This window comes from Vanacampus margaritifer, chromosome 7 (assembly GCF_051991255.1).
Source record: "Vanacampus margaritifer isolate UIUO_Vmar chromosome 7, RoL_Vmar_1.0, whole genome shotgun sequence".
NCBI classification, from domain to species: Eukaryota; Metazoa; Chordata; class Actinopteri; order Syngnathiformes; family Syngnathidae; genus Vanacampus; species Vanacampus margaritifer.
In genome coordinates this window covers 12,056,272-12,166,824 of record NC_135438.1, presented here as the reverse complement: position 1 = coordinate 12,166,824, position 110,553 = coordinate 12,056,272, and the positions used below count along the sequence as shown (strand labels likewise).

The following is a 110,553-nucleotide window of genomic DNA, read 5'->3' as shown; positions in this document are numbered from 1 at the left end:
ACTCAAACTGTATTGGGCAATTACATCCTGATGGCAGTTTGATGGTAACAGTGAGTCTAGGTTTGTGGTTGCGGGATTTTTCTAGCTGGGTGCACCCTTACAAAGATGGTTGTTCGTGTGTGTGTGTGTGTGTGTATGGACTGGGTGGCGTCTCATTGAATCGCCTCCCCGTCCTGTGGGGAGTAGCACTTCCTCCGCAGGCTTCAGAAATAACCAACAGACAGTTTTATTGTGTAGGAAACAAGCCTGCTGTCACTCAAAAACCCTAGTTTTGTTGTTGTTGTATTATTCGAAGCTACTTAAAGGGGAAGTCAACCTTAAACATTTCTTGACAACAATTCGTTATACGTGACATGACAATAATATTACATTAGTGGAATATGAGTTACGCAGCAAAATTCTGTCGTTTTTATCCATCTCAGGGGGGTGGCCATTTTGCTACTTGCTGTCACTGAAGATGACATCACAGTTTCTCGGGGCTCAGGCAACGACCACATCTCACCTGGTTTCTGAAGCTAAGCTGTGATTGGTTGCTATCTGAGACCTGAGCAATTGTGATGTCATTTTCACTCGACATAAAGTGGCAAAATGGCCGCCTTCTGAGATTAATACTGCTGGATTACTGCTTAACTCATATTCCACTAGCGCAATGTTAACCAGAATATCATATTTAGACTAGTGGGGCTACATAGAACATATTTTTTTTTTGGTGGGGGAAGGGTGACTTCCCCTTTAAGAAAGATTGTGATGTAACTTATGTAAGCCAACACAAACACAGAGTACAGACGCTCCCCAACTTACGAACGAGTTACGTTCCGAGCGATCGTTCGTAAGGTGAATTTGTTCGTAAGTTGCTTCAGTGCTATATTTTGTATTATAATTTATGTTTAAAGAGAATACGTACAGTACTGTACTACGTATGTTAGAGAGAGAGAGCGAGAGACACACACAGTATGTACATGTACGTAATAAGATAAATAAAATGAAGTTTAACTTACTTTTGGAAGATGTACTCGATGCTTAAGGATTTGATGGAGGAGGAGGAGGGTTTTATATCATGAGAGGTTCTTCGTCGTCGCTGGAATGGGCTTCAAAAGTTACTTCCTCCTCCGTAACTTCAATGTAGGAAGAAGTTGAGGGTCGCGGAGAAGAAGATGAGGGTTGATGAGTATCTTCCTTGGAGGATTTACTAGAAACTGGCCGAAAGAAGCGATCTAACTACGATTGCACAGTTTTCTTCTTTTTTCATCATAAATGATGCGGTAGCACTGTATGGCATCGTTCAATTGATTTGCAACCTTTGTGCAGCGTTCAATATTTGGGTCTCGAAGAGTGCGATGGCTTTATCTATGAGCGACAGGCGTTTCTTCTTCTTCCTCCTCCTCCTCGACACGTTGCTGAGCCTCCAATGCTGGGTGAGCTCTCGCAGCGCCAAGCGTCGGTATTAGCGGCGGAAAGAAGCACTACAGTACTCGGAAAAAGGCGCGCAATACAAAATCTAACTTACAGCATCTCTTTCCGAACATTTTTTGACATGCGCGCAGACATGTTCGTATGTACCGTTGTTCGTAACACGAATGTTCGTAAGTAGGGGAGCGTCTGTATTCGGTTTTCATCCAACTCATGGGGCGGCCATTTTGTCTTGTACTCCCAACTTGTCAACTGAAATGGATATCAGTGTTAACGGTGCTGAAGGGTTCACGCTAGCTTGGTAACGACCGTCATAACTCACCTGTTTTCTGGGTTTGGTCATGTGATGTTTGTAAAATGGCCGCCCCCTGAGATGGATAAAAACAGGTGGATTTTTCTGATTTAAATCATATTCCACAAACACACAATATTAATCCCAATACCGTGTTTAGACTAATAAGCATAATTACTGTATTTGTACTATTTATACACAATAAGGCTCCAGATATCGGTCACAGGAAACCAGGGAGCTTATGAAGAGTCAAATCTCATGTTCATAGACCCATCGGGATAGTGAAACACACGCACACACACAAAGAGACCCCCCACCCTCCTTCCTGGCTAGTTACAGATGTGAATAAGTGACAAGTGGAGTCCTGGTTACACCCTGGCTCTGAGGAAGGGTGGAGAAAAAAAAAGAGAGACATTCTGTGGACGCTGGATGTGCTGACAGGACGCAGGCGGTCACGCCCAAACTGTGGCGCCTGACCTTCCCCGACAAACAGTAACACCCTGACACACACACACACAACTGTGTGTACAACCTCATCCTTCCCTGTGGCCATTTGTGTGTGTGTGTGTGTGACTCAGCAAGATCACTACAATGTGCTTGCGTGTCCACCTCTGGGCCACATGCTTAACGTTTGCCGCCATGACAATGGCCGCCATGTGTCTGTGTGGAAGTTCACAATAGGGAAAAACATGATTAACGCCATAGAAATACTCATGTTATGTAAGTTTTTCATAAATATTATCTTGACCTACAAAACTGGCATGTCACAGAGATGTGAGAGTCTGGAGAGCAAATTCTCCTCAAGTGATGCAACAGGAGCCAAAATGTCTGCAGTTTTTACAGTAAATTCTATTTATTGGCTTAGGCAAAAAACAATAAAATAAAAAAATGAGCTGCATCCTTCTTGCAAGTGCACGTGTTAATGTGTCGTGCTGAAAGTCACATGACATTGCTCAATGGTTAAGAGATGGCCTCGTTGTCGTTTTATCTCACACAGCAGCAACGACTTTGAACTCACACCAACCTTTCTCGATGCTTAATTTCCGATTACAGTTTCACGACGTACAAAAGTTGCCACATTGCAGTCAATCTGGTTGTCAATGATTCCCAACCACTGTGCCACAGCACTTAAGTGTGGACATAATCCAATTTCACCTAATTGCTTCGGAAATCGACATTTATTTACTATGAATAATGAACCTTTGTTCATCTATCAATGCCAGCTGCATGTAGGGACAGGTGGAACAATGAAATGCTTTTCCACTAGATAACAGATGGTACAATTAACCTGTGTATCAGCTTGTTGCTATTCCGACCAGGAAATAACTTTTTGTTCAGTTAAACAGGCTCAGATTTCACATTGAGCACACCTAGAAGTGAACTAAATTTGCCCTCAAATTCTCAAACTATTCTCCACACTCTGACCTTCCGACTTCATCATATATTTCCAAAGCTTTCATTTGAATTCTTGCAGGTGAAATGATTATTGCCGCTGTGACATGCATGTCAACCAGGAAACGTTAAAGGGGCGAGTTCACGTTCTCATATTATGTCAGTCAAAAAGACGAAGCACGCTGATTACACATGTAGCTGTATTCCAACGGCACGTGTGCATCAATGAATCTTACGCAAGGACAACATGTTAACTTAACAGTTCGGGCATGTGAGACATTGCAACTTCTGGCAAGTATGAAGAAACACGCATTTACGCAGCCGTGGTGAAACGCCCTGGGTGACACGCACACACGCACATTTCCCTGCCAAGACTTAACATTTCTTTTCATCATCACCTTTAGGCCAACATCAATCATGCATCCAAGATGAAATATGTTAACACATTTGTCATGTGTAACCCACAAAAGACAATTTTCATGTGCTGTGCATTCAGTACCAACTAACTTAAATTCACCAAAAAAAAAGCTGGGTCAAAAATAACTCCATTTGGGTCAAGAATGGACCGACAACTATTTAACCCAAAAAGTTGGGTCAAATTAAATGAATAACTCATATAAAGCATCCCGTTTTTGGGGGGTTGTTTTGTGTGGGTTGTCCATTTGACACAAGTTTTTGGGTTAATTGAATAACTGGATTGAATTGGGTCAAAAAGTTAGGGCAAATTAAATAAATAACCCACAAAGCAACCCCATTCTTTGGGTTGTTTATTCCATAAAACCTTTTGGGGGTTGTTTTGTAGGTTATTCATTTGACACATCTTTTTAGGTTAATTGAATAAACCGATCCAACATTTTGAGTGATTTTATCCATAAAGTTGGGTGAAATTCAATGAACAACCCACAAGGCCTGTTTTGTGGCTTATCAATTTTATCCAACTTTTTGCGTTAATCGGATTACCCGATTAAATTGGGTCAAAAAGTTGGGTCAAATTAAACGAATAACCCACAAAGCAACCCAATTCTTTGGGTTATTTAATCCACAAAGCAACCATTTTTTTGGGGTCGGAAATGAAACAACTTAAAAATAATAATAATAATAATTTGTTTGGTATTTTACCCAAAAGCTGGGTCAAATTAAATGAATAACCCACAAGGCAACCTAATTATATGCGGGTTTTTTTTTCATTTGACCCAATCTTTTGGGTCAATCGAATAACCCAACATTTGGGTAAAGCCAGTCTCTTTTTTGACACATTTTGGGTTATTTTTTTACCCAGCTGTTTTTACAGTGTAGCTACACAGATAACAAAATTGTTGGCACACTTTAGTTGGAAAATAAAGATAGCCAAACACCTCTCATGGATAATTAATAATATTTTTTTTACAGAAGAATACATTCTAATTGTGGTCCAACAGAACCAATAAAAATAAAAATGAAGCCGGCCTCGATGAAAATGTTGTGCAAAGAATAACAACAACCTGACGTATTCAACCTTGAAGAGAATTGCAGAAAAATGCATGTTTCGTCTTAGCAAGACATTTTGCAGTTATACGCTGGAGTTTTGGGAGGCCCCTATTCCGATCATAGTTCATTGAGGGGTCCACAAAGGAATGCTTACATGAGTTTGATCTGGAAGAACTTGACCCACCAAACCAGAAGAGTGCGCCTCAGTAGTGAGCCGTCAGAACCAGGAAGGCCGTCTTTCTTAGAAGTTTTGATTTTTTGTGTGTTTATTGCTTTCTGTTTGGATGTTGGTTCTGTGTCATGTTTTTGAGTTGAGGATTATGATGATGTTTGAAATGATGACAACAATAATGACAATGTTCAGTTGTTTGGTTGGTTTTAAGCCTGTTTGTTTTTTTTCTTCTTTGTGTCTAAAATACATGCTTTTTTGTGAACTTGTGGGATCCATGGAATGAATAAAAAGGAAGAAAAAAAAAGATCTTCGTCATGGCTAAAACGAAGTCTAGTGATTAGCCATTAGTCCTGCCTCTCTCCAAATGTAAGAACAACATTTGAGAGCTGAGACAAGGGCTTGATTTTTATGATTTTTGAAGCTTTTTGAATTTTTGGCAATGTTGTTAACACAGTCAAATTCAGAAGACATTTATTTTCACTTTATGAAAATAATATATATATATATTTTTTGTGAGGCTTATGAGCAGCTGCGGCTGTTTTGAAAATGTATCTAGAAATCAAATTGAGTTGAGCGTTACCCTCAAATTCGAACAATGCCAGTTGTATTGTATTCTCTTGCTGGTTGAGTTGTGCGACAAACTTAACAGAGACAACTTGCTCTGACATGTTTTTTTTTTTCTTTGGACCCCACCCTTCAACCACGAGGAATTCCTGGAAACAAGTACACGTTTGTTCTTTAAATGCTCTGCGTCATACAGTTATATATTCAATGATGATATGAAGTAAATGCTGTTTAGTGACTCGGCGTGTTTAGACAAGAGGGACACAAACACCATCTTTAAGCATGTGCGACACCTGTGAGAGCATCTGACACACAAGCACAAAGGAAACTGCTTTCAGATGTGTTGAAATGATATGGAATATATTTAAGTATAGACTGGCAGTAATAACCACTTAAAATAAAACAAAACAGGTGCATGGGATAAAATACGTTTACAGTGTAACTCCAACTGATTATTGCAACCAGTGCACTAACACACTTGCATACATGGCTTGAAGCTGCATGTCTGGTGGAAGGAATACAGTGTCACCAATACAGTAAAGGTTCATATTCAAGAGGTCATAAAAAGCTTCTTTTTCTTTTTTTAAAAAAAGTATTTGACTGGAAGGCACCTCTACAGACTTTTGTTCTTCTTGTAACACAAATACAATATGAAATGCATAAGCTACCCTCATTTAGCTTGTGCCTTTCTGAACTTTCCAAAGTTTTACTAGTGAAATTCATTTCCTCAGTCATACGCACAATCTTTGTGAACAAATCGCTGCACGGTGTGCTGGCTTTGTGTAGCCCGCCTCAGACACAAGTACAAGTGCTAAGTGCCATCTTTGGGACAGGCTGGTCAAAACACATGCTTGCTTATCACACAAGGTGTTTGGAAAAAAATTCTCTTGTCGCTGTGTTTTAATTAAACAGCTGAAACAAAAGGACACAAGAATCAAGTCTCCCCTTGCCCATTGACTACCTTCTCCACGAGAGGCACGTGTTGGTGCGACGACTCCAAAGTCCGATCATCCTGACCTGCTTGTGTACCCAGCGCTGCGACTTGGGCTGCGTGGAATTCCACATCGGCCGGGGGGAGTCCGTGGCCATCAGCAGTCGTTGGTATGCCCAGGCTGGTGAGCAGCTTGTGGAGACGCGTGGCCGTGCTGGCCAAATGCTGCTTCTCCAGCTCCAAAGAAGAAACCTGCTCCTTGAGCTTGCTCTCCGACTGCGCCAGAGCAGCCAATCGACTCTCAAGGTTGCACACCCGAGCGTACGACACCTGGGCGGGAAAAAAGGGGGAATGGAGGTTACTAAACAGTACATTTTACTACAGTATATATATTTGGTCCGAGTCTAAACAGAGAAAACTTTTATACTCGGAACTTCGGAAGAGAGTAAAATATTAAAAAACAAAACACTGAAGAGTTGAAGAGTCAGGTGGAATCCTCCTACATTCATTTTTGGTCTCCTTCTGGACACACCAGCAATATATGCACTAACAATAAGTTACCAGTGTTTCCCACACCATGTTAATATTTGGGCGGTCCACCCAAGTAAACTACCCAAGAAGTTTGCAAGAAAATTTCATATTAAAAAAACAAAAAAACGTGTCACCACCGGATATACCGTACATAACATTAGATATGACAGTCTTATTTTATTTATATTATTTTTAATTCTAATACAAAATAAGTGCAAAAAATATTGTGTCACTGAGTAATGTGTTAACAATTTTTAGTCGGAAATTTCACTAGAATGCACGATATGAAGTGAGAAAAAAACCTAACCCTAAAACAACCCACCACCGCACCCCCCAAACCTCAATGTCTGAGTCCACCCACCCAAGTATATTTTAAATCTGTGGGAAACACTGACAGCTCAAGTGGTAGAGTGGCTGTTTTCCATGCTGAAGGTTGTGGGATCGTTCCTCAAACCTTAAGTGTTTTTGTTGTTGTTGTTTTTTTAAAAGTATTTTACTCTCTTCCAAGTGTAAAGTTTACTCTGTTTAGAGTGGGACTGAATATAGGCTTTTTTAGAGTAAAATTTTCTCCACGAAATTTACTGTGTACCGTTTTGTCAAAGTAAAATAAAAAATGCATTAATCATGTTAAATATGAAAGAAAAATGTTACATAAATCAGCAAATTTACTCTTTGCACATTGCACAGCGAGTAAAATGAAAAATGTACTCTCAAATTTTAGGGGCAAAAATGGACAGTCTGGAGCAATTGCACATAATACGACCTCAAAATTCTACTTTTTAGGAAAGTTCTACATCAATAGTTTATTGACAATGTAGGAAATGAAAGATGCAGACAGGCGCAAACCTAACAGTAGAGAAACGCTAAATGAATATTCTCTGTATGGACCTGCAGCTCCTCGAGTAGATCAAGGTTCTGCTGCCTCAGACTCTGATTGGTCCGCTCCAGTTGTGCAGCGCGCTGGTGTTGGTTGAGGGTCGGGGGCGTGTCCAGGAGCTCATCCTGCAAGACGTGGTACTCCACGTCATACGCCTGAAGCTGCTTGGACAGATCCATCTCACAAACCTGCAATCAGGCACAACATTGTTTGAGAGGTTGTGTGGACTGCTAATGTTAGCTGCTGGTGATGACAATTTCGCGTACCGCAGCTTTTTTTTCTAACAGTGTATGCTGACGATAGTTTGACCCCAATACTGTTAATTTAAATTTACTTTAATAAACAAATCAGAGGTCAGACAGCATTCAAGAATATACTGTGATTGACTTTTAGGGTTCCACGATTATTTCAAAAGCTTTTCTTGAGCTACTTTGTCACTCTAGCGCCATATTTGAAACTCACTTTCTGTATAGTGTGTGAGGAAATGTGAGTCACACATCAGGCTACCTATAGTCAACGTGACATAACCAGATGGTTCTGGGGGGAAATTACCTGCAAGCTACTGCATGACTCACTTGCCACTTCATTCAAACTATAAAGTCAATGCATACTTCCGGAGCTACCTGATAACATGTTTGACTCATACAAAGGTACAAATTACCATCACACTAAGTATTAGTCAAAATAATGACACAAGGGGGAAAAATCATGGCTAAGGGAGTATCTGATGAGTCAGTCAAGACTTTCTGTGTTTTTCTAGCTCCCTTCACCACTAATGTCAATGCAGGAGACTAAATGATCTCCACCCATCAGCAGCTCACATCATCATCATCATTACAAGGCACAAAGGGCAGCTCTTGCTTGGCGTTTTATCATGATGTAATGTTGCTGGCAAGAAATGTGAAATCACACCTGTGAATTGAACCACAGGGAGTGCAAGCAGTTCTTCAGTAAATTTAACACAAAAGAAAAATGCACACCCATTTACATCCCCCAATAGGCGAACATTGAATTTCATTATTTCCAAACAAGTATTTCCGTGCACAGGAAATAAAATACATAAAAGGAGGTTTGACCAGGTCAAAAGTAGGGCTGGGCGATATAGCCCAAAATTCACTGCATCCCTTCACAGTAACGGTATATATCGCGATATAGAATTAAGTGTATCATTTTTATTAAATTTTTCATAAATGATTTGCTTACTGGTTTATATAGTCCTTTGTAATAAAATAGTGCAAACAAAAAATATTGTTAATACTTTAAATGAAAATGGTACAACTGGCTTAGAGCAAGTATTCACTTGAAGATGACGTGGCCATTGTAAACAGCACAAGTCTAAGTTTTATATAACACAAAGATTCTGAAATAGTTGCATATAGTGATGGAAATGGAAAATGAAGCTTCAGGAACCACCTGTGATTGTTTTGTTTTTTACTCTTATTTGTTACGCTGAGCGCAAGCTGTACGCAAGGCCAGGACGCAGATATGACGACGTCATGAACATGCGCTATGCCAGGACATCATCAACATGCGCTACCGCGGTATGAAGATAGAGTCAAAATCGCTACCTTCGGCAAAAATGTATACATTTTATTGAATTAGAGCTGGGCAATAAATCAAATTAATTTGATATATCATCATTTAAAAAATTGAATTGTCGAACATTTTCTAAATCGTGAAATAGAATTTTGTCTTTTGGATTATTAAAAGCTGTTGTTTTTATGTCGTTTACAATAGCTAGCAGCTACTTTTTTTTTTTTAAATATCAGACACCGCACTAAACATATTTGTCACAGCTCGTCTTGTCACCTTTGCCCTCGTCTCACTCTGAGTTGGCTGTGACCAAATTGGCATACATGACTCAAAACAGAAGGAGTATTTTAAAAACAATAAGAGTGTAACTGAGGTTCTGAACACCTGATTCTAAAGTCTTAAAGTCGTTGTCTAATGTTATTAATTTATGATAGATGGATGATTAAAAACGTTATATAGTGTCTATTATCTCCACATTTTAATTTTCACAGAAAAATAAAACATTCAAAATGAAATGAGAAGCCATGCAGTTAAACATGAGTTAGGGTATGTTTGAACTAACATTCATGATTAACCCAACAAAACCTTTTAAACAGCCGTTAAAACCGTAGGTGTCCCAATTATAGTTGTTTTTTTCCCCCTTAAGATGTTTCCCATGAGAACCCGCTCATCAGTGTCAACACATCTGGCCGAAATATTAGCTTTTGGCCCTGGAGTGATTTCCTGGCCCCGGGCGTTAAAAGGCAGTACTGCCACACCCAGACAGGCTCGATGTAAGTAAGGTGTGCTTATTTACCTGAAGCAAGAAATTCAACCAAGAAAATGGAAAAAGAAAAGTGCTTTTCCCACTATTTCTGACCTCCTTCGGGTCTGTTAAATTTGACCAATAAAGCAAAGAAGTGCATGTTCTACAAAAAGCAGCCTGTCCACGGATGGGTGGAAGTGGCTTTGAGGCCACAGCAAGTTCAAACAAGCCTGCGCCGAGCAGGGAAGAGACGAAGCGCAGCTCTCACAGCTGAGCGACCACACCAAGTGCTCGCACTTGAAAGTTGAGCCACCGCTGTCAACACGGCCGTTCCTTCTCCCGTAAACACTCATACTTCATGCACAGGAGGCACTCGTCACTACGGTAACCAAGAAATTGGAGGAGAAGCTTGTGGCAGCGTCCTCCACACACAAGTGCTTCTTCACTTCAGCCAAAATATTTTAAGCTTTTTTTGCTAGCTGCTGCAGACACTCAGTTGTTAACAAATTCATCAACAGCTAAATAATTGCTCAATGACGTGAGTGGAGAAACGCTGAAAGAGTTAGGTGATTGCTTTCACCGCTCTCACCTGATTGATGGTTTTCTCCATCTGCACCAGACCCAGTTTGGGCAGTGTGGTCTTAATGAAGTCCACAATGGACTCCAGGCTGTCATGTTGCAAGATCAGAGGCTTGTGGCTCCCCAGGAGACTCAGGGCCACCTTGAAGATGACTTCTGGCCCCTGGAGGAACAACATGTCTAACAAAAGGAAAGAAAACACAAAATGTCAACACGTGACCGTACTTGCAAAACATGGGCTGACTGGAGACAAATAAGTTAATTTTCAAACAATGGATTCATTGGCGTCAACTTGTTTTAGCACAGATGAAAACTTGTGGCATGATATGGTTAGCCAGAGCAGGTGTGTGAATGCATGCTTTGAATGTATGAGGGTGTGGTGAGGGTTATATGAGAACATACAACAATTTAAAAGAAATGGGAGTGGAGGCATCGAGCCCAATATACAAAACCAACGCACACACATGCACGCACACACACAAATACACAGTCACGCTGAGATGAGCCCTTGGAGACACAAAGTCTCGTTCAGTAACTCAGCACCATGTAAGACGTCGGGCGTGAAAAAATTTGAGATGAAGTAACAAGGGAGAGTACAAACAAGACACACGAGTGTGGGTGTCAACATGTCATGCCGTTTACATGCATTAAAAAAAAGACCACATGAAAAAAACACCGGGTTGCAAATGACCTACAGTTGAATAATTTAATCGTTTGATGACTTAGCATCGCAAAACAGTATGGGATAGATTTAATTCAGTGTTTTCCATTTATCTTGAATCAATATATAAATTGAAGGACTGAGGGAGGGAGACATGAAAAACAGGCTGGATAGTGGCTCTCGAGGACCGAACTTGGCCACCCCTGGTCTAAAGAATGTGAACATTTTTCCTTTCTTATTAAACCCCCTGGGCGGCATAGTGGATGACTGGTTAGCACGTCCGCCTTCCAGTGCAGAGGACGTGAGATCAAGTCCGGGCCTCTACCTCCCTGGGTGGAGTTTGCATGTTCTCCACGAGCTTGCGTGGGTTTTCTCCGGGTACTCCGGTTTCCTCCCACATTCCAAAGACATGCTTGGCAGGTTAATTGAACACGCCAAAACATTTTCCACAGGTGTGATTGTGAGTGTGGATGGTTGTTTATCTCTGTGTGTCCTGCGATTGGCTGGCAACCAGTTCAGGGTGTACCCCGCCTACTGCCTGAAGCCAGCTGGGAAAGGCTCCAGCGCCCCCCGTGACCCTTGTGAGGTCAAGCGGTTAAGAAAATGAATGGATGGATGGATTAAACCCCCTGTATAATACACCCCTTGACTATTTTTTTTTAATTTATTTAAAGGGAGGTATTCAGGGGATTTGACAGTATACGGTATGTGTGTCAGAAATATTTTTCAAAAAATTTGATTTGATACCAATACCATATAAACCAAATAAACACTAAAAAAAAACAACAACTGTGCACTCGCATCCACACCTATAGACAATTTAGAGACTTCAAAGAATCTAACATGCATGTTTTTGGGAGCGTGAGGAAGAAGCACCCAGAACACCGCACCCCAACCCCCAGCAAACTCCACACATGAGGACCTGAGCCAATATTCAAAGTTTCAAACCTCGGACATCTTAATGGTGAAGATGAATAAATCTTACCAAAGACTCTGGCCACGAATCCGAGGGGGAAGTGCGAGGCGAAGGCGGTGAGGAACCACGGAGTGGCGTACAGGCTGGGCCCGATCTCCTGTTCTTCCAGGTGGCTGTAGAGATCCCGGTGATAGTCATGGAGCAGACGTGACAACTGGTACATCTGAATCTTGTGGGAAGGACACATAAAATACAGGTTGAACGCATTTCTGTAGCTTTACTGAGATACTTTTGTTTAGCAAACTTTTAGGAATGGTTGTTGTAAGATACGGAAAGTAATGAAACAGGGGTGAACAGTAATAAAAATTCAGAGTAGGTGATAGATAATTTGTAATTTATTATAATTTTAAGAACATTGTTAAATTATTAACACATCTGAGAGTGCCGAGCCATACTGACAATAAAATGAAGTGACACAGCTCTCTGGCATTTGACAAGTGTTCCTATGTTGTTGCTAGCTTTTCTAAGCAACACACGTAAGTTATTGTGTGGCTTTACCTTATAATTTTTTTTTAAAATTCATAACTGACTACCATAATCCCTGTAATTTTTGCAACAGAATGGGATAAATAGACTTTCCTCACAATGACCTGATCACCACAACGGCTTGATGAGTGTGAGCTAATAGTTGTAGACTGTGACCCGCAGTCACATCTTTTGCGCAATTGAATCATTACAAATACTCAATTGATCCAATAATCCCTTAATTATAGAAAAAATAAGTAGGGATTGCCGGTGCATTTTACCTGCAGGATAATCATATCAGGCCTGTACTGTTTGCGGAGGCCGACATCATACATGAGAAATTTGAGCATGTTGAAGGCGTCTTCTTCCCCCATGTGTAACAGCAAAACTCCAGCAATGAAGGACAAGCCCTGGCAGTATCCAACCTATAGGAACAATGAGATAAATGTGGTATTTATGCAGTTATTAGGGGGAAAAGTTGCTGATTCTGTTAAGAGTACAAAAGCCATTCGACACCTCAGGGTCCAGCAGCGAGTAGGCCTTGAGGATATTATACAGAGACAGTTGTCCTGCCCCCAGCTGGGCTTGGAAATAGGGATGAGTGGGAAATGTGCGACCTGAGAGACGAGACAAAAGTCATCTAATAACACTTATGCTGCAAGACATTGTTTGTTACATCAATGAGCAAAAATGTGAACATTGTTTCACCTAATTTATATCTAAGACCGAATCAGATACCTTTGGGTGTGTACATGCATCACTTCCGCTAAACTAAAAATACTCAAGGATGCCCGACTTTTAACTTTGCGTGTTTCCACAGCATCATGCTTACAAACATGTTCATGAAAACACGCGCACGGATGTGGCTTTGTGCGGTGTGCATGCCCCTCCTTCAAAAGGCAGTTGACGTGACATGTCTCTTTTGAAAAAAAAAAAAGACAACATAATGAGGAGTGAGGAGTGCTAAAAGTCATCCCGAGGTGCATGTGCTGATAATTGGCAGGTGTGTGCGGTTTGCGGCTGAGGACTTCTCCGCTTACAATGAAACACGGCAAAACTTCGGCAAAGACAATGGCAACCGTGTGAGCGTGTATGTGCGGAATGTGCTGTGGGGTTTTTGCTTTGCTTATGCCGCGACTCCCTCCCTTGCCTGAAGGAAAAGCGTTTGTATTGTGCATCTGAGGTGTGTGAGGGAGGGCTGCACTTTCAGTCATAAATTGTACATCTTCCTCATGTCACCTTGCTTCCTATTAGTTCTATGTTTTGAATGTATTCACCATATACAACTATTTTGTAACAATAACATTATCATAATCACCATCTGATATTGAGTCATATGTGCTAGCGGGAACTGTTGCGATGTTTACTGGCAATTAAAGTACAAAAACAATACAAGGCGTGCAGTGTGTGTAAGTGTAGGTGTGGAAGTATATTGGGTGGGGCGCATACCACCACACTTGTGTGGCTTTGGGGTGGAAAGTGTGAAAGGTGGAGCGCCTTAAAACACAATAGCATTAATCAAAGACGTTGACGTGAATATGTGAAAACTATAACATGATGTACAATATAATTATAATAATACTGATCTAATGTAAACATTCACCCTTTACAAACTGTATCCTCAATATTAAATATTGTTAAAGTAATTGCTTTGTTGTCAATTAAAGGCACGTTTATTATCTCGTTTTGTGTGTTATCAGGAGAACCTGATGCTTAAGTCATTTCAAGTACATATAGAACCTCAAAACCTCAGTTTTCATATGCCATAGCCTTTTTTTTTTTAATCATGATTCAGTTCTCAATCACTTTTTGTCAGAATTGTGTCCCAGTTTTCATACATTCCACTTAGTTTTCAAACAAAACCCTCCCCAAAACTAAACGCATGTTTCAGTTATTCATTTCTTGGAATTAATGCACCGTTACATTTGCTCAGGACTCAGTCTGCTTACGTTGCTTGTTGAGTGAGCATCATCCCACATGTTCAGCCAATGCATTTTAAAAATTGTTTGGAAAGTATTCAATTTAGGGCAAGGCGTAATCTACAACGCAAGCGATGACTTGGGCAACATTGGCGCATCCTTTCAAAAGTTCAGGGCCTCAAAATACAAAAAGTCAAAATACAAAAAATGTCAAACGTTCAGGGCTTCAAAATACAAACGGTTATAGAAAGTGTGATAATATACTCGAGTGCTTTTATTTTGAAGGTCTGACTTTTGACATGTGTTGTGCCAATTAGAGCTGTGCAATACTTTTTGATTTTGGTATCGATCAAAACTGGTGCCAATATTGCCGATACCAAGTACTTGTTGTTTCATATAATATTATGGTATTTTAAATCATTTTATTAGACTTTCTTGATAGGTTCTTAAACATGCCGTGATATAATATCCTCAACGGAAACATACCTGGGCTGTTCTTTAAATTTGCAATGTAGTAATAATCTTCATATTCTAAGCCCCTGTCACTCTTCTGCACTCAAAGAAACGTCAGCCACCGAAGTTCCTCTAGTCTTGTCACATTACATAAAAGATACTTACATGTTGTGCTCAAACGAAGCATAATATGACTCATTGTCATTTTATGTCATCCACTGTAAAAATAATTATTTGTTGCCGCCAGTGCTGCCCACCGCTGTCATTGGCAGGCCGGCAGTCCCAATGTTGCCCCAACTGTCCCGACTGTTGCCGAACAGACCATTAGAGTTGTTGCTGTTATTGCATAGAGTTGTTAATAAACGCTTGTTTTGTGGAATACGCCTTGCCATCTATTGGACCACTTTTTACGCAATACCACGAAGTTACAAGTGCCAGCCATTTGATAGAGAAAATAAAAAACATGATACAATTCAAGAAATAATTAAAAACGAAGGATGAAAAGGCCCCCCTTGTCTTGACTATAAAATGTATTTTTGTTAATATTTTTGGGTGTCTCCAACTGATTTATTGTCTAATTATTTCCCATAATAAAAATTGCTTTGATTTTCGTATGATTCTGTTTTAGTCAGACTATGTGGAACAGACTAATCGCGAAAACTGATGTTCCATTTGCATTACCCAAATCTATGAGGATGGCGTGCTGTTGCGTGGTGAGCTGTTTGAGCAACTCCTTGTATGGCGTGTCATTGGTCGGTGGCCGAGAGGGGACCGTCTGCTTGAGCAGGTACTGTTCAGAGAGGAACTTCCAGATCTCTCCTCGATGTTGCTTTGGCACCCCTGCAGGCAGGAGAACAAGAGTTGGATTGAAAGTTGCTTTTGGTGGAGACCATGTCAACAGCTTCTGCCTCTCTCAAAAAAAAAATACCCGATGTCAGTTTGATTGCTTGAGTTGGAGTTTTGAGAAAAATTATGAATTGAAAGGACGTTGTGTTTTCCCCATAACAATATAAAAAGACTCCTTCAGACATATTTTGAATATCCACACTTTTCCCTCTCCATTTATTCTCTTAGAGAATTTTGTAAATCAATTGGTCAAAAAACAGCGACAAAATACATTTCCTCTATCCTATAGAAATAATTGTTACAATTTGTTGTACGGTGCTGTACAACCAGGATTCAGTAATACAAGTAAGTAGCAAACGAAGGACTCCCCTTTCTTCGTACAAAACATGCCTGCTAGACAAAGGGGGGAAAAAAACAAGTAGGTCAAAGGGGAAAAACGAACGGGGTAAACTCAGATTCCTTTGCAGCACTGGGGGGAAAGGGCCAAAGCTGATAAGGCGAGAAGCTGTAGTACACAGTTCCAGTCAGGAGCATTTTACATTAAGCTTTGGTCAATATTTACAGATAGCGGCAAAGCTAGCACTGATATACAAAGGCAAACACACCTTGTGCGACCGACAAATGTATGGTTTCGTGGTCAAATTTGACCTTTGCCTTTCCAGGAGTTCCCAGCATCTTCTCCCAGACCAACGTGACCTCCTTTAGACAAGGAGTGATTTCCTCGTAGTCCAGCTTGAGACGCTTGTTCTGCAAATCACTCTCAGAAGCTGCAAACATCAACACACAAAACAAAAAAACACATCAGTCATGTGACTTGGCAGGAACCATCTGCCTCTGTGATGTGGGATGTACAAAAAATGTAAATCCAAATTGCTGTACAGATGCTCCCCTACTTACGAACATTCGAGTTGCGAACAACGGTACATACAAACATTTCTGCGCGTACAGTATGTCGAAAAATGTTTGGAAAGAAATGCTGTAAGTTAGATTTTGTATTGCGTGTAGTGCTTCTTTCCGCCGCTAATACCGACAATTGGCGCTGTGAGAGCTCATTGGAGGCTGAGCAACGTGGCGAGGAGGAGGAGGAAGAAAACGCCGGTCCGCATGAAGCAGGAAATAACTTTTGAAGCCGATTCCAGCGACGACGAAGAATCTCTCATGATATAAAATCCTCTTCTTCCTCCTCCTCCATGATCTCCTTAAGCATCGAGTACATCTTCCAAAAGTAAGTTAAACTTCATTTTATTTATCTTATTACGTACATGTACATACTGTGTGTGTGTGTGTCTCGCTCTCTCTCTCTAACATACGTAGTACAGTACAGTACTGTACGTATTCTATCCATTTTATTAAGTTTTTTTCAGTACAAACCAATGCAGGTTACTTGTACAAGCCTTAAACATACTTATATAAACCTTCAATATACTTATATAGGCTTTAAACATAAATTATAATACAAAATATAACACTGAAGCAACTTACTAACAAATTCACCTTACGAACGATCGTCCGGAACGTAACTCGTTCGTAAGGTGGGGAGCGTCTGTATGTCCAAACACAAAAGGCAAATAGAAAATATTATTTTGCTGATTGTTGGTCCTAACCTCGAAATGTCGTAACAGGAGTACATCAGTTGTCTTTAGCTTTGGTCCACTCAGTGACAGAAAATAAACTTCATCAAACGCATTATACTGTAATGTTAATTACTTCCACATAGTCACAACTCGGAAGAAAAAAAAAATATCAGAAAATATTAGAGGAAAGTTTTGCTAATAACACTAACATAGAAATGACATCTGAAGCAAGATAAGGAGTATGTTTTTCCTACCACCAATGACCCTTTATTCACTGTAGGGCTATTTTAAAAACAAACACAACTCTTACAACATCCTGCAGTGGGAATTCAACATAGACCACAGGCATAAAAAGAAGATAATCAATCATATCCCAATATGCACCAGGCCACAGCTTGACTGTGGAGTTTTTCGGGCAAGTTGCCTTTGCAATCACTGGCTGGACTATCTATCACACTTAGAGAGAAAAAAACAAAAACAAATGGACAGCTTGTAAGTTTCCGTTAACAGCCAAGATCAAAGAAGGTGAAGGCACACCCAGAGGGCCTAATCTGTTCCTGTTTTTGACAACACCCTTCCTCTGGCTGCCTCCCCAATCTCTTAACTCACAGCCCCATTCTTCTCTTGTCGTTGTCATGTTGAAACTCAACTGGCTTCTCTTGCTCAAAGTCTATTCGTCTTGTCTGTCAATTGCGTTCCCGCTCTCCTTTTCTCCATCCGTGGTCTTCGCTGTGTGGCCAGCTGCAACTCGGCAGATGTGCTAAAAATGACTTCATCACTACAGGGCAGAAGAGGAGCGAAAGAGGCCACAGCCTAATCCAAAATACCTTCAGAACCCCCCAGGGAAAAGCAGGGATTATTAGGTGTTATTCAGCAACCAAAGTGATTACAAGAGTTAACTTGCACCCAAAAAAATTGGCAAAAAAATAATATTGATGTCATTGGGATAGGGTTACACTCCAGCTGTAACGATCTTAATGTGGATGACAATGTTCAACTGTGACATCGTGAAATTACAGTATATAGTTCTAAAACTCTTGAAATGTGAGCTTTACTTGTCATAATTAGGTGGGGTCAAAATTAAAGCGTTCATTTTGGAGATTAAGTTAGTTAAAGCATTAAGGGAAATTAACTAAAATAACTTTAAGACCAGACTTTTTTGTGACAGTATGACATTTGTGACATTGATTTGGTGGTGTGTTTTGAAATTTTTCAAATTTAAAGCATGTGCTCAATAAAGATAGGTGAAAAAAAAAAAAGTTCAAGTCCATAAGGAAATGCTCACTGTGCTATGGCCCAGTTCATGGTCAAACTCAGCACATCCCTATCGCCTCTTATACCAGAGCTGCCTTTCTCTGGAAAACTCCTCCCTTGATAAGACGCAAAAAGCACTGTTGACACTACACCCATTACACAATTAGATTGACAACTGAATGCAACATTTCTAGGGGTGTGCATCAATCTACAAGACGATTCGATACGAGCCTCGATTTATGATGCAAGGATATAATGATTTTACGGTTGTAGCTTTTTTTCAGGTTTATTAATATGCACCCTGTAAAAGCTTTTCAAAAACCATCCAAGTTCATTAAATTCAAAGAAACTAATCATCAGCAACGTCAATAAGTATCTTGATAGAGCACATGGAGTGCGATAAGACTCTAGGATGCAACAATTTTAAAACAATTCACTTCGGCTCGTCAAATCCAAACCAATTTTCAGATTCAAATACGTTTTTCTTACACTCTTATTATTATTTCCATTATTCCCTATGTGGGGAAATACAAACAAATTAGAAGTCAACCAGCTTCCCCAAACGGTTTGTTTTCAACTTTAAATTCTCAACTGTACTTTAGTGGTTCCGATGTCTGTCGCTGGAATTAAATATTATTCCACAGACTAATATGTGGTGGAAACATGGTTAGAAGACAGCGACAGGGAGCCAAGTTCCACGCAGACACACAACTGCCATAGAGGCAATTACCCAACATAACAGAAGGAAAAAACACAACTAAACAAGTTGTGTTTGGCGTGTTAGAGATAAGAAAAGGCCAAACAAAATTGTGGTCAAAGATCAGATTTGATTTTCTTACATCACTCTCACTTGTCCCACATATAATAACACCTTGCTGAGTAGGCAATAAGGAAGTCAGGGCGTGACACTTACTGTAACTGTGTGTTATACAAGCCAACTAGGTCAAGAAATGGGTGAGGCATTTAGCGCACCCTTGGAAGTGCTAAGCACCAAACAAGCATATAAAAAAACCCATCTATTTCTCTATAAGGTGTTTATTTACGGTGAGTTTAAATGGTTAACAAAAGAAAGAAAAAAAAACACAAATGCACAGTTAATCACCAATCGTACAAACATCTAAAAAATGCAGACTGATTAGACCTTTGTTACATATAACACAACATTATAAAGACTGCTGTATGAACTTGTGTGCACAAATATATGGCGGGAACATGTTTTGTCTGTATACAGTCAAAAGGGTGGAAGGCAAATGCAACCCCCCTCCCCCGACACCACTTCATTCGTTCGACTCACCCTGTAGTTTCTGGTTCTCTCGTTCCATCCTTTGCAGGAGAATTTGTTGCAGGATGGCTGTCCTCCATAATTCCCTCAGCTCCTCTTTGCTTCTTCGGGTTCGGGCTTCCGGAAGCGCTTTCTTGGGCAAGTCCACACTTCCTGCACAGATACCTTGGTCCACACACGACCGACCCCCATCTAGACTGTCTCCGCGGTCTGAAAGGCACAAGATTTTACGGCATGAGACAGGACCAGAAAACAATTCAACTCGAAAAAATTTTGGTGTTTGCTGCAGGAATGACCAGGGAAAAGTTAGATTTTTGACCAATAAAAAAGTGCTAATTGCAAATACACTTTCCACATGGTCAGACTTCACAGATACACATTTATTTACATACACTGTCAGTTAATACAGTGGAAGCTGAAAGTTGAATGTCCCTCGAACTATGTGGAGTTAAACCAACTTTTCCAGAAATTTATAGCTCCTAAATCAAAATCTCATCATGATTTACAACATCACACGTGATCATGTGTGCTATGGTTTTTAGGATAGCAAAAAGGAAACGTGTGATGAACTACAGAAGCCAAAATGGAACTTAATGAAGTAAATTTCATAAAATCGAAATAGTTTATACAGTAATTTTTGGACTACAAGGCGCACCTGACTATAAGCTGCAGGGTTGAATGCAAGAAAAAAAAAGAAAAGGCGGTTTGTAGTCCAGAAATTACTGGATTACGGGTAATCGAAATAATTTATTTTAGAATTTATCATTATTATAATAAATAATTAATTAATGTATTACTTTATATAATCAGAATAAACTTCTAAATCAAATCAAATCGGAACTGAAATATCAATATTGGACACAATAATAACGCATTTTGCCAAGCAGATGCTACCATAAATAGAATTAAGAGGAGAACATAATGGCTAACCACCAGCGTTGAAATGACAAAAGGAACTTGTCAACAATTGCTCTCCATTTTGTGTATGTCAGGATTAATAGTTTTATTCTAGAAAACTTATTTCAAATAGCAGTTAATTTATCTAATCCTATGATTAACAGTTACATATTATTAATAAAGACATCCTGTGCAGTAAGTAAATGTTTAATGATGACAGTTGATTAAAATAATTCACTTTTGTATTATTTCCTAGAGGAAAAATTGTTTTGAAATTAGAATAACCTGCATTTATCCTCCATTGTTTGTACATACACTAGTATACAATTTTAACTACTCGCTGCAAGAAAAAGTGATCATGAAAATAGTGATTTACAGATTTGAGTAATGATAAAAACATAAAATAAAAATACAACAGTAACAAATGAGCAGACATACTAATAACAATATTGTCTAAGAATGTCTAGACACTTTAAGAGAAACAAGAAGACAAACAATACCAACAGTATATATGTGTGGTGAAAGACACAAAAAAAATTCATTATGACAGCCCAAGTCTAATATAAGTTCTCCTTTCATACTCAAACCCTTTTCTCTCTCAACCCTTTGGGACGCTCAAGCAAAAATAAAAAATAAAGCTAAACATAGATATGTATATTTTGACACAGATGGGCGCAACACTAAGAATAAAAAAAAAAATGTTGTGAGACTCCACCCTAAAGTACAGGGTGGAACCCAAGCCTCAAAATACCCTGTGTTGTCTGGAAGAAGGACATCCCGTGACAGTTAGCCGGATGACACTTCACCTACATATAGTGTACATCAACACAATACTAATGATAACAATGCTGTTCTTTGTGTCACAGGGTGACGTTGATGTATACCGTCTGTCAGGGTCAGGGATGCTTTCAAAGATGTGCTTGAAACATTCAACATAATCACTAAACAAACAGAAGGCTCTTAACACGCGTGCACATTTGTCAGACAAGCACAGACTGCTGCACCACTTAGCAGTGTGTGTGTCACAGTGCACGCACGCACACACACAAACGACTGTCTTCACAAGACACAGATTCCCAAGATTTTGCCACTTGCTGTCGACTGAAGATGACATCACTGTTGCTCAGGGCTCAGGTAAAGACCAATCACAGCTCACCTGCTGTCATTTTCTGTCGCAAAATGGCCGCCTTCTGCTACTGATAAAAAATTGCTGGATTTTGCTGCTTAAATGATATTCCACTGCACTGCAACACAATATTAACCACAAAACTATTGAGACTCGTGGGGCTGCATAGAACATATTGCCAATAAAAAAATTTTTTAGGTCGACTTCCTCTTTAAGTTTATGATCGGTTAGGGTAACCATCTGCATGCTTTCAAATCTGAAATTTTGAAGTGATGTGTTGATCCTAAATCTAATATGATGGACACAACCTTGAATAAACAGTCCGACTTATAACTTCATCTTTATGTACAAACACACACGCACAGCATGCAAAGTGGGTCAACAAGGCCGGCGCTTTTCTTTTGGCGCTGTCTATATGGACAGTCAACACGACCTTGAGACACCGCCGCCCTCCCTAACACACAAATACAGTGACACACCCATGAGCTCATCTACTGTATGTATGCACACGCGAAAATAAATACACACCCAATCCAAGCAGTTGATACAAACTCCATTACATTGAAGATTTTTCCACCTTCACACGCATTTTTCCACACAAAAAAAAGACTGTGGGGCATATACTATACTAATATGAAATTCCACAGGTGTACTTTTCAGGACAATGAAATGACCCCCTCTTTAAATGCTGTGTTGAGGCAATGTCATGGCCAAAGGTTTTGAGAATGACACAAATATTAATTTTCACAAAATCTACTATCTCATTTTTGATTATGGCAATTTGAATGTACTAAATAATGTTATGCACAGTGATCAGATGAACTGAAATTATTTGCCAAGTTCATACTTGCCATTTATCGGATCATCAGCAACTTCAAGGAGAGAGGTTCAATTGCTGTGAAGAAGGCTTCGGGGTGCCCAAGAAAGTCCAGCCAGGACTATTTCTTAAGTGCATTCAGTGAGGTGAAGAAGGGCAGCAAAGAAGCCAATTCTCTCCAAGAAAAACATCAGGGACAGACTGATATTCTGCAAAAGATGCAGGGATTGGTCTGCTGAGGACTGGGGTAAAGTAATTTTTTCTGATGAATCCCCTTTTCGATTGTTTGGGGCATCTGGAAAAAAAAGGCAAGCGCTGCCATCCGTCCTGTTTCATGCCAACAGTAAAGCATCCTGAGACCATTCATGTGTGGGGTTGCTTCTCAGCCAAGGGAATGGGATCACTCACAATTTTGCCTAAAACACAGCCATGAATAAAGAATGGTACTAAAACCTCTTTGGAGAGCAACTTTTCCCAACCATCCATAAACAGTTTGGTGACAAACAATTCCATAAGGCAAAAGTGATAACAATGTGGGTCAAATAGAAAAACATCAACATTTCGGGTCCATGGCTAGGAAACTCCCCAAACCTTAATCCCATTGAGAACTTGTGGTCAATTCTCAAGAGGCGGGTGGACAAACAAAAACCAACAAATTCTGACAAACTCCAAGCATTGATTATGCAAGAATGGGCTGCCACCAGTCAGGATGTGGCCCAGAAGTTAATTGACAGCATACCAGGGCAAATATTGACACTTTGCATATATTGAATTTAATTGTCAATAAAAAGGCTTTGACACTTGCTGTAATTATATTTCGGTATATCATAGTAACATCTAACAAAAAGATCTAAAAACACTGAAGCAGCAAAGCTTGTGAAAACCAATACTTTGTGTCATTCTCAAAACTTTTGGCCATGACTATACTGTACAAGCTGTTCCAGCGGCGCATGTAGAAAATAAAATACAGGCATACAAGTCAGACGAGCCCCAAGCTGACCAGGTTGTTCACAAAGAAATCAACAAGCAGGTGAAATGTGGTGATTCTTTCTTTCTCTTTGTTCTTTTGTTAAGAACTCAACTTATCAGTAAAGTTTACAACCTAGAGAAATGGTTTATTAATTAGCCTTTTTTTTTTTAACACAGCAGGAAATAATAATGTCCGTTATGTTCATGACAATATGCAAGCAATCTGTACTGGCTGTGACAATTATAAAATATAGACGACATCATCTCACAACAAGGAGGACAAAACTACTTTACTCCCCTTCCTCTCCTCCTACTGCATGTCAACATCATTTCAGATGAAAGAGTGACACAACATGGAAAGACTCTGTTACTGCATCGGTTGAAGGATTACTGTATATGCTTTGTAGTGCTTTGAAGCGATTAAAAAATGTCATTGTTATAATAATCATGTCTGCTGTGTCATGAAATTGTCCAGTTCCTTTGTAGGCAGTGCCCTGTCAAAGAAAACAGCTTTCACAGGGAACTGATGTCTCGGACAGCCCTTGTAGCAATTGCATCATTTAACCTACTTATTAAAACATGGCTTGCTGGTGATAGATGAAATGACTTGTTAACGTGGAACTTTATTTCATTCCACATTTGCTCAGGATTCTTACCATTGACATCTGTGTTTTTCTGCGGGGTTGCCACTCGCAGGAAGATCTGCTGCCTCCAGGAGTGTCGGTGACTGCGCAGAGGGCTTTCCCCAACTTCACAGTCTGCACTTGATACATAAAAGGCTGCTACATCTCTAAAAACAAGGTGACATGATGGCCTGCTGTGAAAATACACATACTGTACATGTACCAAACAATGTATGGAGGCCTACTGCACGAAGCATGGAACTTCACACGTACATGATATTTGATATACATGTGTACCTGCTCTTTGTTTCTGGGCAGTCGTTTTCTTCGACAGGGGCCAGAAATTTCAAAAAATTAGGAACAGAGGATGAGGAGTGGAGTCGAGCACGCAGTCCACCCAGAGGACTGATGTAGACGGTATGAGTGGAAGCGGATGAAAAGAAAGACACAGGTCCCGTTCACACACAGGCACATTGCAATAAGAATGTTGTAGTCGCTGTTCAGTGGAAACCTCGTATATCTAAATATTAAGGCCATGCGTCTCTCCAATAAAAGATGATTCGATACGGGTCTTGATATATGGGGTGTGATACGATTCATCGATGGTTTGATTTCAATTATGATTCGATTCGGTACCGCTCAGGTTTTTAGTTGCTCTCATTTTACATACATATCAATTAACTTGTCCAGTAATGTAAATGTGGAATTCCTTTAAAGATAAATCCCTCCAATAAAACAGGATTCCATGCACACGTAGCTGCTGAATCAAAACCGAAGTTCTGGTTTATAGTCAGGTGCGCCTTATAGGCCGGAAATCACTGTAAAGCAATTTGCTTGTCTGGGGCTCAGCTTGACCACAGACTTTGGTGGGCATGACTGGCAATGGCGGCGACGTGTCTATAACATTCTAATCAATGACAGCAAATTAAAAGTAGTGGTTTTGGAGATGTGAGGATTCCACCCAAAAGCGAGGTTATGCTTAGTAGAATGTTGCATTTTGGTTTGATAATAGTGAAAAGAACATATTTTTTAATGTTTTAAGATGCCAGCGGATGCAAATCCTCTAACCAATTTGTGCAATTCTCTGTGTGAACTGGGCCTCACATGAACATACAGAAAATGAGTAAAGAAGAAGGCATGAAAAATGTTGCATAAAAGCGCAGAAATTCACACTGTATGCAACAGTGCGAGCGAAAGCAGCACAACGTTCTCACCGTCTTTTACTGAGCCTGGCTCCAGTTGAAGGTGAGGAAGGAGGGAGCAGAGGAGAGGAGGATGAAGAGCAGTTAGGAACGGGAGGAAGGACGGTGTTGGATGGAACACGTCTGAGAAGGTGTGCAAATGTGGAGGGTCAAAAATCAGAAGAAGTCAAAGACAGTACAGACGCTCCCCTACTTACAAACATTCGAGTTACGAACAACGGTACATACGAACATGTCTGCGCGCATGTCAAAAAATGTTCGGAAAGAGATGCTGTAAGTTAGATTTTGTATTGCGCGCCTTTTTCCGAGTACTGTAGTGCTTCTTTCCGCCGCTAATACCGACGCTTGGCGCTGTGAGAGCTCACCCAGGCTCAGCAACGTGTCGAGGAGGAGGAGGAAGAAACGCCTGTCCCCATGAAGAAGCCATCGCACTCTTCGAGCAGCAAGACCCAAATATTGAACGTTGCACAAAGGTTGCAAATCAATTGAATGATGCCATACAGTGCTACCGCATCATTTATGATGAAAAAAGAAGAAAACTGTGCAATCGTCGTTAGATCGCTTCTTTCGGCCAGTTTCTAGTAAATCCTCCAAGGAAGATACTCATCAACCCTCATCTTCTTCTCCTCAACCCTCAACTTCTTCCTACATTGAAGTTACGGAGGAGGAAGTAACTTTTGAAGCCCATTCCAGCGACGACGAAGAACCTCTCATGATATAAAATCCTCCTCTTCCTCCTCTCCTTAAGCATCGAGTACATCTTCCAAAAGTAAGTTAAACTTCATTTTATTTATCTTATTACGTACATGTACATACTGTGTGTGTCTCTCGCTCTCTCTCTCTAACATACGTAGTACAGTACTGTACGTATTTTCTTTAAACATAAATTATAATACAAAATATAGCACTGAAGCAACTTACGAACAAATTCATCTTACGAACGATCGCTCGGAACGTAACTCGTTCGTAAGTAGGGGAGCGCCTGTACACAGCAACTTGGGTGAACACTGACTAAAGGGAGAGAAGGAAGTCAAGGAAAAGATTACGAGCATTTAACGCTTAATGTGGTTTCCATATTCTTAGTATTTAAATTTTGCATTTTAGGTGTTTTTGTTGAATCTTGCCAAATGTATTTCATGTCACCAAATTGACTTGTAATTCTCCCAACAGCCTACAGATAACATATTTTGGAATTGCCACATATAGCTTTCCATGTACTTGAAAGCCTGCATTTTGAATGACTGGTTGCTTAGTGATCCAAGTTTTCCTTTTTGCGTACTATAATTTTTTTATGACAGAGGGAAAGTGCGTTGTGTTGATGAATAGTGCAAAAACAACAGAAGAGTGTGCATTTCAAACACAGAAAAACAACCCACATTATCACATTTCAACATTCTTGTCAATGTGAAAGGGGATATGAAAAGCCTTGTCTCCTTGTTGTCACCTGAGGGACACTACTAGCAACTATGCTGCGACAAAACAGTATCCAGCAAATGCACAAATAATCCTAATTCCTCCTGCCACCCACAGGTGACAAAAAAGGATTGTGTGTTTCTTACTTGCTCTGGTGTGGCGTGTCAGTGCTGACAGAGTAGTGTCGTAAAAGCTTGGGTTTTGAAGCGGCCGCGGGGTCCTGCTGTGGCGTATAGGTTAAAGTGCGTGCCGGGGAATCGTCTGCTGAGGAGGGCGTAGGGGGGTGGCTGAAGGTGCTGGCGCGTCTACGGAAGCCCTGCGGCTGACCGTCTGCTGGTCGAGAGGAGGAGTGGGAGGAAGACGGGGAGGCAAAGGGGTCAAGCTGCTTCAGGTCTCCTGTTGAGTTGTGGCACCTGAGGAGGAAGAAGAGGCTATTAATGTGAATTTGTTGAAGTTTACAGTATGATAAGCACTCTGTTAGTGGAATTAAAGAAGGTTCTGGTATCACGTGTCCCATACATGAGGCCTTTTTGGGTGGTGGCCCATGTGTAGTCATGATATAATACAGTTAAGTTTCAATTATTTCATATTTAGCATCATTGTATTATTTAAGCAAATATGACTTCTATGTAGTAGATACTTTTGCATGCCATTATTTAATTTATTTATCTATTTACAGTACAAAAACTAAGTGAATATTTAACATTTGAAATGAAGCCATTTCTTAAGCCCGTCTCTCATTGAGCGGCGCAGAATTACAAGGGCGTGCGCATGCAGCAAGCGTTGGTATTTCGTCAGGTATCGTTCAAGATTGCAAAATGTTGCCAGACATTCGCAAACCATTTTTACGCTCGCAAAGAAATGTTGACAATTTGATTATGTTCAAAATTTGATGACGCGCAACAACCCCCCCCACCAAAAACAAAACATGTTCAGCGTTATAAAAACATCAATGACTGACTAATTTAAGTAGATAAAACTCAAGTTTCTCAATATTAAATAATAAAAAGTAATAATGTGTTGATTTCTCATATTTATGAAATCTGTACTGGCCTGCTCAGGGCAATGTCAGTAAACTTCAGGAGGACAGACACTGCCACATAGTTAATAGTTAACATTGCTAATGTAGAACCCTGTCAGACAAAAATTCACAACTCACTCAAGCTTTTTTCTCATCAGTTTGCACTATTCGCCACTAGGTGTAAGCAAAACCTTCTGTGCAAATGTTACTGTATGTCACGGCGTAGATTACTTAAAAAAGTATTTGCAAAGCACTGCAAAATTACCAGTAAAAGTAGGAAAACAGAATACATTCATGTAATCTAGAGAAACCAATATCATCTTGAAATATGTTTTAATTTAAATCACATTCAACTAGCCCTTACTCTCTGAGTAAAGGCAAGGCTGGTCATACTTTTATTAATATTTGAGAAGCCGCTACATTGACACCTTAACTCATTCACCCCCAGACATTCTCACTGAAGCAACCCCCTTCACTCCCGGCTGTTTTACTGGATTTTGACTGATTTTGCAAGGCCCACAGAATTTTGTGTTCTACTGTTATAAAAACATGGAATCTACCAAAAGAAAGATTAGAGTCTCTTTTTTTCCTCCGGAAAAAAGTACATTTCTATCTATTGCCGTTTTTGCAGCAATTAGCATTAAATATAACTACTTTTCATCATTATTCACATATCTATTTAGAATTGTGAGTAAATTAGCTTTTTTTCAACATGGCCTTGGTTGATCTCCTTTGCTCTGCTGCCACCTGCTGGCCGTTTGTGTAATTACCATTTCTTCAATCATTCTCTGCAGTTGAGAGGCTGCATTAAAGCCTTCTGTATGCTCTAGCATGAAAAAACCCCATTAAAAACATATAAATACATCTTTGGGACACTTAAAACATTTAAAATAGAGCATATTTATACGTTTTTGGGCGCAAGTGAGTTAAGTATGAACAGGTTAGAAGCTGTATAAAAGTGAGCATCGCTTCATTCAGATGTGTTTACCTGAGCGGGCTGGTGGGTCGCAATTGGGAGGTGTTAGCGAGGGGGCCATCAGAGCCGGTCTGGTCCTGGCTATTGACAGTCGAAATGGAGGATACACTATGGCTTCTTTCACTGTTGCCCCTCTGAGCAACGGCCTTGTTGCTTCCCTGCCAAGACAGTCAAAGTTTGAATGTCACTACCTATCTACTTGTATGGTGTAAAAATACAATGCTACTATCAAACGAGTCTAGTTAAAAGTATGCTCTTACCTTCCATATACCCTCTAAAGACTCAGTTAGCGAGCGTTTCGCTCGGCTCTTAAACTGTTCAAGACGCTGTCGACTGCTACTTTGCTGCTGCGCCTCAACTGGAGGGGCCGCCGCTGCCTTCTCCTCCTCATTCTAAATATGCACACAGAACAGCAGTGAACAGATGTAAGTAAATGCGACAGCCATGCATTTGTAGACTTTTAGCACAATCAAATGATAACTAAAAAAAATAAAATACAAAAATGAATTACCAGTTTAGTGTCCTTTGGCAGAATGTGATGATGAATCCTCTGCCTCTCCTCATACAAATTCCTCAAAGATGCCATTGTAAGCTCATTTTCTTCCTGTTCACTCTTAGGACGAGACCTCTACATATCAGAAGAAATTATATGGTTGTAAGTATGAATGTGTTGAACTTGAAGCCTTTTTATTCTCCTTCTTTCTGTGGAAGTTTTCAGTAGTTTTTGATCAATTTTGTTTGATTTAAAATACTTAATGTAATGGCCAAAACCAAATTTGAATAGTTAGAAAGAATAGAATAGAAAGAAATTTGTTACATTACTACGGAAGCGTATTGCATTTACTTGGAAAAAAAAGAAGTCATTTTTTTCTAACAAATTTTGGGGGGAGCTTTGTTTTTTTTCTGTTTTATTGAATTTTTTTTTTCTGTTTAAAAAAAATCCTTCGTTTTTCAGAATATTTTTTTCAGAGTAATTTTCCCCTGTTTTATAAAATAATTATTTTTCTGTTTTTCTGAATATTTTTCTCTCTCCAGTTTTTCTGAATTTTTTTTTTTAAAGGGGTTTTCCCTCAGAGATTAGAGAACAAACACAATACAGTATACACAATAATTCCTTTATTGAGAGCCAGTAAGTAAACATGACCATCTTATTGCATATGGAGGTATGCGGGAAAGTGTCAGCTTCCGCTATTAGCGAGTCTGCAACAAGTCACTTGGAGTTCAGAGGTAAAAAATAAAATAAAAATACAAATACTCCGAAAAACAGAACACCAGCTTTGTTTTTCGGAATAATTTTATTTTTTTCAGCCTGTTTTTCTGAATATTTTTTTGACATAAAAAAAATTCAGTAAAACAGATTTTTTTTAACAGAAAAAAAAAAAAAAAAAAAACTCAAAACAAAGCTCCCCCGAAAAATTTGTCAGAAAAACAGGAGTTGTTTTTTTCCCCAAGTGAATGTAATACGCTTCCATACATTACTGCTTTGACAAATAGTTTTTTTTAATTTTTGTCAGGGTTTCCAGAATTATGCACAGCAGTGTTGCAGTGCAGCAAAATCACCACCAGATGTCAGGCAAAGTTTCCACACTGCCAGGCCATCACACATCGAAAGCTTTTATCACAGTACTTGCTGGTGCTTTGACTTAACTTACGAGTTTAATTTGTTGTGTGACCACATTAGTAACAAAAATTACTCATATCTCAAATCAACTTTCCTCTTTGAACTGATGTAAATGTCATGAATCCATTCCATCCTCTTCCCAAAAATATTGTTTTAAACATGTATGTAATGAAGATTTTTTTTTTTATTATCTGTACTTTAAAATTTAAATATAAAATAAACGCAAAGAAAAGAGAATGTAAATAAATGACTGGCTTTATGACGTATTATTAGGCTGAAAGTCAAACATCGGTTGTAGCAGTTGGGTCTAAATTACCATTGTGCTCTCAAAGACTGCAGCTTGATCCTGGTTGTCCAGAGTAGCCATGTGTCTCTGAAGCTCTAGTTTGGTTTTAGACGCATTAAGTCCTAAGGAGACATCCAGAATAAAGAATGTCAGTCGATTTGTGCCTAATGAGAAGTTGAATGACAAATCATGCAAAAGGTGACAATTTACTGTCAGGAATGAATGGCAAATTGTTTTTCCCTTACCTTCGATTCTCTCGCACAGCTTGTGGAGCTGCAGCATGGGACAGCTGTCACACTGTTGGCTCTGGCTCTTCGCATTCTGCTGCACAGCTGCTACGGAGAACGCCTGCTTCAAGGTCAGCATGATCTCGTCCACCTACAAGAACAAAACGCAAGCTTTGTTTCGAGACGTACAGTTGCTGAAGATACGGTCGGTATGCAACCTTTGAAATGGCATCCTTTCATGCAAAATAAATGAATGTAAAATGAATGCTCCAGGTAAAAAAACACTGCTAAGAAAATACAATCATCATAATTTCCATGGTCAGAGAGGTATTTAATAACATTTTTTTGTGTCGCCAAAGATGGCATAATCTAGTCAGAACCTCATAAAATATTAATGTGCAAAGGTGCCCAGTGAAGTGGCTTTTAATTTAATCACACACACATATTATTTACGTTTAATGATGTCAATTTGAACATTCTCCACATGGAAATTGCCTCTTAGGTCACATGAAAATTGGAAAACTGGGGTTGGTGAAAGACTTTGGTTGGTAACCCGGTGGGTAGTAGGTAATGTCTGGTTGGTGCTGGATTTCACTTTTCTTTCTTTTCTTTGATCCTTCCTCAGGTCTCCTGACAACCTCACGACTCTAGCTGGATTCTGAAGTATTCGGTTTAGGTGAACGGTATGGGATTTTTAATAGGTTTTAGGTGAACTAATGAGTACACACTCACACACATACAAAATTAAAAAAAATGAAAAAGAGGGAGAGCAATGATGATGACACGTCGAATCGGTAAATTTACCGAATGAACAATACTGAGCTCTCTCAAGAATTTTTTTTTTTCCCCACAACTCTATTTTCAGTGTTTTTCTGACCATTATTTTTGTTAACCTGGTGTCGGTGCATGTGACCGTGGTCTCAATCCAATACCCGGGACATTTTAATTTACGCAACATTCCATTCAGCTGACTCAGGGGAAAAACTTGTGAGTGCATAGAAAAACCCCATCTTACCAGAGACTCATCCGTACACTGAAAGATATAGCAAACAAAGTGGCAGCTTCCTCTTTCCACGGTCTCCCTGCAAATAAAGCCAAAGTGGTCCACATGGCGAATACCCTAGAAAGAGATCATCAGGACTGTGAGTGACACTGGACAGGGTTTACATAATACATTATGTAGAAAAAAAACAAAAGGTACATACCTGTGAGCAGAAAGAGATTTCACGGAAACTCTTTTCGATGGCGACCTTCTTAGTGTCTGGACTAACCAAAAAGATCTGTGACCTGCCCACCTACAGGAAGATCATACTTTTAAATGCCATGCATATTACATAAAATAAAAAAAAATACACTTACATAAATCAGTTACATCAAATATTTCGGGTTGAAATTAGAATTTATGGGCCCTAGGTCACATGCCATATTCTCAAAAACTAGTAGTGAATCACAAAATAAGAAGAGCTCAGAGTACACTGATAACACGGAATCTTGCTCAAAGGGACGAACAAGGCCATTGCATTAGGTCCGATTAATGACTACATGACAAATACGATTAAAAACCATCAAACGTGTTAAATGGCAGTTTCATTTCTTCTCTGCCCAGATAGTTCCGCTCCAGGGAATGTCCCCCATTCAAAACATAATTACAACACGAGTCACTATCACTGCTGGGCCTCAAGAGGCCATTTGGTGGTTTGCAATGAGCGAGTGATCTCATGTCTGCGAGTCTTCGGAATCAGAAGTTATTCTTGTCTGGGGTTCCCCTTCACTGCTCTGCTCTAGCTGGAACCAAGCAGAAGCCATGGATTGAACGGGTCTTCACAGGAAAGGGAACAAAGGTGAGGTAATGATATCGCCACAATGAGGTCACTGTCTCCATCCTGGAACAGGAGACTAGAGGAATGCTATGTTGACGTCTGCTGAGGTGGATGGCAGAATTTCCTGCGTCACTGGTGACCATTTCCTGTGTGACAGATCAACAGGAAATCTTGTGCTGGCAAAGGTCAAATGAAGGTCAGTGTGCCCCGGCTCGGGTTCAGCAGCAGTCAGCATTAATACAGTCATGCCAGTATCTGTCTTTTGTCCTTTCCCACTTTTGTTCACTGCATACCTTAGGCATGACGAGCTTCACTTATTTCTTCTTTACATGCACCATATACAAAATTAATCATCACAAATGCTAAAATACTATGACACAATCGATGTACAATTTTGACCAAACAAACGTATGTGTGTAGATGACTCCACCGGGCATTATTTAATTGATAAATTGTACAACACAGCAATCAGGTTTAAAAAATAATATCAGATGAAATTCAAAATCAACTGTTAACTGTTTAATTTTATTAGATAAATAAGGAAACATGTCTGCCCCAACTATGAATCCAGTGCTTTTACTATCGAATATTTTTAGAATCGATTACTGTTTATTAACCAGCGATTGGTGTTTATTATAGGGATGCATGATAATATCGGCAATTATCGATCAATTTGACATGCATCACTAGCCTAGTGCTAATGCTAAAAGCGAAGAGGGGATCCCATTCAAATGCTAACAGGTAGTTAGCAACAACTTCGGGAGTGTTGTTTTTTTTGTTTTTTTTTCAAATAACAAATATTCACACACAGAATTGATTAAACACAGAAGATAATCAATCTTCTTTTATGAAGGACTACAGAAATCAGTGAACAATTATTGTTGATATGCTGAAATCAGAGGATTTGAACAATTTTAAATTTAAAAAATGGCTCCAAACGATTACTCAATTATTAAAATAGTTGTCGGTTAATCTTCACAACTCTAATCCAATGCATTAAAAATGGGTTATTACATCTAAACCGCCTAATCAAAATATGCATTGGAGCCACCCAGATTCCATGTTGCATGACGAGCGTGAGTTCTAGAAGGCTCGTAATGAATATTTTTCAGGATGTTACCATACCATAAACAACATGGTCCTGTTTTCCCGCAGGCTGGTTGGCTGCACCCCAGGTGAGAGAGTGAGTGCATCCGTAGTGTTGGCGTGAGAGATCTCTGGTGAGAGTCCATTCTCATCCAGGGCCTGCAGTGATGGGAAGCTTGGGTCCCGTTTGAACAGCAGCGGGCGTTTTCCGTTGGTGGGGCTCCCAGTAGCACCGTTACCGAAAGTGGGACTCCCCTGTCCGTTAGACTGGAAGGCTAACGCCCTCTTCAGTCCACCGACTAACCCCCCGGCGGCATTTACCGCTCTTTTAGTGGTTCCTGAGCTCTGAGCTAACTGGCTGAACTTCTCAATGCATTCGTCAATGAGTGCAGGGGGGGCCTTCTTGTGAGCAACAGTCACACGGCCGCAAAAGAGCACCTCAAATTTTTTGGCAAAGGCTGCTGGGGACAGGGCAAGGCTGTTCGCCACAGAACCTGCTGTGGGAAGAGAAGAAAAGGTGATCTGCGTTTCCAATGGCTTGGTGTCTCCAGGGTCTGCCAAAGGCTTGTTGGGGATGGTGAGGGTGTCATCATTGCGTGCAGAGCTTTTGCCAGCTTGCCTGAGCGTACTGATGATCTCGGGGACCTGAAACACACAAACGTGCACTATGAATGGTTGTGATAGACGGATATGGTTTCTTCAAGGCCAATACCAATACCAATTATTAGCAGTCCGATAACCAATATTTCAAGACGATATTTATTTGCAGTAATAGCAAAAATATGAGCATCAAAATAATAATAATAATAAAAAAACATATGTTGTGGTAAAAGTCCATAATTGCGACTCAAAATAAGTCGAGTTTAGCAGCTCTGTTGAAACTTTTTTTTTTTTGCCTACCCCCATTCCTTACCCTAACATAACCCAATTCAAACCTAAACTCTAAAACCAAGTTTTGACCCTCAAAAAGAGGTCTGAACTTGTGGGGACCACCAAAATGTCCCCATAATTTCAAGTTGGTCCCCACAATGGTAGTTAAACCTGGAAAAGCACGCGTGTACGGGCCCCACAATGTAGCAAAGACAAAAGCACCAACACACAAATGTACGTGCGTGACTTTATATCTAAAAAACAAAGTTTTTAGATATAAAAACAATCAACCATCAGATGTGTGTATTGAAAACCCTCCTTTTCACAAATAACAGAAATCCTTTGTCTCTGTGAAGGTGAAGTCTAGCCTAAAACACACATGTTCAAATGTCATATGTCACGAAGGCCTTAATGATAACAACAACACAAGTCACACGGAAACCTTTGATCGTCACATGCCTGCGCAAGCCCGACCTTGCATTATTGCACCATCAGGGAAGGGAAGTTGATTTGATTGAGTCACATGAGTGATGTCATTAATGTCAGGTACATGAGCAGCAACTACAACTGCTGACTTCTTTCCTGCCAGATCCTGCTGCGTGTCATCTGGGCAGGGACGTTTATGCAGCTGTGTCCAGAACAATAGCCTTCCCGATATGGCGCTACTTTTGTTTTCTCTGCTTTGCTTCTGAATATTAAGTGTTGTGTTTGTTGATGCTTGCAGGTCCTGTGCCTTTGAGTTGCCTTGTATATGACATGCGCGATGGAAATAAACTCGCCTTGCTTTTGTTTTCTCATTAAGATAGTATTATTATCCAAACGCCTCAAGTAAAACAGACGGTGTGGACCGAAAAAGGAATGGGGCCGTCTTTCAGTTTTAGGTTTTAAAATTCTATGTTCACTGCCCACACTTTGTAGATATTAACACAACATGTTTCTTACCTCGATTCTGCTTGTTTTGAAATCATCCTGGCATAAGATTACTTATCTGTCGTCCGAAAACAAACTTTGCGTGATTGACGTTTTCCAATCTCTATTTCTACACTGCCTTAAAAGATATAGAAAGGTCATATCGAAAAATGTGCATTGGTTTGTAATGTTAAGACGTCTAGATGATTTCGGTACTTGCTCTCTACACCCAAAAAAAATGTGCTGAAGTTCTTGACTACTTGAACTGACACAAAGGGTGCTATCAGCTACTTCTTATCATGAAAAAGCGTATCTAGTCAGCATTAGACCAACCCCGCACATTCGTTTTGAGACGAAAGCTCAAAGATAAGCCCAACAGTAATCTGTTTTGTCAGCAGTATCTACGTTTAAAAAATCTTGATTTCAAACTGGACTATTTCCCCACCAATGTGAGAATGACTGCACCTGTGCAAACATATATACTCTACAATGATGAGTCTTGCTGCAACACACTAGACTTTGATAGTTTGCCATAATGTCCGAGAAAGGTTTACATTTGGATATATTTATGACAACATTCTTTTATAAATAACGTAAAAAGCACGTTTTGCTCAAGCAACCAAAACATTTATGAGTTTTAGGTAGAGTTTATTTTTATTATTATTTTTACTTTTTCTGGAGAAGAAAAAAAAGTTTTAGGTAGAGTTTATTATCTAGTAGTGTTTATTCTTGGGCGCACAGGCAAAATATGGTAAATAACTTTCATTGTTGTTTTTGTTTTTTGTTTTTAAACATGATTGTCCTGCACTAAAAAAAAAAAAATCATTATTGGGTGTCAGTGACTGAAACCACACTAAGATGCTAGTTTAAAAAACTTTAGCCTGACTCAAACCAAAACAAATTTATCATAGTCATACCAACACAAATTAAAAAAAAATAATAATACTAATATTCCATAGCACAGCTCCACCTATGGCTATGAAGGCCGGACATACTAGCCAACAGACCAAAAACATTTTTTAAAACCAGAATAAATAAAAGAGGGTGAAGACAGAATACTTCACTCTCAAAGGGCCACCTTGGCTAGAAGCTCAACCAATAATGTCCGTGAAGGGGGAAGCAGTGGCAGGAAGTCAGCTGGACACAGCCTGAGTGTGTCCAGCCACAGTCATGAGCGCTCACAGAGGACCAATACTGAAAAAGCATACAGTCTTCTCACGGAGCCGGCGTTAAATAGAGCTACTGTAGTTGTGACCTCAAAAAGAGGGAACTTACATAAATACCACCATAGCAAAAGAGAAGCTGCAAATCTGGCCGACAAACAACAAACGTTTCAGTGTTTGACAAAGTGTGAGGATACCGATGACAAAGTGTGAGGATACCGAAAAACAGGGCTTCCTCAACTTTTTTCAGCTCAACACCCAAATTCAAGTTTGGTTCCTGAAACACAGAATTCCATAAATATATCTTGTATTGCCTTAACATACATGGTCAGAGTGTCCCAAAAATCATGATGCTGTTACGCTGCCTAAGAAACAAAAAAAGGAAAAAAATATTACATAAATTAAAAGCAAGATTTTGAGGTGGCCACATTTATCATAAAAATAAAATAATAAATATAATACAATAATGTGAAACATTATGCGCACTTACTGTGGATGAGTCCAAAAGATTACATCATCCACTAACAAGGTTACAGAATTACATGACAATTCAGTAAGTTATACTGCATGTGAAGTACAATTGCCAATAATACCATTTTCAAATGTAACAACAACAAAAAATGCCAAGAAGCAACTGTGGGAATAAAACCCAGCATTTGAAACTTGCCCAAAGGCATTTTGTCTGGCTTCCCGAATCCTCACAAGTCGGCATATTGCCCCACTTGTGTACATACCTCCCTACAGTCATGTGCCTTATGGAGCACAGCCAAAGCCCACACCGGCTCAAAGTTCGGCAGGCACATAGCAGACGGGAGAGCAAGAGAGAAATATGAGATCAGGAAACATCCTTGAAATGCTTGGCAAGTGGAGACCAAATACACCGACATCATTATTTCGATGAAGGAGCCAGTTTAAAGCCGGATAAAGAAGGCATTCTAATACCTCAAAAGTGGTGCAATGTGTTGGCAACTTGGCATGGAAGTCGAAGCTCTCTGTCAAGTCCAAATCAACTCTTCAAGAAGAAGAAGAAGCTCAAGACCAGAAAGGCTCAGTGATAAACACGGTGTCCTCATCCACCGATGATGACCATTCAACAACAGTACATTTATAATTCGGCACGGATGTAAAAACAGAACGGTGCTGCGAGCTACCTTTTACAACAGTTCATGGAATGCCAACGCTAACTTCAAAATAAAATCTTCCCAAACACAGGGCCTTGGCACGCTTTTAACTCATTCACTGCCATTGACGGCTATAGACGTCATAAATTCATTCGAACTATTTCTATTAGTCTAAAAAAAAATGTCCCCACTTTTGTTAACAAGGGTATGAAAACCTAGAAAAAATGATTGTACATTTAGAACAGATATAAAATTTGTGATTAATTGTGAGTTAACTATTGAAGTCATGCAATTAATTTCAATTAAAAAATGTAATCGCCTGAAAATGTTTATATCTGTTCTAAATGTACAATAAAAAATGTTTTCTAGGTTTTCATACTCTTGTTAACAAAAGTGAGAAAAAATATTAAATAGAAATAGTTCTAATGAATTTTTGACGTCTATAGCCGTCAATGGCAGTGAATGAGTTAATTTGAAGTTGTTTGTGGCTGTGCACGGTGGCTCATCGTCATGACTGGAAGTTGCAGCCCAGTTAAAGTTTAAACTGCCATCAACATCAAATCATCTTCATTCTGAAATCATATCCAATCACTAATTAAGGATGCTGAAAAAACAAATTAATTTCCCGTACGCTGACATTGTACAATGCAGCGCCCGTTCCCCAGCATTAGCAGCTAATGACTAGCAGATAGCCGCTAAGTAGGCTAACAAGAGCCTTCTCACTATTTTTCAATGGCAGTTTAATTAATTTAATTTAAATAAGGGAAATGTGTTTGTTTATTTTTTGTGTTCATAATTGTTCTTTAACCAAGGCCGAAAACAACAACAAAACTTTTATATTCTCCAAATACTCAATTATTTGATACAATTTTCAGTAGGCAAGCAAAAAAACAAAATGTTGTAATTAGAAAAAGGTCAGTGGCACTAAAATGTTTGGGCACTGTTGTCTTTATAGAAAATAACATATTTTTTGTTGGAATGTCAGTAGTAAATATTTTTCATCATTTTGTAATTGATTTATTTCTTTGGCACATTAGTAATAATCTGTGCAAACGCAATGGCTTGATATTAGTGAGAATAGTACACATAGCCATTCATAGCCATGAATGCAATTGTACAGTATGAAGACGCTAAATGTTAAATAATAAATGTATTCCATCGTATACATTACAATGTGATCTAACGCATTGCCTATACAGTTAATAAATGACGACAGCATTTTTAGCCTGGATTACTAACATTATTTTCTAATATTCTCTAATCTCGTTTTACCAAATTGAAGGTCGACTGGCACCAGGAATCAATTAAGTGGGATGGTTATACGGGTTCTCCAGTGAAAGCTTGACCCAAGTGACTAAAGAAGTGCACAGTGAAATGCTGGCATCTGCACAATGTCTCTAGAGCTGATATCACCATGAATCATTCATGGGTTCATTCTTGCATTTGTTTTTTTCACAGTGGATTTTCACTTGAACAGACTGAAAAGACATGAAAGATTTCCTATTTATTTTCTTCCTAAACTTTGTTTATAAGTATCAATATGTTTTCGTACCTCCACTAACAGTTTGTTTTATCTTGTCCAACTGAAAAGATGAGCTTGTAAACTTGTGTTCCCTTGTGGTTTGGTTTCTTCTCCAAGCAAATCAAAATATGTCAAAAGAAACCATCGGATTGTTGCTGAATGGCTTTCCCACCAGAACCAAACCACAGAAAAAGTTTGTTTGGAACCTAATGGGTTTGCTGGGTCTCTCTCTGAGGTTACTAGCTGCAGTACCTATGGCACATAAAGCGGTGCAGTCAAACCTAATTATTTGCTATCGTTCGGGACCCAGCCCTGAAACGAATAATGAAGAATTCCACGTAATGGAAAACCTCCCAATTTTTTTTTTACAATTGCCTATATTAATATTTTTACCCCCCACCCCTTTTTTTTTTTATCTCCGTGGATGACGACGTGATATACAGAAAGTTAATAGGGAGGGGTCAAGTCCAACAAAATACATACAGTATTAAGATTATGGGGAACTGTGTGTGGAAAAAAACAGTGACAGCATGTCATGGAGGAACTTGAAACAAGAAGCATGGATGTAGGATCACGCAGGATGACAGCAACAGATTCAGAGAAGCAGGATATTCCCCCGTGGCATTTTACGTGTGTGTGTGTGTGTGTGAGTATGTGTGTGCGTTTTAAATATGACCACTTATTAGTAGAAGAGGGATACTATTTTGTGAGTGTTTTTTTGTTGTTGTAGTTAACAACACGGGTATTGGAAATAATTAACATGAAAAATAATTGCTTTATATTGTTCTTAAGTAAATTTAAAAGCTTTTTCACGATTTAATTTAAAGAGTTGAATCAGTTTCACTACACACACACACGTATGGTGTTACCAAGTTAACATCGCCAAGTGTTGATAAGTATGCTATCATGCTAATATTCAAAATAACATTCGGTGGCCAATATTACCCGCCAGGTGGTGATCATTCCGTAGTCACGCCACAAAATTGTGTAATGTGTGTAGTTCACGTTTAAGCATAAAACGACGTCATACAAGTCAAAACTGCGACAATTTGCCACTCAACGAGCACAGGCGGTTCGGCTACTGTTAGCCTAAACAGTCCACTTCGCCCTCTCCCATAAAGTTAAGCAAAAACTTCCCAGAGCTTCACTTACATCTTTGGATCCCTGCTTGGGGTTGAACAGGTTGAATCGCTGGAGTCGTGCTTTCATCCCATCCGCCATAAACCTGGCATACACGGCAACTGTTGTTAAATAGCTCAAAGGCAAAAAAGCCCCGCTCCAATATTATTTCATTGCAAAGTTGATCTGGCTCCCAAACTCTAAGGAGCCGGAGATTGCGCATCAAGCTAACCAAAAAGTGTCGGCACAACATCCGTTTTTTACCTTTCAAAGTAAGGTCATTCAGTAGATTTTATACATTCTTCCTCACACATGACTCGGGTAATATTATTTGTTTTGTACATAAAGCAGGATTCCTTCCGTCTTCAGTGCTGGTAACACGAAACATATTCATGCGGCTAGATCCGCCAATAAGAGGAAAGACCCGCACTCAAATCTCACTCCTCTGAGGTTCACCAGTAGACGGTTGCCGGCAGACAAATTAGACCGCTACACTCGGAATGAATGTAAAACATTTCCTGTGGAGAACACACCCAATCGGGAGAACAAACCCTTTGGGATGTACAGCATTGCAACTGAACAACAACTTGCAGTTACATTATGTCCAACTAGTTTGAACGTTTTCTTTTTTTCACACTTAGGCTTTTTTTTTGGATCGAGGTGGTTGTTCAGGTTTGATTTGTCGTAATAATTAAAAATTTTGTTTTAACGATAATCGACTAAATTTAACGTTGCATCACCGAATCGACTTTTATGAGAGCTGCAGACCACACGTGGCACACAAGATATACATCAGTTCGGTGTTGCTGCTGATTTGTTTTTTCTTTGAATTTAATTAACTAGCATAGTTTTGCTTTGGATAGCTTTTACAAGTTGCAATTTGTTGCATTTTAATAAATATGACAAAAGCTACAGCCATATCATAGCGAATTGAATTGTAAACCCACTGAATCAAACCGAATCATTACAGCCCTGAATTGTATCGTGCCTCATGTGTGGAATGATGCATACAGTACTCATATTTAATAGATTTCATAAATTTAATCGCATTTACCATTTTGGAATTGGAGTATATGCGGAGTACCTCCATGTGGAGTTCCATAGGTGTCTGTTCTTGGAGCCCCCCCTTTTCCAATTTTTGTATTAAAAACAGTTCTGTGATCTTCACCTTGAGTAGCACGAATCTGTGCTCAATCCAGCCTTACTGAATTGAGTTGGCATCAGTTCTACACATGCTTTCTTATAGGTTTTCTTCAGCCTTCTCACCCCCCCCCCCCCCCCAACCACGTTAAATCTTGCATAATGCAGTTAGTAAACTTTTTTTTTATTAGGCTATTGTCACGCAAAACATAAACAATGCAAATGCATGTTTAAAAAAAAAAATGAAATAAATTTGTTTGTGAGATTAATATTAGCTGTGCAACTGGAAACTAATGAAAGAACAGATCCCAGCAAACAAACGGGTAATAGTGACACCTAGTGGTTACTTTAATGGTATTTTAAAAATCTGTAAACACACACACACGGATGCAATGGCAGTAATGGGCACAAGGTAAAATATGATCATCACCATAAAATAGCAAATTAAATTTAAAGACGCCCTATGGAAGAAAAAGAATATTGAATCGCTACTGCCACGTGTGGCCGAAAAATAAAATTGCACACTCCCTTCTTCACTTGCACGCTGCACGCACTCGTATGAGCACAACTATACTACTGAAAACCGATGCATGAAATCATAATTCAAACAATTCACCTGGGGTTTGTTTACTAGTGGTGCAAACTACAGATCGCTTGAACTTATGCCACCTACAAGTACGTATGACATCACGCTGAAAAGGTCTTTTGGAGGTCGCAGGATCGGAGCCCTCTTTTGGTTTGTTATTTCCTGTAGAGAATACGTTTACAGGTCCAAGTGTGTGCACATTTTTTTTTTGTTCCTTGTTGCTGTTGCTTAAATTTTAGGTAAGAGTTCAAAGCCTAACAGCTGCGTCCAATGGCCGCATAAATCTGTGTGTGCATGTGACCAAAACCAAAGTCAGTGTGACAGAGTTGAGCGACAGGTGGTCAGCCCTCCCCACCTTCCCCCTCCACACACCCACACAGGCACACACTAACAAACTCTACAACAACAAACATCACTAAAAATGGCCAGAGGAAATAATCACCATAGTAACATAGTTGTACATCCTGCTCGGTACAAAGGGTTCTGAGCTCGCGTTAAACGCACAATAATCACTGCAGAGTGAACAACAGACAAAAATCAAAACAATATGCAGTTTGTATTAAAATTGTATATCAGGCTATATCCAATAGTATAAATACCACATATTCCTTTACTACGAAGTAGCGGGTATAGTGACACCATACATAAGCGGTAATTAAAATTTCTGTTGTCGCTAACCATTTTCTATAGCATTTACTTGGCGGACACGGAAAACTGGTCGTCAGTCAAATGCAGGGAAGATAGACAAACAACCATTCACACCTTTTGGCAGATTTAGAATCTTCAGTTAACCTCAGAAGCATGTTTTTGGAATGTGCAAGGAAACAGCAGTATCGAGAGAAATCCCGCGCATATATACTAAAAGGGAGGGCTCTGAGGACAAACACCTGTGGAACACCACATTGGAGGTACTCCGCATACAATGGAAGTACTGTAATCCGAATAAATATAATATTTTTATTAAATATTTTAAGTCAACCCCCAAAAAGTTTTTTGACAATAATATGTCCTATGCAGCCCCACTGGTCTAAATATGGTATTCTGGTTAATATGGCGTTTGGTGGAATATGAGTAAAGCAGCAAAATCCAGCTGTTTTTATCCATCTCAGGGGGCGGCCATTTTGCCACTTGCTGTCGACTGAAGATGACATCAATGTCGCTCAGGTCTCAGGTAACAACCAATCACAGCTCAGGTTTAGAAAACAGGTGGCTGTGATTGGTCGTTGCCTGAGCCCCGAGCAACTGTGGTGTCATCTTCAGTCGACAACAAGTGGCAAAATGGCCGCCCCCTGAGATGAATAAAAATGGCTGGATTTTGCTAAATTTGCTTCATAACTCTTATTCCACAAATGTAATATTAATCAATTGACTTCCACTTTAAACCCAAGATGAATATCCACACTTTAGTCACATATTATTTCAAATATTGTGTTGGTGTAGTCAGTTTTGGCATAGCAGAGATGAAGGCATTCCAAAGTAAGAAACACATTCCTATTCTAGGGACACTGTTTATGTATACACACTGACATGTATTTACATGTCCACGCAAGGTCATATTCATGCTGGCTGCTACCTCTTTGTTACGTGTCATACATGTTAACTAAATGAGGACAAGCGGTTTAGAAAATGGATGGATAAGAGCTTTCACTAAATTTTCTGAACTCCTCTAAATAGAAAAATTGTCAAGCAATAACAAGATCAATTGTTTGTTAACTTGAGCAAGAGCTTTGGTGGCAACTTGTGACATTACAGAAAGAGCACAAAGGACATCAGGTAAGTTTTTCCACAAATAAAAATAAACATTAGCCAGTGATTTAGTGACTATATATACGGACACCTACACACACATTTACCTTGGTGCTATCCTGGCACTTGAACACGTAGCAGGCACAGCGTGGAGCATCCCTGAGCAGGCATCCAAAGCTGCTGGGCTCCTGGCTGTTGTGAATGAGCTTGGTCACCTGGTGGGGTCGGCACTCAAACAGCACCGTGTGCGTTAGGGGGTCCCAGAGCAGCCCATCGGCCCGCACGCAAACACAGCGCACCCACGACGGCGACACGCATAGCGACACCGACGGGCCGGGTTCCTGTGACCTGCTGATGTCGGCCACCACCCAGGGAAGCATCGCCATGGTGGTCATACGGTGGACCGGGAGAGAGCCGATTAATGTCAGCTTGTACTGCACCTCCTCCACCTCCACTGCCTCGTCCATCATATCGCCACAAGTAGACCCAGATGACATTGATGGACTGTGATCAAAAGATGAACGAATCGACTTCACTTCAAAATAAAGTCCCTCCATGGCTCTTCCTGGGAAACACAATATGGGAAATTTTGACTTTAAAGGAGATATCCATCCATCACATTGTTGTAGAAAGCGATTTTCAAATCACAAAGGCTGCCTTTTGGAGAGGGGAAAACTCTTGTTACTCACAGGGGCCCCAACCTGCTTGGAGCACCCGGAAAATTCCTCCCCCTCACCCCAAGATAGACGCCCGTAACAGTATTTAGAAGTGCAAGGGGTTGATAGGTGATCATTCAGAGAGGGTTGTGCTCAAATGACCACCTGGTGTTGTTTGCACTTACACCGTGACAAGGGTACCACACATGGCAGCAATACTACCGGGATCATATTTTATAAAGCAATCTTCTCTTCAACATTGACAAAACGTGGCAGATCGAATCTACAATTCCGTCATAAATTGACTCAGAGAAGCAACCACTCTATGAAATCATTAGGCAGCATCAGAGTCAGGATGCCCACTTGAACACGTACGCAGCTTTACAACAACACAGCAAAATGATGCTATTAGTACAGTTGTAATACCGTTAAGTTATAGTGGGTCATTTTACGCACGACTTTACGCACCGAAACATCGCCTAGCTATAACCTTTTAAACAACATCGAAACAACTCATTGGAAATTCTCCCATCATTTATTTCTCTGATCCCCTTACTTGTTTAGTTTTGAAGCGGAACCAAGAACCACAGGTCCAGTGAAGAGATTCCACGGAATTCGTGACGCCCGCCCGGTGGACACCACCACACAAATGAAGCAGGAGAGAGGGAGAGAGTGGGGTTGGTGTTTCGTGGTGATTAGTTGGGAGTTAAATTTAGAAGAGAGGATCCTCTCTGCCTCTCCATGAACCACCAGGCCGACACATGACGAGTGCGTGGAGCATGCGTGCACAATACCGAGGGCACGCCCACCTTTAACCACGTCAAGTGTATACAGTAAAGTTCACTAGCTAGCTACCATATACAGGTACTATGTACAGACACTACTTCCGGGTTGGTTAGGGAAATTTAGGACACTTCGGCTTCAATAAACACATTTAAGTCATTACTAAATACGTCGGTTTATTTATTTTTTTAGACAAATCATTATTCTGTTGTATGAATAGCAACAGGTGGATAAACAGGTTAATTGAGCTTCCTGCCATCCACGAGTTGCGCAATCTATCACTATACAGTACATTGATTGCTGTCAAAGATGAATACATCCACATTATTTGTAGTCAACAATCAAACCGATTCAGTGAAATTGTATAATTTATCACTGTGAAATAATTATGCCGTTTATTGGATATTGTCAATAAATACCAGTACAAAGATTGTAAATGCGTTAAAGAAAGCAAAAAATAAATTGGGATCAATGGAATACAGTGTTTATTATTACCACCGTACTCAAAGGAAACAAGAATGAATATCTGTTCACGTGAAAGGAGTCCCAGCAACTTCACGGTAAATTAAAGTAACTGAAAATGTACTGTGCATATCAGGACAATTCAAAAAATAAAATTAAAATCTTTTAAGATAACTTTGCTTTAGATACAATTTACGACATATGGAATATTGTTCTGTGTTACTAGTTTCCACTGGTCCTCTGGTCAGCATGCAAATTGAAATTAAGACATAACAACAATGTGTTTTAACGCATCAGTTCTATTCTGGTTTTGGTTGCAGTTTGTTCTTCTCTGGCTCAAAGAAGTTTTCAACGATGGCATCAACCAGTTGGTCTAGTTCCTTCTTCAGATGCTCCAAATCACTGTCAACAGAAGGGACCATTATGTCAGAATGAGCACGTTTCTCTGACTTTAAATTGGTGAGATTGTGATTTTTGTACCTGTTACCAGGGGCTGCACACAGCTCAGTGTAATATTTGATTTTGGGTTCAGTGCCGCTGGTTCTCATGGTGGCCACGCCCCCGTTGGAGAAGGTGAACGTGATCATCTGAATGGAACGGGAGGTGGGAAGAATCTGGGGACCAGACAACGTGCCTTTTTGAATAAGAAAGGCATTTTATTTATTTGGTGTAGTGCAATTCGATTTTTCAAAAGTAAATTATTTGCCTTGGCTAATTAAAGGTTGGGATACACAGGTGTGTACAATTCAGTAGCCAGTGTAACCGTCTACAAAGATTTGAGTTAATTTATTGTTCTGACATCGTACTGTAGAACAGCAAGCAGACTCTTGATTTTGTTTTCACATTTAGCTGCATTTTTTCTTTTTCAGGGAAAAATAAATAAAGGTTGGCACGTACAGCCTTGTTATCGTGCTGGTTGCTATCGTAGCCGGTGGTCAGGTCGCGGACAGCAGTGATGGAGAAGGGACCACATTTGCTCGGGTAGGAGTCCTTGCCGCCGCTGTAGTTGCGCAGACGCTCAAACAAGCTGCGGATCACATCCTGGTCATGGCAGATGAAGTAGGAGTTCTTACTGAGGTGGTAGCCATACCTGTGAGGAGGGCGGGGTGCAGAGAGAGATAGGGAGATAGAGAGAGATGCACTTTACGTTTCAGTACCTCAAAAATGTTAATCCAGAGGTACACTTTAACTCAAGAGAAAGTTGCAAACAATTCAGTGTGTATTAAGAGTGTAATTATTGGCAAAAATAAATAAATAAACGCTGCTTGGTTGTCATTTTGAACTGTGGATTAATCCACTTCAGCCGGTAATGTGCATTGCAAAATCAACAGTCAAAGTTCGTCCAGATTTTTACATAAATTTTTCATTTTTATGGAAATTTTTTTAGTCTTCTTGTGAAGCTATTCTGGCAGCAGTGCGCAGTTCTTGAGAGAGCTAATTTTCAATGTAAGGCCCGACCAATTAATCGACCGCCGATTATAATCAGCCGATTACTGGCCTTCAAACATCGGCCAAAACAATTGGCCAACTGGCCAATTATTTTTCCCTTAAAGCATTATTGAAAGAAAACTAAAGTTTCAGACACTGCGAAAGTACCCTGAATGCACCATTTTGCTTGCATAGCATTAGCAACTAGCAAGTGTGTAGCATAAAGTTATTCTAGTTATTCTGGTTGTCCCTAAGCATCCTTTAAGCTGTTTTATGACACCGCAATAGGAGTTAACTGTAAAACTAAACACACGACGTTAAGAATTACATCCACTGTATATTTAAATACAAAACATGCTTCGCTTTTAAAACATCGCTAGCCTAGAGCTAATGCTAAAAGTGTAGGGGCGAAGTTAGCATGACGTCGGGAGTGTTTTTCCTTCAAAAAACGAATATCCACACACAAATCTTGTGGGAACACATACCCACAGTTGAGATAACACTACGAAAAAGGCACAAATTCTTCCCAATGTGTGAAAAACAAGTTAATTTAATAGAATTCAATCGCAACTTTCTTCTGTACTCACTTTATGTATGTATGCCATGGATGCACGGCACCACACTGCCCCTAAGAGGCCAAACCGCACATGAACAGACACTATTTGTTCTTAATGTTTTTTCAGTGGCTATTATTTTACTTTGTTCTATTCTTATTTCACGTCCTAATTGTTTTAATTTGTCATTGCCCTGTCAAGTTGATATTTCAAGGATTCAAAGAATTTCTTTTCTCAAAAGTCAAGGATGCAAACATCCAAGGATTTTTTTTTTTGTCTGAAAACATTTCCACTTGACATGGCATGAAATACAATCCCTGAGGTCCCAGGTTAGCCCAGTAATTCCCAAAATTTGTGGAAATAACACAAGATAAAAATATATAAAAGATAAGGTTAATGCTTTACAACAGTTGTAAGTTATGACTTCATTATTGACACATAAATCTATACAATAACCTTATGTATACTTCAAAAATCTTTTACAAGGTCATACTACGGACTTGTCATTCAAAGCAGAGAATCTTAATAGCGAAGGTTTGTGCATAAGTGACACCCATTGAAAGGGAATTGGGTGGGGGGTAATGTTATGCATTGTATGTATATTTTTAAATAATCTGCAAATCAATCGGTAATCAGAATTTTTTCTGCCAAAAATCGGTATTTGTATTGGCCTAAAAAAAAAAAAAAAAGTATACCGGTCGGCCCCTAATTCAAAGTGTGACTTTCTTACTCTTCATAGATGACTGTGAGCTGCTGGGAAAGACTCTTGTGTTTAGCGGCCAGGTAGGAAACCATTTCTCCAGCTATTGCAGCAGCGCTCACCCCATCTTTGTCCAACACTGAGGGACTGCACATGTACCCTGCAACACACACATACACAATGAGCAATGCAATTCGATGACTGCTGCTGCTTTGAGATCCAACACAATACGCAGGATAAAGAAATGTGCTGGTATAGACGCATTCAGTCTGATCAAGTGCTGAAAGTCATTATGTTGGTATAAAGACAACAGATGACCCATCCGTTGTCTATACTGCTAATCTTGTTTAGGGTCATGGGGGAGCTCAAACTTATTGCTGTAAATGAGAATTTTATTATTTTTTGGTGTATAGTAATTGACTTGATTGACTGTTAAAAAATATCAGAGGAATTCCCAATTCAAATGTGATCATGTCTTGTGAGAGGTTGGCAGAAATTCAACAGGAAGTTGTGCTAAATGTAAATCACATGCAGACTTGTGAGGCCACAAATAAAATGACCTTGTGACATCAGGAGGATAATTAGAATTACTGTAATTGAATGCTACAAAGACTTCCCCTCTATTACATCGTTAACATAATAGGATAATTGCCAAAGTCATTTTTTAGCTTACTGTTGCAATATCAATATAAAATACCAATGTGAGTGTCAGTCATCCAGATTCCATGTCATAGTAACCCGCTAGAGTATAATCGGGGCAAATGGACTCCTCCCCCTTGTTCACTTTGTTACGCTTTCTCTAGTTTGGCAATTATGACGTTAGGCTACCGGGATTTGTGTGTGTGCTTACCGATGGCTTCCTCAAAGGCAAACAGAACAGTCTTGCCTCGATCCAAAAGGTCCCGTGCTCTATTTCCCATCCATTTGAATCCTGTCAGTGTTTCCTATAATTGAATCAGTATTTCTAGTACATGGCAAAAAAAAAAGCCACTTTTCAGCTGCGTATGTGTCACCTCAAAGTGGAAGCCTTCCTTGACAGCAATGGCACGTAGAATCTTGGACGAGACGGTGCTGGCCAACATGTAGACGTTTTTCACAGCACCGTCATCGGGGGTTTGCTCTTTCCAGCAGTGGAACATCCACCAGCCCAGTAACGCTCCCAGCTCATTACCGCTCAACACTCGCCACTGGCCACTGGCAGACAGCAAGAAGACAATATACAGTGCCAGAGAAAAATAGATTACCATTGTGACATGTCTACTCTCCCACATAGTATTAAACAGAAAACAAAAAAAATATATAAACACCTCTCCTGCCTCTCAGCGACAGCCAGCCGATCAGCATCCGGGTCATTGGCCAGCACCACATTGGCCCCCTCCGTCTCCGCCAATGAAAACGAGAGGGTCTACAAAACACATGTACAAAATCAGTGCCCCTTACACATGTTGGTTGGTGCGTGTTGTGTTGTGTTGTGTGCATACCAGAACTCCCTCCCCCTCCTCAGGATTGGGGTATTTGACAGTGGGGAACTCGGGGTCCGGCTCTTTCTGTTCCGCTACAGCATACGGCGGGTGAAGGTCAAAGGCCTTGAAAGCCGACTGCACAAACGTGTGGCCAACGCCGTGCACTGACGTATGTACGATTTTCACCTCAGAACGCTTGTTTAACTCTCTGGAGGAGAAAAAGAACCACAGGCATGACTTTGAATTTGAGTGCGGTTTAACAATGTAGTATTTTTTACAGGTGCTATCATATTTTAGTATAGAGGATTAATGTGAAAAAACAGGCCATGTCCAGATTAAGACATGTACGTTTTAGTTGTTTTTTTTTTTTTAAAGAGTTTCACACGTTCAGTAGTGTTTGCTATTGTGTGTTTAATTTCCACGTCAATGTGGACAACATTTTGCTCTCAGTATTTAAAGGGGAAGTCAACCCAATTTGTTTCCTTTTTTTTTTTTCCTGGAGAGCTCAGTATTGTTTATTTGGTAATGTTACCGATTTGACATGTCATCATCATTGCTCTCTTTTTTTCTTTAAATTTAATTTTATTTAAAAAAAATAAATAAATTGTGTGCATGTGAGTGTGTGCGTGCGTGTGAGTGTGTATTCATTAATTCACCTAAAACCTATTAAAAAATCCCACACCGTTCACCTAAACCGAACACTTCCAGCCAGAGTCGTGAGGCCGTCAAGCGACCCAAGGAAGGACCAAAGAAAAGAAAGGAAAGTGACCCATTTTTTTCCCAATGACAATAATATGTTCTATGCAACCACACTAGTCTAAATACTGGTTAATATTGCGTTAGTGGCATATGAGTTAAGCAGCAAAATCCAGCAGTTTTTATCAATATCAAATGGCGGCCATTTTGCCCATGCTGTCGAATGACAATGACAGTTGCTCAGGGCTCAGGTAACAACCAATCACAGCTCAGCTTAAAAAAAACCCAGGTGAGCTGTGATTGGTCATTGCCTGCAGCTGTGATGTCGACAGCAAGTGGCAAAATGGCCGCCCACTGAGATGGATAAAAACGGCTGAATTTTGCTTCATAATTCATATTCAACAAATGTAATATCAATCAGAATGTCATGTTTAGACTAGTGAGGTCACATAGAATATTATTATTGTCAAGAAACATTTAAAGTTGACTTCCCCTTTAAAAAAAAAGAGCCCACTTGTTTGCTATTTACGTGACTACCTGTGAAGGCAGTGTTTCTGAATGGCTTTGAAGTAGTTTGTGTGGATGTCCTTATAAGGGTCTTTGAGCAGGGGGCTCTTCAGGGCTCCCTCTGTATTCCAGGACTCTGACCAAGGCTCCAGATTCTCCTCTATGGCCTTGGAGATGCCTTTGTCGTGGGGGGACACAATCTGGGCACCGTTGTCCCAGTAGACCTAAATCAGAGGAGGCAGGTGTAAACGGAGTAAATTCTTAACTCATTCACTGCCGTTGACGGCTATAGACGTCAAAAATTCTTTTTAACTATTTCTATTAGTTTCTCTTTTTTTCCCCCACTATTGTTAACAAGAGTATGAAAACATAAACATTTTTTATTGTACATTTAGAACAGATATAAAATTTGTGATTAATCCTGAGTTAAATATTAAAGTCATGCTATTAATTACATTTAATAATTTTAATCGTCTGACACCCCTAATTTTTTATAATCTTTTCTTCTTATTATTATTAGTTTTTATTCAGTCTTTTTATTCAGTTATTTAATCACTAATTTTATATCTGTAAAAAAATGTTCTAGGTTTTCATACTCTTGTTAATAAAAGTGGAAAAAATGTGAAACTAATAAATAGTTCAAATGAAATTTTGACGTCTATAGCCGTCAATGGCAGTGAATGAGTTAAAATAAAAAGTTTTTTGTTGTTGTTGCAGTTTTACCTTGTAGCCGTTGTCTTGTTTTGGGTTGTGTGAGGCAGTCACCATGATACCGGCACACAGGCCAAGGTGTGAAACCGCAAAAGGCTGAAGAAAAAAAAAACATCAGCAAAAATCAGCTTGGCCAGCCTTAAACATCTCATTAAGTTAAGAGAGGGAACTAAGTTATCAACAGTAAACCAACAGTAAAGGTGAAGGGTCATCCTAAATATGTTATGTAATGTGTGACAGTCAACTGAGAGAAGTGTGCTTTGGGAATGGAATTTGCTCTTGCTTGCTTTCGATACCAGAAGTGAACTTGATTGTGCTACTGTGATATAAACGATGTTAGCTGTAAATCATCAAGTTATTTGAGCAGTTGTAAAAAAAAAAAAAGGGGGAGGATAAAAGCTGCATGTTACCACAAAAGGAGTTGGGGTGATGTCAGAGAAGAGGTGCACATGAATGCCTCGGCTGATGAACACAGCTGCAGCCAGTCGGGCAAACTGCTTGCTGCTGCCCCCGCTGGGAGGGTGGAGTCGGGCATCGTAGCCGATCACCACGCCTCGCTCCTTGAGGTTCCCAAAATGTTCCTCCAGGTAGCGACAGAAGCCCTGTTGAGAAAAAAAAAAAAAAAAACAACGGGCAATGAGTGGAATACAAGTGGACAGTATGACTTCAAGTAAATGTTCAGTTCATTCCGTCTTCATAAACCGAAAATAAGGTTTTTTATATGCGAATGCAACTCGTCATCTTGCATGGTGCAAAAGATCCTTCGAGTAAGGCATCTTCAAATCTAAATCAGCATTTTTGTTGTGCCAAATCAATCGGTTCCTCCTCGTTCTATTCCGACCACACAATACTTTCTCACAAAACACCGGCCCTCATTCACAAATCCTCTGCCAAAATGTTTGAATGGAATTTGTTCTTGAGACAGAAAAAAACAACATCACTCTGTTTTCTCTGCATGCATTCGGAATTTCAGCCAAAATAGAACGTGAACTGAGCAACACGAGCATATGGTCTCATTGCGCTTGTGTGTGTTATGCGCTTATCTATTAACCAACCTGTGTAGTCTGGATGATAGTGAGGTCGTTCATACAGGCTATGCCGGGGCCCATGGCTGCCCTCAGACCTGCCGTACCAAACTCCATCCTGGAGGAGAAACATTTCTTTAGCGTCTCTACGGCGCCGTCCTTCAGCAGCTTCTCCACCGCAGAAACTGTCTTTGGATTCTAGGGAGTGAAAACAACTATCATTAGCAAACATATACAGTGGATATTAATCGAAAGAAAATCCGATTAATTGATTATTAAAATAATCGTTCGTTACAGGCTCGCAGCTCGAGTCGTGACAGGACTGAATTATGTTAGCGCAAAGTAGTCTGTGTCCGTTTTCCAATGTGACCTGATTAGTGACATCCCTTGTCAATTGGAGGCAATGAATGAATGACTGTTTGTGTTTGCCACATGCACATGATTTGTATTAACACAGTGTGTAAAACATTCTGTGAACATTCCTATCCTCCGTGTCCGTACGAGGATTTCAAGAATGACAGTGATAAAAGAAAAATGCAAAACACAAAATGTTTTGTTTATTAGCAGTACAGTTAATACACCATCGGTGATAATGATGTGTGTTAGTTTTAGTTCCCAAGTAGATTCTTTTTTGCGGTCATACTTGTAACGCAAATGGTGATTCATCCATCCATTTTCCATAGTTCTTGTAAGAATCACCTGTGAGTTCAAAACAGTGCCCTGGATTGGTCACCAAGTCACATAAAGACAACAAAACCCCAATCACATTCATATTAACACCTGGGGACTTTTAATGTGGGAGGAAGCCTGAAAGCCCAAGCAAGCCCTGGGAGATGATGCAAACTCCACACAGAGAGGTGGAGCCCAGATTCGAACCCAGCTCAAAACTGAGGTAGAAGTGCTAAATACAAGATCACCGTGCTGCCTCGAATGTTGAGCCATAATATTAACTCATTTACTGCCACTGATGGCTAAAGACGTCAAAAATTAATTTAAACTATTTTTATTAGTTTAACATTATTTCCCACTTTTGTTAACAAGAGTAAGAAAACCTAGATTTGTTATTGTTCATTTAGAACAGATATAAAATGTGTGATTAGTTGTGAGTTAATTAGTGAAGTCATGCAATTAATTATGATTACAAATTTTAATCGCCTGACACCCCAAATTTGTAATAATGTTTTCTTCTTCTTCTTTTTTTTTTAATTCATTAATTGCCATTGACGGCTATAAACGTCAAAAATTCATTTAAACTCTTTCTATTAGTTTAACATTTTTTTCCACTTTTGTTGCAAGAGTATGAAAAACTAGATTTTTTTTATTGTGCATTTAGAACAGATATAAAGTTTGTGATTAATCGTGAGTTAACTAGTGAAGTCATGCGATTAGTCACAAAAAAATGTAATCGCCTGTCGCCCCTAATTTTTAATAATCTTTTTTCCCCCCATGAATTTATGGCAGTAAATGAGTTAAACTATTAACACTCAAATCATCAAAATAGACGTTCAAAGTTATATACAAATACATTCATGTAGTGAAATAAAATACAAACATTGCAAACTACAAATTATTGAGTTCAGAGTTCATCTACTTACATATCCAAGCTCACTACGATGCCTTGCAGTTCTAGTACAGACAGGGACAGTTTGAGACGAATGTGTTTGTTTTATAGATTCCATGGAATGCAATTACAGGCTCGTCAAATGCTTCAGTGTAAAATACACTAACACTAGTTAAGTCAGTGGTGTATGATTCGCTAACATTAAAGGACTTGCTAACATTAGAGGAGGTAAGAAGCGTCCTCTCCTCATGACATTCAGAAAAATCCACTTTCTTACTACGTGGGATATTTCATGACAAAATAGCTGCATCTCAATAATGTGCAAACTACAACTTTATACGAGCATTAGGAATGTCGGAAAATATCAGATATTTCCTCTGGTTGCTAGCAGGCTAACACAGGCTAGCAGTCATCTTTCTTACCTTATCATATTGTAGCCATTGTCTGACAGCCTGGTCCAGTTTAGCGTCCCCGGTTTTGGAGGAGCCGTTTTCCATGTTGCTGCTTTGACAGATGACGGAGCAAGTCTCTCTAGCGAAGGTTTACGAGAGATCCCCCTCTTCGAAGCGCACACGGTTGAGTGTGCTACGTTCAAGTTGTATGGGAAAACCCAGAACTTCCTGTTTTTTCTTCAATGAGGAACGCGGTCAATTTACTCCTTTTCTTTCTCTTTCGTTCTTTCTTTTTTCTTTCTAACATCATTTGGAGTTCTTAACATTGACTGCTTAATATGACATACTTGTTTGCAGAACTCTAAGCCGACGTGTCGAGAAGAAACGACGTGGTACGTACAAACCGAAAAGTGCAAACTACATTTCATCAGTTACATTAATTTCCCATTTCGTCGTACTTTCACTGTTGGTGCACTGAATGAGTTTTTCTACGGAAGTGTGAGATGTCCTACTGTGTGAGTGGTCATTGAACGCACTTTGAGTCTCCTGCCAAACGCGAGTTTGAGTACAGTACTTGCTTTTATTTTGCGTCTCCACGCAGCTATCGGTCATTAAACATAAGCCACTGAAATATAAGCATGTTGTTCGTGTCTTTAAATGAAAAGACGGGTCGTAGTAATCGCGCGTAGTGTGACGTCATTGAGTGCGCGCTCCGCGGCAGGGGATACGATTGGTTTCGAAGTACATTGGCACAACACCTGTTGCGCAATGAGCGCTCTCGGCCCCACTTTGTGGAGCCTCGACTTGCCTTTACCTCTGCGTACGTGAAATAATTTATTTAATTTTACTCAATATAGGCTCCAGGAGAGGACCGCAAATTTACATCCGCATACGTCCAAGAAATTAATTTAACTTCACACAATATGGGCAAAAAAAGAGGAACACAAGATGCATGCTTTCCAATTTTTTATTTTAAATATTACATACTGATATTATAATTACTTTTATTATGATTTTTTACTAGCTTGATTTTTATTTTTTTTTGCTGCCCGCCCAGGCACTCTGGTAGTAGCCCACTTGAGCAGTTGAGTAAAGATTCATAATGAAACACAAGAGCAATGCATCTTGCACACATTTTTAAGAACAGCACAGCACTAACACTATCCCAAACTCAAATTCGAATACTGGATTTAATAAATGAGCTGTTCATTACTGTGATGTTGTCATATTTTATTGTGATATTTACACCATATACTGTAAAATAAAGAGCACGGTGAATCGCAATTCGAACTCAAAGCACCACTGTATGCAATTCTACAATAAAAAAAAATAAAAAAAAACACTCGCTAATTTCATGTGTTCCAATCAGTGGCATAAAATCACTTGCCTTTTAGAGCAGTCTTTTTTTTTTAACAATATGGGAGCAGTGACAACAATTCTTTTTTAAAAATGGAAACAAATTCACTTGAAACAGGAAGAAAGAGAGGAAAATAATAATGTTAGCGCTTTATTAATGCAAAATTACAAGCAGACAGACCATTAATCTTTTTTTTTTTTTTTTCTTGGGATGGACATGGTCGAGCCACCATGATCCAAGTTGTGGTGGCCCTGCCAGAACCAGTACTGGCCCTGATTTAAAATGTAAATTCTCAAGAACGTGTTGATTTTGTCCCATTTATTTATGAAATCTGTACTGGTGAACTTCGGGTGCTCCGACACAGTCACATGGTCACTGTTAATGTCGGCTCTGCACACACTCAAATAGACGCACACACGCAGGTTCATCCAAACGGCTATCGCTTGTGTTTCCTTTGCTTTATCTTAAACAGATTCTCATCTGTTGGAGACGTCTGTGCTGCCTTTTGTTTGTTTAGATGATTTTTCTTTTCATGTTTGTCTTTCTTTGACTTGCTTGGTGGTGTCCTTAAAATAAGACTATCATTGACTGATGAAGCTCGGTTATTGTTTTTACTCTTACTGTTCTTCTTCTTCTTCTTCTTCTCTGTTTTTTCACGCCCACCTCCTCCTCTGGGAAAATCCATCGCTTCGTCTGCGATGAGTCTGCGCGATGCGGGGCGCTCTTTGGGCACGGCTCTCTTGGGCTTCCACTGTTTGCCTGCACTCTCCTGTTGTCTGTGCTTATTAAATTTACTTTTTGGAGAGTCATTTCTGTCATGAAAAGATATATGGCTGGTGCTTGCTTTGTGGTGATAGACATTCCTATCAATTTTTTTGTTAAAGAGGTGGCCATTGCTTGCATGGCTGATTTTTTGTTTCTTCTTCGGAGGTGAAAGCCAAGTTTGTGACTTGTCGGGCATAAGGCCATTTCTCTTCAGTGCTGGGGGGGAAAAAAATGATAACAGTATTAATTTAGCAACAACTTTATTATTGTGGTTGGGTTACTCACTGCAACATACTGAGGATGGATTTTAATATTTTTGTGACCTGATTTAGCTAAATGAGAGTGTGATTTTTTATTATATTATCCAACCATCAATACTGTAAAATCCAGTGAATAACCCCAATATCCCATTTAAAAAGCAGTTTTTAAAATCATGTTTGAGAATCTTATTCTTTATTGTATGTTCTTTTAGTATATTTTAGTAAGGTATTATTTCTTTCTTTATTTTGCTTTTAAATCTCTTTAACGCTATAACTTTTTAAATGTATTTTTAACTCTTTGACTGCCAAAAACGTTATATAACGGTTAGTAAAATCATATGGAGGAGTGCCAAAGACGTTAAAAGACGTTTTTTCAAAACAGAGGTGAAACTAACCATTTTCTATTGTTGATTACTGAAAAACGGAATAAGGTAGAAACAAACTTTTTTTTCTGATGAAAGATGAGAGTCCAATCTTTCATTTGGTAGTATGTGTGTTTCCATTGTCCAAACACATAATTTTCTGTGGACCTTGAAAGATCAGTCAAAAATGCTTAAATCGGCTGGCACCCACGGCATCCCTTTTCTGAAAACGTCTGGCAGTCAAAGAGTTAATTTCAATATGCGATTAAGTTATGTAGTGTATGAAATGTGCTATAAATGAGTGATATTAACCCCCCGCCCCCTCTCCCCACATACTGCCTAGGTGCTATTAACTTAATTATTTTTTATTTAAAACAAATCCTAGATACTGCCTAGGTACTGGTAAACATCTAAACAAGGGGTCACCAACGTAGCCCTCAAGGACCACATGAGGAGCACGTGAGGGTGTTCCAAAAAATTGCTCACTGGTGATGGGGGTATTGTGATTTTCTAAGAATGTTGTATAAGTGATCATTTGAATGTCAAGAATGGGAGAGATTTATGGAAATAAAGAATTGTATATTGTTTTTTATTTCCTAATTATTGTGCGGAAAGCATTAACGTGAGTTTTTTTTCACATAAATGAATGTCATTAATTATTTATAATAAATAGAGCTGTCAAACAAATGTTTTCAGAATTGATTACCCTACTGATTATTAATCGATTACTCAGGTATTCACTATTCAGCCTGCCCCGCATTTTGAAGCAGAAATTTTTGTGTCGACCAATTTTTTTAGTTTTTTTTTTTTTTTACCTCACCCAGCCATAACAACATATATCAGTAAGCCACAATAATAACATATAACATTAATAATAACATATGATTCAAAGTAATTTGATGTATTTATTTCCCAAAAGTGTGTACCAAACTGGTAGCCATTTGTACTAATCAGAAGCCAAGAAGTATCTCTCAGCTTCAAAAAGGTTGGTGACCCTGTTCTAAACAAATAATGTTCTGTTCCTTATTAAGCCCCCCTGTATAATACCCAACCCTCCAGATTTAGGAAGTGTATTGGATCATATTATATTGCCTTCAGGCATGGTCTAACCTAGTTGAATACAGCAAGAATCTGATGAAATACTGGCAAATTGCCTTTCATTTTATGTGTAGATGATTACTGTACTTCAAATGCCTAATGTGTTCGTTTACTATGTGACCAACCTTCAACCTTGCCCTTCAGCCTGTGTTGTCTGCTTTTGATGTCTGTCATGGTGTCGTAAAAGTTTATGAAGGGCGTTGTAGCAAATGACCCCCTGGACATCCTCTGCTGGGTGCATCTCTGTGACACATAAAAAAGGAGCCTTAGTTGTCAAGTCAATGTCGTTAAAATGTCCTTTTTAAGTCAATACAGTATTTCTTTTTACTAATAAAAACAATTAAAAGAGATAAATGGGCATAAGTGTTTTTCACAGGACAGCGACGATATGAGATTCCACTTCAACAAGGTTAGTGGTCATTGCGACAACTTAGTCACCAGATTGCTCAGGTAGGTGTCAGGGAAGTATTAATTGAATGCGACGAGAGACGCAAAGTGAAATACATCTGCCATATCCATGCACTGATAACAACAAAGACACATTATATCCCGCTCAGTAATACTCACATGGCCAAAGTGTCCTTTTTTGGAACAGTTATAGCAGTAGGCGGGACTTCGGCCTTTGTCCTCCCCCTCCTGCCTTAAAGGAGTGCCCGTCTTGGTCTGAGCAGAGGGACACAATTGAAAGAAACTCTGACAAGAAGGTTTAACATTCAAAATGACTCTCCAGTTGTGATCGTATATAAGCCTGCTGGATACAATGCGCTTTAATCTTTTGCTTCTGCCATCATTCCCATGCTATTGATACCGGCCTCTGTGGTGAATATGGGCGGCGATAGAAACCGCTGATTACCGCGGCTATAGGTACATGCCTGTAATGACCCCCGTATGATAAGTGTGTGTATGTGTCACGGGGTCCCGTCCCCGATGGGCCAGGGCTCTGAAAGCCTTGCATGCTCCAGTAAGCACAGCAAATATACACTGATAAAGAGAAAGAGCAGAGACGCAGTGCAGTGTATTTACTGCTGATGTCTCACACACACACACACACACACACACACGCACACACACACACACACACACACACACACACACACACACACACACACACACACACACACCTTTGTATCATTGTGGGGACATCTCATTGACATGATGCATTTCCTAACCCCTTCCCCTAACCCAATCCATCAAAAATGAATGCCTGCCCCCATTCCTTACCCTAACCTCAGCCATAACCCAATTCAAACCTAAACTCTAAAACCAAGTCTTGACCCTCAAAAAGAGGTCTGAACTTGTGGGGACCACCAAAATGTCCCCAGAATTTCAAGCCGGTCCCCACAATGGTAGTTAAACCTGGAAAAGCACGCGTGTATGGGCCCCATAATGTAGCAAAGCCAAACACACACACACACACACACACACACACACACACACACACACACACACACACACACACACACACACACCTTTGTATCATTGTGGGGACATCTCATTGACATGATGCATTTCCTAACCCCTTCCCCTAACCCAATCCATCAAAAATGAATGCCTGCCCCCATTCCTTACCCTAACCTCAGCCATAACCCAATTCAAACCTAAACTCTAAAACCAAGTCTTGAACCTCAAAAAGAGGTCTGAACTTGTGGGGACCACCAAAATGTCCCCAGAATTTCAAGTCGGTCCCCACAATGGTAGTTAAACCTGGAAAAGCACGCGTGTATGGGCCCCATAACGTAGCAAAGCCAAACACACACACACACACACACACACACCCTTACACACACACCCTTAAAAATACTCCCCCATTCCCTGTGATTCCAAGATCACAATTTAAGGCCCATGTCATTTCTTTAACATAGCTACGCTAACGTTAGCAGCCTCCTCCCAGCTTCCCTCCCTCCCTCTCTCTCTCTTTCTCTCTCTCTCTCTCTCTCTCTTTAACGCTTGAGTAGTTTTGCGGTAGAAAAGGATGAATGCTATTAGCGCGTCGCGTCATTATCGGGTCAGACCGGCCGGGGCCCCATCTCCATCACAAAGGCCAGGAGATCACAGACCTCTTGCGCACACGCACACACAGTGAACACACACGCACACCGACGAGATCACAGTTCTCGTCACCTCAGCCCCCCGCGGACCGCCACCCGCCCTGCCCCTCGTCCTATTCAGCGCTCATGTAAATTGGCTGTAGGTCTTCTTGTGTCGCTGCAACTCTGACCTTGGGCTTGTTATCTCAACCTGCTAGGATCCAGCACATAGACCACCCCCGTCCCCCCACAACCCCCAATCAGGGGGATCTAACTTGCTGACAGCATAGGGTTTGTGATTCTTTCTTCCGTCCTCTCTTTTTTCCAGCATTGACTGATGACACTAAGTTGTTTTTATGAAGCCCAGAGTGACAGTCCATCACCACTTTGTAAACTTAGAAGGCTAATGAAAGACAGTAAATTACTCAGAAGTGGCAATTTCCAAACCAAGATGACCCTCACAGACTTTGCAGGTTGGTATGCATTACATAAATGTAGATTCCAAGCCAATCATTTCTGTGACACTGATTGAACAGATTTCCCATGAATGAATCTGTTCCTGAGTAAAACTGTCACCTTTAAATAACGAATCATTTTAAAGTATCATTTTTGATTGTCATTCAAAATGAAAACGGGGCTAACCACCGCTATGGTTAAATGTGCGGATGCTCTGGATGTATATTTTACATATGGTCACTGTCAGGCGAAAACTTGCTGTTCAAATTAGCAGAATAGAAACTTGCCATTGATGTCATGCAATTTTAAGGCAAAATGCTATATACTGGTCTCTCTTTAAAATTATCTGTCTTTTTTTGGGGGGGGGGGGGGGTATCAAAAGTAGTAGTGGTATCAGTACTTGGTATCGATATCACTCATAAGTCACAATTTGGCAAATTCCACTTTTTTCCCCAAAATCTATACTTTTGTTCAGTCTACACGTGTGGCTTGCTACTATTGGTCAGTTCCCATGTTTATTTGTTATATGAACAATTTAAAAGGATACTTGACTAATTGAGACATTTAAAGTAGCACTAAGGAACTTTTCAACCTTAATAAAATATTTTCGTAACTCTTCTGAGAAAACATTGACTTAAAACTAGTTGGATGGTACCTTTGCCATGGCTTGTAGGGGTCTGTATCATTTTTACTGGCATTAAGCAACTTTGAGGAGGATGGTAGGAACACTCCCACACAAAGAACTACAAATGTGCTGACTGCTTTATGGCATATGTCAAGAGCTACCCCGGATGAAAGGACAGTCAAGGATCAACATTGGCCCGGATTTCACTTGCAGGGGTGAGCTTAAAAAAAAAAAAAGACGCAAAATAAATCAGGCTTGACTGGCTAAATTTTGCTAAGAAACTGTATTTAGACCCTAACCTTGGAGTATGTTGTTTTGTTTACAATGTAGCAGTAACTTAAAAAAAAACGTTTTTATTTTATTTTGATGATTTTTTTTGGGTGTGGTTTCAGTCAGCTTGCAATTGTCCATCGTGATCAGAATTGAAAGAAATGACACCATCTTCTGTAACATTTTACTTCATCCTCTTAAGAAACCCATTAAAGACAAGTGGCCTAAACTACGAGATCCGCTTTACTCAACATCTCTCTGCATGAACGCGCAGACTGAGTCCGAGTGCAATGGCAGCAAGAACAATGTGATCCACTTCCTGCTGAGATGACACGAGGACTTTGTGGAGCGGCGATACTTGAGCCGGTCAGTAAAAAAAGAGGCGAAAGAACACACAGTTTAGACTGGGCGTGGATAGAAGGCAGAAACCAGAGGTTCCTAAAGGCTTCGCTGTGTCGACATTGCCGACCAGCCAACCGTGGCCTCTCGTGCACGCACGCACACACACAAAACTGTGTTCCCACAGTTGTCTGGACACTACAACACTCTGTCTTTTTAAGCCTCACTCTCCTCAGGTCCTTGCTTGGCTGCTGGTGGCAAAGCCGTGATAATCCTTCGGCCAACACAAAGCTTAGACTGTTACAGACAACAATCGGAAGCAAAACACACACACACACACACACACAATCTGAGAAGCAAGCAGGCTTGTGTGTGCGTAAGGGGGGCGGGAACAAGCGGGCCGGGGACAGCGGCGTCGTTTTGCATATGTTATTGCAGCATTTGGGAGAGGTTTGCATATGTTACTGGGCCGACAAGGGAACAACGCCGCACGCTTTATCATAGAGAACAGCTTCAAAACAAGACTGTCGGGTTCATACCAAAACAGACAATTCGAGTGAGTGAGTATAAATATGCACACAAAAAAATGCAAAATATGAAATTCGAACAACAAACCAAACTCTTATAAACACACCAAAGACATTTAAATTTAAACAAATGCTCAAATATGCTCTGTTTGATCATTCCATCATATTTTTGATGACGGTGATGAGTGATTTCATCTCCCATATCTGGCCAGGAGGTGAAACCTTCTCTCGACATTCCTGCCAATCAACTTCACACAAACCTTCACCTCTACACGTAAAAAAATCGAAACCATCCAGCTAAGCGGAAAGGCACAAAGAACTGCAAAGCCTGTTAGACCTCTGATAACGCAGCACCTTTCCACGTGTGTGTGTGTATATGTGTGTGTGTGTGAGCATTGTCATGTACATCCAAGCAGAGCATGCAAAAAAAAACACACACAAAAAAACACCTGTACAAAAACATTAAAATCAACCAGCATGCATCTCCAGGCAGAACATGATTTGAGAGGAAGTTTATAACAGTATGACATTCCAAAAGTGAATAGTTTATTTCTTGGTCGGTTTACTAAAATTCTTAACTTGAAAAACAAACAAAAAAAATCTCTGAAATTAAGGAAAAATACCCCTTTTTGATGATTTGTAAATGATGTGTAAAATTATAAAAAATATAACCAAACCCTAAGTATTTTTTTATGTAATATATAGGACTTTAAAGATGGTTAAAATTTAATGAAAAGATCCAGCGATTATAATTAACAACTTTCATTAAACACCATTGAAAAGTTGACTGTGGATTGGATGCAGTTCTTAGTTTTACCACTGGGTGGTGCTCAAACACCATGCAGCTTGAGAGCGCTAATGGGAGACAGTTGAAGAAAAGGCATTTCGTCATAACTGTCTGATAGTTAATTGGCTTTTGTACAAAAAGAAAAACAACAACAATTAAACTGCCAATACTACTAGTTAGTGTTAATTCCATGTCTTATTTATAACTGGCTATTTAAGGAACTCAAACCCAAATGAGAAAAGAGAAAAGGCATTTTCCATCTGTCCATTTTGTATACCACGTCTATCATTACGGTCGCGGGTTAGCTGGAGCCTATCCCAGTTGACTTTGGACAAGAAGTAGGGTGCACTCTGGATTGGTCGCAAGGGCACATACAGACAGCCCTTCACAGTCACATTCACACCTCAGCGCAATTTAGTCTTCAATTAACCTCACATAGATGTTTTTAGAAAGTGGGAGAAAGCTGAACATGCTAAAAAAAAAAAACCTGCACAGGAAGGCCGGAGCCAAGATTTGAACCCCATACCTTTATGACATGCTTAATCCAAGTAGTAAACCAAGTAAGCAAGCCATGGCTTACACAGCCCTTCTTTTGGATGTTAATGTTGCAAATGATGTGGTCAATGACATCTGTTGTAATAATGTGTCCAAAACGGGGGAAAAAAATAATTAAAAAAAGAAAAACACTAGGACAGTGGTTATCAATTTTTTTTATGCCAAATACCTTAAGAAATACTTCTCTCTAACCATCATGGCAAAATGGCCGCCCCACAAGATGGATACAAACAAGTGGATTTTTCTGCATAATTAATTCATTCATTCATTCATATTAATCCGAATATCGTGCTTAGAGTAGTGGGGGCGCATAGAACATATTTTGACATGACGTCCTCTTCACAGTTTTTAAATATTTTATGAGCAAGTGGATTGTTAAATACAACTGAACTGTAATCAGGCAGTGATTCTTTCATTTACCAATAGAGGGAGCCTGCACACCACTATTAGTACCACACTTTTAAAGTCATTGCACTTAGCCAAGTTCTGCCTAGGTAGGGTACTACAGCAACATGGTTTACTAACAAGTCATCTTTTTAGGTTGAAAAACCTTGACTGATGAAAGTGTAGTACACGCTGAAGGAACAAAAACTTGTGGATTTACAAAAAAGGTATTTACGATTTACTGTACATTCTTGAAAACCAAGAGCACAACAGACAAACACACAGACACACTGTAACGTAAAAAAAAATATGTACAGGTACTGTTCTGCCTTTTATAGTCTGGCAGTAGCCACATGGGGGCGCACCAGTTGTTGCGTTGCATAAAGGGCTGCTTGCAGGAAGAAAAAAAAAAAAGAAGTAACTGTGTGTGTGTGTGTGTGTGTGTGTGTGTATTTTTGCATGATCTTTACATGTATTAAAGCTGCCCTTGCCAACCTCCACTCTTCTTCTTCCATCTTTTTCCATCCTTCACACTTATCTTCTATCTTCAACCTTGAGGTCCTCCACTACTTTGCTCCAGAATTCTACCCCTTGTCCCTCAGTTACATTATTTTCTGTTCTTCCACTAAATATTCAAAAGTCAAATTATTTTCCAAATTCCCTTAGATGCAAGAACCTGCTTGTCTCTTATTTATTCATTATGACTTAAAAGGAGTGATTCCCTGAGTGTGGTTCTACTACCGCTAGTGGTACATGGGCTCTCTCTGTTGCTATGTGAAAGAATAATTTAATTAAATACAAATTTAAAACATAAACGACAATCATTAAAATGATGCGCGCCATTATGTTTTTCAAAAAAAATTCCTAGTACATTTTTATTTATTTTGTACTTTTCAAGCACAGTTCAGTTGTATTAAACTTTAAGTAATGTACAATGCAATTGCATTTCATCTTTAAGAAAATCTTTGTTATTAAATATTTAGGTACATTATATACATCATTTTATTGAACTTTTATGTGCCAATATTTTTTTTTTTTAATGATTCAAGTATTTTTTTTTATTTTTCTATACAGTATTCCCTCGCTATAACGCGGTTCACTTTCCGCGGTCTCTGTTTTTTAGTGCAATTTTGCATGCATTTTCTTTCACACTAATGCACCTATTTTATAAACAATTTATGAAGGTTTGAACATTGAGAATGTGTAAACAAGAGAAAAATGTGAGAAAATGTAAATGCCTCCATGAGAAAAGTGTGCCTTAAAACATTTATAAAAAATGTAAAACATAAAGCTAACTACTTGCGGGTATTTTTTGGAACCTACCCCCAGCGAAAAACAAGGGAAGACTGTATTTAATGTAATCATTTTCTATATTTAATTTCAAGATTATAGATTCTGTAATGATACATTTCAAAGCCTATCAAAATAAAGAAAACAAAAAGTGAAAACAGGGAGCGCAAGCAGAAGGTAATGACTATCGATGTTGTGATGTAAAGTAAAAGGCAGAAAATGTTTAGGAAGGATTATAATTACAATTGCTGCTCAAAATATTTTGTGTGTGCGTGAGTATCTCACAGGATGTTCTCAGTAGGCACCCCAGGGCATTGTGGTCAACACAGTGCGGTTTGGAGGAGTTTGTTAGTTGAGGGCCAGGTGCACTCAAGACAACACACATCCTCAGGAAGATAAACGGGGCTGGCCGCGCGTGCACACGCACCCGCTGGCGCGCACGCACACACACACAGTTGCAGGGGAGGTCTGACAGAATGCCTTTTCACACCTGGCTGAGCCCAGCGGAAGGTGACAGAGTCACATCTCCCAAAGCGCACGCACGCACACACACCTTCTCACATTGGGGAGTTCAGGGTCATAAGCGGCATCATGAATAAAATGAGGCTGTCTTAAACAGAAGGAGGCCCCGTGCCCGCGTATGCATGCCGAGTGTGAGCGCTTTGGTTTTGTTTATGCAGACCCCGCTGAACCCCCATGCCAGTTTGGATGTGTAACGACCTTCTGTTCTCTGTGCTTAAACGGCTTAAATACTTCAATTAGACCTGGGTCATAATCCACCACCCGTTAAAATACGCCACCGCACAAACATTAAAAGTGAGGTGACACTCATTCCCTCTCATTTGTGGCCGCAAACAAAAGTGCACCAGAGCAAAGGACGTCCCACGCTAACACGCTAATATGAACATTAAAATGAAATCCTGCCTTCAAGCCGGCGTCTCCCCGGGAACTTTGCTGTCCCGTTCCCGCTAACGATGCTGCCTTTACATGAGACAGCCCCTGCTAATTAATCTCCACAGAGAAGAGTGACAGACCTCCCTGAGCACGCACACACCCACACACGCGCGCACAAAGTGCACAGCGAGATGTATGCAAATACACCCTCTTCTTGCCTCTTTCTCACTCGTTTGTCCCGTGTGGCGTTGGCAGCACATTTCATGCTTTATCACGTCTTTTAATTGACAAACAAGCTGCTCTTTTCTCTTAGGCTGAGGTCTATATCACACTCTCCGACACACACACACACACACACACACACACACATGCAAACACACCCTCGCAGCTGAGAAAAGTCGTTCTCTTTTCGGAACAGCACGCCCACGCATAAGCAAATATGGCTCCCTGTTGGCATTGCCGCTTTAACTGTCACACATTTATACTACAAAACCTCGAGCGCACCCACACGCACACACACACACACACACACAAACAACATACATAAACACACATCAAAACGCAAAATCTCTCTCAACTAGGTACTTCGCACTTGATACAGTGCTATTATTCAATTACTCTCCAGATCTGTCCTCCACTTGAAAAAAACACTGTAGGTGCTGCACCTCTAATAAGAGGGAAAAAAACAACACATAGTGCCACTAGGTGGGTGTAATATACATTTTTATGAGTAATAGCATCTTTCACTAACTGAAAAGAATAAAGGCATCTGTAATGCAGAAGTTTAGCGCATAGCATTCCGGGGCCAAAATCGATGATTGAAAAAGTATTACTGATGAAAGAAGAATATTTGTTGGATGGAATTCTTTTGGCAGGACAATCACAACAGAGGCCACACAGAAAGTCTACACACCCACTTTGGGAAAAAAAAGGCACTTTACATTCGACTACGCAGCATCAGGGGGTTCAGTATCTTGCTCAAGGATACTTCGACATGGTCTCAATGGCATGGGATCGAACCCACAACCTCTGGATTGGGGGGACGGCCACCATACCACTGAGCCATGCCGCTGAGACCAAGATAAATACATTCAAAACTTTTTCCACTATTGTGACCTGTAATCTGTGCTAACTGAAAAGAGAAATAAAAATAAACGACTCTGATGTGTCTCATAACTGTTCAGAAGATTCACCAATCACATTCAAACGTATGTTAAATGGGAATCAGCGCATAACTGGCACCATTTAAAGAGCGTCTGATCAACACATCAAATAAAATTCGGCTGTTAGCCATTTTTTCTCATATTTTTTTTTGTGGCTTTCTAGCAGAAGCCTGAAAGTTTTCTGCCAACACTGCTATTTGGACTTAATCGTAATCACCTCCACCTTGACTAATGTTGCATTTGAGGAAAGTGGGAAGTCGGAATTTTACGACTTTATGCCAGGAAGTAAACACGGAGATCCAAGGTGCGAAATTTCCAAGATTTTAAATAGAAATGCATTTATCTTTATTTATTATTACTTTAATGTAGTTATTTGATTTAGGTTCACATAATACAATGTCATTTGGAATGACTATGTTAAACAGAACAATCAACTTATCAGAATCGGCCATCTTTGTTGTTTACATTTGCCTCAAAAGCTTTTAAGGTCGGAACTGAGACAATCCCAGTGGCATAAAACCTTCCTCAAATGCAGCATAAGGCTCCAGTTCCAACCAAAGAAAAACATTTCCAAAGAATGATGCTGTCACATGTATGGCGTTATTTTGGTGATGAGCAGTGCTCTGTTTGAACCCATTGTATCTTTTGGAATGACGGCCAAAAAAAGTTCAGCCTCAGTTTCACTGGACACATTTTCCCTTATGTATTTGAAGATTTCAAGTGTGTTTTTGCAAGATTTTACCACCAAGTAAGTGATAGCAGTGGCTTATATAGCTCAGTATGGATAGTTGTGTGTTTTGGTGTGACACTCACCGATATATGGTACTGTCTCCAGATCTCTGGACATGCCTGTAGAGGGGGGGGGGCAGAGTTACAGTGTGTTGATTAAATTCACAAAAAAAAAGATTTTAGAAAGCAGATGGAAACATTGAGTAAGTAGTGACATCAGGGATGTGATTTGACCAAAGTGAAATTATCTGAAAATTTAGCCGGGGGTCTGGGGGCCCCCGGAGCTCATGGGTTTTCCGTGTTTTTAAGTACTTTCAATGCACTCACATGACAAAGAAATAGACAAAACAACAGCATAAATTTTCAATGTATATTGAACTATCCCATATAAAATGGCAACATTTTTTAGTTTAGTTTTTATTTTTAACATTTAGTCAACTCAAAATCAGTCACATTCAAAAACATTGGACTGCCTTTGCTTTTAAAAACTATCACTGAGAATATCATCATATCTAACTAATGTGATTACTAAGTTAACACATAAATAATGTTGAAGAGTTCAAATTTCATGAACAAATAATTGTATCATGACCAAATGAAAAGTAACTCATATTAGAGCATACCACAAATGTCTTTGTTATAGCAGAAGATGTTATCTGTCGGAGTCATGTGCATACACAATGAACTACTAAAAAAAAAAAAAAAAAAAAAAAAGCGGAATTCCGCGAATTAGCGGAAAAATCACATCCCTGTGACATAATGACAAAAAAGGTCTATTTAGACTATTGAGAACATAAAAAGTAACCAAAGCTCACTTGTACATGCTCATTCTAAAATGCTTTTTAATGTGACAAACAGGCTGCAGTGTCACTACCCACAACCCAAAAATGTTCCTGTGTTCCCCAGCCACCGATGACTGAGTCTCGCTACAGTCGGCCTTGTCTTGTCACTCTGTCCTGGTGTGGTTAAAGCATTATCTCCGGGGCTTTGGCACGCTGTTCCCATTGCATTCCGACATCCTCTCTCAAATGCCGCTACTTCCCACTGGGAAATTGAAAATGCCGCCGGCAATAAGATTTATCTACTTACACACCCTGTGAGTAGAAGCTACTGTGAGAAGGAAAGGTAGATTCACCAGCCATAAAATGAGATGCAATACAAGAGCTTGACAAAGATACTGTAATAATGCTCACTTTTGCCAGAAAGATATTCATTTAACAACTGTACTGCATCATATTGAGAGCTGTTTTTGGTCACATCATTATGCCACATAAGAAAAAAAATGTATGCATCTTTCAGTTAGTTGTATACCAAAAGAAACAATTCATTCCACAATGATGGCATCAATCCAAAGTGAAAATGACCTAATTAAAATGAGTCCGATTGTGACCTCATCTATTAAAGCAGCCGCGCTTTTTACTTAGACAACACAAAGATAAATATGAATTTCAACAGCTGTGTCGTTCTCCATCTCATCAAGCGTTCTTTTAACCCCCCCGATACCTCCCCATACACCCACACACACACCCCGCGTTTGTTCCTCCCTCCAGACCGCCAGGGTGGCGTGTTGTTGTCGAGGGCGACAGGCGAGGCGAGCGACACACTTGCGCTCCGTCAACCGTCTGTCTTTAATGAGAGACACAGAAAGGCCCAAGGGACAGAGACCTGACTCTCACTTCTCCACAAACACGAATGCGCGCGCACACAAACACACACCTACACTAACACAAGCACGCACACAGACACTCATTGAGTCCGAGAAATAAAGTTTTACCAACCAAGAAAACTAATTAAAATTTCCACCTTAACTTTCACCCACAGAAAATGGAAAATCTGGTGTTTTAGGTGAGAAAAACGGTCTGGAAGAGAGAGAAGGGGTGGGTGTGGGGTGTAGCCCGTGTGCCGGTCTCCCTCTGGTGTTCACCTGGTTACTCATCCATTACGCAGGGCACAGTACATGACTGACTGACGGAGTGCAAAAAAGAAAGTGAGGCACATGGAGACACACGCAGGCTGGCTGCGTACGCGCAGGGCAGGGCTTTACTGCTCTATGGCCGCCATAGTGCCGGTGGGCACGGTAATGGATGTTGCGCTGGGATAATTGTCATTGATGGTCATTAGTTTCACCCTTCAGTGCGAGCAAACACACACCAACACACACACACACGAATACAGCCCGTATATGCGGCATGGCGAAGACATAACTAAGCTGTAATTACTCAAGTGTATCAATTAATGTGAACAGCAGCGTGTGCTGACCCCCTTTGAGTAAGTGTGAGGACACTTACCAACAGATGCCAAAAGTGAATATTTGACTGATGCTTTGTGCTTTTTATTTTTAGACATGGTGCAATGTAAGGTTAAGTGAAATTTAACAACCTTGGAAGTAGAACACAATTCTCTGATTCTAGGTATAATTTTTTTCCCACAGAAACAAAAAATGGGTTGCAAGGTCCATCTTTTGGTGTGACAAAACTTTAACATGCAATATTTCAATTAACAATAACATTCTCAACAGTAACAATTGAATGGCCTTTCAAGTGCAAACATAAGACGTTATTTTAGCATCTATTTTTTCCCTCCTTTTTATATATATATATATGCATATGCTTATGCTTTTTATGTGTCTGCAATTAAGATTACAAACAGTGACACATTTCACTCAAATAAAAAAACACAACAACATAACACTTGCGGTTAGTGACGCAAGGGTCTTGAATATGTTCTGAGTGCAGCATGCTGTCGATGAACCCTTTCATTGTGGATGTGCTGCGAGTAGGTGTTTACTGTCACAGTGCAAGGCCTCGTATTAAAAAAAAAAAAGTTCAGTTCGGGAGCGAACTGTGGCGTCGGGTTGGCGGAGTACGGTAAATTCGAAGTGCTAACAGCAAAGGATTTTTGGGGGAGGAATTGTACAGTAAACGGCGCGGAGAAAATGGAGGAAGTACAAATATTAGTGCTGGGCATAGATTTTTTTTTAACCTAGAGTAATCTACATTAAAAAGCTTTGTTTTAATTTTGACGAAGGCAGCATTTGTTACTGAAATAATGAAACTTAAAGACCAATAAATTAAGGGAAAAATTTACACAAACAGTCGAATTAATTAACAATATCAATCTAATCTGTCTGACACGGCATGAAGTAATGAGACCAGTGCAGGGCTAGACTGACACAAATAATAATAATAATAATGAAAATATAAAAAAATCAGATGGCATTTTGGCTTAGGTCCTGGCCCAGCCCGGCCCGCATCCTGACCACACCTGGCTACCACGCAGCTCTGCCACTGATGTTGATTTTGGTTCACTTTGCGATCTATATAATAAATATTAAAAATTAATGGGTTGCTCCTTCTAAATTGCGAGCCGGTCCGTTGGGGTGAAATTGAGAGAAATGATCATTAAATAGCACTGCATCTGCCCCAAAAGACGCTGGCCCACCGGGCATCTGTCCTGTATGACAGATGGCCAGTCCAGCCCTGAACCAGTCTTTATTTTAAATAAAATTGTGTTGTACATCATTCATCCCTGTTTTGGAGTTCTTTTTATGCTTAGCATGGGCATCACATCACATCTCATTATTTAATTTATTTTAGCACAGAAGGCATTTTAATCATATTTAGTTCTCACTATGCATTTGTTTAAATATGGTCCCACTTTGTCCACTAATAAATAATGAAAAAAATTAGTTATTTAATGAAATGTAAACTTTCAGTGACCTCACCTCTGAAACACGCAAACAGAGCTTTATTAATGGGCCCATAAACGATGTCCATATTTGGACTTCCTGTATCATACATTGTGTGTGTGTCAATGTTCAAACAACAGAAAAACACCCTCGGTCGCTCTACTAGCCGTCGCGTTTTGGTTTTTAGATCATTCCAAGCTGGACCTGATTCACAAAGGAAGCCGCCTACTCTCGGGTTCCACGCAGCCTTAGCCCAAACCTAGTTAACCCAGCCTCAAAGCTCAATTAGTAATGCTGTACTCACATCAAAGAAGTGGCCCGTCATGCCGCAGCGATGGCACTTTTTGTGATAGAAATGCATCTCGCTGCAGCACTCGTACAGGTGACCTGGAAGGCCGCAGTTGTTGCAGTGCTTATTGGGACACCTACTGGACATGTGGTTGGGATCGCCACAGAGGTAGCAAACTGGCAACTTCTGCAGAGTCACACAATTGTTTGTTTAGTAGTTGTGCGCACGTGTTCATAAGAGGTGCATGTTAAAGTGCAAAACAAGGAGAACTGACTGTGGGTTCAGGACAGTTTTTGGAAAGATGTCCCATTTTATCACAATTTCGACAGTTGACATTCTTGTCAGTGTAATATCTGTTGGAAAGACGAAATGTGGGTGTTCTGCCACGCTTATCTTTGTTGAAGATTTGAGCCTGAAACAAAGACAGCAAATACATCATCAATTTACAATGACAAACATTATTGTCATACGGTCATTAATTCTTCTTTCATACCTCTCTGTCTTTGTCCAAAACCACCCAGCTGCTGTCATCATTATCTTCTTCAACATCTGGAGAAAGAGAAAGCATTTGTCTTCAACACAGTTGTACAATGTACATAACCACAAAACACAAAATTTTGATTAATGTAAGCGCATTAAAGCAGCAACCAGAAGACAAGGAAATGAACGAACAGAAATTGTTTAACATACACAGCATTTTATTGGGGAAATTCTGATCACATTTTATGGCAGAGTCCGCGATCTGAGCCACTTGATTTGGAGCACCTGCCAATAACCTTGTTCCGATCTCAAACATCAGCCATGTATCAAAGGGGAAAAAAGGGAGTGCATTCAAATTGTCATCACCGTTATAATTGTGATTTGTTCACATACAGGTATTCCAACATGACCTTTTTATATGTCAGTGGTTCAAATCTTTATACAGTATAGCATATCACGGTGCAGCGCAAAATAATGATGCAAACAAATGATATTTAAATATCACATCTTAAATATACAAACTCAAATCTAGAACATTAAAAAACCAGAATCTGTTGCTGCAATACAAAACTAAGCTATTGCTGTTAAATTTGGCAGTGAGTCACTTTTATGAAAAATGATGGACATCCAAACCTAAATTTCATCCGAAATTATGTAATAAGCTATAAGCCCTGACCATCTGCCAATTTTTTCCCAAAATTCTGTTAAAAAAAAAAGTCCAATGCAAACTTGCCCAAGTTTGTTTTCAATCGTTTTTTTCCCTTTCATTTTAGCAATATAAGCGTAAATCTAACCTTATCAATTAGAGGAAAATAATTTAAAAATTTCTTCCCCCATCAATGTAGTCCATTGATTTTTTTTTAAAATGTTTTCAAAAATAAACACCTGCCTCCATTTACGGTCCGGTCCCTCTGATTGAACCACAAATACATTTCAGCTGTTCCAGTAGGCTTTTCACAACATTTATTTTGCTTTTGAGCAGAAGGTTCAAGGTTTTGTGACCAAAGTGAATTGTATTTGGAACAGTTATTTCTTCCCTTCAACTTACTTGTCTTAGACGCTCAGTTCCAGCTCAAAAAAACAACCCGAAAGCATGACGCTGCCACCACCATGGTTCATTCACTGTAAGCATGGTGTACTGGTGATGAGCTGTGATTCTTTGCATTAAAACATATCTTTTGAAATTATGGCCAAAGGTTTCTGTTCAAAAGCAATAAATAAAAAAATAAAGTCAAGAAAAGGCTACTAGAACAGCTAAACTTTATTTGGGGTTAATCAGATACAATTTAAATGGTGGCACCGTGGCAGGTGTGCCCTGACTCCCATTTTACATGATTTTGAATGGTTGATTCTGAACACAATCAAATCTCAGTTGTCAATTTTTATGTCCGCTCTAGAAAATATATTTTTCTTTATCTTTTTTTTGTACAGGTTGTAGATGACACTAATGATGGAAAACATTTTTAAATCATTATCTAATTTCTTTAATATACTGGCCTTTCAACAGGGGTGTGTAGACTTTACTCTTTACACTGTAATGGATCCACTGCATCGATTTATGCTGTGTACCAATACTGTACCGCGAGAGATATGATGCAATATACTGTATTACGACACAGCCTTTTTGTCCCAGCACTCATAAACAGAGGAATCAAAACTGATAGAGAAACATGAAGACCTTAAAAGCCCGAGGCGTGAGCTTCGTTTCCCATTAGAGTAGGATACGCACACACGGGTGCACACAGAAACTGACACTGGCGGCGCGGCACATCTGTACGAGAGACACTAACAGCGCCTCCGGGGAGATCAGCGTATTCTCTTAAGAGGAACAAAACACTAACTGACATCCAGAAATTGTAACGGAAACGCACACAGACACATGTTCGTGGCATTAATTATGTGCTGGTGGCAATGACCCGCTACGGGCTCGCATGCTTCCACACACGCATGCAGACACAGCCGTACATCCAGCTACGCGATTAGCTGCTTGACAGTTTTTAGCCTTTGGACAAACAAGCAGCCTTGAGCCAAAATCAAATATTACACTCTTCTTCCCCTCTTTCTTTTTCTGACTCGCTGTATCCAAGCCCTTATCGCTATTCTGCTCAGCTCCGCTTCTTTGCTTTTATTCCCTTGCCTCGTTTTCTGCCTGAGTCCCGATGTGCGGCAGCGTAGGGGAGTTATCAGCCCTCATCCCCGTCAAACAAATTAAAATGGCTGTTGTTTGGATGGCACCTCTCTCCACCCTGACCTTCCCTTCACAAACAACATCCAACTCACTGACTCAAGTAAAAGTAGTGCTTTAACTAAACATGACTATGATTATCCTATTGGTTTAAATCAGGGATATGTGGCCACACTAAGGGGCCCGTTAAAACATTTTCGCACAAAAAAAGAATCTATATATTTTTTACAAACCCAGATAATTTTTGAAAAAGAAAAAATGCGGGTGAACAATAAATATTATACATTTTTCACAAAAAACGGGAAATGGGGCTGGGGGGGATGCAGGTCCCGAATAAATGGAGATAATCCAAAATATGAAAACATATTGGGGGAAAAGGGCGGGGTGCTGGGGATCCATAAATATGTGAATCTGCGGGTGCCAAACTGCAAATATGCAGGGATTGACTGAAATTTTAAGTTGTAATACCACCAACCACCACTAGATGACATATCTTATAATGCCCTAAACTACAATGTCAGTAGGTCTGATAATTTTTTCGCAGATTTGGAATGATATACAGGACAATCATAGTTAAGTACCCCAATAATATTAAAATTTAGAGTTTGTTGATTTTTGTGGAGAAAAAAAAAATCCAAAATGAGATCTTGCACTTAATGTTGGCTTCTTGTTCAGCAGTTTTGTGCCATTCTTGAATGGTCATTTTTATGCATGAGCGCTCTTTGCACTGGGGGGAAAAAATACAGTACTGTATGTTCTTATTTTGTTGTTTAAATTTGTGGTTTGGAAATATGTGGTCCTATGTGGTCCCAAGTAGTACTGATGAAAAATCATGGCCCCCTCCAGCATTTGGGTTGCCCTTCCCTGGCCTAAACATTACTCATTTAATACAAATTATGTAAATTTGCTCAACTTTCTATGCCAGACTTATAGTGACAAATAGTTAATTAAATGTTAAATGTTAATTAAATTTTTTTTTTTGTTAGCGCCTTGAGAGATTTTTTTTTAAAACACCATAAAAGGTTTAATGCTGAAGAATAAGATCTTAAAACAATAATAGTTGTTTGGTTCATAATTTCAAGCAAAGAAGCTCAAAAGATACTATAAATAAGGAAGTGTAGTACAATTGTTAATACTTTTAAGACACTTTCAAAAGGTAATAATCCTAAGGAAGAAAACAAATAGCACTTCTAGTAAATGCATCTGTTCTATCTGCAATTTAAACAGCTTTGCTGCATGATCGAATGAGTCCAGAAACTTTTAATGTAATCACATTTGGGCGGGTGTAGTTCCTTTGGGTTTTTACACGTATTGATTTGGTTCACACCATCTGCATGTGTGGCTACATGCAACTCACTGAACGATATTCCAATCCAGTCTAGTTCGTTTTGGACAGTTTAGTACATAGAAATGAACTAGGAAGCTCTGTAGTGCTTGCCTACTGTGAACAGGCTGGGGGGCCTCAGTGGGATGTGTGCATGCATAGTTGGCGTTTAACAATTGCTATTGAGTCAATGAGTAGTTTGAAAGAAGGTAGAGGTTAAAGGTGTGTGCATATATGAAGAGGTGGTTCTCAGTGCGTGTGTGTGTGCGCGTGTGACGGCGTTGGTGACCCAACGAAAGTCCTTCCAAAGGCGTCTCCCAGGGGGACTCCACAAATAAAGAGCAGGAAGCTTTCCCTTAATCTAAGGGCCCCCCATCTCAGCAACAAACACACGCGGATAAAGGGTGAAGCTCTTTGTCACGGCCGAGGAATCAAACACATGCATGGGGGGGGATTGGCGAAGAAAAAAGGTGTGTGGGGGTGGTGGTCTTTGCGCGAGGGGAAAATATGCTAATCAACCCTGAGGCTCTGTTCAAAACCAGGATGAGCTGAGCTTCTTGCTACATGCTAACCCAACACAAGAAGGAGCTGAAGAGGCAGATGGCATTGGTTTCACTTTGTGGCTAAGCCGCCATGTTTGCTGCATCTGACAAACCCTTTCAGCCAACCCGGAAGTTGGAACGGACAACCCAGGCTAAAAAATCATTCCCTCTCTGACAAAAGCCAGGAAAGCCTGATTATCAGATGTCTGTTATGGTGATTACATGGTGTGAGGTGTGTTAAGAGTGAGTTCTTCACTATCTGCTCAGATACAGTAAGGATGGTAGTAAGCGAGCTGAAGCTTGCCCTGTGATGGACCAACTCAACTCAACAATAGAAATACTTGGGAAGAATGGTTGGCAAGAAATGTTCATTTGTCAGCTCCAACACAGTTAAGATAATAAGCTTTTACAAATCATTAAGTGTGTGGTCAACTTAAGTACCCCACACACATTTACATGCAGTCAGTAACCCTTTGAAAATCTGAATATTGGTAATATTTAGGTTTTGAAAGGCCATGTAAACACATGCAAAAACCCAAACATGGTCTTATTCGGGCTTTTAAAAAGCCAAATAAGACCCCTCCCTTTTCTAACCTGAATACTCGGGTCATATAAATGCATTTGGAATATCTCGATTGAACGTAGCACTGGTTTGTGTTGTGCGCATGTTCTATCCGCAAGGAACCTTGGTCTTTTGAGTACAGGAACTACTTGTATGTATAGCAGCCATCTTGTGTTGCCACAGGCTAAGCGAGCCTAACTTGAATACAATTCATTGATTTCTTTGCGGCATTTTCACCTTATTTTCTATCTTTACGGTGGAAAATAAATACTAGTGCTGTCAAGCGATTCATTAAAAAAAAAAACTAATTAATCACACAATTTCCTGTAATTAATCGCGATAAATCACATTTAACTATTATTTCCTACAAACCTGGTAAAAGATATTTACTTGAGTAAAATCTTGCAATTAATACAAACATTTCAAGTTTTAATGGCTCTCTTTGATTTTTGAATAAGATTTGTTTCCCCCCAGTAAAATCCAATCGTAAAATCAAAACTGAGTCATCTTAACAGGCCTTTTTCTTATATTCTTCTATTGGAAATAATTATCAAAACTTCTCAGTTTTTGGTTTGGTTCTGCCCAGCAGCAGAAACAGAAACTCCAGCAGCGTTGATTTGCGAGGCCCCATGGAGGTAACTTGAGCAAGGTGTTTTTCTCTGAGCTAATACGTCAAAGACATACAACTAATATGCTATTTGAATTTGGCTTTGCAAAGTGCGCAAATAATTTTTGATTGATCCACTGAGCCGTTGAGCCACTTTTTAAAGTAAAACAACGTCCGTCTTTGTCTTCGGGCCAGTGACTCTCTAAATTTGACTACGTGAGCGAAGGTCAGCTGCCACAGGAAGTAAATACAACTGAGTTAAACTGAGGTATTTTTTGGGGACACTTTATAAAATTAAAATTAACCTCCAATGTTAATACTTTAAAATTGACAGCCCTAATATGCATGTATATAAGTGTGTGGGAATCACAAGGAGGAAACTGACAACTTTATTAGAGGGGTCAGTGACATGATTATAATGTCCTTTATTGATCGTAGAAAGTTAAAAACAGAAATGACTGCGTGCATCACGGCAATCAGAATATGTATGGTGGGGTAACTCTATCGTCCGCTCACGCATGGTAACGGGTTATCCCGAATGTTTCAGAAATCATAATTTTGACCTTAACCCGAATATTGACTGCATGTAAACTGTGCTGTCAACGGATTTTCAAAACAATGGCGTAGAAGAGGGGGGGCACAAAAGAACAGAGGGAGGGAAAATCAAGAAAGAGAGGGCGACAGATGCTACCTGTCTCTCTCTTAGGTACTCTGATTACTCTGAGATGGAGAGGGGAGGGAGGAGGCTGTGTGTGAGTGTGTGTGCGTGCTGCCACTGACAACAGAACGGAAGTGTATGTGTGGCTAATGAACCATGAACTCCCGGCTCTCCTGGGGTGACACGCACATACACTCTCAAACACACACGGTCGGGACCATCCTCGTGGGAAGTGGCCCAGACACAGTGGTTTAAAGCAGATAACCAAAGGAGGAGACAAGTTATGTCAAGATACATATTTATCCTTATATGGTCTCATTTAATAAGCAATTATAACTACTACCGCTTGTCCTGTCCTAAAAACATGGAGGCCTTGAACTGTTCCGCCTTTTTCCCGATCCCCCTTCCTTGTCCGGGCACTTAAACAGGAACCCCAAACCAGCCCGCTCTTTGTACCACACTGTTGACTGGGCCCATTAACACACCGAGCAAAGCACGTACACACACACACACACACAACATTGGAATGAAAGCGGGGCCCCTCAAATGGAGGTTATGTTTGATACTGAAGCGACAGCACCGGATTAGCAACACTATACATGACAATAGTGAGGGGTGGGAGGAGTGTGGAGGCCGTCTGTGTGTGCGTGGAAATGACATCACCCTTGCCCCGCCACACTGTCCAGTGCAAGGTTAAACAAGACGATAGGTGGTTGGCGAACGCACACAGCTTTCATTAGTTATTTTTGTGGGTCTGAATGATCTGGCCGAGGATGTAAAAATACAATAGCAAAGGCATAGGGGAATAAGTGAGCTGAGCATGACCCATGAGAAAGGAGGAAATGCACGGGCGTGACAATGTTTAGTTCAGGGTTCAGTAAAAGACTGACCAAATTAAAAAAAAAAATAAGTACAAAATCCAAATCTTTATGTGTGTGGACATGTTAGCGCACAGCTAACAGATCAATAGCGGTAAAAGCAGATTACAGATTTAAGCATCAGATTTAAATTGGCTTAATTTCATGCTCTTTCTATCTGATGTCATCTGCAGCTCACTGAGGCTTTTAGGACATTGCAAGTTGGGTTGCACTGCACAGTGTTACAGTTCTCTGTGAGAGCCTGTTTTTTTGGGGGGGATAAAACAAGCATGGCACTGTCATGTTCTTGCATGTCAAAAAAGAGCAGCATTTTTGTTAACTCTTTTACCGCCAAAAACGTTTAATGACGTGTGCTAAAATCCAAATGAATGCTGCCAAAAACGTTAATTGACGTTTACAATTATTATTATTTTTAATCATTGGGCAGTGGAAGTTGTTGTGCAGCGCTGCCGACTCAATGGACTTGTGAAATCACAAACACCCACTAACTATGGCCAGCAGATGGCAGCATTGTATCTCTTTTCAATGGGCTCCCAGTAGTATGGAATTACAATGAAGCATGACCAATCTGATGAAAAATAACGTTTTCAAGGATGATGTGAATGATCAAAGCCTTTGTCACATTGAATCTAATTCACCGAGCATCACTAAACAAAAAATATTAGTTTCAAAGTCACTGAAAATGTATCTTTTCGCAAAAAGTTTGTCTTCTCCTTATATTTTAAATTTTCGCTGAGTGTCACTCAAATTACCTATTTTAAAATAATGATTACTAAAGAACGGAATAACGTAGAAACATATTTTTTTAGATGAAAGAATGGAAAGCGATCTTTCATTTGGTACCCACCATGTTTATGTAGTCAAAGTACACATTATTCTGTATGCCTTGAAAGGTGAGTTAAAATGCTCGAAATCGACTGACACTGTCTGGGTTGTTTGTTTTTTGGGGATAATGAATGGCAGTAAAATAGTGTATTACAGTGGAGACTCTAGGATCTAATAAAATTCTGCAGGTTTCTAACTTTTGCAACCTGATACACAATTTTATTCTGGTTCCCCAAAGGGTTATACAATGTTGGTATTTTAGCTACTGCTGCACCTAATTTCAGGAAAATGTGCCCCAGGTTTTAACCGCAGTGACTCTTTTGATTTTTAATATTTAAGCAGAATTATTAGAACGCGAGACTGATAGATGTGTGTTGTTATTACATACAGTACGTGTGTCCCATGATGTTATGTTATGTTTCTGATTTTGTCTGTAAAGACTATATTTAGACTTGTTAGAGGCACAACCTAAATGAAAAGTAAAGGGTGAAAAACAAGCAATTGTAAATCTGAGATGAACTTAGTCAGGGCTTTTACACAAACTCTGCTATAGCCAATACAACCCTACATAATGACTTTGAATGGGTAGAAAACAGAAAGAAGCAATAACCTCCAGGAAGTTCAGTTGTGGTATCACAATCCCTTGGTCACAGAAGATTTGATTAGAAGACGCAAATTCATGCACGCCAGGCTGGAATTTACTGAAAAGTAGAGAGACGAGCCTCAACAATTCTGGGAGGAATGTTTATAAACTGAATAAATGAAGATACACCTTTACCAAAGTTATCCTGATTCCAAACATCTAGAACAAAGTCAGTGGCTTCTTCTAGGAAAACCTGCGAAAAATACAAAGGCCAACTCTAAGGTGCCATCTTAAAAAAACAACAACCTATAGTTTACATAGATTTATATTGGTCATTTTGTATTTTTATGAAGGAAACAATTTGACTCTGGAACAGATTTCCATTATCTTCTATGGGGATTTTTTTTCTTTCAAAATTTGAGGTTGGCATACATTCCATAACAGACACCAGCCGACCTTAGAGGTTCTACCATACAAGCAGTTGTCATAACCCTGGTTGAGTTTCATACCAGCCCGTCTGATTATCCAACTCAGCCCGCCCCACACTCCTCTTCATGACATGCTGACTGTTCACCCCCTACCAGACCATGCCACCCCCCTACCCTTCCCCACTTACACACCACGTTGGCAGCCATGGCAGGGCAGGTGGCCAAGCTGTCAGTCAAAAGCCGCGTGGCCACACCATAGACACCAATTACCACACAGCAGGGGCGCGGTCTGGCAACCGCATGGCAACCGCATGGCCCAATCAGGGAGCTCATCAACAGGGACCAGAGAAGGCCAAGAAGAGTGAGCTGGCACGTTGGTGTGTGTGTGTGTGTGTGTGTGTACTTGTACATACTACATTGTGAGGACCAAAATACGTCTTTACCCGACAGATTGAGGATATTTTTGTGAAGTGAGGACATTTTGGCCGGTCCTCACAACTCAAGACCTCTTTTTGAGGGTCAAGACTTGGTTTTAGAGTTAAGGTTTGAATTGGGTTATGGTTGAGGTTAGGGTAAGGAATAGGGGTAGGCAATCATTTTTGATGGTTGGTGTTAGGTGAAGGGGCTAGGAAATGCATTATGTCTAAGGGTGTCCTCACAATTATATAAGTACAAGTGTGTGTGTGTGTGTGTGTGTGTGTGTGTGTGTGTGTGTGTGTGTGTGTGTGTGCGTGCGCGCGTGCATGCACGTTTGCGGCATGACCAAGTTATCCAAAAGCAGCTTGCGTGTCCGAAGACAGGTAGGCATTGTGTTGTTTTAATATCCGTTAGCTAACTGCAACATGAACTCTCCATTCAAAACGCTACATTTATCTCCATCTATTGGCTGATACCGACCACACAGATGTGACTCATGAAAGCTTTTCACCATTGGCACTTAAAAGAAAAAGAAAAAGAAAAAAAAGACAGAAGCCTGGATGACACATGCCTAATGTTACAGCTTTTATAAGAATCTGGCGCAAAATAAAATAAACTCAAATTAATTAATAGCATATACAATATACTATAATATTTGTATATAGATTCATAGAACAGCTCCATTAAGAAAATAGGACTAGCATAAATCAAATAAATGAAAATGCTGATTAATGAGACGTTTTACAACACAAACCAACAATTGTTTTTGACGAAACTCGGATGAAAAAGGGTGGGGGTTATAAACATAAATGTGAGGATAACTTTCAAGAAGAAAATTTGCAGCTCTAACTAGTAAATGTTTACAAAAAATAAAGAAAGAAAAATATAGTATTGACATGTAAAAAAAAAAAAAAAAGACATCTGTGCATGTGTGTATGGCAGAGAATATAATATTCCAGGCCTTCCTTGTTGTCTTTTGCAGCAAAGAACACAAATACTGCGGCGCACAATGTCTGTAAGGGGTAAATACATTTTAATAAAACCAGTGAGTTGCAACCTCAATTTCATTTTGATGAATTTCCTCCTGTGGGAGTGAGGCAGGCGGAGGCCGAGAGGGTGGAAAGGAGCGCGAGCGGGTGTGGGAAGTGGGAGTAAATGGGGGGGCTTGAAGGCAGAGAGTATTTTCATGATTGTTATTTTTGTTATTATACAGAGCAAGAAGGGGTGCGGGGGTGGGAGATAAACGGCGGTGGTTAATCAGAGGCATTTTGCGGAGCGCTCCATTATGGGGGCCGGTTGGGGACGTCAAGGGGGTTATTTTCCAAGGATCTTTGGCCCCGGTAATTAAGCTCCATTCACTGGGCCCTGTTCCCCAAATTAAAAAATTTGTCATTAAGTGGAATTTACCATAATGCCTTTTTATCTGCTGGCAGTAGTACAGTGTGAGTGTGTGGGTTTGTGTACGTGTGTCTTGTGTGCGGAGGGTCGAGCAGGATGAAAGGGGGTGGCTAAGAAAGAACCAATAACAGTTGCTCACAAATACATATTGTACACACACACACACATTCAAAAGAGATGGGGCAAATTGAAAAACTGAAATAATCCTGGCCGGCATTGTACATTTGCATGAGCAAACAGCACACAGACACACACAGATAGATACACACACACACACCAAGACCCCATTTAGTCCTCCAAATCCACTGCCTCTGGGATAATTAAATAATGGCGCTTTAAAGTTTTAATTTACATGGAACACACACACACACACACACACACACACACACACACACACCAGGAAGTCCAGTGAGATAGCCTTTGATGGAGAGAGAATGATTGAAGGAGCAGAAGGCTGCGTCTCCTAAGACTTCCTAAAACAATACAATTATTAGTCTTTAATTAGAGCAGCCCCTTTGCAGAGATGGGGGACAGCAGAACAATAGAGGATTAGAAAAGGGGCTGCTAATACAGTCCTTTATTGCTTCATTCAAATACAGTACATTAATACATCCAGCTGTTCTTTCCCACAAGCAAATGCATCGCTTTTTGTTCATTGTGACATGTGGGGATCTATCTTGAGATTGTGCCACTGTACCACTAACAGAATACCCTAGTATTGGGACTTAAAGGTTTGGAATACAGGAATGCCAAAAATTTAGTTTGGATTGGAGAGCAGCATTGTTTGGTGTCCTTTCTAAAGGCAGGTTGAGAATAGGGATCAATCAATCAATCTTTCTAGCCACAGGTAGAAATTTGGTCAATTTTATGTATATTTTTTCAAATCAATATTGTCGGTCAGTAACTTATCAACCAATTTGAAGTGTTTCAAATGACTTGCTCTCGTTGACGATGCAATATTAAGGGCTCAACAAACATGCCGTTTTTTGGTTTTCTGAAAAGTGACTGTTTTGGACATGCCACATTTCCATCCAACGGCAGTAATATACTGTACTAGTATGGTTTGCTTACGCTTGAACTCTGAAACTTTTTTTTGTGCGTGAAGGCTTTTGCATTTTTGTTTAGCTGTTTCATCTGCATGTTCAACAGTGATTCAAATTTTGAATCCTAGCAAAACCAGAAGTCTTTGTGGTTCAGTTAAAGGACAAAATCGTACAGTATACCGTATGCAGAACTTCAACACCTGACAAATGCTAACAGTTTTTCAAAGGCATCGCTTGGTGTGCAGCGAAGAGTCATGAACTGTAAGTTTTCACGATGGTCCACTACATTTGTTGCTCAAAGTATAGTGGCCTTATAGACATTTTGGACAATTCTACGCATCCAACTTGGGGTGAACATTTTGAGGGAAAAGGGTAATAGAGAAATGTGGGCCACCTGGCTAAAAGTATTTTAAGGACGTGTGTGTAGATTTAATTCTTATCTGACAAATATACTAGTAATTAGCTTTTCAGCTCTATTCTGTCCATGATTGCATCATCTGCATCTTTAAAATGTGTATCATTTCCTCTCACACTCTGATGGTTAACCTGAGAACAACAAAAATAAATCATAGTGATTGACAGCTAAAAAGCTAGAGCAGGTGGACTTATAATGAGCATCAAACAACTTCATGTCAAATCTGCACATAATATATGTGTTTATAAAATCAAGAGCAGGAAAGAAAACGAAACTGTCAGAAAAAAAAGGGGGGGGGTCTTACTTAACTGTCGTTTAATTTGTTTCCCTCCGCTCAATCTATCCTCTTCCTTTTTTGACATGCTAAAAAAAGCAGGAGCCTTCCTGATGAGCCTATTTGAATGTGGATTGAATAATAGAACTGTAAGGTTTCTCACATTAGGCTCAGTCCAAGCGTGCCAGACAAGGTGGGAGTTTTGTGTATGCGAGTGTGTGCGTGACTGCTCGCATTCATTTATATATTTCGGGGGGCACTCATCTTGGCAAATACACAGGCGCTGACATCATGCAACATTAAGAGCAACTTAAAACTATTGGTTGGAATTTAAACTCAATTGCTCCCAGATGACAGAACAGGAAATAATTACAATACAAATACTCTGTTAAAAAGCCAAGTGGATAAAAAGAACATAGTGTATTTGGTGATAGTACAGAATTTCTGCATGTTACTCCCATGAGCCAATCTTCAACATGGCAAGCCAACCATCCCTCCCTGTAACCTGTGCTGTAATTTATTCCCTTTTAACTTTTATTTTATTTTATACATTTTGTTTATACAGTACATTGAAAACAAATCAATCAATCAATCCTCATCCATTTCTATTCTCTACAGCCCTCTGGTCTTCCTTTCTCGTACTCCCACGTGCATTTTCTCTCCTGCTCTTGTGACACAAAGGGCCAGTGCAATACAATAAAAAGAGAAACGGGCCCGAGACACTCCAACACAATTAGTATTGATCAGTCTGCACTAGAAGGACAAAAATCCAGTCACCTGACAAATGTTGTCCGGACACAAAATCTTGGTAGATCAAAACGTGGTTATTTGTTCACACCTGACAATTAACAGTGACCACACAAATACAATGATAGACTCCTTTGCTTTTTCATTCCCTGATTGGTCGACAAAAAAGTAAAAATTACAATTCCAATAAAGTTAGCACACTGTTTAAAAAGTAAAAAAAAAATGCATATAAAAAATACTAGTTAAAATGACAAGGATTTGCAAATCCCTTTCAACTTATATTCACTTGAATACACAAAACAGAAAGATATGAAATGTTAAAAAACTAACTATTTAGAAATATTTGTTTTGTTTTCAAATATTTACTCATTTTGAATTCAATTCAAGATGTTCCAAAAAAGCTGGGAGAGAGGGACATGTTTACCACTGTGTTAAATCACCTTTCCTTTTAACAACACTCAATAAGTATTTGGAAGCTGGACACAAATTTTGAAGCTATGTAGGTGGAATTCTTTCCCATTCTTGCTTGATCCAGTGCTTCTGTTTCTGTATTTCTCAATTCATAATGCGCAAAACATCTTCAATGGGACACAGGTCTGGAGTGATGCCAGGTCAGTCTAGTACTCGTACTTGTTTACTATGAAGCCACACTGTGGTAACACTTTCAGAATGTGGTTCAGCATTGTCTTGCCGAAATAAACAGGGACGTCCCTTGATACGATATTGCTTGGGTGGTAGCATTTTTTGCTCCAAAACCTGCATGTGCCTTTCAATATGAAGTTATCCATACCATCACAGATGCTGGCTTTGGAACTTTGTGTAAATAACAACCCAGATGGTCCTTTTCCTTTTTGGACCAGATTATACAAGCATCCATGATACCCAAAAACAAATTGAAATGTGCACACGTCAGACCACAGCACACTTTTCCACTTTGCGTCAGTCCATCTCAGATGAGCTCAGGCCCACAGAAGTTGGCGGAGACTTTGTTTATGAACTGCGGGACTATTTACTCATGCAGCTGTTCACAAAGTGGTGAACCTCACACCATCCTTGCTTGTGAACAACTGAACAACTGATGCTCCTTTTACACTTAATTATGAAAGTCACCTGTTTCCAATTAACCTGTTTACCTGTGAATTGTTTTTTAAGCATTCCTCAACTTTCGCCAGACTTTTGTTGCCCCTTTCTCAGCTTTTTTGGAATGTGTTGCATGCATTAAATTCAATTAAGTCTTTTTTTTTTTATTCAATTAAGTCAGTTCAAAATGAGATATTTTCAAAAAAAAAGAATAGCATTCATCAGTTTGAGCATTAATTATCTTGCCTTTGTTGTATACTGAAGTGAATATAGGTTGAATACAGATTTGCAAATCACTGTATTCTGTTTTTATTTACATTTCACAAAACATCCCAACTATCTTGGAATTGGGCCTTGTACAAGAAAATTACAGTAATTTCTGGACTATTAGGCGCACCTGACTATAAGCTGCGCTAGCTAAATTTGGGGAATAATTGAGTTTGTTACACATATAAGCCGCAGCCGACTGTATGCCGCATGCGTTTTAATGTTACCGCACCGGGTTCCCGCTACTTTCTTTTCCATAATGAGGGCACAAATTGTATTGCTCTCGTTCTGTCTCTCCTACTGTATTCGGGCTCACTTGGTTTGTTTTGCTCTACTTGACGCTCTTGCGCAACCTTTATAGTGCGCCCTCTTGTGATCTGATTGATAAGCCGCACCTTTGTATTAGCCACAGGGTCGAATGCAAGTGATAAGAGTAGCGGCTTATAGTCCAAAAATCACTGTACTCAACTGGCTTTGTGCGGATAAAACTTTTGGGGTGTTGCCTAGAGAGGCTGACATGGTTTGAATGAGGTCACTGCATGTGACACTATATCTAATTGGGTCCGTTTCGGCTGCACAACCACAGTTTGGCTTGGAGACTCAAGACAAACAACTGTCTGAGAGAAATAAAGATATTAAGATGGGGACACAAGATGAATGCTTTTGTTATGGGTAACCATAATTAAACTGCGTGAATGACTGCAGGCCTTTGGAGAATCCTACAAAGAGCAGTTTCCATAGACAACAACAGCTTCAAATACCTGCTCGCTGCCCATCAGTGGCGTTAAGCAGCTGCTCTCTTAATACAATGCATTTGGCCGACAAAAAACTAATATTCACTAGGCCCTGACCGATTAATCTGTCGGCCGATATTAACGCTTTTAAAATCTTACTGTTTGTTTATTTTACACACTAATACAATACAACATAGAACAAAGATAATGACATTCAAACATTCCCCAAACGGTTTTTCTCTGCTGTTAAACTAATAGCTACTTAAGGAAAAAGACATGTAAAACTGTCAAATGTACTGCTTGCAATTCATATCTTTATTGTTGTAGACCTTAAGGGATAAAATTAATACAATATTTTATTTATTGTATATATTATTTCATGAATCGGCCAATTAATCAGTTTTCAGGATTTTAATCTGCCAAATATCGGCATCATGCTAAAAAAAAAATCCAAATAAATCCGGCCATACTAAATACAAGCCAGTTTGCTGTCTGTGTTTGACTAACTTGATTTGCTTGAAAACTAAAAACCCATATTCATTTTATTAATCCCATGTGCATTACAATTTCAAACAATGTAATGTCTTTGCATCATTTCAAAAAGTAAACATTTTACTTTGTTTGTTAATCATATTGGATATCGTTTGGATTGAATCACTAACATGTATTCAAGTAGCAAGCAAGTAAAACTGGATGTTTCATTTTTCACGGAATTTTGTTGGAGCCAAGTAAGAATAGTGCAGCTAGTCCAACAGAAGAACTTGAATAAGTGTGCAAAGAATGCATAAAGCCTAAGTGTGTTTTAAATTTTATATGTCGCACCAAAACCAAAAATGTGAAAAGCCCTCCATTTACACGCTAGTGTAATGTTAAACAGTAATCAAATGTGTGTGAGAGTGTGTGCAAGCGTCTGTCTGACAGCCAGTTCAGAAATATCAATGACTAAACTCCCCAACGAACAAGTAACTATCTCCTTGACGCTGATTTTATCCACTATAATTATTTCTCCCCCCCCCCCCCCCCCCGCACCGACTTCGGCTTTATCGGCCGCTAGCCACCACAATCTCAGCATTTCATTTAACCATAATCCCTGGGATAAAGGGCCAGCCTTGGTGTTTTAATGCACTCACGTGTGTGCGTGCTGGGAAAAAGTGCATGAGCAAAGACTTGAATTTGACACACACATACAATGCTTCAAAAGAGTTGTCCCTTTGGAGCTACACTGACGTTTCTTCACACCTTTCTCTCTTTACGAAAAGCATCTGCATCTAACAGTAACGCCGTGGCGAAAACCAAAGTAAACTACAGCTGAGAAGCAAGTACTCTCGACCAAGGGCCCAAGATGGACGTGGAAACATTGCACTGCAATTAAAGCGAGCGCCCGTTAAACCAGGCCGGGCCCAGCTGGTTTGTGCCTGACGAGGCCCTTAATTAAGAGACACCAGGAGAAGTCTTGGAACGGCCAATGTGCACACAGATAGGAGCCTCTAGAGAGGACATTTCAACACAGGCACGCCTGTTATAGGTGGGCTACACACACACACAAGTGGGACCTTGCAAAATACATAAATAAGACGCAAATCCGCTAATCATATGCGTGTGTCTGAACTGCAGATTACGACAAAATCTGCTTTGCTAGTAGTGCTGGTGGTCACACAGAAATTTAGGGAGATGAAGAAAATCGCGTTAAGGGGTCCATGACTGCTTTACTCAACCACCCCCCCCCCCCAGCCCAACCCTCAACTTCCTGTTCCTCATTTGAAACATGCATTAATATTAATATATAAACCTCTAAAGCCCTTTGGCTTTCATGCCACAACCCCGCCCCTAAAATATAACACCACCTAGGGCTACTAGTTAATAAAGCCCTCTTGACGACCCCTGTCGGCCCCACAATCAAGGACGCACAATAAGGGGAAAGTTCTTGGGCCAAAATGAAAAGTAGAGAAATTAATACAGTCTCCTGGGACATCCCCTCTTGCTTCTAAGCCCCCCCCTAACAATAATTATATTTCCATCAAGTGATTGCTTAATTAGCATGATTACTTTTGGTAATTGTAATTGACATATCCACTTCTAATCAAAGTGAGCCAAAAAGGACAGAAAATATTATGTACAAACGGTTTTTACAAAACACCTACAACAATTTTATAAATATATAGATACAGTATCTCTTTATCCCAGATTCTTGACATATTATGTACCTATACAAATTCAACATATTTTTTAAATAACTATTTTAAAAATGTATTGTGTACATGTTACAGTAAAATGTTTAAAGTTCTTATTACATTTTTTTGTACTTAAAATATGGGATTAAATAATTATGGTTTTTAATTTTCATTTAATTTAATCTTATGCGTTTCTGTATGGGTTTTCATATTAGCCAGTTTGCAGCTTTCGGGCAAAATATCCACTGAGGGTTCGCTAGTTAAAACATTAAAACAGACATCAGTGGAATAGAAATAAATAAAATACAAAACATGCATACAAAATTGAGATCCACAACATACCACTTCCTGCAGGCTACAGTAATAGCAACCAAAAACAAAAGAAAAACTCACAGCAGCTTAAACACGTTTATATGCGCCTCACTAAAAATAATTTAGTATTTCTGACTGTAAAAGGAACTAGTGACACTAAGTGAAAGTTAGTTACTGTTGACACGGGCACGCTTATTGGGCTCACTTCAGGCGTGCTAAGGGGCACACCGGCTCACATCCTTTTTACTTGTGTGTTTTCTCGTAAACAAAAAAAGTACACAATAAACCATTTTTTAACAACTATGAACCACAATCTCATGGTCAACATGCATTAGAAGAAGTTTCTAGACAGCTGGGCTGCACTTTGAAATATTTTCATCTACATAAGGATGCCGCTCTTTACTATAAAGAACAAAAAGCCGCGTTGATACAAATGAGCACCTGCAACCACAGCTGCAGATGTTTCTGGTTATTTTTACGTTGCCGAGAAAAAGAAAAAAAAGACGTTTTCATACATTATTTGACAAACATTGCTTTGAAACGGGATGGCTTTTTCCATCTAAATGGTGATTAATAGCAGCACTAAATTTATTTAAAACAACTAATGCTGGGAATCATAAAATGTGACAAGAGGGGTACATTAAACAATTAATTACAGTAGCACAGATAAATCACTAATCATGGAAGGAAAAAAATCCAATGTGACTAGGATGCCACAACAAACTGCAGCATCAATTAAATTGAAAACCCAATTTTTACGCAACTGCACAAGTCCAAATATTGCGTTATACTTGACCTGACTGTAGGAGCTTCACACATGGAATCATACCAAAACCAAAATATCAGACCGGGGATAAACCCGCTTCCAACAACAGCGTATAGGTGTGCCCCAATTTCATTCTGCGCTTCCAAACACAACATCAACTAAAAGTTATCTTCGCAAACAATAGGCACATTGTCATTCAATTCCTTCATTTCTATCGGGCAATGCACTTACAGCCGCGAAAATAACCCCCAAAAATGAATTTCAAAACCTTAATTGTTTTCCACATTATTTTCATCAATGGTAAAAAAAAAAAACACACACACACACAAAACAGCACCAACTGGATAAGAATAAAAAACACCACAAGCAAGACAATATCTACTCGGGATTTTTCGAAGAGTAAAATATTCATCAATCCATTTTACAGTAACTTGTGTATATAATTTGTAACTGGGTGTTTGTTGTAAAGTATTCATTAAAATTGTTAAATAATATAGAAAAGAACAGCAAAATTCTAATTTAAATGAAAACTGGCATTCATTGATTAAAAAACAACATCCCTGTAGCCTAGCATAACAATTTGAAAATTTCTTTTTTTGTATTTAAAAATGACTTGCACATGAATGTTAACATTTTAATATATACATGCGCATTTGCCTATAATATGGTTGATACAGTATTATCATTTGCATATGCTCTGTGTAAAAAAAAAAAAAAAAAAGATCATGAAAAAAAATCAAACTGTGGCACAGCATTTTGATAGTGCGTGCGTGTATGTGTGTGCATGTGTGTGTCTGTTTAAACACACTGTGTGGTAGCGTGGGTGTGGCGTTACACCTCGTGTGGCACTGGGCAGCCAAGATAAGCACTGATCCTATCCATGCCTCCCTACTGCAGTGCATGCCCGCCCACCCAAACACACACACACACTTCTTCACACTGCCAGTTGTGTGTTACGGTAATCTCATTCTCGAATATGAATGTCCAAAATATAATCACAAACATTCAGAACTGCAGCAACAAATGCAGCGTACCCATTGTGTCTGTATTTGCACTGCAGCCTGGCACGTGAGTTAGAACCCAGAAAGTTCCAAACATACAACAGTCCCCCCGCAAAGGAGTCAGACAGTAGATTGTGAAGAAAGAACAAATTCAAACGCATCCCTGAAGCCCTGGCTCATGTCAAACAGAACAATACAACATGAGATAAGTAGGAAAAACACATCAAAGATAAAAGCACATAAAAATATGCTCCTTTCCTTTTAATTCACCACGGGTGCACACTCACTCACACGCACGCACACACACACACTCTAAGCCTCGTACAAAGTTTGGCACTTACCACGACTGGAGGGGCAAAGGGAGACAAGAGAGTGTGACCACTGAGCGAGAGACTTTAACCACTTATTCAAAGTTTAGCTTCAGCACACTCCCCTCCTTTGCCCCAAATTCATTCAGGGCATGCACACCTCTTAGGGTACAAGCCGGATTTTGGGGAGGTCCGGTTTTGTTCCCTCTGGTTGCCTTTGGATGCAGATTGTCCTCGCTCTTCCCACTTTTACTCCCTTTTTCCACTCACTTTTTAGAAGAGGTGAGGTTGGAGGGAGAGGCTACGTTAAGCAAATGTGATTTGACAAGCATGCAGAGAAGAGGTTAAGGCATACAAATACTATTAGGCACAGTATGCATACCTGTTACACACACAGGCAAACAAGCAAAATACGAGCACAGAAATGGGGCATAAAGAATGCGAGTGCACAATCGGTTTCAGAAAACTACACCCACACCTGCAACGTCAGTAGAAATCACTAAAGCTGCCCCTCAGTAACGGGATGTTTATACAGCCTATGGGGGCTCAGTTTGAATGGCACCCTGTGCAAGTGTACAACTTGTGGTAGGCCTACACTCTACCGCCGAAGTTTCTCTAAAACTACCAGCTTACTCTTACTTTCACGTAATGTCAATTCATTTCAACTTAAAATAGTGAAGAACATCACAACTCATAATCGTCAGCTGTCAAGCAATGACACCCCTGACGTTGGTTAGCTTGTGTTTTTTAGTTAACCACACGCCACGGTAAATCAGAAAGACACGCGGCCAGGCACTTCATACCAACAACGAGCTAACCTTAGCTCCTCCCCCAAATACAGAGATGTCAGAGAAATTAAGATATCACACATTACTAACCCTAACCCTTCACAATGATAACTCTCACTTCAGTGCGTTAGCAAAATCTGTGAAGTCCCATTATAATGTCTCCACAAGGGAGCGCATTATCTATACAAACATACCATGAAAACAGAAAACCATTTCACAAGCACCCACTCGCACCCCCAACACAGAAATGCAGTTGGCAGTAAAATGCAGCGAGAAAATACAATATAACTCAACCAATTAATTGTCTACAAAAACAGACGCCCAGTGAAGTTTGTACTTAACTCATTTGCAATCTTTCTTTTGGTAGGCTTTAGGGATGTAACGATAACGGCAATACCGTGATATCGCGAGGTTAAAACGGCCACAATATCATTGTCGTCATGTTCACAATATTAAATCTATTAAATAAACACATCTGTTTAAAAAAAGTCATGTGGATTTCCATTTGTGCAGTTCCAGCACCCTCTGGTGGCTATTTTTTAGTGCAATTTAATTTTCATTAGGGATATTTTAGCCCATCTTTTTTTTTTTTTTTTTTTTTTAATCTATGCTAATGGTCAGGTAAAGGGGAACGTAATATGCCTATGAACAATATTACAATATTGTGTCATTTTTCAAATATCGCTAACCTCCCCACAATATCGTGATAGTTATCGTATCGTGAGCTTCATATTGTGATATCATCGTATCCTGATGTTTGGATATTGTTACATCCCTAGTAGGCTCCATGTTTTTTTATAGCTATAAAATACAATATTCTGTGGGCCTTGCAAAATCAGTCAAAATACAGTAAATCAGCCGGGAGCAAAGGGGGTTGCTTCAGTGAAAAAGTTTTTTAGTTTTTTTTACTCATAGCATTTATGTAAATTAACTCAAAAACATAATATAATCAGTGCATTTGGTGTTTATATTCTAGTGGGATCCAGAGCCATATGCCATTAAAATATCCTAAACTATTTACACTGTGAGTTATATTTAAGATATCAAGAAACAAAGCCGTGATGAAAGCCGTTTTGTCAGCGATCCGCTGCACCTTTATAAGCACTGGCACAATCTAAATAGATCCAATAGGAAAATGGGCATAAAAAAATGATGTCTTTACAAATAATAATAGATAGTTTTGATTGACACTGTAGTTGAACGTTGTGCTTATTGTGGTTTTAGTTTGCAGTGGAGTAGGACTGTACACTGAATCAGACTGAGTACTGTACAGGCCTGAACATGAGTCAATACAGAAGAGGAACAGCTCTGTGTGAAGCAGTGCAGAATGCGGATCGAGACCACTTTAAACTATAACCACAATAAGAAACTGCATTAAATGAATACCCCTATGACTGTGTCAATAAAAAACGCTGAATTTTTCCGACACTAAACTACATAGTAATACAGTACATTGTGCAGGTTTTCATATGATTGTGGCTAATTGCCATATACAGTATATAAATACACTGATAAGCGTATCTTCACCCACACTCTTGGGTAATTAATACCAGTCAACCAGCAGGTATGACAATACATCCTCTTTGTTTGACAGCTGGAGAGGTTTGTCAAGACTTTTTTTTAATGATTTATTTATTTATTTTGTATTTATTATCATTATATGGTATTGTTTATTTATATTTAATTTACCAGTGGTTTGCACCTTAAAGCAAATGCTCTGCAAGTCATGTTTTTTTTTTTTTTACCTTGAAAAGAAGGTGGATATATAAAAGAATACAAGTATGTAATCTGATGAATCCATGTTGCAAAGATTCAAATTAATTAGATTTTTGGTGGCCACACCAATTTGCATCCTCTTTGAGGAGATATGGTCAGTGGCATACACACATGGACACACACATGTTCACCAAAAGAAACAATGGCAGGCATTGCATGAATGCTGCAGCAGAAGCAGCTTTATCAGAACTTAACATTTCTTCATGAAAACAAAAGCAAAGCACATGAAGAATTTTTAATAGAGAAAACTGTCTCATGACACTTGCAGCATACCTTGGGGGACTTCAGCTCAGTGAGAATCTCAAGGATTAACACAATAATAAGCTGATTATAAAAAGGGCTCAATGTTTTGCAAATATTTAGTTACCCAAAGAAATTATATTGAGGGAACATTAGCCTCCTGGATTCTCAATTTAATTTCATGATTAATATAGCATATAATAGCGAAAAGAGCAATTCTTCTGTGACAAATGCATCAGCTCAAGACAAATGAGGCTCGTCCATGAAATTTCTTCACTTTCATTTAATTTTGGGGGGCAAAATACACCGCCCCGTCTCACTCACTTTAAGACCCCTTTCACACCACACCCATGATCCCCCATGTGTAGACATGAGGTCAAGCTCCAAAGATCACAGAGAGGAGCCAGACGACACAGTGAGAAAGCCAGCCAAAAGGAGGGGAGACCGGAGCTCCGAAATCCTCCTTGCCCCCAAAAAGCAGGCCCAAAGTCTCAGCTACAGGCGCCCTCCTTTACAACGCCTGTGTGCGGAAGTCAGGGAGCACTCTTGCAGAAACATCAGCCCAGGGAAATTCAAATGAGGAAGAAGCGGTGCAAGAGACACAGGGAGGGAGAATGGGGGAGACAGAGAGGGAGGACAATAGTGAGGAAATTGGATAAAAGAATGAGATGGAGGCGCCGTAGGTAGGAAGGAGGGGGGAAAGGAGGTGGGACGGGAGGGGGGTTGGCTTGGAGGGGTTGCTGAGGCTGCAGGTTAAGATAATGTGTAGATCTGAAGAGATTTGCGCCAAACATTTTTATTCATTTTTTGATTACTCCCATCTCTCCCGACCCCCCTCACCTTCTCCTTTGATGCTCTTGTCTGAGTGTCTCGCTCTTGTTTGTTTTTGGCATTAGTGTTACGACTGTGTGAGTGTGCGCGCGTCTATGTGTGTGTGTGTGTGTGTGTGTGCAGCACATGCATGCTAATGAGAGGGAGAATATTTTAGAAACAAATTTGTACAAACCCTCCACGTACATATCAATACATGAGGCACACAAACGTACTTAAAGATGCATCAGAGAGGAGAGAAGCCGACCCGACAGTGCAAAGAATGTAAAGCGCTTACAGATTTGCAAAGATGCTACATACACAAATCCAACCCTCTTTTCTCATTGCTTGTTAAAGGCAACAATTTTCTGTGTCCACAGACATAGAATGGGGGCAACAATGCTGAGCTGGCAATTTTCCACCTTGAAGGCAGTATCAGAGCTGTACCATTGTTAGGACGATGGTTAGGTGTCAAATAAAATAAAATTAAAAAAATGTAACGTTTAAGACCTGACACTCACCTTTCCCGCCCTGTTGTGTTGAAAGCAATTGTCACTGTGCAACGAGTATTTCATACTGTACATCACAACAGAAGGCTTCATTTATGATGTCATGCATCTCATTATCCAAAAACGGATCAATTTATTCATTGTGACTACCGTTTGCCATTAGACTCATTGAGGTATTTTCAGAAGTAAAAAGTTAATATTTTGTCCAAAATGAGTTATTATTTTTCATGTACAATTAATACCAATATAAAAAAAAAATCCAATTGATGTCGATTGAAGATGACATCGCATGTGCTGAGGAAGTAGGTAACAACCAATCATGGCTCACCTGTTTTATGGGTTTGGTCAGCAAACTGAGCCATGATTGGTCGTTGCCTACTTCCTCAGCACAGGTTATGTCATCTTCAGTTGACAGCAAAGTGGGAAAATTAGTTTTTAAAAGGTAAAAATTGTTCATGTTCATGAAAAACTGAAACAAATGAGTCAAGTATCTCTTTAGGGCTTTAGAAAACTGTGTCATATTTTACAAATCAGCTGAATCGCATATGACTAGAAACGGATCCAAAGAAGAAACAACTTAGCCATGAAAACTAATTCAAGTGGGAGTCAACCCCAAAATTTTCTTCACATTATTGTGTTGTATGTGCCCCCACTGATTAAAACACGCCATTCTGAGGCGGAATATGAATTAAGCAGCAAAATCCACCCCTTTTTATCCATGTCAGGGGGCATCGGCAGACATTTTGCCACATGCTGTCGATTAAAAATGACATCATAGTTGCTCAGGTAATGACCAATCACGACTCGGGTTCAGAAACAGGTGAGCCGTGATTGGTCATTACCTGAGCCCTGAAAAACTGATGTAATTTTAAGTCCACAGCAAGTGGAAAAATAACCGCCCCGAGATGGGCAAAAACTGCTGGATTTTGCTTCATAACTCATATTCCACAAATGTAATATTAATCAGAAAGTCATGTTTAGACATGTTATTGCAAAGAACATTTGGGGTTGACTTCCCCTTTAAACAAACACACACACACCTGCAATGCTGTCTGCAATTCCTTCCACATTGAGTGAAATGAAATAGTCGCCCTCCTGCTTGGCTTGACCCAGGATCATCCAGTTTTCCAGAACATCCGAATCAGAGTTGCACGAATTGGATGATTCTGAGCTGCTTGAATCCAAAGTCACTGGAGTAATATTAATCACCTTTTTATGGGGCGTCTAAAAAGAAAAACAAACACAGGAAAAAGTCTTAGGTTACATTTAACGAAGATCTACTTACAAAATCTACTTGTTCTATATTTAGCAGTCAATTGACTAGCGACTAACTACACAGTGCAGTGTCATAACATTTATTCTATTAGAAATAAAGTTGTCGTTAGAATACAGATTTTGTCTGTCAATCTGGCAATGAAACTTGAAATGAAACCGCTGCCCTTGTTCCTTGCTTAATCTATTAGCAGTGATTGTGGATAGCCTCAAGTGGCTTTCGGCGAACGTCTTACTCCTTTGCTAGCTTTTACTGCAGTGTAATGAATATTAATAATAATAATAATGCATTGGATTTATATAGCGCTTTTCTAGACACGCTTTTCTAGACACCCTTTTCAAGACGCTTTACAATGGAATGGATACATTACCCATGCACTCACACATTCACACTATGGCGGCAGTAAGCTACTTAAGCAGCCAGTGTGGCTGCCAGTCTGGGCCGACTGCCCCTCCAACCACCACCAAACATTCGCACCTTCCATACACCAGTGTGAGTAGCACTAGGGGCAATGTGTGTGAAGTGCCTTGCCCAAGGACACAACGACACATGACTTGGGGAGAGCGGGGATCGAACAGCCGACATGCTGGTTACTGAACGACCGTCTCTACACCCTGAGCCACAGCCGCCACAATAGTGATGCATGATATCACCGGAGCTACCGGCGGAAGAGCAACGGGTCATTGGCGTGCTGACAAACATGGTAGCTCACAATTACCGACATCTATTTTTGCTAATTTTCAATCTGTATGAGCAATGAGAGACTTTTTTTTCAAATCCGTAAAAAACAGTTTTACGGTCATAGCAAGGTAGAGTTGAGTCAATTCCATAACAAAACGTGGGCAATCCATAACAGTTGATAGCTTTGTTATATTATCAATTGTGCCTATGTTTTAGTGATGTAAAAATGCACTGCATCTGTATCATTATTTAATATTTCTTATTTTACAACAGCTGTACTTCACTTCACCATAACAACGGAACACAAGGCAACCGACTGTAACACACCGGAACACTTGTCATCTCTGCAGCAACCTTTACGGCTGGGATGGAACTCTTCACTCGGTGTACACTGCCTCCCTTCAAGGCACAAACCCCTACGTCGTCGTCATCATCATAAGTGGAGGAATGACTTTCAGAGATGGTTATAACTTCAGAGTCAGAATCAATGACGATGATTTCCTCAAATCCTGGCAATGGCCTTTGGACTTTAGGGCCACTTTTCTTCTTCTTCTGGTTAACTTGTTTCTCACTCTTGTTGTTACATTGCTGCTCGAGCTTGACAGTTTTCGATGATCGTGGTCTGGTTTTGGTAGAGTCTTCAAGTTTTACATTAACGGCCGTCTCTGCAGCCTTGTCAGCCGCATGGATCTCCTGGCTGGGTTGGTCCTCTCCATCTGGCAACTCCAAATCCCCAGTGTTGGAAGGGTAGTGGAGCTGACTGTAGAGGTGGAACTCCAGCTCACTGAAGGCCTCTGACCCCTCAGATTCCTCCCCATCTCCCCGGTAGAGATCATCCTCCAGCGCCTGCCGGTTCTGATAGCTGCAGTACATAACCACAAAGAACCCTTCGTACACAGGCGCTCAGATGAGCAGATGCATACATGCACGCTGTCCAGGCCACTCACACTATGAAGAAAAAAAGGAACACAAACAAAAATAGTGTCATAATTATCATTATTTAAAAACATTTTGGTTTATGAACATTGATCAACTTTTTTTTTTTTTTACACTTGCATGTGAAGGTTAAGTCTTTTGTCCTTTTGCAGAGGCTATTTTTCCAATTGTAAGTCAAGTACATTCTCATTTTTCCAATGAGTGTGTGTGTGAGGGGGGAGGGTGATTCTGAAACTACCAGTATCATGTTTGACCTTTGAGAGTATATTGTACCCAAAAAATTAAGGGCAAAATATAGTGCATTGTGCAATTTAAAAAAAAAAAACTAAATTAAAAGGGAGAACTAAGTGACTACAAATATTTAAACAGTGTAATTAATGTAACATGATCATGTGATTATTTGTTATCGAAAATACACCATTTGGTTTCTCACAGTAATTGTAATGAGCATTCAGATTCACTATAAACCAAAACTAGGTGCTGGACTATAATCGACAATACAGTTTGGCTGGTTCATTTGTGTGGTTTAAAAGTTCATCCACATCTTCCCAGTCCAAATTGACCATTTTTCAGTGGACTTGGTATAAAACTATTTGAACTATTATCTTTAGTGCTTAGGAACAAGAGTTCAGAAGCTGACATCAATTAGAGGACAAACTTTGGTCTTGGTTCTGAAATCCTTGTGGGCTTGTTAACCAAGCTGAGGAGAACACGGTCCACTTCCACTCCTCCCCTCTTGTTTTAGCTTGTTTTCTTTTTTTTTTTGTAATCATGGCTTCAGTGCAGAAAGAAACATCCTGTCAACTGATGGTCAAGAACAAATCTGGCGGACCAGGATAATAATTATGTCAGAAGTTAATTTGCACAATCTCTCTTGCGTGCACACGCAGACACAGCGGACTGAGAATGTGAGAAATGGTACTGGCCCATTGCCCTGTCTAGTCCAGCGTGTCTGCACCATGATGGCTGGAGATGATTGGCCTCTGAGAATGACCACCGGCTACAGAAACGCCACGCTAGGCTGTCACAAGCCGTCCACGGGGATTAAAAGGACAGAAAAGAAGAATCTCAGCCAATCTCAGTAAAAAGTTGAGCGGATCACGGAAACTGTTATCTGATAAAAACTACTACAACCGTGAAATTAAAATTAGTGGATTCAATAAAGCATACACACTTAAAAATATGCTTCTAGGACAGAGATACGTTCACAAGAATGACAAATAGTATGCTACTGGGACGCTAGTAGTGTATTAATGGGCTTGCCCTCCATTTGAAGTAGACATGTTGACGTGTTGTAACATCACTTGTACAACAACGTGAGTACGTGTGTGTATAGTTAATAGTATCCGGACATCGCACATTGACACTCATCCATCCTCGAAAAATGCTCATCATTAGTAAACACTAACAGATTCGCACTCAATCTATCTTGAATATTATGTATGGCAGTAGCCTTGGTTAGCAAAATGCTAACTAGCCGGCAGACGCATTGTAGCGCATATTGACTCTCTCATACAGCTATTTTAAGTAAAACGAAACTCTCCAAAACTTGTACGCATTGTGCTGGTTGATAAATCAAATATAATGAACTTTAATTTTTAAAATATCGACTGATCTGGCAAGCATGTGTACTTAAAGTTGTGCCCACGTGCTCGAAACAGCATAGCAGGATGTAAACAATGAGCACATCAGTCACGAAAACACTCGAAGAGGGAAAATATCAACGTTTGCTGGCGTTCGACATCATGATAACGTAGTTCAATATGTACAATAGCCTATATATCCATGACCTTACCTTACAGCCCCAAACTGATGCGTCTGTTCTCACATATGCTGTACAGTAAAGTCTCCACTTGTGCTGAAGGAAACACAACGATTGACTTCCGGGTTTACTCGACGGGAAAAATTGGTTGGCCAAACAAAACGTTTCATTCACACCAGCCAACACGGAGCGTGGAAGCCAAACAGCAATGTGTAACAGAAATTATTTTTTAAATTTGTATTTCTTGTGATCATTGTTAATTTTGTATATTTAATTAAATGCCTACTGTGCGTGTGTGGGGAAGTGAACAAACTAAATCATATACAGTACTGTTTACGGTACTTGTAGTATTTATGCATTTATTTATCTACTTGCTCCTCTAACAACAAATTGATTCGTGGCTAAAGAAGAAATCAATCAGTTCATATGTTAAACAAGTTTTTATTTATGATTTATTTATGTATTTAATTACTTTTAAGTTGGTGAAAGATACAACTTTAAATTTCATCCTTTTATAATGAATATGAATTTCTCGGTGGTAGCTGTTAGGGGTAATTTATCTTCAATGTGCTTCTCATTTAGTGAACCAATGCACCTATTTAACATTATAAAAATCTATTTTATAACACAGACCATATTAGAAATGTCACAAAAAGAAAGGATACCAAAATGATGATGATCTCATCTCAATTTACTCACTTAGTGTGAAATTGGGGCAGGTTAATTGACCACAATCAAGGAAGCCATAGCTCTGTCTCAACAGGCAGACTGTCTGTTGTAAGAATGCCAACAGGTTTCCTCTACCTTGCACCATCATGTATTTAGTTGTTCAATGACATAGCTAGATTAACAAAGATATATCTGTAATTTAACAATTATTTTCAAACAAATGAAATGAAATTTGATTATGTCCAGCGGGCTCCCTTATGATCTTTCATGGCACCCTCGTAGTCACTGTTTTAGGTGTTATTCTGTCTGCTGTTTTTAGTGAATTGATTATGTGGAAAGCTGTCATTCTCTCTTTAATTTTACTCTCAGTATGTTTGCATGTCGACTTGCATCCAAACAGAAGCAAAATCTGAAAAGTACATTGCACCTATATTAGCACTGCTGATACAGCGCTACAGAAATGCCAGGCAAAGTCATATCAACGTCACTAAGCAGAATAGATTTGTTCTCATGTTATTGTGAAACATTTGATGATAGAAATGCCACCATGTATGGATGGATGTTGTCATGTTCAGCTTTTGCTACAGTCACATTCAGCCCAATTTCATCTTCCTTCAGCCCAAATATGAAATGTCACAATGTGCACAAGACCTTCGCTGTGTGTGCACGCATGTCTGAGCAACAGCTCGGAATCCTCAAGCCAGGACTATTATTGCACGTTGATTGGAATGGAAATCTATATGTAAATGTACTTCAACAGACTAGCTATCGCCATCAGTCATATTCATAACAAGTTGAATGCAGAAAATTTACGCCACCCTGACTTTCATGACAGTGTTGCATTAGCATCCGCCACCTCCTCTCCTTTATATCAAGAGAATAATTGCAAACTGTGTATCCAACTATGGGAATCACTTTCATAATAGTAGAGGAGACTGGTATTATAATAAGGATTCAGGAAGTGAATGCCATCTGATTCTTGAGGTGTCCCCATGCGTGTCAACATAGGAAAGGCCATCACTGAGTTGGATTGTTTCCCTCCAAAGGTTAGACTGCACCTATACGTTCACTATCAACTCTTTCAGGCTGTCTATGTCTGCACATACACATACACACACTTCTAATCCTGCATTTGTTTTTGGGAGGTGCATATGTGAGAGGAGGGAGTCTGTGCCTCCTCTGCTCCTCATATCTCCCTAAATTGGGTGCGGGTTCGGGATGCCTGACTGCCTCAGTGAAATTGTGATGTGGCTGCCTGATTTGGACTTCCATGCATTTGCTGGTATTTACTATTATTATTTTAGAAAAGGTCGGGGACCAGCTGAATGGAGGCATCTGGTTCACCAGTTCATTTCTAAGTGTGTAGACCAGTGGAGTGTTAAAGATGGATGGAGTATCCGGGACAGGGATTTGAAATCCCCTGATTTCCAATCATACATTCCAGGAGGATGGTTCTGCCTGATGAATGATCTTTATTGGAGAAAAGGAGTTAAAAGAAGCATGTCATTGCTCTCATTTGATGGTGCTTTTGTGCACCTTACACTGTACGGCTCCTACTTCCCGCCGCTGTGGCCAAGACACACAATGTATCCTCCTGATGTATTGCCAATATCCTGAAGCTGTTGGTCATTTGTTTAAGAAATACATTGCTTTGGTGTCTAGAAAGGACCCAACTACATCTTCAGCCATGCTATTGCTGGGAGTCATTTGTTGTGATGAAATGTTGATGATGGGTTTGACGGATACTGTTCTCAAAATAACACAAAACAAGCTTTCCCTCCTAAATTTGGAAAAACTGTTGTCGCAAGACATCAGAAATGATTGAACTGGAAGAATTGCACAAAGTAGCATATAGTTTTGCTGCACTGAACCAGCTCCGCTTACGAGCTCAGTTTGAGCCAGTCGGAGAATTAGAAACTGTGAACATCGTCAGACCTACAAATGATGACAATGGAGGAGAATGTAAGTATCCTATATTTATCAGTGGCTACACGAAGGATATTACCAGTATTATGAGAAGAAATGTTGGCTTTGAAAAGTTTTGCAATAAATGATTAGCCTTAAACTTGCACATCCTTACACCAAAGCCACTTGGGAGAAAGGGTGTACAGTAGAACTGTAGCGATCTATTTTGGTATTGGATATCCTACTGAAAATTCTATTAAATAATTGTGTATTCTGATGAAATAAAAATAAAATAAGAAAAAAAAACGTTGCTTGGTTAAAGAACAAGTATGATTACACAAGAGAAAATAACATATATCACTTAATAATGAACGACCTATTGGTTTTCATTTTTAGATGATCAACCTCCCCATACACACACACACACAAAATTTAAACTGTCTATAGTAGCAAACTGTATTTTCTTCTCAAGAAACAGTAAGTTCGATTTTGGGCTGTGAGACAAAGTCACGTCAGAACCACAGGAGCGATTTTGCCAGCTAAAATAGCATATTTGAGTAAGCCCGGTATGTCAATTTTTTTTTAATCACTTATAGGAACTGTAACTGTCAGAATGTCAGCATCAAAGTGTGTAGTCATTTTTTCCTACATGGAAAATTCCGAGCTTACGTCACATTTATGTCACAAGTCAAAATGGTGGTCTTACTCGGTGAATACGAGCTCTCCGCTCATTGAAATTGTCAATAAGACTGGTAGTTTTTGGATGGATGCAGCATATGCAAGGGCAGCCAGTTCGTCTGTCCGTTTCTGTCTGTTGCCGAACGCATTCCTCATTCTAACAGGCAATCCACGGTGACTACAAAAACGCTTAATTAAACCATCAACTTTCATGCGGTTGAAATCGTTTAAGTCTCCATTGCTTTTCATTACTCTTGACTACTGTTTGGTAGCCAGGTAACGCCCCCCTATCCGCAATGTGCTGCGCGGTCCGAGATGCGCACTTCGCTTATTGTAGACCCACATTATGCTAATAATGTAAAAAAAAAAAAAAAACAGTTCCGTAGAAAATTTAAATGTGCGATATTCAAGCTAAATCATGTCAAAAGACTAGCATTGCTCGTTAGCTCGCAAGGCACTGTGGTGGTTTGATCTCAGGTTGAGTTAGCCTGGCCAGCCACTCTACACTCTTTTAATATTCTAAACAAAAAGTAGGACATTTGTGTCAATAAATTCCGCCATTTGGATGAAGAAAATCAGAAAAAAGTTAACATCACTCTGAGGAGGGTGGAGGGGAATTTACTCCATTTATATACAGTAGAATGGATAATGATGAAAGCTAGTTAACGACTAAACTATGTTGAAAACAAAATATTACATTTGATCACACTCAAAAATAATTCTTACAGCTTAGGAAGTGCTCTCTACATATCACTGTGCTCGTGGTTAGCTTCCAATTTGAACTATCCAGTTCCACTCTTTTACTGCTTTTACACATTTTCTTTAATGTTCAGGCATCATGGGAAAAACATGGAATGAATTCAGTTTCCATCATGTTGCACAGCAACTTTTAGGCATGATATTCTGAAAGCTTTGTATGCAAGTATAGTCACAGGCAAAAGCAATACAATACGCCGTTTATTTTCACAGCGTAGCGGGAATATCAAAAATGCTCGAAATTGTCCATTAAACTGCCTTCGTAGTAGCTTGACTGACATTCAGCCTGTATGGGGCATTCATTTAGCGGCTAGTGGCTAGCAGCTAGCCGCTAACGCTTGAAACAGGCACCACATTCTTCAATGTCAGTGTAAAATTTAAATATTAAGCTGCTAGCCACTAGCCGCTAAGTGAATGCCTGTTTCAAGCGTTAGCTAGCTGCTAGCCGCTAACGCTTGAAACAGGCACTACATTCTACAATGTCAGTGTATATATATATATATATATATATATATATATATATATATATATTTAGCATCCTTAATTATGAGGTGTTGAAGTTGGTGGCAACATTTTGTGATGGCAATTTAAACTTAAACTGGGCTCCAACTATCATATTATAGTCAGTATGATGACAAGTCAAACTAGCCTCCACACCACCATGCACTGCCGTGAACTTCGACATAAAAGCATACCAATGTTTATGTATTTTGGAAGATTTTATTTTGAAGTTTGTAGTGTGTTACCATCATCGTTGCTTTACTGTCTTCCCCAAAATGCAAACCAAATAGGATACCATTTTTTTTAAATCGAGGTAGACTATAGTCGAATTAGTCGATGACTCCTTTCCACCCTAGTATAGGCTACTGTAAAGGCAAAAAAGGTTAGCGACATGTTTACATTATGTTCTGATCAATTACTTATTTTCAAGGTCAAGGTCAAACTAACAATTGGTAGTCTGAAGATACAGCACTCCATGTAGAAGAGTCTGACAACACCTTTTCAGTGCATACAGGGCCTGTGGCTGGTGCCGATGGATTTAATAAACTTGTAAACCGAAGCTCTAAAATTCACTCACACACACTTACTCCTCCATGCCACAACACCTCTTTCCCAGCGGCAAATATAAAACAACATTGACAGCAGTCTTGTTGGCTCTTGTTGAATGGTCACGCTGAAATGTATACCTTTACATATAAATGGCTTGGTGTCATGTTGTGTCACCTAATATTTCATGGACAAACAATGTGTCCAATTGCTCAATCCGCCCTGCTGCCCTTAAGCCCCCTTCTACAGAATAGCCACAGCAACGGCAAGCACGGCTGCAAGAAAGGGAATCTTGTGTTGCCACTCACAAGTGCCACTCTGAATTACATCCAGTGGATGTTGAGGTCATTTGTGCGGGGAGCAGACACACACTATACAAGTTGTCACCAAGGTGTTTAAATAAAGTTTTTTTTCATACACATAAAGGGGAAAAATTGGATTATCAGGCACACAAAGGCCAGTATCGCTTTGTTACATAAATTCACACTAAACAATTTCAAAACTCTGCTGGATATAGAAAGATTCAAAATGAAGGCTTGACTTGATCCTTAGAAGCAAAGCAAAAAAAAGAAGAAGCACATTTGCCATGAAAATGGGGGGAAATGGGAAGGTGTTGACCAAGCAATGAACTTGCAATATAGGCCTATACGCTCTTTATTAATTTTTTAAATTTTTTTTATTTACAACAACCCTACACTCAAAATAGAGCACTATCGTATCTAGTGTTACCTCAAAACTACAAGCACAATCATCAGGTAAAATACTGAGTAACTTTGTAAAAGCAGATTTTTCCATGCAGCCCCTTGTGACCACAACTCTCCCTTCACTTTATAGTGACTGCAACTCTTCAGTCACTCATTTCACTGTAAAACTAATTTTGCCAGTGTGGTGAACGTCCCACACTGAGAGACACCATGCACCTTCCTTTGTGTTTACGTGTTTACTTATTGTCTCCCCCTTTAATGCGATTCTTTCCGGTTCCGCTCGGTCAACGCTGGGGTCACCGATCACAAAGCCCCATCCCAATCCCCGTCATCCCTCCTCAACAACACCCCCCCCCCCGTGTTAATTACATTAATTAGCACGAGGGTGAAAGACAAACAAGTGGTTATTAATTACTTAAAACGATACTGAGTTCTTTTTTGAGTGGATCTAGCGCAAACATCTCAACCACTGAATTAAATTTAAATTTATAGATTTTTTAAAAACACCTTCCAGTTATGCTTACGTACTGTAATAATGAATTATTTAAACTAAAGAGTGACAAAAGCAGAATAATATAAAGATAAAAATATTGTAATAATTCTAATGAACTGATTTATACTCTGTTATAATAATAATAATAATAATAATAATAATAATAATAATAATAATAATAATAATAATAATAATAATAATAACATATAAGGGCCGTTAATATTGTGCTGTGATTATTCTCAAATCATTTTAATTAAATTCTTCATTTTCTTCATAGGCCTATCGGGTGTGAATGTGAGTGTGTTTGGGGTTCAGCAATAAGCGTTTATGACAGTAAATATGCTCAAATAATCTCCTGTGCAAGGAAATGCACTAAATAATCCTCCGTTGTCATGCTCATGCATAAAATTTGATATTTGGGGGTTAAGAAACAATGATGACAATTCAAGCTGCGTGGAGTCTGCATGCACTTACGAGGTTTGGTCCAATAGTTTTAATATTGAATATGTAGGTCTACTCAAATTATTCGTCACTAAAATTTAATGTACAAAATAAATACAATTGTACGGCTATAAATGTTTCTGGAAAAAATGTAAACTGATATATTTGAGCACGTAAACGTTATGATATAGCACGTCATTTCCTTAATAAAAAATAAGATGTGTTTTAATTTTGATGTGTTGGGGAAACTCGAAGGAGAATGTCATGGTCCTTAAATAGAGCCGACGTGTGTCCGCGCTTTGTTCCACGCTCAATTGTTTCCGGTGTGTGCGTGAACCCTGACACCCGACCTGCAGACCCCCAGACAAGTTCGACATGTGTAAAGTCGTACATAGAGTCGCTTTTCATGTTTTGGGAGTCACATGCTTCCTGCACAAAGCAATTTCTGTTTTCAACACTTCTTGTCTCAACCTGAAACGCGACTTCATCACGATCCAAGTCCTTGTTAATATTTAACCATTCCCCTTTAAACTTGTTTCGACATTGTGCAATTTTGATTATGGATTCAGAATAAATGCATGATTAATGCAAGCCTTTTTTCGTCTGTGGCGAGACAAAAAAATTTACAAAAGTAACATCATCATCATCATAGGCTAGCACGTTCTGTTTTTTTATGTTTCTTAAATTGCTTGAAAATAAATAATGTATTGTGAGTGCTATCATCTCTATAATATAAAAGAAGCATTGTGATTGGGACATTTTGAATTGATAAATAGTAATTCAAATGAAGTGTGCATGTTTAAATCTTGGCATAAATGACTGCGTTAGAACATTTAGACTTTACAGTTTAGAGAATTTAGAGGAACAGAAGGTATAGCAGCAGGGAAGAAAAAATATTTATATCATTTTTAATGATACATAACTTAATTTTTACTTTATGAAATAACTAGTATCACTAAGTGGTGTATAGCCTATGCTATCTAATACTTATTTTGACTAAATTTGACCACACTTTTTGTTCATAATAGTGAATGAATAGGCCTGCAATAGTTCCCATTTAAATTTTTGATATTCTATATTAAGGAAATATGTCAATAGAGGTACATTGGTAATAAATAAGTATAAGTAAATATAAATAAATAAATAAATACATTAATTAACTGCAGCAACAACCAGTACACAGTAGGCCTACCTCAAAATAGCAATGAAAATAACATGACCAAAAAAGAACAAATCTCCAAAAATAAAGAAAAGAGAACAAGCTTGTCAAAAATGTGCATTTAAACCATTCTGCAATTAAGTTTTGGCTACAGTTTTTGTCAGTGACACACTTTTTTTTTTGTCTTTTAGTAACGTTCTTTGTTGTGGTTAAATTACTTTTCTGTAAGTAAATAAATAAATAGTAATGATGAAAATATACATTATGTCCGAGCCAAACGCACAAGTTTCCCGAAGAATTGCCAACTAAATATGGATGTTGCGCATTTTACAATAAAAATTGAAATCTAATGTCATTGTTTGCTTTAACATGAAAAAATATTATTTAAAATACTGAAGCAGGAAAACACAAAACCAGAAAAATGTAACTTTAAAAATGTAAAAAAAAAATTTAAAGGGGAGGGTGGTGGTAAGTAAGACTATTTTTAAAAATTGAATGCACAAATTCTCTTTATGCCAAATATATTTTGTTTCTCTTAGTATACAGTATGTAATTGTTTTGCTTTATAGACTTGACTTTGTAGCGGGAATAAATTAAGCAAGTTGGACAGACCTCTTCGAAGTTAGGCAAAAGGGAAACTTTAGTGCTGTTGTAGTTCTTCACGGAAAGTTGAAGGTTGCATATATGCATGTGCACACACACGCATGCGCAGACGCGCACTCACCAGACATTTGGGCCTGTTGGTGTGTGTAGTTTAGTGCCAGGAAAGAGACAGAGGACATGAGCGCACATTGCGAGAAAGGCTCTTCCTTTGCTCATTTCACGCCCCCCCCCCACCCCCACCCCCTCCTTCCACGAGGGTCCTCCTTTTTTTCCACCTAAAGCGTTTAGTTGCAGCTGAGTGAACACTTGCAGGCAGCGCAATAAGGAGCGGA

The 110,553-nt window shown here is 39.6% G+C and overlaps 3 protein-coding genes across 7 annotated transcripts; all 3 read right to left on the bottom strand.

The window, feature by feature from the left end:
- Positions 1–5,640: 5,640 nt before the first annotated feature.
- On the bottom strand, positions 5,641–45,620 carry tbc1d1 (TBC1 (tre-2/USP6, BUB2, cdc16) domain family, member 1). 4 transcript variants are annotated; one of them, XM_077571223.1, is made up of 23 exons: positions 45,396–45,620; positions 44,291–44,748; positions 34,047–34,652; positions 32,307–32,396; positions 32,117–32,221; positions 31,120–31,252; positions 30,905–30,996; positions 29,479–29,595; positions 29,228–29,359; positions 28,980–29,125; positions 27,117–27,383; positions 25,570–25,680; positions 24,653–24,760; positions 24,389–24,522; positions 19,936–20,133; positions 16,419–16,580; positions 15,649–15,807; positions 13,112–13,212; positions 12,877–13,020; positions 12,140–12,299; positions 10,504–10,673; positions 7,648–7,824; positions 5,641–6,558 (listed from the first exon to the last, which is right to left on the bottom strand). In XM_077571223.1, the coding sequence occupies exons 2-23, from the start codon at positions 44,738–44,740 to the stop codon at positions 6,232–6,234; spliced, it is 4,089 nt and encodes a 1,362-aa protein (XP_077427349.1). In that variant the 5' UTR covers positions 44,741–44,748; positions 45,396–45,620; the 3' UTR covers positions 5,641–6,231. The 4 variants fall into 4 exon arrangements, with proteins under 4 accessions (XP_077427349.1, XP_077427350.1, XP_077427352.1 ...); XM_077571224.1 differs by lacking the exon at positions 24,653–24,760; XM_077571226.1 differs by lacking the exons at positions 44,291–44,748; positions 45,396–45,620 and adding an exon at positions 40,745–40,896.
- Positions 45,621–46,090: 470 nt separating this feature from the next.
- Positions 46,091–55,584, bottom strand: pgm2 (phosphoglucomutase 2). Of its 2 annotated transcripts, none has more exons than XR_013294779.1 (13): positions 55,152–55,584; positions 53,199–53,366; positions 52,554–52,745; positions 52,156–52,239; positions 51,463–51,656; positions 50,248–50,437; positions 50,074–50,171; positions 49,780–49,960; positions 49,617–49,710; positions 48,797–48,926; positions 46,982–47,174; positions 46,565–46,718; positions 46,091–46,486 (listed from the first exon to the last, which is right to left on the bottom strand). XR_013294779.1 is itself a non-coding variant. In XM_077570835.1 (13 exons), exons 1-13 carry the CDS (start codon positions 55,224–55,226, stop codon positions 46,384–46,386), a joined length of 1,836 nt encoding a protein of 611 aa, XP_077426961.1. In that variant the 5' UTR covers positions 55,227–55,574; the 3' UTR covers positions 46,091–46,383. The 2 variants fall into 2 exon arrangements, 1 of the variants encoding a protein (XP_077426961.1); XM_077570835.1 differs by having other exon boundaries at positions 46,565–46,698; positions 55,152–55,574.
- Positions 55,585–56,612: 1,028 nt separating this feature from the next.
- zcchc7 (zinc finger, CCHC domain containing 7) lies at positions 56,613–101,891 on the bottom strand. Its single transcript, XM_077570834.1, has 10 exons — positions 101,800–101,891; positions 99,396–100,016; positions 98,155–98,338; positions 73,480–73,535; positions 73,261–73,398; positions 73,002–73,172; positions 69,094–69,129; positions 59,531–59,626; positions 59,089–59,206; positions 56,613–57,459 (listed from the first exon to the last, which is right to left on the bottom strand). Exons 2-10 carry the CDS (start codon positions 99,939–99,941, stop codon positions 56,915–56,917), a joined length of 1,890 nt encoding a protein of 629 aa, XP_077426960.1. The 5' UTR covers positions 99,942–100,016; positions 101,800–101,891; the 3' UTR covers positions 56,613–56,914.
- Positions 101,892–110,553: the final 8,662 nt, after the last annotated feature.

Excerpts from the sequence above, each read along its gene's own strand:
- tbc1d1 (XM_077571223.1), bottom strand. The coding sequence starts at position 44,740 with ATGGAGGGACTTTATTTTGAAGTGAAGTCGATTCGTTCATCTTTTGAT. Across the intron at positions 13,021-13,111 it reads ACTCGCTGCTGGACCCTGAG|GTTGGATACTGCCAGGGCTT; the intron begins GTGTCGAATGGC and ends TTGTTCCTATAG. Across the intron at positions 12,300-12,876 it reads CTGATATGATTATCCTGCAG|ATTCAGATGTACCAGTTGTC; the intron begins GTAAAATGCACC and ends CCTTCCCACAAG.
- pgm2 (XM_077570835.1), bottom strand. The coding sequence starts at position 55,226 with ATGGAAAACGGCTCCTCCAAAACCGGGGACGCTAAACTGGACCAGGCT. Across the intron at positions 48,927-49,616 it reads TGCCTTTGAGGAAGCCATCG|GGTACATGTGCAGTCCCTCA; the intron begins GTAAGCACACAC and ends TGTGTGTTGCAG. Across the intron at positions 46,487-46,564 it reads TGTGCAGCCCCTGGTAACAG|TGATTTGGAGCATCTGAAGA; the intron begins GTACAAAAATCA and ends TTCTGTTGACAG.
- zcchc7 (XM_077570834.1), bottom strand. The coding sequence starts at position 99,941 with ATGTACTGCAGCTATCAGAACCGGCAGGCGCTGGAGGATGATCTCTAC. Across the intron at positions 73,536-98,154 it reads AATTGCAGACAGCATTGCAG|ATGTTGAAGAAGATAATGAT; the intron begins GTGTGTGTGTGT and ends CTCTTTCTCCAG. Across the intron at positions 73,399-73,479 it reads TTTTGGACAAAGACAGAGAG|GCTCAAATCTTCAACAAAGA; the intron begins GTATGAAAGAAG and ends TCTTTGTTTCAG.